The sequence below is a fragment of the Zootoca vivipara genome, chromosome 3 (genome assembly GCF_963506605.1).
Source record: "Zootoca vivipara chromosome 3, rZooViv1.1, whole genome shotgun sequence".
In the NCBI taxonomy this organism is placed as follows: Eukaryota; Metazoa; Chordata; class Lepidosauria; order Squamata; family Lacertidae; genus Zootoca; species Zootoca vivipara.
Window position 1 is genome coordinate 70,897,511 of NC_083278.1, and position 144,179 is coordinate 71,041,689.

Here is a 144,179-nt window from a genome sequence, read left to right on the forward strand (position 1 = left end):
CCAATAAGGAGGCTCTGCATGTGTTCAAATGAACACACAGACAAACCTCCCACAGCTTGTGGAAAGCTGCCTCAACTCAGTGAAACTTACTTCTGAGTAATTCCACAGAGATTACAGGATGGTTCTCAACAGATTTAAAAAATGATACAGATAAATTAAGATATAGAGATTAGGAACCTCATAGGGTTAGAAGGAATTCATCTAATTAATCAGGTATCAACCCAGAAATCAGGTACAGAAAAGAAAGTGAGAAATGTGAGAGAGAGAGAAAAGAGAAAAAGACAAGGAAAAGACAAAGTGAGTTCTTACTGGAAATAAGTGTTTATAATATTATCAATGATGGTTTGAATTCCTTAAATAGTTGTATGTACAGGACAAGGTTTTTCGTGAGTTTTCTTTGTTTTTTCCCCTCTCTCTTTTTTCTTTTCTTTTTTCCACTTTCCTCTTTTTTCGTTTAGTTTTATTTATTTATTTATTATTTGTTCTGTTTTTCTTTTCTTCTTTTTTTGTATTAAGAATAATATGTTTTTATTGCATCAATCAAATTGTAAATGAAGTTAAAAAAAATAAAGAATACTTGCACCACAACACTTTTAAGGGCACAATTCATTTCTATTGATTTTTCACTGGATTTTAGTCATAACTAGCCTTGTGTGGATCAGACCATCGTATGGCACATAACAATGTTGTTATTACTGAGCTTCCAGCTCAAAGGCTATCACTGTTTCTGTTTTATAGGTTATATTGTTGTGTGATGTCTTGAGAGGACCTTGTCTACAAAGGTAGTCTTAAAAATGCTTAATAGAAATAAACCAATCTGTGCTGCCTTTTCTGAATCCCAGAATGCTTCTCAAACTTTTGTGTCTGTTCACGTGCTGCTTGTGTAACCAGGAAAGCTTGTGAAGAAAGAAAGCCTTCCCTCCCATGATGAGATATTTACTAATGCCAGACCATTTGCATTGCACCCGAGTGCCGGCAGTGAAAGGGTTACATCACCACGGCCACCAATAAAAGACGCCATTTTTCCAAGGGACTTTCAGAGGTCAGCACCGGGGTGCTAGACTCTAAGAAGTTACAAGAGAAAGTTATTGGCACAGGAAGCAGACGGCATTAAACAATTTAAAGGCATTCTTGTGCCTCTGTGTTCTCTAATGAGGATTGATAACGGATGCCAGAAAGAGAGCCGTCTGTCTGTGTGAAGGGAGGACAAATACTGAAGTCAGCCCAAATCACAACTGAGAAACTGTCAGGATCAAGGGAGTCTGGCATTGCCTTCCAGAACATCTCAGAGATGAAAGGAGAGAACAATCTTTCCACTGGGAAACTTTTGATGTGGAATACAATATATTTCTAGAGTACAGGGTACTTTTTTTTTAAGGGATAGCCTTTAAAAAGTATATTAAATCATCTAAAATTACCATTATTTATTTGCTTTTTAAAAATTTGAACTCCCTTCCTTTAATAAGGTCAGACAATGTTATTAACAGGGTCAGCTCAAAGATATTTTGCTGCCTAAAGTGAAGGATGAAATGCTGCCCCCCCCTCCATGTACAGAAACTAGCCAGACTGGCAATTGAATCTTATTTCAGCACTAGCAGCTATGCAGCTGCCACGACAGGAGAATAGTTTAGGCACAGAATAGGGTACAAAATCTGTGTTTGCCAGAGCCAGCTGCCTGAGGCAAAGGACAAAATGGTGTATGCCAAAACTAAGGTTGCTGTACCGTATTTTTCGCTCCATAAGACACACTTCTTTCCTCCTAAAAAGTAAGAAGAAATGTCTGTGCGTCTTATGGAGTGAATGCGTGGTCGCTGGAGTCTGAATTGCCCAGGGGCAAAAGGCAGATCGTGCTCTCTTTTTTTCCCCTTAGAAAGAGCTAAAGGCTAACAAGAGGGAAAGAGAGTGTTGAAAGGACCTGCTCAGCTGATTGCAAGAGATCGGGGAGGGAGATAAGGGATGCTAGCTCCCTTCCCGGTCCCGCCCAGGCCCCTTGCCCAGGCATCAATTGTTGTCTGCAGAGAGAGGCTGCTTGTTTCCCCAGTGACATGTGACTGGCTGATTAGATTATCTGTCTGGAAACTGTAGAAATAGGTCCCTTTCCTTTCCTAGAGAAGCTGCAGAACTGAGTTGAACCCCATAAAACAGGATTTTTTCCCTTTGTAAGGTAAGCTCAACAACTTTGAGCTGATCCTCAAAAATGGAGCTTTCCCCCTTTGCAAAACAGATGCATAACTGTGACCTGAGCAATTGGGCTTTTCCCATTTGCAAAAAAAGCTGCACCTATGGTCAGGTGCATCCTATGGAGCGAAAAATACGGTATTTGATAAGAGGGTTTCCAAATCCAAGTGGACATTAGATGGTCATACCCTCGAGCAAGCACATAGATTTAAATACCTAAGGTTGCTTATGGATGAAAAGCTTTCATGGAAACCCTACCTGGATGCAATCAAGTTATTATCTGCCCGCTCTACTGGACAGCTATTCAGGTTCTTCCATTTGAAGGGGGGGCAGTTAATCAATCCAGCCATCAAGATCTATGTGTCAAAGATAATTGCACAAATGCTTTGCGGGGCTGAGATCTGGGGAAGTGGTATCAAATCTGAAGTAGAAGTCCAACGAAACAAATTCATGTGGCAGATATTGGGGCTTACACTGGGGATGCCGGCGGCCCACCTCAGAGCTGAATTGGGTCTCCCCTCGATAAGAGCCAGAATCAATCTAACCTACCTCAGATACTGGCACAGACTGAATGTCTCCGAGGACCACATTCCTACTCCGCTCTGCTGGTTAGATTAAGGACAGGTGGCTGGGCGCGAAAGTGTCATGATAGGGTTTGGGCCTTCAATCTCCAAATGGAGACATATTTAGCCCTCAGTCCATGTGATCTAAGAAATTGGGTATGTGATCAGGATGCCAACCGAGATAGAGCATCCATTATGGCTGCCCGTTTTTCTGTTTGGTACACCCAAATCAAGATCAACTTCTCAAGAACCTGCCGTGTCATTGCCATGGCCAGTCCAAGTCCTTTGCATGAGGCAAAGGACTAAATAGCACACACACACACACACACACACACACACAATTCTATGTAGAAAATTGAACAGAAATTCAATTTCATTATATTTGGTTATGGGACATCATCCTCTGTTCTTCCTGAGAGTACCAGGGCCTTCTTGGTAGTGGCGCCCTCCCTGTGGAACACCCTCCCTTCAGATGTCAAGGCAGCCCTGTTTAGGAAAGTTTTTAATATTTGATGTTATATCATGTTTTTATTATTCTGCTGGGAGCAGCCCAGAGTGGCTGGGGAAACCCAGCCAGATGGGCAGGGTAATAATAATAATAATAATAATAATAATAATAATAATAATAATAATAATAATAGGCTAAGCACAGGCTAAATGGCAAACACTTCAGTGCCACTCCATGCCCCTCACTGCAAGGGTTGCCAGAGGTAGGTGCTTTACTCTGTCTAATGGCTGTGCCAACCCCTGTTGTTGCACTTCTGATGGGATGAGTCCTCCTTTTCCTGTTCTGCATGCACACAGAACCCTTATTCCCCATTGTCTTCCTTTATATTTGCATGTGTGATTTTGCATGTGCAAAATCCACCAGCGTCTGAATTGGGGGAGTGGGAAGGTGCTGCCTGGATGAATTTATGTGTGGTGGGTGGGCATTGGCCATGCCTACTGCCAGCATGTGGCCCTCAGAGTGGCGGCTGTCAAGCCAGCCCTCATTGCCCCTGCCCTGGGAATTTAATACATAGTTTAATACTGCATGGTCCCCCCCCCCCTACAAGCCAAGGATAAAATCAGCTGCTGCAAAGAGCAGGTGCTCAGCAAGAAAAAATAGGGAGCCTCTTCCTTTAGAAAATAACTGTGGTACACACTGGAATGCTGTTTTCAGTCACTGACTTGAATGAAGGTGGTTTTAAATGGCCTTGATTAAAGCTAATGCACCATTAAAAACCATAGCTTAGCTGTCAGGATCGCTAGTAGAGAATATATTTAAGATAAGATGGGGAGAATAGTGTAGACAGCTGTTATGTAATTCAAATATTCTGTACTGCACATGGTTTTTATAATACTGCTTTTGCTCTCTTGCAAGGCTGCCTTCGATGACTTTTCAGACAGCCTAATTGCATAACACAAAGCTTTGGATGTAACTTAACATATTTCAGCTAGCGATGGATAGATCAGTCTATTCGCAGTCCATGTGTTATTTTGTATAACTGTGTGACTGTTCATCTTTGAGCTGTTATTCAGACTGGAGAAAGGTCAAGATATAGGAATCTCAAAGAAATAAAATGAAATGTCACTTTCACTCATTCAAAAGTCCATACCAGTCCATTTTAGGATTATCTGCTATTTAAAACTGCAACAAATCCTCATGAAAAAACACATTAAAATGCTATTCAAATAGATATTAGTGAGCCTATTTTCTATAACAAAACACATTGCCAAATTATGTATTTTTCTTAAAATATGCATTTTTCAATGTCTTTTTTATTTTTTGAGGCATGAGTAGCACCACAGAATTAGGAGAAGTGCAAATTTCCTAAGGAAAATCATTTTTTCCAATCTGCACATTAGTTTGGAAAGTGTGCATCGGGATCCGTTTGTATCAGAATTCACACAGACTGAATTCCTCAAACGCCCCTAATCTCATCCGAGAACCTTACTGCCCCTGGCAAGGTTGTGTTTGTAGAGAGGCTGTAGATGATTTTCAAGATAAATGGGTGCCGCACTTTGAGAGCTGTTCTAAGCAAAAGCAATTGCCCTTTCAAGCGAGAGCTACGCTTGATTATGCTCAGCGATAAACAGACAATGCTATAATGCAAGCAACTAATCTATAGCAAGCTCCCCTGTCTCACTCAAACGGCAGCCTGCCCCACAAGAATGATGAGCAAAAGCAGCCCTTCACTTGCCATGAGGCCATACCTCAGGGGCAGAGAGCACATGCTTCCAGGTGTTGAGGTATCTGGAGTCCTGCTTAAAGTTCCTGACCTGAGAAAGACCTCAGACTTCAGAGCATCGCTGCCAGAGTAGACCGTGTTCAGGTACAAAAGGGAAGGGGAACCTGAGGCTCTCCAGATTTTGTTGGACTCCAACTCCCATCAGCCCTCACCAGGATGGTCAACGGTGATTGGATGATGGGAGTTGGAGCCCAACTACCATCCCCCAAAGATGGCAGAAGGGCCATTGGGTTGAGCCAAGCTGCATTTTGAAGCCACACCAAATTTAAGGCAAAAGCAGACAATGTGAAGCCTCCCAGATGCTGTTGGACTTCAAAACTTCCATCAGCAGCCCCTGCCAACATGGTCAATGGTCAAGACAGGCATCCCCAAACTTGGCCCTCCAGCTGTTTTGGGACTACAACTCCCATCATTCCTAGCTAACAGGACCAGTGGTCAGAGATGATGGGTATTGTAGTCCCCAAACAGCTGAAGGGCCGAGTTTGGGGGTGCCTGGTCAAGGATAATAGGGGTTGCAACACTTTTGCTACCCTGATCTTAGTGCTATAAGAGCAAGCCTCTTACACATTCACCCTTCCTCTCTTCTCCTCTGGGGCAGCCTTGAGGTTGGAAGCATTTGCTTCTGTTTACAATGGACTTTGGTTTGCTATTCTGTCCAAACCGGTTTGTTTTACTGTATATATTGTTTGTCCGGACTGCTATTTTTGAACCTATGCTGACTGGACTGGATAAACCCAAGTTGAAACTATTGGCATTTCTGAGATTGGGCAGAAAGGCAAACTTTGGTTAGCTAAAAAAACACAAGAGGATGTTTCCTGTCGCCCCCCTCAGAGCCATGCCAGACATGAAGACAGGGGGCAGGAGCAGTCTTGTGCAGGTAACCATAAACTGTAGCTTAATATTACACCCAAACACATTCTAGGAATGCAGCTTAATAAGTAGAGGAGCTACAGAAGCTCAGCGGTTTTACCCAAATTGTGAGGGGGATCGGTGATGAGTTGTTGCTGATACTTACAAGGGAGCAGTGTTGATAGTAGAGAGGGGTGGGGTGGGGTGCCATCCCAATTCTTTACAGGTGGACCAGTCTAGCCTAACCATTCCATTTTAGTTTTCTCCCACTTTGGAACCATTCCGTTTTCTTCCAAGCTTAGGGTACCGCTTGGGAGCAAACCCTGTAGTACTAAATGGGGCTTACCTCTGAGTAAACATGCCTAGGATTGGTTGCACTGTTCATCAACAAATGATCTGCTGTTCCTGCGAATTTAAAATTCCGGGGACTGCAAAAGCGAAGGCCTAAGTGTTCCTGTTGAAATTTTCAGTGCAAAAGCAACTGCCTTATGGAGAGAGAGATTCTGAATTAACTTTGTGGCTGAAGGGTGTTAGCTGAGTTGAAACGAGCCTCTGCTTCACTCACTCCTGCTTCCCCCCCTCCCCCTGCAGCTTCTGGTAATCTTGCTCCACACAAAATATAATGGTAGGCAGCTTCAATGGGGCAGGAGAGCAGGGGATGGCCCACTGTCATGAACTGGCGGGAAGGAAGAGAATTCCATTGAGGGGGGCAGCTGGGACTGGGACACATGGGGAGAAGCAGGAGAAGGAAGTACTCACAGGGTGACGGAGGTGCGCAGGAACCAGAGCAGCAGGACCCATCACTAGAGCCAGAGGGGCCCCTGTCTCCACAAACACGGCAGGTTCTGGCATAGGGAGCAGTAGGCACTACAGGAGGCTGAGGCAAGCAAGGGCCCACAGCCCAGCTCCCTAGCTGGACAGGTGGGGCTCTGGGAGGAAGTTGTGATTCCTCAGCTGGAGTAGGCTCAGGCCAGGTGAGGGTCACGCGCCTCATCAAGCCCAGGTGTTGCAATCAGCATGCAAAACACAAAAGGGAAGCAGAGCTGAGGTGCTGGGTCTGCTCAACTACCCATTTTGGTGGACCTTGGCTTGGATGCTCCTGGACCTCTATGGGACTGTGCTTTAGGTTTGACTCTGGACTGTATCCTGACTGCTGGAGTTCAGCCATGGCCTACTTGGATTGGCCCTGCACTGTGTTTCCTGACCTCAGACGTTGAACTTTGGGCTTGACATACTGACTTGCTGCCAGGTAAGCCAGGGGTTCAGGACACCAACTATAGATTTCTACTGGTAGATCACTGGACGTCTGTGATAGATCACTGGCTCCCCCCCAAAGAAGCTCAACAACTTTGACTCCCCTAAATAAAGCTCAACATTTTTGCCCTGCACCCCAAAGAAACGGGGCTTTCCTTCCCCCTAAAAAAGCCCTAAAACTTTGACACGAACCCCTAAAAAAGGAGCCTTCTTAAAAAAAGCTCAACAATTTTGACCTGAACCCCAAAAAGGGGGTAGATCACTGCCAGTTTTTAACTCTGTGAGTAGATCACAGTCTCTTGGGAGTTGGCCACCCTTGCCCTATAGCTACACTGTGAGCTCGGCAGATTCCAGCTCATCAGGACATTTGTTCCCTATGGTGTAGGAATTGGATTTTTAGTGTGATGGCACCTACCCTTTAGAAATCCTCCCCAATACACTTTAGACAGGTGTGGTCTTCATTATCTTTTCAGCACTTACGGTGTCAAATACTATTTATTCCTTTGCGTGTCTCTCACAAGTGAACTGTCCCTGTTACTTTTATACTGTGCAATTTACCACGGCATGGAACAATGTAAGGCATGGGTACCAGGCAAACTAAGGCCTGGGGGCCGGATCCGGCCCAATCGCCTCATAAATCCAGCCTGTGGACGGTCTGGGAATCGGTGTGTTTTTACATGAGTATAATGTGTCCTTTTATTTAAAATGCATCTCTGGGTTATTTGTGGGGCATAGGAATTCAATTTTTTCTTCTTCAAAATATAGTCCGGCCCCCCCACAAGGTCTGAGGGACAGTGGACCGGCCCCCTGCTGAAAAAGTTTGCTGACCCCTGATGTAAGGAGAGGGGAAATAGTGGATGAGCAAATACCCCCATTAATGATGCGGGACAAAAAGTTACCTGCATCACTGTGGGCGCACATGTTTTGGCAGAGGTTGAACTGCTGCTTCATGAAAGTGGAGCTTGCTTTGTATTCGGCAGCAGTTAAAAATGTGGCTTTTGGGAAACAAAAGGAGCCCGAATGGCATATCAACATTAGTGAGGTTTTGAGCAGCAACGCAGACGAGTCCTAAGTAAGTTACCAAACAGCACTCGAGAGCTTTCGCTACAGCCCAGAATGCTATTTGGTTGTTTAGTTAGGCTTTTGGGGCCTTGCCAGGCGCTGTGGTTTGCCGGAGTTGTGCGCGTGGGTCTCTGTGCAACTGCCACTAATCCATCCCTGTTGTCTGGGGAGATGATGAGGATGTCCCAAGATGCATTGCTGTTCTTGGCGTGCCACTCGCCCAGCTAAATGGGGTGGCTCTTAGCCACAGCAGTTCTTATCCTTGCAATAGGCTGGTGGCCAAGAGACTGATCTACGAACCAGAAAATCTCTGATTCAAGTTTCATTTCAGTCATGAAATCCACAGCCCTGGATCAACTGAGGTGTCTTTCTCGATCTGGCCCAATGCCTCTTGGGAGTCAGCGTGCACAGCCTATCCCAGCCTGACTCCGCCATCCCCCAAATGGGACAAAACATCAAAATGTACACATGTACAGTTCAGCTCACAAAGGTGGAAATTGTGGGCTTTGATGCACTACCTCATTGTAATGATATTTTTCTTCCTGCGCTTGAACTATATGTGCATCAAGGGCCGTTTCTATGCAAACATACAAGGCTGCTGGTGGTGGGGCTGTGGGCTGTTGTGCAGTGTGGGCTGCATGAATTTGGTTCTCCTCACTGCTTCAGTCGGGACTGTTGGGATGCCAACAGTAGCAATTTTGTCGTAATAAAAGAGGAGCTGCATCTTTAAATGACTCCCCCTAGGCTGTGCATTGTCATTCTGTAAACTCTGAGCTGCACTTAGCGGAGAGCTGTGGGTTTTCAGTGTTTTGGGGTTTTTTGTTTTTTTTAAAAAAAATTGGTATTGTTGGGAGCCGTCCAGAGTGGCTGGGGCACCCCAGTCAGATGGGCAGGGTATAAGAAATATAGTATTATTATTATTTGTCTTGCTAAGTTTCTTTCCTCCTGCTTGTTCTTTGCATTTTCTGTCTTCAGATGAACTTGGTTCGAAACCTCCTGAAATCTCCTATTGGAAACATTTTAACTCCGTGTGCGCCTGTGTGTTTTAACAGCGTTATGGAGCTTGGGGCTGGTGCAGCAGAATGATTCTGATGTTATGTTGCTGCAATTTTCAGAGGAGTAACTGTGTGCTGACAGACTGCCAAAAATAAATAAAGAAAAAAAGATTCAAGGTAGATCATGCACTTCAAGTTGGTTTAGGCGCTAAGAAAGTTACCATGTCAGCTCTGTTACTTAAATTACATTAGCAGAAACCTGCAACACAGCTTGATTTTTTAGGGAGAAATGTTACAGTGAAGAGTAAGGGTTTGCTCATATGAGCTGCTTAAGTTCAATGTTTCAGACTAGGTTTTCAACTTTTTTATGAACAGAATTTCTGTGCCTTTGTTATTAAAAAAAAGGCAGGCAGAAATCAGCAGATGATGTGTAGTCTCCTGCCCGTTACTGCTTCTCCATATTGAGAAAGGAGCTGTGTCTATATTTCCGGCTGCTATTCATCTACTGAAGGTACAGAGCTTCGTAATAGCCTATGAGAAACAGCCCTGCTGGATCAGACCAAAGGCCCATCTCATCCAGCATCCTGTTTTCCACACTGGCCAACCGCATGCCTCTGTGGGGAAGCCCACATGCAGGGCTTGAAGGCAGCAGCTGTCTCCTGTTTTGAATCTCCAGCGATAATCTTCAATGGCCGGTGACAGTCGATGCTGGAGGTTCAGGTTGTGTACAAGCCCAGACCCTTCAAATGTCCTGATTTTCCTGGAACATTACTGGAATTACAGAAGACATCCCAGCTTCTGATTTGATCACAGAATGTCTCATTTTCCCCTCCAGAGCCACTACCGTCAAACTTGGGGAGGAGGGTCAGCCAGCGCTCTTGCCAACCCTTGTGCTTGCAGTGTTGCCCCAAGAGTATGTTATAGTAGGCTCCAGGGGCCTCCTGGCGGTTTGCTGGCTGCAAGAGGTGAGGTTGCAGGGAACCAGGCAGAAGGCCTTCTCGGTGGTGGTGCCTGTCCTGTGGAACGCCCTCCCATCAGATCAAGGAAATAAACTGACTTTTAGAAGACATATGAAGGCAGCCCTGTTTAGGGAAGTTTTTAATGTTTGATCTTTTATGTGTTTTTAATGTTCTGTTGGGAGCTGCCCAGAGTGGCTGGGGAAACCCAGTCAGATGGGCAGGGCATAAATAAGGTTGTTGTTGTTGTAAGCAGGCCAAGATGTGTGGTGGTAGCAAGGCAAGCCTGGGCCTCTTCTCACCACCTTCTTGGGCCCATCCCCACTTGAAGCAGAACCCGGGGGGAGGGAGGCAGTTTGCTGCTGGAGCAGAGGCAGCGGACGCTCTTGCTGGCCCCTCTCTGCTGCTGCCACCACTGTCATGGCGGCCTGAGGTGTGCATGGGAGGAGAAAGTGAGTGAGGAGGGAAAGGAGTGAGTAGCTGCCAGGTAGGGGCTGTGGCAGGTGAGGTGGCCAGCTGACTCGTGACACAGCATGGCAGCAAGAGACACGCCACTCAACTTTCATCTCGAACCTGCTAGGTTGGCAGGCGCAGGGACCGAGCAAGGGGAGCTCACCCCGTCGCGGGGATTCGAACCACCGACCTTCTGGTTGGCAAGCCCTAGGCTCTGTGGTTTAACCTACAGCGCCACCCGCGTCCCTGAAGCCATCATAACTAGTACCTTTTGAAGACCCTCACACTTCATGAATTTGTCTTGTCATCATCTGAGCTGTAGAGACAATCACTGCAACTTATTTCAGCACGTGTCATAAACCAAGTATACCTGGTTGTCAAGAAATGCTCCCTTTTGTCTTTCACGAATCTAATTTGTTCCAGCAGACACCTCTAAAACATGTGCCAGCCCTATTTGAAATGCAAAGCCTGAGGGTGTGGCTCCTCAACACCCTCCGGTGTGTCTTGCCTGTCTCCCACTTTGCTACATATGTTCAGCGAATCCCTGTACCAGCAAGAAATGGTGCTATCATGCCACATTGGTAAGGAGAGTCTCTGCACAGATTGGCACAAGGGGTAATGCTTCTGTGCATGTGTGCTGAGGGATATGCTGTGCCCCAAGGAATTTTTGGATCCAGGACAGGCCCATGGTGGATTCTAGACAATTCCTGTTGTGTTTACTTGTGCAGTTGCAGCCCAGCCAGAACAACAGATTGTATTCTTGATGGTACAACCAAAAGGTCATTGTGGCAGTTAGGAAGGATACATTGTAATGGCAGATCACTCTGTTTGTTTGTTTGTGTGTGTGTGTGTGTGTGTGTGTGTGTGTGTGTGATTTTTGAACAAAACTGTATGGCTCTACACCACTTCCCATGTTTACATTCTAACTGCAGTTGTGTAAAACCTTTGTGCACTGTAACTATGCCTACGGTAATTCCAAAGTTTAATTCCATCTGCTAGTCTATCTAAAATGGCTAATAAGAAATAAGCCACCAAATAACCTTCGAAAACAATACTGCATTGGACAACTTGTCATGTTGATGCTCAGAACTGACTAATGAACAGTTCCCCCATTCTTTTGGCTGACAGGATGTGCTACATAACTCCTCTAGTGCCCTCTACTGTCAAGAAAGGGCCATGCATCCCACCCCTTGAAATGCAACTCGCTTTGGAAAAAATTCCTATTACAGTGGTACCTCGGTTTACAAACACAATTGGTTCCGAAAGTCTGTACTTAACCTGAAACGTACTTAACCTGAAGTGAACTTTCCCATTGAAAGTAATGGAAAGTGGATTGATCCGTTCCAGACAGGTCCACGGAGTACTTAAACTGAAAATACTCAAACCGAGGCGTACTTAAACCGAGGTATGACTGTAATGTGTAAATGTGTTGCACTCAGATACAACTTGAAGTCACTTCTGTGATCATGGCAGTGCCCATGTGTACTGACAGGGTTGCGGGGATTCCTGCAGATAATGCTGGGAATTGTAGTTCTGTGGGAGGTAAACTACATCTCCCATAATTCTTTGGAGGAAGCCGTATGCTTCAAATGTACAGCATGTACTCTGCCACATTAAATAAATGAAACCGTGTTACCGCTATTAATCCTATTAAAGGTCTAAAGACCGGGGGGGGGGGCGGAACAAACACTGTCCAGCTGCTGTGGCTCATCAGTTTTATGTTGTGATAATGGCTCTGAAATTGCTAATGGATTCTGGGTGATGGACTGAACATCAGAGGTTGAACACATGCCTTGCTTGCAGGAGGCCCCCTGATTCAATCCCCACCATCTCCAGTTAAAAGATGGAAGCCAAAAACTTCAATAAAATGTGCAACGGCTCATTAACCTCTTAGGTGCTCAAAGGATGGCAGGAAATGGATGTGCCAAAGAATAGCAAAGATGGTAAAGTGCTCTTCAAATGTACCCATAGGCCTTAAAAGGCTGGTGACCACTGTCATAATTTATTTGGCTTGCAAATGGAAAGCAGGTTCAGTTCAAACCCCTACAGTGCACTGCCAGCCTTGGGCAAAAAACTGCCACTCAGACACCAAATCCACAAGATTGTTGTGAAAAGTATTATATTTTGGAAGACAAATGACGCACTGAATAAATTAACTATGCAACTTGCATGTTCCACGAAACTATAGTCAAATCCTAGCTGTCACAAGCATTAGTCACACGTGACAATGTAATAGTAATACTGATCTTTTGTACAGAGGTAGGGATCCTGTGGCCCTCCAGATGTTCAGGGCTGATGGGAGTCATAGTCCAACAACATCTGGAGGACCACAGGTTCCACACCCCAGCATAGTGCTTAAAGCATTTCACATGCATGTTCTAGTCGTACTTCTTACAACAACCTGGTAAGGGAAGGCAGTATAAAAATCTTCCCTATCACGGAGACTGAGAAATAGTAACTTGCTTAATGTCACCTAAGGAGTGCATGACAGAGTCAACATTTGAACCCAAGGCTTCCAGATTCATAACTCAAGTCTCTTTGCCATGATGCTATCCCAGTTCACAAGTATAACCCACTGCTCCCTACACAAGCCTTTTCTGTTTAAGAGGACATGCAGTTAGCAGTTCTCTGTGCTAATGGACAAATGAGAGAGCCAACAGCATTCTGGGGAAAGGGTTATATTGGAAAAGGATGGTGATTGTTGACTGGCAGAGTTGGAAACCCCTGAGTCTTGATTTTAAGAGTGGAATCACTTAAATAACACTCTACCTGATCCTTCAAATTATGGCCACTTGGAGGTGCTCTAAGAATATTCAGGAAATAAGGCCTCAACATTTAGGAGCGGGGTGGCATCAGAGGGCACGTTACCCAATTCTACATCCAATGTGCCACCAGCCCTGGTGAAGCAAGCACACATTCACTGGCTATTGAAAAGCATTTCCCTAACTAGAATAACTTGCAGTCTCCAAAACCCCTCAGACATACTTAAGTCTTCAAACGCAAAATCTCATTGCTGCCCAAAACTTATAAAGATGTTCACTGGTTTTACGTATTCACACTGTGCCTTTGGGCTTGCCAAGAGTGGCTTATATTGGCAATAGGAGTAGTGACATAAAAGCTATGAGGAAGAATAGTGTTGGCAAATACTTTATTTCCCTCTCTCTCTCTCTGAGGTGGCCATTTTCACATTTCTCTTCCACACTCAAGTAGCACACACTCAATGTTGCTTTTCTAGCAAGCTTTTATTATATGTGTGTATATATACGAGTGGGAGTTAGTTGGATCCATCTGTGTGCAAGTCCCCCCCAAAAAAATACAAAAGTTTTCCTTTCATGGAAAGGAGGAACATTGACCATTAAAAACCAGAGAGGCTGCAACAAGTAACTTACAGCTGAACAAATATTGACAGCTGGTTTCCATATCTTCAGCAGATTAAAAGGCCCTTTTCTTTAATCGCATACCGCAGCTAAGCTAAACATGAAACAGAACCTCAAGATTAAAATCAATACATATATATCAGAACTCATAAGTTTACATGAACCAAAAGGGGGCTGCACAGCCATCATAGTGGCTGAAGAGGTTTCAAGACAGGGGGAATGGTTCTCATGTTACCTTTTCAGCAGATGGAAGAAAAAAAGGGGGGTGCAATCCCCTCGGAAGGTAAGAAGGGACCCAGCTGTGATCATGCCCAGTTTAGGCACTTTCCATTCTATTGTTTCATGTTGGGCTCTCCCCATTTGAAATAATCAGTGGGCCTTAATGAGGGGAGTTAAACTATGATGCGATGGAATAGGAAAGAGCTTAAATTTGGCAGCTGGCTCCCCATGAGAACTGGTCCTCACACCCTGAGCACAATTTGGGTACTCCTTCATTTCCATCTCATCTCTTTCAAGGAATCAAGACAAGATATTTGAAAGTCTGCTGTTCCCTCCCCCATTTTTGCTCACTACAAATAAATATGATTATACAGACAGAAATACAAAGTAGAGAGAATCTATGAACAATGGGCAATGGACTAATGGACTAATTCAAGGGATTGGCACCAATTCTTCATATGTGAACTATGGAAAGTTAACTTCTTCTTTTTAAGCAATAATTTCTCAATACAGTACCAACAATAAGTATTGCTGGTCTAAAAATGCCTGCAGGGCATTGGCTCACTAGGGTCAGGAGATGTCAGACCAGAAGGAGGTGACAGAGGCCACAATCTACTGAGACATTCTCTTGCACAAACTCTGCAGGAGAGCAGCTTCCATTCATTCCCATCAGGCTCCTGCAAGGGAACTTCTTACTGGGAAGTGTCCAGGATCTGAAACTGATTTCACACCTCTCCTGAAGAGAGAGTTTACATGAGAGGAGAGTAGAAACTGCTATAGCAGCAGCCTTTCCATCTCCTCTTCACTGCCCTTCCTATTCCTGATCATTAAATGTGTGCAAAAGGATCAACAGCACCAAATTGGGATCTCACTAGTCTTTCTAGCCCTATAATTTTGTGGAAACTTTTTTTTTAACCTTTAGTTTCCTTTGCTGACAATTGCTAGTCCAGAAAAAGCCATTCCACAGAAATGGGGTGGGAAAATCCAACGTGCTCTTGCCAAACAGAAGGCCATTAGGCTAATGCACATTGTCTTAATCACATCCCCCGATTCTTACATTTGACAGAATGTAATGCTACCCTGAAGCAGGCAAAAGGTGAGCCTAGAAATCTTCAGCACATGAGAATGTAAGAAAAGCCTTGCCATCTTGTTCAGCAGTCAGTTCTAACACAGATGCCTGTGGGAAGCCTGCAAGCAGGTTAAATGCAGCACAGCTCTTCCCACTTGTGATTCCCAGAAACCAGTAGTCAGAGGCATAGTGCCTCCGACAGTGGAGGTAGGTACATAGCCATCATGGCAAGTAGCTGCCTCATCCCCCTTTAAAGCCATGCAAGTTGGTGGCCAGCCCTAGTTGAATATAACTGTGTGCGCCTCCTTGGGTCTTCTCTACATTTCCAAACATCCAGCTTCATTGGCCGGGTTCTAGTTATTGAGACAAGGAGAAGAACGTCTCACACTCCACTTTTTCCACACCATGCAAAATTGTACCCCACCCCCCTTATCACTTGACTGAGAAGGTCTTCATTACTCAGCACTTGTTGGCACTCCATCAAATGGGCCCAACTATTTCTTTCCTTTCATACAAAACCACCCAGAGTTTAAGCTGACCTATGTCTCAGTGTCTGTGCCCTGCATATGAACATGGACCTGCATGGGAACTTCAACCATGCCTGTACAATTCTGGGAAATTCCTGTCCCTACAGAATTTACTGATCAATGACCTCTATGCCATTTCCACAAATCGTGTGGACATCTTGCCTCCATTTTTCACACTGTTGTTTTGTGGCACAATTCAGCACCCTGTGAGCAATACTGTACCAATGCTACTTGTCCCCAAGGATGATGTACAGTGGGCTAACCAGGCAGTTCCCAAGAAATGGTTGCAAAAGAAATAAGGAAAGGCATAGCCTTGAAGTGACATTACACCCTCCAAAAGATTTATTGGTGATATAAATATGTCCGATGAATGTGAGTAAATATACATGTTTGGGCAAAGAACATTCACCTTGATCCAGCAAAGCTCCTATGGTCCTTTACTAGATGAAGGCATAAGAGGGTTTTTTTTTATACAAACGTGTTGGGCAAATTTACATTTTGAGGTAGTGCTTTGAGATTTTGCCTCTCCTCTGGGGCTGCCCCTCTCTTTCTGTGAGAAACAGTTGGAGGGGCATGTGTCACAGATATGTTTCAGATATGATATCTGACTCTTTCCAATACCACTACTTGACAAGTGGCATGTCTGGGAGAGGAAAACTGCATTTAACAGAAGACAAGATTCTGCTCCTTATGGTGCCAAATGGCAGTAGAGGCTTCAGCATGGCAGGCAGTTGATGGAGACACATTTTAGGAAAACAATGTCCCTAAGGATTATACATACTGAAGCAGTGTGAAGAAAAAAGTGGTGAAAATTGGACCAGAGTTTGGAAAACAGGAGACAAATATTTCCAGGTCCTGAGAATATGTTCAGTTTTTGGCCCACTGCTGGTTTTCATTTTTTGTTTTCAGTAAGAAAATTGTTCCTGAACAATTATCCCGAAGCGTTCCTCAATTATCCAGTCTGGAATCATAGCATTTTAAATGCTATGCTTTAATTATTAACCTGCAGTTTGATTAGATGTGCTGGATTAAACAACAATGACAAACCAGAGAGGGCAACAATAAGGAGAGGATCCCACACGATGAGGTAAAATCAGTATCCATTTCCCATCAGAACAGCAGTCACTCCTTTTTTCCTTTTTCTTTTTTTTGTAGGTGACCTTTGGCAAGAGGGTCCAAAAGCTTCTCCAGTGTGTCTACACCACAAATTCCTCTGGGAGCTGATCTTCCCCCAAGAGATCCAGAGACAGGCAGTTCATGGACCTCTTCCCATAGAGGGCAGACTTGGTTTTGCAGTCGGCTGTTGAATAAACACATCCATAGCTGGCCAGCTTATCCTCTAAGGCGCAACCAAACGTATAGCTGTGTGAGGTATCTGAAGATAATGTGGCACTTAGTGGAGGATGAAGACACTTGTGAAGGCGGATGTCATCTAGACTATGGCTGTGCTGGTCCAGGCACTTCATAGCTTTGGGCTGTGCAAGCTGCCAGTTTAAGACAAGCATATATTAAAGCAAACAACTTTAAAACAAACAAGCAAGACAAAAGAAAAAGATTGCATGCGTGCAAGCTCCCATCTCGTCTCAAATTGTTAACATTCCTCTCATTCTCTTTAAGGAAAATTGTCTTAATGAAGAAGCTGTGAAGCATTATGGAATTGTGAAGTCATTCAACTATTAACGCCTAGATTCTGAGCTTCAGAACACAGTGTCCCCCTGGCATGTACAATGAACTGAGTGTTGGAAGGGAAGAGTTTGGCTGAAACAACGGTGCTTGTCTAGGTTGGAAAAAGGAGGGGAGAGCCAAGAGGGATGTTGCTTCTTATAGTTAAAAGGTTTGATCATGGTAAGCAGAAGATTAATTTGTCTTCCTTTTAGAATCACTATATTTTGATTGGTCCTTCAATGTCAGCATGAGTCGAGGTTACCATGTTCTTGTGGAGATCTACTGAAAATTAAAGTTTCATGGGATGGACTTTACTGCATGAGAGGCGAAGGAAGGAAGGAAGGAAGGAAGGAAGGAAGGAAGGAAGGAAGGAAGGAAGGAAGGAAGGAAAATAAGCCACATGGAAGTGGTATAGGAGGAAGAACTCCAAAACTTATGAATAACTTAAATTTCTGACAAGTTCTTATCCCCGAGGATGTAGTGAAATAGAAAGGCAATAGGAAGTGCTTTCCTGGGTCAGACGAAAGATCCCTCTTATCCAGCACTCTGTTATTTTCAGTGGCCATCCAGAGGAGCAAGGAGCCATTGTGGTGTTTTGATTACAGACTGTTGGACTAGGCTGACTGAGGAGATATGGGTTCAAATCCCCACTCAGCTCTGAAACTGACAGGTTGACCTTTGGCCACTCATTCTCTCTCATTATAACCTACCTCACAGGATGTGAGGAGAAATGGGTTGGGGGGGGCATTTATGCTGCCCCATAAGAGGGGAAAGTGGGCAATATCTGGTATTCAGAGATAGGAAGCCTCTGAGTATAGAAGGTCCATTTAGCTATTAAGACTAGAAGTTGTAGCACACAATAGAATCCCTGTTAACCTGAATGTTATATGTATGATATGGGTGTGCATACTTTGATTTAGTGCTTTGGGAAACAGCCCATTTTGGACCAAGGGGGCTTCTAGGCTGCCCAATCCAGATTAATTTCTCTCCCTCGCCCTCTCAGAAAAATAAAAGAACAGCGATAACTTTCCCTCCTTTTTGACAGAAGTGGATAAAATTACGTACCTAAAATGGTATGTATGAAGGGGCATGGTGTGAAAAAAGGATGACTGCTACCATCACCACAGTGTATATTCAATTATACAGGAAGCAACGTACTTCCCTGAGCATTTTTTTAAAGCAGCCCTTGGACCACCTTGTAACTTTTATTTGATTTCCAATGGTTTCTGCAGCTATTTAAAGGATTTTCTGGAATTACCCTAAAAAATCTGCACAGGAACAGGATAGAGAAGTCTTTAATCTGTCCCCGTGCACAAATGTGATGGACTTGGGACAGTTTGCATTTGTTGCTACTCTTTTTTTTGATAGCTAGTCTTTCTGCCTCCCTTCTGTGTGGACACATGTGAGTGTGCGTATCTATTATATATACAATGCTTCATGCATTTAACTGAGGGCTCTGTGCCACAATAATTTTCATAGTCTTTACAGGTGTTGTCAGACATTTCTTTGTTTCTACTACAACAGATTAGCATGACTACCTCGCTGGAACCTTTCTAGAGAACCTGTGGCTCTCCAAATGTTGTTGGCACTCTAACCCTGCCAACACAACCAATCGTCAGGAAAAGGGACGGGGAAGAGTTTCCATTCTGTTTGCCCTTAAAGGCAAATCTATCAAATTCACACTTTCTGAAACAATAGGAGAACCAAAGCACAGCAATCCTCCCAGAATTCATACTTGTCTGAATTTTGCAATGTTTACAAAAAATGTATATAATCACAGGGATGTGCATAAATCGAATGTATTAGTGAAAACGGCAAACAAAATGCAGCATGTTTGTTAAGAGAAATTTGCACTAAAATCTTGGTGAATTTTCATGGGCACTTTTAAGACTCAGCTTGTGATGTATACCAGCCTCATCCTACACACTGAATTCAGTGGGTTATATTTCCAAGTAAATGCTTTTAGACTGCAGCCCTTAATCACATGCTTAACTCTCCTACTGAAATAAGACTTAAAAGTGCATAACTCTGGCTGGGTTGTGCCCACTAGTTAATCAGAATCAGCCCTGCAGGCTTTCTCGGTTTTAGATGTATAAACCACCTTGTTGAGCACCCTGGATTATGGCGAAGTCTACTGAATTAATTCAAGCTAGGCTTCTTCTGGTGCTGTTGACAGAGTGAGTCTGATTCTACTTTCAGATCTTTCCTGTATCTAACGGAACGTTAGATACATTCTTAGCGGAGCAATTTGTGCACTAACCACAGACCGAGAATAAACAGCGGTCCCACAATGCTGAAGGCTACAGTCAAGGGGTCTTTCCCCCCTTTCCTGATGATGGCAACCACATTTGGAACATAGAAACATTAACATTAAAATGTAAAGATAGTATTCTTTACAGACCAGACTGTGGTTGCTTAAGAAACAGCATTTGATTACACTACTAGAAACAAAATCCATGAGCTAAACCCAACCCTGTGCATTCTTTATTTTGAGTTGGATCCAGTTTCCCAAGTGATTGATGCTATCTTTTAAGCTTAGAAATAAATGCTTCAAAAGAAAACGTCCTGGGAGTTTAAACCCAGAACTCATCCTAATGTGGCATATGATATTTGCCAAATTTCTTATTACAGAGTGTAAATGAGACAAGAGTTTGTTATGGCTCATAGCAACCTGCCTTAAACTATCTAGCTCAGGCACCCCCAAACTGCAGCCCTCCAGATGTTTTGGCCTACAACTCCCATGATCCCTAGCTAACAGGACCAGTGGTTGGAATTGTAGTCCAAAACATCTGGAGGGCCGAAGTTTGGGGATGCCTGATCTAGCTCATTGATTCATCCAGCTCATTATTGCCTATATTGATGGACAGTGGCTGCTCCGTTTCCTAGCAGGAGATGCTGTGGATTGAAACTGCGACCTTGCAGCTGCTCTGCCACTGAGCTACACCCTTCCCACACCAGCCAACATCTTACCTGGTGAAGTGATTCCACACTCTGGTCTCTGACCTTTATTAACGTGACTTGCACTACTGAAAGATGGTTTGGATTCGTGCCTGTTGGGGTGGGAAGAGAGAGACAAAATAAAAAGGATAAGATTCAAACTGAAAACAAAAATGTTGATCAAAGCTTATAGAGATATTGGTCATGTTCACTTGATCATATCTCAGCTTATTAAGCCATGATATATGCACAAGTTTTTTGCCCATGCTCTTTCATTGGATATGAGCTGCAATTAAACCAGGGAGGCTTTAATTAGCCATGGCTTTCCATTTCAACTGAATTGGGAAACTACGGCTGCTAGTTTCAGAAAAAGCCTGGCTATCAAACCATGGTTTGAAGTGGGTTTATTGCCCTGGCTTGTTCCTGGTCGACATCATTTTCTATGGCATAAAACCATAAATTATGATTGACTAAAGATTTCCTGGTTTAAACATGGCTAGTGGCTAGTGTAAGTGAATGAAAGGATTGTCCAAGCTGGCTCCGTATATTGAGAAATGTAATATGGCAGAAGCGTCAGAAGGAGAATCCTCAGGTTGCAAATTCCTTGAATTTGAAAGGCATCAATAGTGGGTATCTGCTGCTTCTCTCTTTCTTCCTCAAAATATTCCTTACTCCTGGCTTATTTTAAGATTCTGTATATAACATAGAGTGTTAAATTCATCAGTTACTGCACCCAGTCCTATCCATGGCCAACAGTTGAAATTGTCCACCTTTTGTACCAGCAGATGTTAATAGATTATTCAAATTATTTTCTTAAGCATCTTAGGGAGACAGCAACAAGATGCAAGTTTAAGGATTCTATATATGACAGTAGGTTATCACTTGCAGAGATATTTGGTTCAAACAAGTTCCTAGCTCTCATTGTTACAAAAAAAAGTCATAGTGGGGACATGTATATTTAGCTAAAGCTTCACACAGGAAATTGGGAATTCCAGTGCTTGAAGGAACTCTGCTTATTTCACAATTCTTTGTGGCTTTCAGTCTCCACATTTTTGTGCTCCTATGACTTTCTTAAATGATGATACCCTGAAATACTTTCCCATGTTCCACACACCCCTTCACCCCACAAAAAGATTTCTTCAAATTTAGTAAAAGAAATGTCACACTGGGATATTTTATGCAAGTCAGAAACTTAAAACACGGTGAAGCAGGATGCAACACTGACAAATTTCAAAGAGTTGCATGAATATCAGCTCACCCTGGCAGCAAACACCACCTTTTGCAAGCGCATCTACAGGTTTTCCATGTATGACGTCCTCTAACTGAGGCTCATCCACAGTCACCTCTTCCGACTCGTCCACTGTCAATTCAACTTCTGGAAATTATGAGAGAGAACAGTGATATATCTTCTTCTAAAGTCACCTGCTCGCCCATTCATCCTACCCACCACTGCTCTTAATTTTGTTTCCACAGAAGAGAAATACCTGCTGGCCATTTCCCCCAAGCCTTACCATCATCCTGAGAGTCCTCTTCGGCTCTCTCTTTGCCACCGCTATCAATGCCAGAGCTTCCACGGCTGATGTTTGAGCTGCAGGACTTCTCCTTCCGATGAACCCGATCGATCCCAAAGGGCTCGTCCACCGACATCTCCACCGAAATCCGATGCCTTGAGTCGGCCTCAATGCCCGACGTGTGAGAGCTGCCATGGCTGTCGGTCGACTGCCGAGACAGACGGTTGTTCTTCTCACTTCCTCTGCTGCTTCCACTGCCGTGTGAATGCTTGTCGGATGGGTCAAGGTCCATCTCCAACGTGTCGCTGATGTAGGATTCCCGATATCGTTTCTTCTCTGCAACAAGTGAGTAGGGTGGAAAGAAAAGTTTGGAAAAAGAGAAACTTAAGTCTCTTGCCACCTGTGCTGGCCTGATCACATGACAACACTGCATACAAATATTTAATAATAATTATGGTGGAAGGAAGCACTTCACTGGTCAGACTAGCACATGTGGTGGGAGGCTCAACACCACCTGAGTCTCTGCATGGAGCAAGTGCTCTTGGGAGTGGCCCTCACAATCTATCCAGCAACCATCACTCTTACCCGGAAGTTAAGCAAAAGGAAGGGCCATGGAGACAAAATGGCTATAGTGGTTTCTCGTTCATTAATCCACCCATTCATATTTGTTTGAGGGTTTGCAGGAAATTGGGGCCAAATTTCATGCTAGTTAACACTGCTAATAGGTATTTCCACTCTAAGCAATCAAAAGCTTTGAGGATGTCTAGGGACATAATTTCCAGTGGGAGTTTAGTTGCCTTGCTGTGTTCGATTAGGTTCAGTAGTTTCCTGATGGGGTCTGTGATGTTGCGACGAGGGACGAAGCCGGTTTGGTCTGGGGCTATTAACTTGGATAAGAAGGTTTTTGGGTGGTTGGCCAAGATTGATGTGAATATCTTGTAGTCTTGGTAATCCACCCATTCATTACATTTCCATGTGACCTGATTATAACAAAACTTTCAAAACCTTCAACTCTGTCCATTTGCCATTTTTAATTGACACACCTTACTGGTAGTTAAACAAGGATTTTTAATATTTCTTTTAGAGTTCTGAAATAATCTGTTTTATGACTTTTAAAAATCTTGCTGAAATTTGGAATGATGCAAGCTAGCTAAATAATTTTTTTAATTGTCATGCTTAAAGGACTGGAAGGGTCCCAGGTGCCTTCAAAAACAGGGCGTTAAGTTCTTCTGTAACAACTGAGGTTAGAATGCAAGGGAGACTGGACCCACGTCCTCCTTGCACAGTGGATTTTAGCAAAAAGGCCATGCCTTTGAAGGGTGGCATGACATCAGTGCCAGGTTGTTGGGAACCCTACAGACCGCATACATGACCTCCTCTTCCCCACCACGACTGTCTCTGTCTTGAGCGAGCAGGCCACCAGTCAGCAAACAGTTGCCAGCAGTTCCTCCTCCTTCACTCTCATCTGCTCACACATCACATCTGGGCCAAAGGGAGGCAAACAGCCCAGTGGTGCTGGTAAGCAACAGCAACCAAGAGGCCTTCAGTGCTGGACCTCATGCAGAGTGTGGGCCTTGGAAGGTGTCCGATCATGGTAGCCACAGATGTTGGCCCTGCCTGCCTCACACCTTTTGAACAAGGACTCAACACAACTTTCTGACCTTGCCAAATATCTTTAAGCTTTTGTGAAAACCAATGTCTTTGCACCTGCCCTGTGTTTGCTAGAGGCCTTGGCCCTTCTCAGATGCAAACCCTCACCCTCACTTACCTTCTGCATCTTCCATCATCTGGATCTGCTTAAGTATGGGTTGGATGTTAAGAAACACACGGTGGCTGTTGCTGAGCAGCTGGAGCAAATGCCGAGACCGGAAAGGGCACCCTGTGTAGTAAACTAGCTTCCGGGCTGAAGGCAAACCATCAGGCTGGATTACAAACTTTTTCCCCTAAATTACAGAGAGGGGAAAAGGAAAGTGCTCTTGGTAAATAGGATTGCACGTTTTATTATCTCTTTATATATAAAAAAAACCCCAAACCCTATTATGCATTTGCCAGCCCTGAGCCTTTAAGAAATAATGTGATTCAAATGGCGAGTAATCCAAATAACATTGTCACATTCTGCAACACTCACCAGAAATGCTAGTTTCCCAATGTGTGACCAGGGGAAGTCATAGAGCAGCTGGCGAACATGGTTCACCTCCTACAAGAATGCAAACAAATGTCAAAAAAAGAAAAAGAAAATGACATTGTGAGATGCACAGGAGCAATAATCTAATTTATAAAGTCTAGGACACAGGAAGAAGTTGGAAGTGCTGGCAGAGGAACTGTGTGTGAGAGAGACAGAGAGAGCGGGGTGTTAATGCCAGATTTAAAATCTTTGAACTTCTTACCTGATAGATGTGCATCCCTTTAAGAGTCAGGCCCAAAATGATGGTTGGGCGATCCTCCTTCTTGTCCTGGGAAGACACAAAGGTGCAAGGTGAAAAGACTGACTTTGCTTTGGTGATAGTCAGGGAGGCTAGTAGGCTACCAGAACAGGACTGTAGCCTGGACTACTCCTGAAACTGATGCTGCGCTGATATACAAGCTGTGACCAGGATCACCTGTATAAACTACATCCATTTCTTGCATGAGATGGATCTTGCCACCCTTCATGCGTGCCTTTAGGCAGACCACTGAAACACCCTATGATCTATTTGCAGGTCACACTAAACCAAACCATGTCCAAGTGTAGGGATTTGAAGGCCTAAAACCACCACCCCACCCAGGGCCGTCTTAAGTATATTGGGTGCCGTGGTGCGATGATCCCTCCAGCGCCCCTCGCACTCCGCTGGGCAGGGCCAGGCACAGCGGGCAGCAGGAGGGTGCGGCGTGACAGGTAGGGATGCTGCCAGCTGTGCTCCGCCTCCGCCTGCTCGGCTGAAGCGGTGGAGCGGGGCTGCAGTCCAGGGAGCCCTAGCTGCCACCCCGACGGAAGGTTTGCCCTGTTCCTCTTCCCTGCCGCCCCTTGGCAGAGGCAGCTCTGCCGCCGCTGCCGGGAAAGGACCGAAGCGGGCGAAGCGCGGCTGTCTGGCGGGCGCAGTGGCTGCCGTGGGTGCAGCAGCATGGCGCCCCCAGCAGCCCGGCGCCCTGGCGCAATGCGCCACCCAGCCTTGTCTTAGAACCGGCCCTGACCCCACCCCAGGGAAAAACGAAAACATTCCCTCCCTCGCTTTTTCTCTATCCATTTTTTCTGGTTTTTCCTTGGGCCTTCATACCTATGAGCAAGAGTACAAATAAAGTTCCAGGCTTCTCTTTCCCCCAGCTACATGGTCTACAAAAACCTATGCATTTGTAAAGCGTTTGCTGTGGGCATACATTTGAAGGGCCCCTGATTAGCCACACTTGCCCTACTACACAGAAATGGATGCTGATAATAATAATAATAATAATAATAATAATAATAATAATAATAATAATATAAAGTGGAAACAAAAAAGAAATTCCTATCAGCATATGAAAAAACAAAACCACACACACTCTCTCTCACACACCAGTATTTCAGGTCAGACAGGAATTCAAGTATTAAAGTGACTATTTCAGATCTTCGGCATCCTTAGGCACAAAGTGTGTCAGATCTTGCCCCATATAACCCTTCAAGCTTGTACTTGCGTAGTCTCATTCAGCAAACAGCTTAGACTGGAAGAAATTGCAGGAGTGGATAAGTTGTTTTGCTTTTCTGATAACCTTCCACATATCAACAAAGCATGAACCAAAACGATGCAACAAAGAAAAATCAGAAAACATTCCTTGACTTACAATCATGGTTCCTTTTAACCCCTCTTTTACTCGTGTTTTCTAAGTTCACCCCATCTATCGCAACCACTTTTGTATACTTTATTTATTTCTTAAAGGTAAAGGTAAAGGGACCCCTAACCATTAGGGTCCAGTCATGACCAACTCTGGGGTTGCGGCACTCATCTCGTATTATTGGCCGAGGGAGCCGGCGTACAGCTTCCAGGTCGTGTGGCCAGCATGACAAAGCCGCTTCTGGTGAACCAGAGCAGCACACGGAAACGCTGCTTACCTTCCCGTTTGGAGCAGTACCTATTTATCTACTTGCACTTTGACGTGCTTTCGAACTGCTAGGTGGGCAGGAGCTGGGGCCGAGCAACGGGAGCTCACCCTGTTGCAGGGATTCAAACCGCCGACCTTCTGATCGGCAAGCCCTAGGCTCAGTGATTTAACCCACAGTGCCACCCGCGTCCCATTTATTTCTTATTCTGCTGAAAATGTTACCATCCTGCTAGGCAAATTGCTTTGTGTATAATACTTTTCCATATAATCTATAAATAGTATCCAGTCCTCTTTAGATCTTTCATCATTTTGGTTTATTGTTCTAATGGTCATCCCTGCTAACTCCACATATTCTAACAGTTTAATATGCCAGTCTTCTTTGGTTGACACTTTCCTGTTTCCCATTTTTGCGCTAATAGTACACGGGTGGCCGTTGTAGCATATAGAAACAATTTTCTCTCTTTATTGGAATCTTCTGTTGTCATTAACCCCAGCAACAGTGCTTCTGGGCTTTTAGCAAAAGATTTCTAAACACTTTTTAAAGTTCTTTTTTTAATTATGCTGCATGACCACCACATGTGGTAGAAGGTTCCTCCTGTTGTTTTACATTTCCAACAGTTACCCTTTATTGATTTTGACATTTTTGCTAATCTTTTGGGTGCCAGATACCACCTATGCTGCATCTTCAGGAAGTTTTCTCTTAACATGCCGTAAATCTTATATTCATCTTATATTTCCACAGTTGTTCCCACAGTATAAAATCAATATTATGTCCAACACCCCTAGCCCAACTTATCATTGCAGATTTTACTGTAGGCTGGGTCAGGGTTGATTCAGGATGGGGATAAGGCTTTATCTGAGTCAGGTAGAGGCATCCCTGGATTGGGTCTGGCCACCCAGAGTGATCCGAAGGTGCCAGGGGGTGGAGCATCAGGTGGGAGAAAAGGGCAGACTTTGGGAAAGAGAAGGTGAAGAGGGTCTGCCTGGTAAAGTGCCTTCATCCCAACTGTTATGTTTAATTAGATTTCTTTTAAAATCCTAATTAAACATTAGCCCTTCCTCTGGACTGATTTGGGTTGGGGGAGGGCTGTGCACAGGCACCGTGCATACATTATTTACATTGTTTGCTTGCTTGTTTGCTTGAGAAAAGAACTCAGAAAGGAAGACTGCATTTCAAACACAGCATTTCAATGCTTGAAGCAAGAATCTGCCCAGTTTCACCTTCTGCAGTCTGTAGAAGTGGACAGGCACATCTTCCAGCGAGCAGGACTCCTTGACGTACTTGAGAATGGCTTCCCTCGTAGATAGGCCTTGCTGCTCCCGGTGCATCTCTGGAGCATGCTTCAGGATATAGTCACTCCCTCGCCTTGCAATAATCTGCACGGGGAAAGGAAAGAGACAACGTCAGCAGCTTCCTCAGTCTCTCTTAAATAGGTCTGCAAGACAAGATGGCTGAGATCCTCGGCATGGTTTGTGAGGCTCAGGCGAAGGTACTCCTCCTCCCCACCCACATCGGAAGCTCTTTGAATGGTGCATCATTTAAATATTCTTAAAAAGAAGAATCCTGCTCTAAGCCACTGTGTACTAGGAAATTTCTCAGTGTGTTCCTCTTTAATTACAAGGCAACAACAAAGGGGAGGGGGAAACCCTACTAATACTTGTGACAACTGTATTCATAACCTAAGAACATAAGAATAGGCTGGTGGATTGGGCCAAAGGGCCATCTCCTTCAGCATCCTGTTCCCTCAGTGGCCATGGAAACCTGCAAGCAAGACCTGAGGACGAGAGCACTTCCCCCCCCCCCATGGTTTCAAGCAACTGGTATTCAAAGACAGTACTGCCTCCAAGGCGGAGCATAGCCTTCATGGCTGGTAGACATCAATAGCCTTGTTCTCCATGATTTTGACTAATTGTCAAAGCTTTCCAAGTTTAGTGGCCACCACTGCCTTCTGTGGGAGCAAGTTCCATAGTTTAACTATGCCCTTTTAAGTATGGCCCTCAGCTAGGTTTACAAGATTCAATGCAGAACAGTGGGATTTCAGCTGTTGCAAATTTTCCTATCCTAGGCAGTATGAGAGAAGTTTAATCTTGCAAAATTATTGCTACACACCTACTAATGGATAAAGAGGAACACACTGTCATTCCTTGTTTCCCCATCCAAGTGGTGCTAATCATTCCAAACCACTAGAGAAATAATTTTCATAGGGAATCAAACTCTCCGGGTCAATATTGCAATATGCACCTGAAGTTAATAGCCCAAATTAGGACAGAATATCCATATCTTTAATTGTGATGGGGAGCTCCTTCTTTCACAGTGCTACAGTGAGATAAGAAACTGCACTTCGATGCACAACTTTTAGAAGACATCTGAAGGCAGCCCTGGAAGTTTCGTTATGTTTGACATTTCATTATGTTTTATATGTGCTGGAATCCGCCCAGAGTGGCTGGGGAAAACCAGCCAGATGGGTGGGGTATAAATAATAAAATTACTGTTGTTATTATTATTAAAGGTACGCCAGTATCCAAGGCAAGCAGTAGACAAACCCTTGTGAGCAAGTGACCAGAGAAGATCAAAATAGTATAGCAATAGGAAACGCACAGTGAACTAAGTTTTCTTGCTTAGAAGAAGAAAACACCAGGCAGGGTAAACGGGGGGCCCCACCAGGTGGCAGCGTTGAGAGAGGTCTGAAAAACCAGCAAGTGACTGTAGCGGATGTCAGAGCTGATACCTGCTACAGTCACTGGGAGACTTCTCACCATGCAAATTATGTGTGCAAGACTGACGGCTTGCCCAAGCAGGAGAAATTCCTTCCAGGCTTGATCTAAACTGTGTGTAATAAGAACTCATTGCAGTTTAGGTTGTATATCTCATTTCTCCCTTTCCTGAATATCACTCAACACTTAAGATGCACTTAAACCCAGTCTTTACAAGGGAACAGTAAGCCCTCGAAGGGGATGTTCTTGCCTGAATGTATTCTATTCCCTTAATTACAGGGAGGCTCCCTCAGGTCGCCGTACCACATCTCCCTTTGTCAGATTTCACATGACTTTAATTATCCTGCTGCCACGAAGCCTGATCTTTCTTAACTCCACTCTGCCTCATCAGCCAGGTGCCATGGGTCTCATAAGCAGGCTCCAAAAACAAGGCTGCCCGCCTGCCAGCTCTTGTCAACATCCTTATCTTGCCACTGTGCACGATGCAGCAGTCCTGAGCCGTGGAACCGAACCAGAAGCATTTGGTACATTAGCTCGCTGCAGTGCCCTGGGGACAGGGAGAGACACACCCTACCGGGTGCCAGGTTCCATCTCTGGCGGCCAATTCTATCAACACGTCTACTTGCATATGTGAGCTACAGTTTGGACTTGGGTGCTGCGAGGTCACAAGCTTCAGCGCTTGCAGGGATAAGAAAAGACCCAAGACCCTTTTCCACCTACAAAACAACCCATGCCATACTCCTCACAGAACGGCAATTCCAAGAGTGATGAAAGTTTTGGCTGGGACTTTCTATGCCAAACAGAGAGCTTGTCAGTGTGCGGAGTCTCAACTTGCCCAACCTCTTAAAAGCTGCCTCTCTGATGTACGCTCACTTCAGCTCTTCTTGTGGAGGGTGGGGAGGGAAAGCAATGCTCATTGATTCCCCCTGCAGTCTGAAAATCTGCTCCAGAGGATTGGGTGGTCCCTTGGAACAACAGTGATAGCCTCATTGCTGCGGATTGCAAGGGGAGTTGATGCAAACTGCTCCCTCCAACAGCAGCCTCTAATGGATCTCAACTGAATGGGGTTTTCATTCACAGTGCTCAGGACGGTGGGTTGTACCTAATGCAGAGCCAGGTAAATTCTCACTGTGGCTCCCTCTCTGAAGGCAGTAGCTTTCTGAAGATCAGTGGAATGGGTAAACTGCAATGAGATGGGGTCTCCTGCTTTATGCAAGATGCCTCCACCTGATTTTCCCCCTCCCACTTTACATCCCAGACTTTTCCTGGGGGTCTCCTAACCCCCAGGGGCTGCAGTGGTAAGTAGGGGATAAAGAATTCTCCTTGCATGAATATCTTTACATTTATGCATCACTGGATATAACCCCACATATTAAGACAGAGCATGAGTTAGCAATGGGCTGAATTCAGATAACCCACTAAGCCTTTCATGCAAAGTCAGGTACAGAAGGAATTTGGGGGCGGGGAAAGAGATCTTAAAAAAAGAAAAGCTTATTTACTTTTCATTCAACTTGGAACTCCTTAGTGATTTTGCTTCCCTCTCATAATGCAAGACTCACCCACTGTGGGAAGTAAGTCTGAGGTTCAAAGTAGTTCCCTCGGTGGAAGTTCTCCTGGAAGTCCCCCACATCAACCTGCAGGCCATAAGCAGCCAGCAAGAAGTAGACTTCTTCTTTGTCAGTGCACCGGGACCTCAACACTTGCTCCCGGAGATGGCAGTAGTAGTAATGCCGTGCTACCTTGTCACTGCAGGATAGGGAACAGCATTGGCTTAGAAAACAAGAAGAACGGAAGCAGGAAAAGGAAGCACTGCAGACAGTTACCAGAGAATTATCATTCTGATAGAAAAGACTATATGCGAGGCACATTATTTTTGTCACCATCAATCAATATGTAATGTTCTAGAGGCCACTTTCAGGCTGAGTGGGATTTGTTAGGAGGTAAGTCTTTTGCTCTCAGGTCCGACCCTACCATTAGGCAGAGTGGGGCGGCTGCCTCAGGCAGCTGATTTTGGGGGTCCTAAAAGGCTCATTATTGTACATTGACTGCCAGGGGTGTTTTGGAGAGCTACTTGTGGGATTTTACTTGATGTTATTTGTTAAATGATTTATAAGCCACCTTTCAGGGCACAATTGTCCTCTTAAGGCATAGCACAAAACTCCATAAGACATAAAACGCACTATGCATCATAACGTTTTCTGTTGAAAGGGCTGTCATAATAACTCGAACAGCTACAGAATACTTTAACTTCAGCAGGGCAGAGTATTTGTTGTTCTGCCCCAGGCAGCAAAATGTCTTGAGTCAGCCCTACTCCCTCCGAAGCACAAAATGGGCTACTTTTAATGAAGGGAGGCAGAAATATTAATCTTGTGCTGACTAAGGTTTGAATGACATGTTGACAGGTGTGTTATAAAGGAGGACAAAGAGACTATCACAAAACCAAGCTGCTTTTCCAGGATTGTAGCCTGGATATATACTTTGAGGAGGGCTCGTAATTACATGGTTTTTGTTTTAATTTAGAAGTTTTAAAAAACAGCGAAAGAAAGGCTGAAGAAATAAAGAGTTCAGTGACCTAGGATCAATGAATGAACAAGTAATACAGTTCTGCCCAGGATCTGATGGTCCTCCAAACCTGTGTGGAAAAGATATTAGCTATCACACACAATTTCAGACAAGTGGATCAACTGATATTATGCCAAAACCCTTTCCCAAAGCTACTATAGAGTGGCAGTAAGCAGAAAGAGTACAAAAAGAGAAACATGTATAATTCTCAAAGAATTGGGCAACTTTACCTTATAACCCGTCCATTTTCAACATAGTACTGTACTCTGAAGAAAGCAACCAAAGGAGGGCTGAACTTCTCTGTTCCCTTCAAAAGAAAGATGGGAGGGAAAGGAGGGGTTACACGATGTCCCCAAACACATGTACAAACAACACGAAAACATGCTTTAGCTTTACATGTGCAAGCCTCTGCTAATCCAGACAGGGCCTTAGGCTTGGACATCCCCTGTTCCAACTCATAACACAGCAGCTTCAAGGAAAACACAACTTCTTGTTGTTGTTTAGTTGTTTCCTACTCTTCGTGACCCCATGGACCAGAGCACGCCAGGCACTCCTGTCTTCCACTGCCTCCCGCAGTTTGGTCAAACTCATGTTCGTAGCTTCGAGAACACTGTCCAACCATCTCATCCTCTGTTGTCCCCTTCTCCTTGTGCCCTCAATCTTTCCCAACATCAGGGTCTTTTCCAGGGAGTCTTCTCTTCTCATGAGGTGGCCAAAGTATTGGAGCCTCAGCTTCACGATCTGTCCTTCCAGTGAGCACTCGGGGCTGATTTCCTTCAGAATGGATAGGTTTGATCTTCTTGCAGTCCATGGGATTCTCAAGAGTCTCAAGCACAACATGTCACTCCAAAAGAAGACAGTGGAGAACTCCAAATCATTTGCCCATGTACTTGCACAAAAACCAGTAGATCTAGGTGAAAGGTAATACATGAAGATCTGTACTGATCATTGCAATGTATCCCTTGTTGTTGTTGTTGTTGTTGTTGTTGTTGTTGTAGTATAATAATATTATTATTGTATAATCATGGAAGGGGTATGACTGTGAGGGGGCATGGCTATGACTACTATGAAGGGACCTTGCACAACTGAGCCACAGACTTCCTCCTTGATTTATAAACTACTACTACTACTACTACTACTAATAATAATAATTTATTATTTATACTCCACCAATCTGACTGGGTTTTCCCAGCCACTCTGGGCGGCTCCCAAAAAATATATTAAAAGCACGATAAAACATCAAACATTAAAAACTTCCCTAAACAGGGCTGACTTTAGATGTCTTCTAAAAGGCAGATAGTTGCTTATTTCCTTGACATCTGATGGGAGGGTGGGAGCCACTACCGAGAAGGCCATCTACCTGGTTCCCTGTAACCTCACTTCTCGCAGGGAGGGAACCGCCAGAAGGCCCTCAGAGCTGGACCTCAGTGTCTGGGCTGAACGATGGGGGTGGAGACGCTCCTTCAGGTATACTGGACCAAGGCCGTTTAGGGCTTTAAAGGTCAGTACCAACACTTTGAACTGTGCTCGGAAACGTACTAGGAGCCAATGTAGGTCTTTCAGGACCGGTGCTATATGGTCTCGGTGGCCACTCCCAGTCACCAGTCTAGTTGCCACATTCTGGATTAATTGTAGTTTCCTTCAAAGGTAGCCCCATTTAGGGTGCATTGTAGTAGTCCAAGGCATGCTTACCCAAGAGCAGGGGTCAGCAACCTTTTCCAGCCGTGGGCTAGTCCACTGTCCTTCAGACGTTGTGGTGGGCTGGACTATACTTTTTTTTAGGGGGGGGGGAATGAACAAATTCCTATGCCCCACAAATAACCCAGAGATGCATTTTAAATAAAAGGACACATTCTACTCATTTAAAAACACGCTGATTCCCGGACTGTCCGTGGGCCGGATTGAGAAGGTGATTGGGCCGCATCCGGCACACGGGCCTTAGGTTGCCTACCCCTACCCAAGAGCAAGCCCCATTGAACACTGTGGGGTGTCCTTCTGAGTACATGTGCATTGCACTGCGCTGTCAGAATCTCAGATCTCCAAATACATTTGAAAGCAGACGGAAAAAATGGTATGGGCAACAAAACCAACATTGGGCTAAAAAATGTCCAGTAGCTTCGGCTTCCCACAGGAGGAGCCTCACCACACAACCATGTCAAGAATTCAGTGTCAGGAATTTACACTGGTAGGACTCACTTTGCTTGCTTCTTTCTTCCACTCCTTTGGGAAATATTTGCAAAGCTTCTGCTCCAGGTCAATGAATACATACTCATTGTCTGAAAAGGAGACAGGAGAACTGGTAGTAAATAGAAGGCTTCAGGGACAAACTGTGACATTTTCAACAGTGTGACACACACTTCTGATGTTAGTAATTATATATAGGGATAAAATTAAATACACAATTAAATCATTTAAATTTGAAACCTGTTCTTTCTTTTAAAAGAATTTTCCCACTTACCAAATCTTGGAAATCATGTCGACTGGGCAAAAATTTGAGGAGCTACTTCATCCAGGCCTCTGTTGCCTGAATACATGCAACCTCTGCTATGTGGCAGAGAGAAATAAGGGTTGTTTTTACATGGGGCCTCTTTACTCCTGGGGCATAGGGTTTTGGGCACAGAGTGGCAATTTCTCAAGGTACGCTTCATATCCTGTAGCAACACACTAGAATTAATATTCACACTTTTTATGAATGAAACATTTGGGAATCACTGTTCTAAACTATACTGCTAGCTGAGTTTAGTGGTACCGTGCTCCTGCTGTTAGAAAACATAGATTGGGTCAACATAGAGTTAAGCTCATAGTTATAATTCTGATTTTTTAAATTAAAAAACAGCAAGTAAAGACAAGGCTCTAATTGAGGAGTACATTCTGAAAAGGATCTGAAATGTCAGGCAAACTCACTAAATACAACACAACCCCCCCCCCCAAAAAGTGCTAGTTTGGTGTCATAAGCTTCTGTAGGCAAGAGCTTATGGCAGAGTTGGGAAGCCTTATTGTTGGGGTCAAAGGCGGCCCTCTAGACCTCTCTATCTGGCCCTTGAGACTTTCCCCAGGGCATGGCCCTACTCAAGCCAGACCAGAGATGTAAATACATGTGTGTGTGTGATTTTTGTGTGGTTAAATGTACAAGAGTAAAAATAGCATCCATTGCTCCTCCTACTTTTCCCTCTGGCCCTGCCCACTAATGGAATGTGGCCCCTGGAAGGTTGTCCATGTGGGAATGTGGCCCTTAGACTGAAAAAGATTTCCCACCCCAGCCTATGGCCTCCAACACATGAAGGGGCCGACGAATAAATGTTCTGCACAGGGGAAAGGGAAAGAGAAGTGTATGGAGGCAATCCTCACTAGAAGAGACCACACATTTGATGTTCTCTATCAACAAACCTCCCCTTCCCCCAAGAAAACTCCCAAGAAATTAATAGGGTGATGTTCTGGCGCCAGCTGAAACCTTATTTATTTGCCCAGACTTTTATTTAATGATGGCTGTGTTTTTCTGCTAGCGATGTGGTATTTTCCCCTGCCCATTTTGTCTTAATGTATATTATGTATTGGGTTTAAATATAATGCTGTTCAGGATTGTTTTGGCAATGAAGAGCGAGGAAAAAAGGTTTTGAATAAATAAATAAAATTAAAAGTCACCCCGACAGCAGGCTGAGAGTAGTAGTGGTTACAGATATTCTATGACCATATGGAAAAGCAAATTTATACATATGTTTGCATAAAATTTGATGATCAATATTATTTGGGAAGGGGTTAGAGGCAAGGGAAGGTAATGATCAGGAATGCAGGATATCAAATTGTGGCATAAATTAATAACATAGACACACATAAGCCAAGCTGAAGACAGTTTTCTTGTTTCCAAGCCAAATTTCTGGTGTAGAGCTTAACCAAAGGAGATGTTGATATGTATTATATGGCAAATCAGTATGGCTCAGAGTCTTCCAGCTGTTCACTGGAATACGCCAAGCCACACTGAGATGTGGCCAAGGCAAAGGGCTAAACCAGACTTAAATAACGTGTATTTTTTAAAAAATGCAAATAGCATTAGCTAGTGGGGTGAAGCAGCTGACTCAGTTTCAGAATCAAACCTCCCTTGCGTCTGTCGTGGGGAAATATTTTTGTCTGAAGTCAGAATTTGCACTGAGAGAAACATCTCACGTGGACCCCCTTATGGGGAATTTCATCCCAGCTTCAGGAAAGGAATTTTACCTCAGGACCAAAGCAGGGAGAAGAAGGGGTTAAGCCCTTCTTCTAAGTCACTGTGGTTGCAATAATAAAAATGCTATTTTCATTTTTTAAAACAACAACAACAACCCTGCAGTTCCATGTATATGTTCACAGGCCCCTAAGAGTGAGTGACTGCTTCTCAGCTGCTCCAGTCTAGTCTGAGGGACCTTACTCCCGAGTAGAGCCAGTACATTCTCTTCCTCAGCAGCACTAGGCGCTGGGCTTTGTGAAGAATGAGCACAAGGCCCCCTCACATGCTTCGCAACTAGGGTTGCCAGACTCAATAGAGGACAGAACTTCTGTGCCTTTAATTGCCCTGCTCTCTTTTGAGTCTGGAAACTTAAAGAGAAACCAGCAGACCCTTTGTTTAATTTCCAAGCAAAGGGTCTGCTGGTTTCTCTTTAAGGTTTCCAGACTCAAAAGAGAGCAGGGCAATTAAAGGCACAGAAGCCCTGTCCTCTATTGAGTCTGGAAACCCTATTCGCAACTTTGCACATGAGCCTGTAGTGGCATTTGCAAAGTGTTATAGACTATTTGAACCCTGAAAAGCACACCACTTTATTATTGTTTCAGCAGCATTTCTGGGAAGGGAGACATAGAAACCAAGAATTATTTGTATATGGGGGTTGGGGGTGGCAAACCTACATGACTCGCTAAGCTGCTTTAGGATTTTATCAACAGTGTGTGATCTCCCTGCCTCCCTCAGCCAAGAAACAGCCCTTCTTTCTTTCTTTCCACCTCCTCTCTCCTCAGACACAGCCTGCAGTTGTGGCTGTCCTCCCATCATGTGCAGGAATGCAGCACTACATTCCGACTCTAATGAGGTTAATATTGTCAAAATGCCAACCTGCAGTGTAATCCTTAAGCTACAAAAACAAAAAGCCTTTCCCACCCCCTCCAGCTTTCTCACATAAAAGCAGAGGGTCCAGTCTGTGTTCCCCCCTTTAAGTGGATTAAAGGTTAAGTTTACAGAGCCTTCTCATGTGTTCCCAGTTGCCTCTTTTTTTTTTAAAGCGTGTTCCTTTGATTGCATGAAATTTGGGAACAATTTCAAGCTGATTACAGTGGAGGTGTTTGGGTGGGTTGGGGGGAGGACTTGGATAGGCACACAAATTGGCCAGTTTAACTGTTGCTCACAAAACACGCCAACGCAAAGGCCAAGTTTCACTGGTGCCAAGGCTCAGCCCCCAAACACTCATACTCAGGCTCAACAGCTTAGCTCTGGAATCGAAAGCAGTAACAAGAGAGTATTTGAGAATGTACAGAGCGCATTTTCTGCTCCACTGAGTAAGCACGGCTGGGCAGCACGCACCTAACATTAGGGAGAAAGGCTGATAACAGCATATGATCTCCAGGCTGACTTGAGTACTGACATTACGTATTTCAGGTTGCAATCCTATACCCACCTGGGAGAAAGTCCCATTGAAATCAATGATATTTACTCCTGAGTGGATGTGTGTGTATGATGTGCCTTTGCGGGTGTACCCATAAACATTCAGGATCACTGCTTGTTTGCTTGATTTCTGCAGGATGCCATGACATATAAGGACCCTTTGTGCCCTGACGTGTATGCATATGCACGGAAGACAGCAGGCAGTGGCAGGTCCAGTGGGCTGGATCCCAATTCTGCCCTCTACGTGTTCATTCCTACTTAGAATGATCACCAGCACAGGATTTGTGAATGCAAATTATGTCAGCCAATTTGTGGTAATTATCTTGATTACAAAGATAGGGGGTGGATTTCATTTCTGCTTGCCAGATGGAATGATCTCCCTTCTCCCCCCCCCACCTGCATGCTGTTCTAGGGGTTCTCCTGACACCCCAGAGCCCATCTGGGATGGGGTTCAGGGGCCTCTGCAGAGGAGGAGTGGGGAGGAAAGCCCCATTGAGCTAATGGGACTTGTGGCTCTTGTCTCCTGTTAGTGACAACTACTGTATATTGTTAAATGTGGCTCAAGGAGTCATACTCAGAGAAGACCCATTGGAACTAATTAACCCAATTAGTCACATTCATTAGGTCTACTTTGAGTAAGACTAGCCATGAATACCACCCATGGGGACGAAATATGGGTGCAAGATGAGTTTTCTTCAGTATAAAGACAAGGAACCTGTGGTCCTCCAGATGTTAGGCTGCAACTCCCACCAGCCCTGACCATGCTGACTGGAGTTGGTGGGCTTAGAGCCCAGCAACATCTGGAAGGTCACAGGCTCACCATCTCTGATAGAAAAAGGTGGCTGAATTTTATTTCATCTTGAAAACTGTGAGCATGCATCAGTCCACGCATTGCTGCTGATATCACTTCACGCAGTACATTTTAGGGGTAAACTAAGCTTTAAGGCAGGTTTGCCTCTGAAATGGCCCTAAGCAAAGGTGGATAGTGAAAACATCCTTTGTGTAAGGAGTGGTTGTTGATTCAGAGCAACACCTGTAAGTCTCCAAACGTGCTTATCCCCAATTGTGCAACACCTGGGAGAGTAGCATTAGCGTATTAAGGCAACCTTGTAGGGAGGACTGGGAAACCAAGACCAGTTTCTCCTCTCCTATTAGATCCTGGCAAACATCAGTATAGTCAATGTTGGTTTTATCTAGTAGGTTTTCCAAGCTCTGAGAGATTCCACTTGTGAGTCATATTATATACTGGTATCAAAGTGACCTGGATTATCTAAAAGAATGCTCTGGCCTACTGGTACGCTTCTTCAGCCTTCTCTGTAGAATAATTTAATCAAGTTCAAACTCCTCCAAATGTCAGTAAAAACAACATTCCTCACAAATTATGGCTTAGAAAGCCACTGAATACATCCAGCCCCAGACTTTCTAGATATATTCTCTCATCATACAACCAACATTTTAGAATTCTATCTAAGGGAGAGGGAGAGGGAGGGGGAGAGAGGGAGGGAGGGAGGGAGGGAGGGAGAGAGAGAGAGAAGTTGGAAGAGAGAATAGCTTTGGGGCAGGGGGGATGATGAGACTAAATTTAAAAGCTCAAACCCCTCCTTTTTCTAATAGACATGTTCACAGGCCAATGATCAAAGGGCTTTGACATGATGCTCCTGGCTAGTGACGACAATGCACTGAACTTCTCAGACCAACATCCAATCCCATGAATACTTCTGAAACCATTTCTCTCTGTGCTTACTTTTTACAACACTGATGCCAAAGAAGTGAGGATCTTTAATTCCCAGTGCGACACAAACTTGCTCAAAGAGTTCCTGTCCAGTGGCTTTTACCTACAAAGGAAAAGATAATGGTAAATAGTCTAGCGTTTGAACAAGATAGGATAGTTTCCCTTTGCCTGAGCAAACTTAACAGGTATTAGGACAATCAGGTAAAAAAAAAAAAACCTGAAGGAGCAAAGTCTGTGCCTGAACAAACCTTCATAGTGAGGGAATTTTCGCTGCCTCGTGGCTCCATGCTCCATTGCATCATTGCACCTAACAGCATGAACCGAACATATTTCCATAAAGCACCTCCACAGCCGGATGGAAACAATTAAGATTTCTCTAGAATCCAATCTCTATTGCTAACATGTACGGTATATTGCTTCACAGTCAGTGAACTTAAGCCAGCTTAATGCTGTGTTAGACAGACAGTGGCCAGTATTTTGTAGAGATGAATTAGAGGCAATATTATTACACAGGTAAAACAAGTGCCATGTTGCATGATATCCTGTTGTGCTGTTTTGCACTGGAATCACAGGGCAATGCGGAATAGTAGATAGCATGATGAATCTGAATACTGGAGATCAAGGTGAAAACCTGCTCAGTCATATAAAATCATTGCATGGTTCCCCCTTCCCCCCATTAAGTGGATTAAAGGTTAAGTTTACAAAGCCTTGAATGTTCTTCAGCAAGTCACAAGTTGGGATTTCAGGCATAACATGATGCCATGGTTTGTTTATCACAACCTAACCACTTGCCATAAGCAACCAGGAATTCCACGCAGGCAAATGTGTGGGCTTGTGGAGGAGACACAGACCTCTCCATTTGTCCTTGGCCAGTCCTCTTGGTGTTCCCATCAAGCTGCTTATGCTAGATGCAGATGGTAGTATTCTGTTTTTCCAAGCTGGCTACAGAAGAGGGTTTCCCCTTCTCCTCTGCCAGACTGGGAACACACTCAGGAGGCCAGTAAAAAACCAAAGAACTACAGGCTAATGACTTTTGTGGCCTGATTTTCAAGACTGGGCTAATGGAACCAGGAGTGGGGAGCCACGGGCTCAATTGCTGTATGTGGCCCTTCCATCTTCTCTATCTGGCCCTTGTCATTCTTAATTTAGTGGTGGCACCCGCCCTGTGGAACGCCCTCCCAGCAGATGTCAAGGCAAGAAGCAACTATTTTACTTTTAGAAGACACCTGTTTAGGGAAGTTTTTAATGTTTGATGCTGTACTGTTTTTAATATTCGGTTGGAAGCCGCCCAGAGTGGCTGGGGAAACCCAGCCAGATGGGCGGGGTATAAATAATAAATTATACTATTATTATTATTATTATTATTATTATTATTATTATTATTATTAATTTATCATTACTGTATTTTTACTTCCAGGGAGAGCAACTTGCAGGATTTTCTGCCTGGCGTGTCAAAATAACCTGCAGTGCACAGCCTTGAGTACTCTCTCTCTTTATAAAGGTCATCCATCAAGGTGACTGAGGCTGAGTCAGTCCCAAACTCAGGCCTGAACCCAGACTGGCATGGATCCAGATAATCAGTCACATCCAGGAATGTCTGTGGTTTTTAAAAGACTGCCCTTTGGCAAAGTGCCGTCTGTATACCAAGTGACTCTCCGACCGCTAAGATCTTGGGATGGAGAACTGCCCTTGCTAGGTATAATTCACTCTGCAGTATGTCAGTCTGTGCCGCAAGTTCAGGGTCATCCCCTTCCTATTACTCACGGAATCTTTCAAGAGCTCAGAAATCTCCTGCTCTTTAATCCAAAATGGGTTGTTTTGACAAAGTACCCAACCATCAAGCAAGTATAAGCTTAAAAGTTTAAATCGTTGAGTGTTCTTCCAATTAATGAGTTTCTTCAAGCTACTGCCACAGCAGTGTGGGAACCATATTTCTTGAACTCTGTGGGTGCCCTTTAATCTGGGGGGGGGGGGTGCACGGTGGGGAGCGGCACCGCCAGGCACCTGTCCTCTGAAGGTCAGCCCCGTTGTGGTGCTTACTGGGAAGGGTGCGGTGGTGGATAAGTTGGAACGGTTCGGGTGCTGTGGCAGAGTCAGCCTGCCATTGTTCCCACCCTACACCACTGTACACCAGCCTCCTGGCCTCTTCCAGTAAGCGGAGAAATGTGACTGACAGCAGAGCAGGTGAATGGTACCACCACTTAAAACATTCTCCTAGTCACATGGGGAAGCAAATCCCCAAATGGCTTGCAAATTGTGCTGGGCACGGTCAGTTATATTCGCCTTTATCATGGATTTAGCACCCTTGCTCGGAAGAGATACTGGGTCCACGGCAAAGACACACTTGATCAACCCTGCCAACATGGTTAGCTCATTTAAATTTTACCCCAGCCACATATGATCTGATCCTGCAGAAATTGCTCGTATCTATTAGGGGCTTGTCCATACTTCTGCTTGTACCATGCCTAGAAAATATGGGTCCGAGTGGTTTCGCTCTTGCCCCACTCCTTTCCCAGGGCAAACCTGCTCTTTAGCTTTGAATTGGAACGAATGGCAATCTGTGGAGAACCTGATTGCTGTTTGCTCTGGTTGAGCACTAAAGAGTAGTTTCCCCCAAGGGACAAGAAGAAGTATGGAAAAGCCCTAGGAGAACATTTAAAGAATGCTGGGTGTAAGGTTGTTTGTGTGAGTGTCACACACACAAGGACTGCCCAATTAGAAATAGGAAGTTGCCTACCACCTGACTGGCACTGACTATTCAGGACCTGATCCTTTTAACTGGGGATGCCAGGGACCTTCTGCATGAAAAACATGTGCTCTGCCACTGAGCTATGGTCCCTCATCTTGAAGCAGACTGGCCCCAACCAGGGCAGTTCCAGAGCACAGATGCTTACTGCATCAGTACTGGATCTCACCATGGAGTAACAATTACTGTGCTGCTAAAGTGATCTGTAAAGGTGGATCAAAACATCCATGGAAGCGGATGAGACCAGCTCATGGTTAAATTGATCTGTTGCAGGCAAAAAAGAGATTATTGTGGTACTTTTTATGACTAATAAAGAAGAATGCCCCTGTGGTGCTTCCCTCAGCCTGCTAGCTAATAGGTTTCAAACTGTACACTGAAGGGCAATATAGTCATGCATATTTAACTGATGCACATGGACTTTGAAGCTGCCTACACATGACTACTTTCCATGTGATCATTGTAGCATGTATGACAGAATAGATGAGCTATCTCAGTAGCTATCCTAGAAAGATCCCTTCAGAAATAATGGACGCTCAATTGCAAGGAGAGTCTTACATAATGGCTGTCACATCAGAGGATTGCAAGAATCCACCCCATTCTGTTAATCCACTGTTAATATAATAATAATAATAATAATAATAATAATAATAATAATAATAATAATTTATTATTTATACCCCGCCCATCTGGCTGGGTTTCCCCAGCCACTCTGGGCGGCTTCCAACAGAAAAATAAAACACAGTAATCTATTAAACATTAAAAGCTTCCCTGAACAGGGCTGCCTTCAGATGTCTTCTAAAAGTCTGGTAGTTGTTTTCCTCTTTGACATCTGTTGGGAGGGTGTTCCACAGGGCAGGCGCCACCACCGAGAAGGCCCTCTGCCTAGTTCCCTGCAACTTGGCTTCTCACAACGAGGGAACCGCCAGAAGGCCCTCGGTGCTGGACCTCAGTGTCCGGGCAGAATGATGGAGGTGGAGACGCTCCTTCAGGTATACTGGACCGAGCCCATTTAGGGCTTTAAAGGTCAGCACCAACACTTTGAATTGTGCTCGGAAACGTACTGGGAGCCAATGTAGATCTTTCAAGACCGGTGTTATGTGGTCTCGGCGGCCGTTCCCAGTCACCAGTCTAGATGCCGCATTCTGGATTAGTTGTAGTTTCCGAGTCACCTTCAAAGGTAGCCCAAGTAGAGCGCATTGCAGGAGCGGGAGATAACTAGAGCATGCACCACTCTGGCTAGACAGTCTGCAGGCAGGTAGTCTCAGCCTGTGTACCAGATGGAGCTGATAAGACAGCTGCCCCGGACACAGAATTGACCTGCGCCTCCATAGACAGCTGTGAGTCCAAAATGACTCCCAGGCTGCGCACCTGGTCCTTCAGGGGCACAGTTACCCCATTCAGAACCAGGGAATCCTCCACACCCGCCCGCCTCCTGTCCCCCACAAACAGTACTTCTGTCTTGTCAGGATTCAACCTCAATCTGTTAGCCACCATCCATCCTCCAACCGCCTCCAGGCACTCACACAGGACCTTCACTGCCTTCACTGGTTCTGATTTGAAAGAGAGGTAGAGCTGGGTATCATCCGCATACTGATGAACACCCAGCCCAAACCCCCTGATGATCCCCCTGTTAGTTCACTACTGGGATCCACATGGGACCTGGTCTGCTGTTCGTACACTACACCCAAAGAAGCTCAAGGGCCAAAATAATTGGATATTTGCTGAATCCATTCAAGACTGTGGCTGCATACACACCAGACATTTAAAACACATTTAAAGCTTTCTTTTTTCTCCCAAAGAATCCTGGGAACTGTAGTTTACCCATCACAGAACTTCAGCTCCCAGGATTCTTTGGGAGGGGAGGGAATGTGCTCTAAATAAGCTTTAAATTTATGGTATGTATGCAGCCTGCCTTTTCTTTTCCCTCTACAGTATTTCTGATGTTCAGGCTGTGCATGCCATTGCTGATGTATGCAGAACAGCCTACCCACCCCCCAAAAAGGGGCATCATCAGGCTTGGTGGGAATCCTGAGGTTTGCAGAAGTACAAAAAAATATATATATTTAGAAGTACGAAAACACCTAACCCGGGGGGTGGGAATAGTCCCATGGGAACTGTGTGCTCTCGATGGGCATGGAATTCTGGGTGCGCATGGCTGAAATTCTGGGCAGGAGCACTACAGACCGCAGGATTTCATTGCATTTCCAATCTGCGCTCCCTTGGCCTGAAGCGAGATGAGCGCTGCACCCCATATTCACCCTTGACTGGACTTAAAGGTCCAGGAGTCCTTTACCTTTTACCTTTTTTTTTACTATTCCAATGTAAATTTACAATTCATAAAGATTGCCTATGCCAGACTGGGCAGAAGGTAGATTGAGATCTACTAGTAGGTCTCTGGGTGATTTGATCAGTAAGGATTTCTGTCCCTCTGCTATCTATTGCAAGCAACTCCCCCACCCCTGGAAAATAGAACATCATCCAAATAATACCCCTTTAACGGGCCATGTTACTGAAAAACTGAGTGGGATAACACAGAATAACCCCTTTGATCATTTACTTTGAACATATACTGTTCTATTTCCCTCCAGAGGGGACTTGAAAGTGATGGAAACTTTATACCTATCAACAACAAAAGGCTTTTTAATAAGCTTTCTCTTCTTTATAGGTTGTTGTCACTGTTGTTATTATTGCAAGTCCGGTTTTATTGGTCAAACACATGAAAAGGAAAACAGGCAGTTCTATGCATGGAAATAAATAGCTGGCCTTTTCAAAGACAGATCCCTCTAAACAGGTGCATGTTGCATCAAAAATGTGAATCTTTAAATGAATCTGAGGCTAGTAACAAGACTACTTTTTGTTCATTGATACATGGATTGTGAAAATCAAGAAACTGCCTTTCCCCCTTTCTTAAAACAGATAAAGAAATAACGGAGCCCTGAAACTAATTCCCATTTACATTTTAGTGTATAAAAGCTACCACAAACAGTGAAATATATCATTCTTTACTGTACCTTAATTATTGGGGCTAATAATTAACATTTAATAGTCACATTTCTGTAAGGGTCTGATTTAGGGAGACTTTGCATAATATAACACCACTTATATTTTGCCCCATATTATACTAGGAGACAATACTATGCAAAGTATGTTTCCTAAATGTCTTCTGTGTTGGAAAAACCAACACAAATGCCTGAGTTAGCAGACAGATGTGCGTCTTTACTCATATGCAAGTGGACCTTTGGTTTTCAAATGCTGTAAAACCATTGGGGGAGATGAAAAAGAATTTAAGAAAAACAGTCTCTGCTCATCAAATGTAACAGAGTTCCTAAATCCACAGAAACAGATCTTTCAGCTAGTCTGGTCCTCTTCTTTTGGGAGGTAGGTACTAACTGGGGTAAATGGGATGATCTTTATAGATAGCTTCTTGTTGGTAAGCTTTCTGTAAACAAAAGACTTCTGAGGCTCCGTTTTACCACTCTCACAAGCTACTCAAATACATTCTTTTGCGTCATTCAGGCTGGGCTCCCAGAAGGCGGCAAGAATCAACTTACCCCAACCATCACATTGAGCTGGTCTCTGTTTGGCAGGAGGACGCACATGTTTCTAAACTCGGGTAGCATCTTGTTTTGCAGAGCTTGCTTGCTCATTGCAGAACCGGTTGCAAACTTCTCATACCCACTCCGCCACGTAACGATGCAGCAGCCAGAGTCTCAGGAACCAAGCCAACTCCTCTCTCTCTCTCTCTCTCTCCTCCGAACCTGAGAAACACAAATCCTTAAGAGTTTGTTGTTCAGGAAAATAAAGGTGGACGTTGCGAGCGGCAAGAAGCCAGTATGTTAAAGCGATCTCTTGAGCGTCATTCTAATAAGCAGCGCTAACAGCCAAGCGTCTCCCAAGGCTGCATTCACGGGGACACAGTCATAGGTAATTCCAGCCTTAGTCAGCTCTTTCGACAATTAACGGCTGGTTACATTGGACTCGGGAGAGTGGCACACATTCCCTTCTCCTGAGTCATTAGCCTTGTCCCCCTCATGCCAAGTATCACAGTCCAGGGTTTTGTTTTGCTTTGTGGATTTGTCTCACCTACGTGGGCAATCAGCCCTCAAAAGCACATTCTCCCTCATCTGAGTCACTGGGAAGTCATGCAAAGAGCAAGAAAGAATGGGAAGAGGGGATCCGTAGAACACCAGGCACAAGATTATGAAGTCAACAGTAACCAGCACCACAGGACGGGCAGCTTTCCAAAAGGTGAATCAGAAAAAAAACCATGCTCACGTGCCTTTGTGAGTTAAGGAGTATTAGTAAAAGTATGTGGGGAGGAATTTATTTATTTTTAATGTCAGCACAGAATGATTAGAGAGGACACTGGTTTTCGGTGGAAGTGAGACACAGAGAAGGTATATACACCATGCTGTCTAATAAGCCATTGCTGCATTAGTGTCCCTCTGAACACAAGATGCTAAAGGAGCCATTAAGTGGAGAAGAATTATTACCCACACACCTTGCTTGCATCTGGCTGGCTACATCCAGAAACAGGATGTGAGACTAAAAGGACCTCTGGTCAATTGGGTGTATACCTGCCAAGTTCCTGCCGGAAAAATAAGGGACCGGCAGACCGGAAGTAGCGCTGCCGCCATTTTGGAACTGGGCGGAGCATGCTCAGAAGCGAATTTTAATGCTGCTCTGCCCAGTTCCAAAATGGCCGTCGCGCTAGAAATCGTTTCTGCGCATGTCCAGAGACTCCAGACATGCGCAGAAGGAGCCTCCCCCGGCCGGTAAGTAAACCGGGGGGGGATCCATTTTTTCAGCTGGGAACAGCTGGAAAAACGGGGGTTTCCCGGGGAATACGGGAGACTTGGCAGCTATGGTTGGGTGGCCAATGTTTCCCATGTTGCAGAGGAGAGCCCTATCTGTGAAGGACTGCCCAGTCCAAGCCCAGTCTAAAGATAAAGATAGAAAGAACCCTAAGAAAGGAGAGCAGGAGAAATCCTGAAGTTGCCCACCAGCTGTTACCATTGGGCAGCAGATTGAGCAGCCATACAGGTCAGTCTTTCTCACTCCAGTGTGATGTACTGTATTCAATTTAAGGTAACTGTTTCAAAATTTGCATCTATACATCCACATTAGCATATGCTCCTTTAATTTATTAATTTATGTTGAATTAAAGTCCACACCACGTTTCAGGAATGAAACCCATCTCCAGACAGTTGGCATAACACCGGGGTAGCCAGCGTGATGCTCTCCAAATGTTTTGGACCTCAGCTCCCATCACTCCTGGCTATTGGCCAGGATGGGGCAGGTGGGAGTTGTGGTCCACAATACAGTCATACCTCAGTTTAAGTACGCTTCGGTTTGAGTACTTTCAGTTTAAGTATTCCACAGACCCGTCTGGAACGGATTAATCCACTTTCCATTACTTTCAATGGGAAAGTTCGCTTCAGGTTAAGTTTACTTCAGGTTAAGTACGCTTCAGGTTAAGTACGGACTTCCAGAACCAATTACACTCATACTTCAGGTTAAGTACGCTTCAGGTTGAGTACTCCACGGACCGTCTGGAACGGATTAATCCACTTTCCCTTACTTTCAATGGGAAAGTTTGCTTCAGGTTAAGTACGCTTCAGGTTAAGTACAGACTTCCAGAACCAATTGTGTACTTAAACCGAGGTACCACTGTATATGAAGGCCACAACATGGTAGAATATCTCAAAGTGCAATAGATATTACATGAAAACATTCCATATTATAGTGACCAACAGCAGCCCAGCATTAGAAAACACAACAAAATATACCACTATGCGAGCAAATCCCCACACATACTGGTAGTCTGTTCATGTAAGCCAAGGTAAAAGGTACAAGTTTTTCAAGACAGTTGGAAAATATCCAGGGATGGGGCCTGACTAGCGTCATGGGGCAACTCTATTCCACAACTGTGGGGCCACCACCAAAAAAAGCCGTAGCCCATGTGCTTGCTAGGCTAACTTCCTTTGTGAGTGGGCATTTCAACAAGGCTATATTTGCTTTAAAGTAAATCTGTCCTGACTTTTGACCTTGTTTTTTGGTGATGCGGAAGTGGTTACCTTTTTGGTGTGATAGAGCAGGGGCCCAGGCAACTCCATGCTAAAGGCTGACCAGTGAAAGTCTTTCTGGTAGTGGGGAAGTGGAGGAATTATGTCAGATCCACAGAGAAATGCAAGGACCTTCTAATAAAGGAAAAGCAAAACTCCAGGGTCAAAGCAAGCTAAAGGATGAATATTTTGGAATGAGACATTATGTAATCATGTATTTTTTTGGCTTCACCTAGCTGCCATTCAACAGTTGTTAGGACAAAACAAACTCTGAGCAAACCATGCTTACAGGCTCAGTAAACAAGCACATTGAAACTTACTTTCACCATGCTGCCTCTGGATCTTCCCAATACTCAGACAAAAGGAACAAAATTCTTAATATTGCAGGTGGGCATGTCATCAATGTTGTTTTTACAGCAAATGCAAACACCTGCCAATCATTCCATCACTTCTGTGGCTCAGAGTTATAGGTTCTCTCTACATAACAAAAGTATGCCTTGGAAGCTCCCATACCACAGCAAGCCCTCAGTTGATTTGGTGGTATTGGGGAAGCTCTGCTCTTTTGACTGTAAATAAACAAAGGAAAATTCTGCTAACCGAAGGGCAGAAGGATTCTGTGCTCTGGAGTTAAATAACTTTGTAGGTGATTTCCTTTGCTTTTGTAATGTATCTTGCTAGACCTGGGAAATTTCAATAAAAGTATGGAGGCCACTAGGGCAATGGAATTTCTTTTTCCAGACACCCCTTTCCACCCTAGTAAGAACATTCTCAAATTGCTATGAGTAAAAATAGAAACATAATAATAAAAAACCCTAGTTCTGTTATATTTTAAGTGATCTGATTATAGTGTTATCAGCCACATGATATTAGGAGAGTCTATCCAACGTGTGGCATGAATCATTAAGGGTAAGCCACAACAGTTAAGAGAAGAAGGAAAGTATGAATAATGTCATTTAGTAGGGGATGAAAAATGGAATTATAACTCACCAAGGTTCCTAGACTTCTCTTACAGAGAATCAAATTATAGGGCTATTAAAGATATTGAAATCATATTCCTACGGTTTTCATGAATAATAACATCTTGTTGAGGTTGAATTGTGAGGATTCTCACTAATATCAGCAGGGCATTCTAGATGAGCAACATCTAGAGACCATTATAAAGAGCTGAGGTGTCTCAAAGTTGTTTATCCAGACTACAATGGAAAGAGGCCACTGGCTTTTGTTGTTATTCCTAGTGCTATTTTTCTAGAACGCCTCTCGTTCTCTTATAATGGCAATGACACCCACCTGAGAGGTGCCAGAACTGAGTTCTGGATGAAAAAAAGCCCTGGTTATCCCTTATACCAAAGCATTGCAATCCTCCAGTTCCTAAAGAACATAATGGACATCAGATTCCATTGTTGTGAAATGTCTCCTATTTCTATAAGATGGCTCTGGTAACATTGTGGGTAGCATTTATTTATCAATTTGACAAAAATTATTGTTGTTGTTGTTTATCAAAACCTCTACGTGGTTTACAAAAACTGATCAGGGAACCTTGTTCCCTCCCTCCATCAAGCTGAATAGTGCTAGTAGCAACAGTCATTCTGGCAATATAGAAACTCTAAATAGGTGGCAGGGTAGGGGGGATGCCACTTCTGCCGGGCTCTTCTTGTCCCTGCTGGTTCTTGTAATGAGTGTGACTTTGCGGTCACCCTGGAAACTCAAGATGCAGTAATCAAATCAAAGAAGACGGGGAAGGGGAGCCCAATAAGGAGGTTGTCACAGTGGCCGGAGTGGGCTACTTCAGAGTAACGACGCTACGCAGCTCTGCATTTTATTCTTTTATTGGTGCTGCGTATTTACAGTGCTGAAGTCATTGCTATTTACACGGAGTGGTGTGGTCAGTCGGTTTCAGAACCTCCGAATGGCTTTTGGCGCGTCTTTCTCCAACACAAAAGCTTTGGCAGACCCATCCTCTTTCCCCTCCTCTTTCTGCGTAATTCCGGAGTTGGGGGGATGGGTCTCCCCCCCTTATTCGCCCCTTCCTGTCCCACCTGGGACCCTGGCTCCTCTACCTTGCCTGAGCCTCGGACACGACTTCCTGCTTCCCCACTGGCATCGGAACTCTCTCTGCTTTCCCCTGTGCTCGGGGATGGGCTTGAACTCAGGAGGGGAGGGACTTCGCGATATCCCCTGTCCCTCACATCCACCCCCCTCCCAAGCTCTCCTTCACCCCTCCCCAGGTCCCCCCCAGGTGTCGGTGACGACTGGAAGCCTAAGAACTCAGTGCTTTCCGAGCCCGTTGGTGTGAACACCTCCCCCCAGTCCTGCGAGCCCCCCCCTTCCGCCTGGGAGGACGGGAATCCCAAAAAGTCCGTGGCGTCAGAGCTGGTAGGGGTAAAAATGTTCTGCCAATCTGCTCCTTCCTCTGACTGGGTGGATCTCGGTGACACCCATACCTCATCCTCTGGTTCCTCAAACTCCGCTTCCCAGCGCCATGGTGAACTGCTCTCCCGTGCTTCCTCCCCCTCCCCCTCCCTTTCCATGTGCCAGGGCTTGGGTCTATGGGGAAAGAGGGCGTGAAATTCTTCTACCAGGAATTCCTCCTGTATCTGAGTGGCTGGGACCCATTCATTCTGGGACGGTGGAGCATCCTCCCATGCCATGAGGTACTCCAGGCCCCCCACCCCCCACCTTGAGTCCAGGATGGCCGTGGCCTCATTGAGTTGCTCCCTTCCTTCCCTCTCCCCCCCTCCCTCAGGGGTTTGTTCGCTGCCTCGGAGCCTGCTGCTTTCCCTGTACGGCGACAGCAGCGATCTATGAAACACTGGGTGCACCCTCATGTCCTCTGGCAGTGCCAGCCTGTATGCCACCGGGTTGACCTGTTGCGTGACCGTGAAGGGGCCCAACCTTCTGGGCGCCAGCTTTTTGCACCTCCCTCTGATGGGAAGGCCCTCCGAGGACAACCAAACTTTGTCCCCCACCCTAATGACCTCCCCCGGTCGCCTGTGGCGATCTGCCCCCTTCTTGTATGCTTCCTTGGCTCTCTCCAAGTGTTCTCTGAGCTGCTGGTGCACCGTCTCCAGTTCCTCTGCCCAATCCTCAGCCTGTGGGCCCTCCTCCTCCTCCTCCCCCTCCCTCTCTGGGAAAGATCTGAGGTCGCGCCCGTAATTGGCCTTAAAGGGCGACACCCCTGTGGAGACGTGCACCGCATTGTTGTAGGCAAATTCTGCCAGTGGCAGGCGATCCACCCAGTCCGTTTGCCGCTGGCTGACGTAGCATCTCAGGTACTGCTGCAGAATGGCGTTGACCCTCTCCGCCTGTCCATTGGTCTGCGGGTGTCTAGCCGTCGACAAGCTGACCTCCACCTGCAGGAGGTTCATGAGCCGCCGCCAGAACCTGGAAACAAATTGGCGGCCACGATCCGAAATAACCCTTAAAGGTAATCCATGCAGTCTGAATACGTGATCCACAAACAGTTTGGCTGTCTCTTCTGCAGAGACCGCCCTGGCACACGGTATAAAGTGGCACATTTTGGACATGAGGTCCACCACCACCAACACTGCGGTCTTGCCCCTGGAAGAAGGCAGATCTGTGATGAAGTCCATGGACACCACTTCCCACGGCCTGTGTGGCGTGGCTAAGGGCTCCAGCAATCCCGGTGGCGCTGCTCTGACCACCTTTGCCCGCTGGCAGGTGTCACAGCCCCGTACATAGTCTCGAACATCTTCCCGCACCCCTGGCCACCAGAAGTGTCTCATGACTAGGTGAGCGGTTTTGTCCCTCCCAAAATGACCCGCCGTTGGGTTGTCGTGCATCTGCTTGAGGACCGTACGTCTAAGCTGGGTGGTGGGCAGGTACAGTGCACCCTTGTAGAAAAGCAGCCCCCTGCGTTCTGCAAAGTCTTTTGCGTGCTCCCCCCCCTCTCAGTTCTCTGAAGATGCGGTTGGCAAATTCATCCGCTGCCGTCAGTGCTGTGAGTTCTGCCTCGCTCACCACTGCTGCTCCGCAGGACCATGCTGACGGGGGGAAAATGTGCCTGGGTGCCGGTGGCGCCTCCTCCTCCATGTACTCTGGCTTGCGGGAGAGGGCATCCGCCCTGACATTCTGCTCTCCCGGGATGTAGTGTATGGAGAAGTTGAAGTTCGAGAAGAACTCTGCCCACCGTATCTGCCGCTGGTTGAGCACCCTGGCAGTTCTCCAGAACTCCAGGTTCTTGTGGTCTATGCACACCTGGATGGGGTGCTTGGCGCCCACCAGGAAGTGTCTCCAGTGCTGGAACGCAGCGTGGATCGCAAGAAGTTCCCGATCAAACACCGTGTAGTTTCGCTCTGGCTGGGTCAACTTCCTGGAGAAGAAGGCACAGGGTCTCCACTCTCTGTTGGCGTCCAGTTGCAACAGAATGGCGCCCACAGCTTTATCAGAAGCATCTGTCTCCACGCGTAGGGGCGCGTCCTGAACCACGTGGAACAGGTTCTGGTCTGAGGCGAACACCCTCTTGAGGCTTTCGAACGCTGCTTGCACCTCTGGTGTCCACCTGAACTTCTGCTTGCCTCTCAGGCAGTCAGTGATGGGAGCCGTAACACGAGAGAAGTTCTTGATGAACTTCCTGTAGAAGTTGGCGAAGCCTAGTAGGCGTTGGGCATCTTTGCGCGTCCTGGGGCTGTGCCAGTCCAGGATGGCCTGCACCTTGTCCTTGTCCATCGCCAGCCCCTTGTCTGACAGCTTGTAGCCCAGGAAGTCCACCTCCTTGGTGTGAAACTTGCACTTCTCCAGCTTCACATACAGGTGGTTCTCCTTCAGGCGCTGCAACACCTCCCTGACATCTTTCACATGCTGCACTGGGTCATCGGAATAGATAAGGATGTCATCCAGGAAGACCAAGCATTTCCTGAAGAGGAGGGACCCCAGGACGTGGTGCATGAAGGCCTGGAAGCATGCTGAGCCCCCTTGCAACCCGAAGGGCATCACCAGATATTCAAAAGAGCCCAGAGGCGTGAACATCGTGGTTTTCCATTCATCGCCTTCCCGGATCCTGATCAAGTTGTACGCCCCCCTCAGGTCTAGCTTGGTGAAAATCTTGCCCCTGCGTGCCGCTGTCAGGAGATCATCCACTCTGGGCATGGGGAAAGCCACTGGCTCTGTCACTGAATTCAGCCGTCTAAAATCCACCACAAGACGGCGCTGTTGCGTGTCTTTCTTGTCCACCCAGAAGACCGGGCTGCCCCCTGCTGCCTTGCTTTCTCTGATGAACCCCCGCTTGAGGTTCTTGTCGATGAAAGCGCGCAGATCCTCCAGTTCCTGGTCTGACATGGCGTACAGCTTGGCTGGGGGTATAGTTGCCCCTGGCACCAGGTTGATCTGGCAGTCAAAAGGCCTGTGTGGGGGTAGGTGGTCGGACTCCGCTTCGCTGAAGACCTCCTGCAGGTCCCAGTACGGCTTGGGTATCGCCTCACCCCCTTTGATGTGCATGGTGGCCACCGTGGCTATCGGAGGCCCCTCCCCTGGTTGGTGCTGCATGCAATGTTCCAGGCAAAAGTCCGATCCAAAAGTGATGCATCTCTGGTGCCAACTGATGGAGGGGTCGTGGCGCGCCAGCCAGCTCATGCCCAAGACGATGGGGGGGTCTGAGATGGTGGTGACGTTGAATGCCAGTGTCTCTGAGTGCCTTCCCACCGTCATTCTCATGGGGGGGGGGTTTGATGGGTGATGGCCCCTCCCAGCAACTCCCTGCCATCAATGGTTGCCACGTGCAGAGGAAAATCCAGCTGCAGAAGCTGGATCTGGTGCTGTTCTGCAAAGTTCCTCGAGAAGAAGTTCGCTGACGCCCCACTGTCAATTAGGGCGAGGACCGTCAGGGGATAGCCATTTGGGAGCGTGAGCGTCACTTCTAGAACCACTCCTGCTCTGGGAGGGGTGGGCTGGCTCTGCTCCTCTCTGTGCGGGTGGGTGGGCTGGGGCTGTTGTCTGCTGACTGTGCCTGGCTGCTGCCCCTTGTCTCCTGCAGCCAGGCTTTCCCGTTTCCCTGCTGTGGTGCTGCGTCAGTGGGGGAGGGCACAACCGTTCCCGCCTTTCCTTGCCACTCCCTGCGATGTGGGCAGTCTCTGACGAGATGCTGGGGGGAGTTGCAGAGAAAGCAATTCCCACCCCTTCCCTCCTTGCGTCTTGGCGCCGCTGGGGTTTGAAAAGCCCGCGCGCGCGCGCTATCAATCTGCATGGGTTCCTGGTCCTGGCTGGCCCCCGGCGTGGCTTGAAAGGGTTGTTGGGGGAGTGGCTTCTCCTGCGACTGTGGGAACCAAGCCCGCTTTGCGCGCGTTGCTTGCTTGTCGCTCCACCGGGATTCCTGTCTCACCCCCACCGCCAGAGCCGCTTTGCTCAGCTGATCCATATTACTGGGCTTTGGACCTCTCGAGAGCTCATCCTTCACCTCCTCATGCAACCCCAAGTAGAACGCCGCTTGCATTGGGGGTGACTCTAGTTCCCACCCCAATCTGTGCACCAGCATGGTGAATTTCGCCCAATACGCGCGAACTGTCATATTTCCTTGGCGTAAATTATGAAGTTCCTCCTTAGTCTGGTCCATATGACTATCGGACGAATACATCGTTTTCAAACCTTCTAGAAATAGTTTGACATTCTTCATGCAAGGATTCTTTGTTGCGATTAACGGTCTTAGCCACTCCCTGGCTGCCCCGGTAAGGTGCTCCACAATAAACGCTACCCTGTGCTCATCATCAGGGAACTCATCGTGGTGCAGCTCAAGAGCATACACAATCTCAGTCTCAAAGCCCTGATATTCCCTCGGGTCTCCATTGAACTTGCTTACTAGGGTCCCGGCTCTCCTTCCTGGCAGCACTTGGACTTGGGGTGCCCCTCCCGCCTTGTTTTTCTCTGCATCCAGCTTGTTTTGGAGGTCTACCGCCACCGCCCTTAATTCCTGCTCTCTTTCCTGTAGCGCTCTCACCTGTTCTGCAAGTTGTAGCCGGTCGTCCTGGACCTTCTTAGTCTCTTCTTTAGCTGCCTTCAATTCCCCCTGCGCCTGCAGCGACAGCTGCTGCAGTTCTTGCTGGGCTTGCTCCGCGATCTGCCGCCATCTCTCCGCCTCTGACACGCTCATCCCGGCAACTCCAAAGTAGCCCAAAAAAGGATTCGGAGGTTGCTGTCACAGTGGCCGGAGTGGGCTACTTCAGAGTAACGACGCTACGCAGCTCTGCATTTTATTCTTTTATTGGTGCTGCGTATTTACAGTGCTGAAGTCATTGCTATTTACACAGAGTGGTGTGGTCAGTCGGTTTCAGAACCTCCGAATGGCTTTTGGCGCGTCTTTCTCCAACACAAAAGCTTTGGCAGACTCATCCTCTTTCCCCTCCTCTTTCTGCGTAATTCCGGAGTTGGGGGGATGGGTCTCCCCCCCTTATTCGCCCCTTCCTGTCCCACCTGGGACCCTGGCTCCTCTACCTTGCCTGAGCCTCGGACACGACTTCCTGCTTCCCCACTGGCATCGGAACTCTCTCTGCTTTCCCCTGTGCTCGGGGATGGGCTTGAACTCAGGAGGGGAGGGACTTCGCGATATCCCCTGTCCCTCACAGAGGTAAAAGAGAAAGGAAGCTTCTCGTGTCCCGTTATATATTGAAGGAAGCAACCACTGCCATTACTGGACTGTATGTGCACCTTGACGGTAGCTATTCCTGCAATTAAAAGAAAATTTCACAGTATTGATGCAATACCATAGCGTAGCTAGTTCATGCTAGCCATGGGAAAACATGCATAGAGATTAAGGTTCTCGGTGTTCTAAAATCCTATGGTGTAGCTGTACGATATAGTTATAGTGTAGGCGTGTCATCTAAAGTGAATACTATGCCATAGTGGAGCTGAGGCACATTGGTCATGGACAAATATCTCCATGTGAACATGAAAGTGATCTATGTTCTTAGATCCTGGGGAGATCAGAGACCCTGGTCCCCTTCAAAACTTCCCCATGTTGTCTACTTCCAAAGGGGAGGCATCAGAGAAGGTGGGAGTAGAGGAGACAGATAGTAGCTCCAATTCCACCCCCCCCCAAATTCAGCTATTTTATGTTCTGCCAGAGCTCCAAGAAAGTGGAGAGTAGGGAGATCTCTCTAGTTCTCTTTTCCTATGGGATTGTCTTGTGACAGGTTGGGAAAGTGCAACACAGAAGCTGCCTTATACCAAGTCAGATCCTACTAGCTCAGTACTGAGGTTTGGCAGCAGCTCCCCAGGATTTCAAACAAGGGTCTCCCCCAGCCCTACCTGGAGATGCTGGGGATTGAACCAGGAAGTTCTGCATGAAAAACAGGTGCTGAGGACCTGGCCTCCATGCATCTGACTTTGATGGAGCTCTGAAGATAAACAATGGAGGGGGTGTATCACTGCATTTATTTTACCCTTCCTCTAATCCACTTGGATGAAAAGTTTAGAATCACATCCCCCTATGCAATCAACACCCCTGCTTCCTCCAAGATGATGAAGAAGATGAAACTCTTGATGAAGTGGTTTATCAATCTTTCCCCAATAAATGAAATAAATTCTAAAGAGGTGTGTGCAAATGAAATTGCACCCCTGTGCTTTCCTCTACCAAACTGAAATGCAACTTTGTACGTCAGGTGTCTGTGTCCAATTTTGAGCAATTTCCACTTCCTGCTGCAGCCACCTCTGTCCATCCCATGATATTCTGGATGGTGCCCCAATCTTCCAGAGTGAATTTTGGGGTGTGCAAAGGGACAGGAAATCTCCCTTCTGGAAAACAACCTTCTTGGGATCCAAAACATTACCTAGCAGCCTAACGTACCTCAGAGGGTTGCTATCGAATGGGATAATTCCATATGCACCATCATGGGACATAAAGTAACAAAAACAATGGGTTGCTGGATTAACTGATGTGATGCAGTGGCATTAAAGAGGCTAACACAGGGGTGGGGAAACTGGCCCTCCAGAAGCTGTCCCATCTGTCTCAGCCAGTGTGGTCCATGGTCAGGAATGATGGAAGACATAGTCCAACAATATTTGAGGGCTAAAGGTTCCTCATCCCTGTGCTAAGAGAAGATACAAATATCCTTCTCTCTCAGCATGGTATACAATATAATCTATATAGTTCATTAAAAGCAAATATCTAAGTTAATACTACAGTATGATGAAGCGCAGGCAACCAACCAAAGAGCAGTGCAGGTTTGCACAATTGGATTGTGAACCTGAAGACAAAGCACACATACTTATTATATGCAGATGGTGTTAAGACTGTCCATATGCCATGCTTTTGTTTATCACCGATTCTGACCTCTAAACCTCAATTAAACTGCAAAAGCCCAGCGAACGCATTGCAGAAGAATTAAGAAAAGCTGAAGTTGCTCATGTGTCTCTTAGGCTGTTACTTTGCCTGTGTCTTAAAAATGGCTTGGTCTTTTAAATTCCATGAAAGTGTGTGTTAAAAATATAATTGCTCCAACTGGGACCAATTTAAATTTCCCCAGAAGGAGAAAGAATCACCCTGCCACACACTTTTTTGGTGTTCCAACTGCCTTTAGATAGAAGTCGATACTATATGATAAACATATACTAACAGGACGATCCTATTTATGTGGACTCAGAAGCAAGTCCCACAGTTATTTAAAACATGAAGGGTGCAAGTCATCCTTGTGTTGTTCCTGTTCCATCTGCACAAGCATTTCAGCTGGTTAGATGGAACAATTCCCCGCTTTCCTCCCACTGTGTTGGGCTGTTCTGGTGGTTCTCCCAAGCCCCTCAGAGCCAATTTTGTGGGGCACACAGGTGAAGGAGAGCAGGAGAAAGTGCAATTGCACAAGTGAAAATCTTTGCACAGAACATACACTGACAGGGTGGGTTAGGTGAAAGATATTCTACTCCCCACCTCCTGCTCCAAAAGAAATTTAAAGTGGCCTAAAACAACATCAAAACCAAATCCACAAAATGCATTAAACCACCACCAGAACATACTGACATCATTGGGATGATGTCAGTAGAAGAATGGTTGAATGACTGCTGTTGGGGCAGCAAGCATATCATTAAAACACATTCTAGAAGCCTTCAAAACATTTTAAAAACAGTTTAAAATGGTCACATCCTCTCAGCCGACTGTTGTCAGGAACAGTATCTTTCAGCCATCAAATGCCTGAGTAAACAGGAATGTTTTAAAATTCCTCCTGGAAATCAATAATGAGGGAGAATGATGCATCTCATCAGGGAGGGCATTCTACAAATGGGCAACCACCACAAAGGAGGCCCTGTCATGGTAACCGGACAACCCTCAGTGGCAGCACCACCAACAGCCCTCATCACTATTTGCTTTCCAGCAGTAGATGAGAAGCCTTTGATGGAAGCTGAAGCAATCATTTGCTCTGACTGCTGATTTTTATTAGTGTATTTTATTGTATTGTTTCCACTGCCTTGATAATTTTGTATTCCTGTGCTGTTAGCTGTTTTGAGCTCCCTAGCAGGGCAGAATTTTTCCTGATGTGAAATAACAACAATACCAACAAATCTCCTCCTGTTTTCATCAATAGGAGATGTTGGGTACAATTCACTTTCAGTAGCTTTACGTGCATTATTTAAAATGTACAATATTTCATGATAATCCTTAAGGTAATGCTTCACTCTGCACAATAATATTTGGCTCCTGGAGCTGAGGAATATCACATCCAGATGTCACGCTCCCAGAAATTTATTAAAGGTTTGCCCTCGCATGGGCAGAAAAGCAATTTCCCTTTCCACAGCGAATCTAACTTGCCACTGGCTGTGAACTGTTTCAGGCCTATAGCCATGAGCCAGGGAACAGCTCAAAGTAGACACATACAGAATTGAACAGTTAATGGGTTTTTTTTCTCCTGAAATGTTCAATACTTTCTGCTTTGGTGCAAGAAAATGCTCTTTTTATAAAGCAATAAATTGTGCTAAAATTGAGATTTGGTTCATGGACTTGGGGGCTAACAAGTGGTATTCAACTATGGTTTGTGCAGAGCAGACCCACTGAAACTAACGGAGCTAACTTAGCAATGTTTATTAATTTCAATGGGTCTACTCTGAGGAAGACATAGTTGAATACCAGTTTCAGGTTATACAGAGGGGCTTTGGAATTTCTCTTCAGTAACTTGATAAGTAAGACACTCCCCAAACTCCCAGGAATTTTGGAAACTGCTTTGATGCGGTGCAAAGGTCAGTAATGGTGATGGGGGGGAGAGAAGCAGGGGACCTGGTACTTGTATGTGAATGTTTGCACTCACCTAAGGGTATCTTTAAGGAACCTCACTGAAGCCTGAGGGACAAAGACTACTATTGTACTTTAAACACCTCTGGTTTAAAGTATTCAGAGGACCACCTTTTCCCACCATAAGCTAGTTGTAAAATTGTCCCTCATAGGTCTTATCCATGCAAAAATTCTGACATGCACAGACGTTCCTAGCATCCATATGAACAGCTGCATGTATTTTTGAGGGCCCCTATTTATCTGGATGCTAGAAACCAGAGCGGTAGGTGGGAGGGGGGGTCTAGCCAGGTTTTTTGCCCCAGGTGAAGCCTCCAAAGGGGCGCCGTTGAGGCTCCAGCCTGTGTGTGTATGCAAATGCATGTGGGGGTTGTCAAACTGGGTCTTTGACCCGGGTGAAGTAAAGCCTAGTTGCGCCCATGTAGAAAGCTAAATGCAGGAGAGCAAGCTGTGACAATGCAGATTACAGTGGTACCTCGCAAGACGAAATTAATTCGTTCCGCGAGTCTTTTCGTATTGCGAACATTTCATCTTGCGAGGCACGGTTTCCCATAGGAATGCATTGAAATTTAATTAATGCATTCCTATTTGTCTTGCCTACACCTACACACACACACACACACACACACACACACAAATACTCAGTACACTGTACAGTACTGTACCCGCTTCTCAGCTGATCGGCGGCGGCGCTGAGGGGGCCGATCCCAGGCTGGCCCTATGGCGAGCAAGAGAAAGCGTGCAGCGGTGGCGCTGAGGGGGCAGATCCAGGGCCGGCTCTAGGGCGAGCAAGAGAAAGCACGCGGCGGCGGCGCTGAGGGACCAATCCCGGCCCGAGGGCGAGGAGGAGAACGCATGGCGGTGGCGCTGAGGGGGCTGGCAACGGCAGCAGGCGGCAGCAGATCCCCGAGGACGAGCGCGGCGCGGCACGGCACGGCAGCGAGGGCAAGGGACTTTACTGTAATGCGTCCCTATTCGTCCTGCGAAGCACAGCCATATAAAACTTCGTTTTGCGAGACGTCTTGCGTTGCGCGAGACATTCGTCTTTCAGGGTACCACTGTACTCTGGAAACGTGTTACTCTTAGGGGAATTCTTTCGCTGAGTGCAGAGGGGTCACACTAGTCTAGAAGCTGGCAACCTAAGCTTTGTACATTAAGTCTACCCATCCCATTTTGTGATGTCATAGTACCAAGGAATGAGGAATATTATTTATTTACGGTTGATCTCAGAGCAGTTCACAAGGTGCAACATACATAGTAGGCTGGCATGCGATCGTCTGAGAGACAGAACGCCATGTTTCAGCATGTGAACGGCTGCTGCATGACTAAGTGGTCTTTTGCCAACTGTGCACTGAACTGCCCTAAGGCCTACAAAGCAATCGGCCTTAAATGTCAATTCAAAGCAGGCTGCTACCATAAATCTTCTGCACAGGGACATGCGGCATGGTCCCAGAGGGAAATAACTTATTAGGCATTCCTGGTTCATGAAGCATCTTTAACTTTAGGGCTGCACATTCTTCAGGACAACAAAGCTCTGTTCTGGGCTCTTTGAAGAAATAGTGGGACAGAAATATGATTATATTTTTAAAAAGATGGCTCCCCTGGATGCTTTTTGACAAGTTGCTTTTAGCCTAGAAAATTGAAGTTCAGGGGGTAGACACTCCCACTTCACTCAACTGAGCCCCATATTTCTTCCCCTGGTCATTTTTCGACAAGTTTTAAAGGAAATTATAAGTAAGTATGGGAGAAAGGTCCATAATAATACATTTTCGCTGCTGAGCAAGCCTGAGAGAGGAAATACTCCTCCCACTTAAAGACATCTCAAAAAGGTACAATTAAAACCTATGGGAAAATACCAGCATTTCTGGATTTCAATTCTGACAGGCCTGCTCATTGCTAACACAGGAAGAGCGGATGTTTTCTTGTTTATTCTAGAAATTGCATGGTGACTGAGAACTTTCATTAAAACAATGACTGACAGGAAATGAATGGGCAGCACATGACACAGGCAAAGCATGCTAGATGTTAAGGTTGCAATCCTATACACCAGGCATAGGCAAACTTGGCCCTCCAGATGTTTTGGGACTACAACTCCCATCATCCCTGACCACTGGTCTTGTTAGCTAGGGATGATGGGAGTTGTAGTCCCAAAACATCTGGAGGGCCAAGTTTGCCTATGCCTGCTATACACCCTTACTAGGAGGGAAGAACTACTGAATACAGTGGGGCTTACGTCTAAGAAAACAGGAATGGGATCGCGCCGTTCAGTGGGTCAGACCCACATCTAGCCATGCTTGGAGTAGACCCACTGAGATCAACGGGACTCAAGCTAGATCCAGACAAAGGCAGAACACCTAAACATGTCTATTCATAAGTAAGTTGAATCCAGTGACCAAGTCTGCTTCAGTTAAAAACCTTCAGCCCATATTGTGTGCTTCAGCATTTCACAAGTAGGATACCAAATGTGCTGCCAAAATCCATTTTAGCAAAGTGCCGAACGACAAATGACTCACCATCATCATCAACACAAGGAACACATTCCTGGCCACCCCACAACAGGTATGCCTATTTTCTGGAGGAAAGTCAGCAGAAATACAGGACTGGAAAATGATAGGTAAAATATTACATACCCTATAAAGCTGCCTTGGGTCCATCCAGCTCCACACTGACTGGGAGGGACCCTCCAGCATTTTAAGGCAGGAGTCTTATGCTAGCGCTGGTGATCGATCCCAAGTTGTTCTGTATACAAAACAGATGCTCTGCACAATTCAAAGTGTTGGTGCTGACCTTTAAAGCCCTAAACAGCCTCGGCCCCAGTATACCTGAAGGAGCATCTCCACCTCCATCGTTCAGCCCAGACACTGAGATCCAGTACTGAGGGCCTTCTGGTGGTTCCCTCCCTGCGAGAAGAGCAGTTACAGGGAACCAGGCAGAGGACCTTCTCGGTAGTGGCACCCACCATGTGGAACACCCTCCCATCAGATGTCAAGGAGATGAGTAACTATATAACCTTTCGAAGGCATCTGAAGACAGCCCTGTATAGGAAAGCATTCGTGTTTTATGTTTTTATATATGTTGGAAGCCACTCAGAGTGGCTGGGGGAACCCAGTCAGATGAGTGGGGGTAGTAACACCATCACCACCATATTTTTCCATGTATAAGCTCAACAAAATCTGGGCAATTCCCCCCCCCCTTTTTGTGGTCCAAAAAAATAGGGGTTGTCTTATAATTATACACAGGAAAAATATGATAATAATAATAATAATAATAATAATAATATAGCTACAGCTCTTTGCTATGGCTGATTGTCGCCATGTGTGAGCTCCTCCAACCCTCATTCCTGATATAGATCTTTATTTCACCCTTGTCGCTGGTGTAGATCTTCATTCATCCCTTCTTCTCTGGTTGTGGCAGGGCGCCATTTTGTTTTTACCTCAGGTCCCAAAATGTCCTGGGCTGGTCCTGTATCCAGGCATTCTAACTTGAGACTTCAGTTATTCTAATGGTATTTAGTTTTTGTTTTTGTTTATTGTTGTAGCGATACACGACTCAGAAATGCCAAAAAGGTTGAAGGGTGTTATATGAATGCTTTAGATATGTAAAACAAGCAAAAAATAACTATGGCAGGAAGAGAGTGGTGTAAGATTTTAATGTATAAAAATCACTTGCTAGAAGATCCTTTGGGGGAAAACTTAATAAAAAGAAAGGGGGGGATGACACTTTGAAATGCTGACATAGCATACCAGAACTGGAGTAGAAAAATTAATTAAGAAAATGTTCAGAGGGAGGCACCAAATGTAAAGAAAGTCCAGAATTTTTTTAATTTGTTACTGAGTTAGTTTATCATTGGCATTGTTAAGGAAATGTTAGATTCTTGGCTTTATAACTTTTTGGATTTCAGTTGTGCTCTAATACTGTATATGATACCTTTTAAGAAAAGTATTTTCATTAAGTATTTTGAACAATACAATGTAACAGACATGTACAAACATTTAAAAATTAAAATCAAACTGCTTTGTTATTGAATATGGAGTGAATTCTTACACTTTATTTAAGCAAGTCAACTTGGCTACAATAGCACATAATTAAGATTACTTGAATAAGTACATTTTAAACCAGGCTTTCTTTTGTTACTGATGTGGTGGATTTTTTGTTTGTTTGTTACTGGTTTCGTCCTTTTATTATGATTTTGTTAATAAAATAAAAAGGCAGCAAAAAGGCAGCTCTACAAGACACAATTGTTGCTTCTTCTTGACTCTGTAGCCTAAGGAGTATGTTTTGTTGTTAAATAATGATTTGGATAATCCTAATTTTTAAAGATATATAGACAAATCCTAAGCATTTTTAAATGGAACTATGTCTGACTTTCTTGTGCTGTGTAATCCCATGCATGTTTACTCAAACCTGGAGCTTACTCTCAGGTAAGTGTGCTTAAGGAATGTTACCTATATATCTGGATATGTTCAAAAACACAATAGCTTACTGCAAACTAAAGCTACAATCACAACAACTTGAATTAATGCTTAGTCTGGTACAACTTTATTGCTGTCAATAAGTTTAAATTTTATTGATAAAAATCAAACTATCTCCACTCTTCCTCCTTCACAGTCTTCCACTGGACATTTCATTTTAACTCAATGCCTCAAAGCACTGCCGGTGAAAACAAATGACACACAACTGGCGCCACACCTGAGACAGAAATTGGAAATATCGTTTCCATCATGGCTTCCAACACAGTCAATTCCTACCCAGAATAATGATTCCAGTGGATAGTTTCCCACATACTCCAACTCCGTTAAGTGTCCGGATTAAAGCATGGAACAACATGGGAAGTGAGTATTATACCCAAAGGTGATCAGAACACTCCTAATTTGCCACCAATGGCTAGTTATAATTCTCTATGTACCGTATTGGCCCGAATATAAGCCACACCCAAATATAAGCCACACCTTTAAAATTCAGGGGGCGGGCGGGGCGGAGATACAATACCTGAATATAAGCCGCTCCCTTAAAATTCAGCAGGTGCAAACAAAGTAACAACAAAATAAGTAGATAAGTAACATAATATTTATTTTCTCTTTAGTTTATGCATACATGTTAAACCTTGGAATGTTCATTGTGTCCAATTGTTTATTGTGAATATTGACGTGTATGAAAAGGATGGCTGCAAACTAATTGAAAAACCAATAAAGGTGTCTATAAAAACATTTTAAAAATTCAGCAGGCACTCACACCCATTCAGTTTTACCGTATATCTGTTTCAGCAGCGATATTGTAAAAGCCAATATTTGTAAGGTCGTGAATTTAAGCCACACTTTAACTTTTCACGGTCGGAATTTGGGGGGGGGGAGTGTGGCTTATGTTCAGGCCAATACGGTATATATGGGGCATAAGATGTTTGCCATGGGAACAAAACCCCAGACTTGACCATGACCGTGACCACCATTTTATCTGGATTGGGCTTTACAGTAGTTGGTGAAGTTTCATGCACTGCTTCACCAGTTCAGACACTGTTTCACAGATAAACCAACTATATTAATCATTGCATTTCAATTCTGCTTCTCCCTTCCACCTTTAGATTAAAGTGGTGCCTCGCTAGACGAATTTAATTCGTTCCACGGGTCTTTTCTTATAATGAAAAATTCGTCTAGCGAATCCCATAGGAATGCATTGAAATTTTATTTATTTATTTTTTTGCCCATAGGAATGCATTATTTGAATTTCAATGCATTCCTATGGGAAACCGCGATTCGCTAGACGAATTTTTCATAAAACGAATTTGTCTAGCGAGGCAACCTCTGCTCGAAAAATCCTTTCGTTAAGCGGAAATTTAGTTAAGCAGGGCATTCAACCAGTTCTGTAGAATTCGAAAGATGGAGGAACAGCAGCATTTGGAGCTGAGACCATTTCTCAAAATATGTCAATCGTGCTTTTTTTTTTTTTTGCAAAAGGAAAATGTGTGGGTGACCAGCAAATGACCCTTGAGCACACCTAATCTACCAACCGCCTGCTGGACCTTCCCTACCAGTGTGCAGGTCAGGTCAGGTCAGGGAGCAGAGATAATGTTGATGGGTGATAGGTTTCCAGATACATAAGGGTATCCAAAATTGCTAACCCAAACCTGCCTGCATTACAACAGTGAATCCCAAATGATGGATTAGAATGTCTGTGCTGGGCAGTCTCTGGAATGGCAACTAGTAATTAGCACAGTCGTTCCAAAGAGGTAGATAATTTCAGGGTCAGAGTTTGGCACTTGCAGATCTGTTCTGAACAGACGCAAACCCACTGCCACTCCTCAAAGGGCATGGGATTGTCTTTAGGAAAGTATCTAGAGCCAGGAGATTATCAGAAATTTCATTTCAGAAGAAGCAGGGATTTGAGAGAGCTATTTTAGAAGCCTTCCCATTTTACTTTTTCGGATTCCATCAGGAAATAGGCAATGGACATTCTGGCTCTGGCATTTTGCATAAAAGAACAAGAAGAGCCTTGTTGGACCAGCCAAAAACCTATCTAGTACAGTGTCCATCTTCTCACAGTGCCCAATCTATGGGAGGCCAATGGAGCCCATGACAAATGATGAGTTTACTACTGGTATATATGATTCATCTTCAAAGAGCTTGCAGGCTAAATGCACTTACCTACAGGCTTTTGTTGGAATCCCGAGATTCCCAGCCATCTTTGCTCTTTTTTGAAAGGACATTTCTATCTTCAGACATGCACTTAAAATATATGACGACAGTATGTATTAAAACGGTCCAGCACCAAAAGATAAATAAGTATGGCATTCCTGTTAACACAAATAAGATACAAATTGTTTCATTTGCCTTGGACTACAATAGAAGATTCATTTCAGGTTCCTATTGTCTATGGTCTGTTTCCATTACAGTCCTTATTGTGCAATAAAGCCAAACATCCTTACTTTTAAGTGCTGCCTGGCAAATGTTTGCCACGGCAGCATTGATTAAAAAGCTTTAGAGAAGATGAAGGCTAAACCTCCAGGACATACCTTTCTAGAAAAATTCTGCCTTGTTTAACTCTCATTACTTATACAAATTTACCTATGGAACAATGGACCGTTGCCTCACCTCCTGCTCTGACCTTTTGGCTGCAATTCACTTTGCTGCATAATCAACTGGATTCCTCACATGGCAATAGATTCCCAGTAAAATTTATTGGTTTGTTTCTGTGATGCACCTGGATGTCATCGCTAGCCAATAAATATAAATCATGAACATCAGTATGATTTATAAGGTCGCATGTACCATAAGAAGCTGTCTTATCCTGAGCCAGAAAATTGGTTCATCTAGGTCAGTATTGCCCATTTTGACTAGCAACAACTCTCCCAGGATTCAGACAGGAATCTTTCCCTGGAGGTCCCAAGGATTTAACCTGGGACCATTTGGATGCACAGTATGCATGCCACATCACTGCACTGTGCTCTCTTCTTATTCATCTGAAGCTATTGCAGCTGTAACAGTGGCTGCCAACACAGCTGCTGTGGGTTCAAAAGCACCCTTAAGGTCTTCCCTGATACCTATGAATTCTCAGAGCCTCCCCACGCACTGCCCCTTTGATCTTGAGTTGGTGAGAGTGGTTACCTTCTTCTTCCTTGAAAAGTACATGGAGCTGAAAGAGGAAGCTGAAAGAATGGCACTCTTTCCCACTTCCTCTTCCAGCTCTATGGATTTTTCAAGACTCAGGTCGATTCTACTGGGTCTCTCTCTTAACCAGAGGTACCTGGGAAAAGCAAAGTGTGTGTGCATGCACCTTCTATTTTTCTGTTTCTCCAGGGAGGAGAGAGAAAAGTGACGAGAGGGGTGGCATCCATAGAACTTATTCAAAAATCCAAATCAGCTCATGGTCATAAAAAGACTGGAGATTGCTGAGCTGTAAGAACTGACCAGTTCCAGCAGGGAATTATCTGGTACAGAAAGTGATCGTCTATAGTATGGAAGAAGTGGAATGTGAAGCCTCTCCTTTCCTGTCTCACTGTTCTGTATAATCATATCTTACCTGTAAGCAGCCAGCTTAAGTCTGTTTGGCAGACCACTTTGCTAATATAGGTGAGTGCAATGTAACTTAAAGCACTTGAGGGCAATGCAGCCAAGCACTTCCAAAAGTAACAAAGACCCATGGTGGCATCAGAAGTCCAGAAATAAATAGCTTCCAATTCTAAACAATGTTGAGTAGCTGTGTTATGTTGAAAGCAAAGGGTTAAGGATTACTTCTTGAAAATTTGAGCATTTAATCAAGTGCAATAATTGTGAATAATCCCTTTGTTATGACAAAGACGCTTTGTTTCTGTGCTGTGGATTTCAAAAGTCATGAGATCTGCTGAAGAGAAGCAGACAGGACAGAGGTAAAAGGTGGATAGCACCGTCGATTCAATACTTATAACTTGCTCTAGCAGCAGCTTAGGAGGCGATAACCATTTTGCTTTCGCAATTTTGGGCAATCTTTGTGGAAAATACAACGGCAGGAAATTTTCCCTGCTTCAGACCATTGGTCCACATAGCTCAGTACAGTACTGGCCACAGTGATTAGCAGTCTGTCTCCAGCTGTTTCCAGGCAGCGGTGTTTACCAGATGCCAGGGCCTGAAACCAAGAAATTCTACACAAGAGATAAACAATGTAGTATCCTCTGGAAGCTGTGGGCTAGAACTCCCATCGGCCCCAGTCAATGGCCAGTTAAGATCAAAACTGTGGTCCACAACATCTTGAGTGGAAGGTACCACACTACCACTGAGCCGTTGCACAGGTGGCTCATTTGGGAACAGCTTGGATGGCGAGGAAGGTTCTTCCTCAGCTCCCCACAAAGACATCCCAAGCAAGCATTCTTTGCTAAAGTCTGTGAAAAGCTGAAGAATACCTGGTGCTCCTGTCAAAACACAATGGTGACTTGGGGGAAGGAGGGGGGGCTGCCACAGAGAGGAAACTTCCATATATTTCATCTGCTCAGCTAAGAGCAAAGGCATGAATGTCAACTCACTTTGGAAAAAGAAAGTGCACTGTGAGCTGGCAGGTCTTCCTGCTTGTTTGCTCAGATAACCTGCCTCCACAACAGGCTTGAGCTCAAGGGGAGAGGGGAAGAAATTAAACCTTCCAAATGTTGGCAGGCTTCAGCTAAGCCACTTCTCAGCTCAGTTTCCTGGTTTTACTCTACTGTCTAATCGCAAGGATAAAAATGACAAGGAACACTGGTATTTGGCCTGAGCCTAATGAACAGGCAATGCTAGATAAATAAGCTAGAAAGCTAGCAAGTCAGGGAGAAAGTCAGGCTACAACCTCTCCTCCTCATGCTTGCATTGCATGTGCAAGCTTTTTTTTTTAATGTGATGGCAAATAGCCTCCCTCACCTGCATGCCAGTACTGTGCATCTTTTCCATAATATTTTGACTTCGCTCTTATGACTGAGGTATGTCTGAATGTGTCAGAAAGGAAAAAGGGAAAACTCAACAATGTGTGGTAAAGGTTGAATATTAGAGAGGGGGAGAGGGAGTGGAGATGCTGTATAGAGGGGCCTTTGCCAACTTGGTGCGCTCCAGAGGTTTTGGGCTGAAACTCCCATCAGTCCCAGCACAAGGCTGATGGGAGTTGCGGTCCAAAACCTCTGGAAAGCACTATGTTGGTGAAAGCTGGCCTACATTCACTCATTGTTGGAAATGTGCTTTTTGGCTATGCTGAATTCCACCCAATTTTCCTCCTCTGGCCCCCTTAAGCGCTAGCACAGCAGGGAGAAAAAACAATGCAGATCATAATCAAGTGGTTCAACTGACCAATAAAAAATAGTGGAAGACCAATAACAGGCTCAATGAACAGATGCTAACCTATAATCCATTTTACTTAAGATGCTCTGGACATACAGTGACAGCAGCATTTGTACTCAGAAAACTTGGCTTTTGAAGAGGCTGAAAAATGTTTTCAGAAGATTGCTCAGCATCCCTTTTTATGACTGTCAAGGAACAAAATTATTACACCCCAGCCAGACCAAGCTTTCCAAATGCAAAAAAGAAAGAAAAAGCTTAAAGCTACTTAGTGAAGAAGGCAATGCCTAGAATTATCTTGGACAAATGCCAGTCCCTCAGGGGCAATACTAGTCAGAGGGATGAGTTTGGTCACTTTGAGAAACAGAATGCTGAACTAGATGGACCTTCAGTCTGATCCAGCAGGGCTCCCTCTTGATGTTTTTGTGTTGCCTTTCACAGAAATCCTTGAGTCTTTATCCCCAACCATAATAAAGGCTACATACATTCATCCTTTGTTACTGCCCCCCCCCTCACTGTTTTGTGTGTCCCCATCCTCTTGGCCCATGTCTAAATTTGAAATGTATGCTTCACACCAGAGGGCCATCTTTTGCTTATGTTATTCTGGTAGAACAATAAAGGTATATTGATGAAATGTCAGCAGCAACAGGGCCTACAGACCTTCTGAGCTCTCAGCTGGTGTTGCTCAGCGATTAAGATCATAAGCTATGATAGAGGCGCCCCTAGTTTAAACCCCAGTTCAACCATGAACTCACAAAGGCATACCCATATGCCTACAAAAGGTGAAGAGCGAGGTAAACCTCAAACTAGTGCCAAGAGGGAAAAATAATGAATTGCCCACAGCATTCCAATTAAAACTTTATCAGGGTGACAACTACAAAATGGAAGATTTTATCAAAACACCTTGAGCAACTCTGTAAATTCTTCTCTGTTACTCTCCTCTCTTTGCTCCTTCATTAGTTCAGTCATAATTGTCTCCTGCGCTTTACAGAAGCCGCTTTGTCTCCTCAGCCCTTTCCATGCCTTGATTTCCATGTGAGGCAATTGTGGGTTGATTGGGAAGCAGCCCCACCTGCAACTTCACATCCACTTCCTGGAACAGTCACACACAACACATAAGCTTCTGCTGCATGTAAGGGAATCACACATTCAGGATACCTGCACAATCGGGTGTCCCAATTGTGTAGAGCCCCTATGTGTCAGCAGGAATTTGTGGCTTGAGGTTTTTATTACAGATAAGCCAGGTGTGATGTTGGGAGCAGGGATAAATGCGCAGTCTCACTTTTCAGTCAACACACAATTGCCCTACACCACACCAGCCTTTTTAAAACTTTGGTCCACATATGTTAGGCCCGCATCATCCCTGACCACTGGTCCTGGTAGTTAGGGATTGGGGGAGTTCTAGGTTACAGGGAACCAGGCAGAGGGCCTTCTTGGTGGTGGCGTCTGCCCTGTGGAACGCCCTCCCATCAGATGTCAAGGAAAGAAACAACTATCTGTCTTTTAGAATACATCTGAAAGCAGCCCTGTTTAGGGAAGGTTTTAATGTTTGATGTTTTATCGTGTTTTTAATATACTGTTGGGAGCCGCCCAGAGTGGCTGGGGAAACCCAACCAGATGGGCAGGGTATGTATGTATCTAAAGGTAAAGGGACCCCTGACCATTAGGTCCAGTCATGACCGACTCTGGGGTTGCAGCGCTCATCTCGCGTTATTGGCCGAGGTATAAATAAATCTAGTCCAACAACATCTGGGCACCCAACACACAAGGCTGCCCTACACACAAGTAACACATGAATGGGGCTTTAATTTTCAACCAGCTTTCCCACCCATCAAATACATGGGGGCAATGATACCGGCCTACCTCACAAGATGTTAGAAGGATAATTGAGTTAATGTATGTGATGCACTTTGAGCAGGTGAGGCAAGGGCTTCAATCTGAGAAGCATGCCCTAGTAGAACTTGGAATGCCTAGAAGATTCTGGTGCTCAGCAGGACAATGGACACCTCCCTTCCTATCAGGCTATGATCCACCATATTCTGGGGTAGCTCAGTTGGTATGGCAGAAGACTCTTAACCTCAGGGTTGTGGGTTTGAGCCCCACGTTGGGCAAAAGATTCCTGCATTGCAGGAGGTTGGACTAGATGACCCTCGTGGTACCTTCCAACTTTACAGTTCTATAGTTCCATGATTCTCAGGGCCCCAACAGGTGTGTTGGGAAGGACCTTCACCCAACCCCAGAAAAATAAGAGTAGCAGACGAGCAGCCACCCAAGCTGTCTGGTTGGGTACAGAAGGGGGTTTCCCTACTCACCAAGCCCAAATCCCCTTCCTCCACTGTCACAGTTTCCCCCATTTGCCTAGTCTCACAGGCAAAATGCAAATCTCTGACAACGTTCGGATAAGAACTGAAGAAGAATGTGCCGCATGTGCAATTCAGCTTATCTGCCTCTAGAGAAATGTATTTTAGCACAGATAAAAGTGTCGCTGAAAAGATTCTAAGACAACTGTGACTGATCACCAGACAGATTATGCCAAGGATGAGACTAAACACAGTCTGTCAGCTTCTGTGCAGGTATCTGGAGCCAGATCCCAAGGGAAGGTTCCAAGTCTTTGGTTGTTGGTGTTTTTTTAATGAGATAAAATTATGGTGAAGATTATCTCTCTTTTGCATAGCTGCAGACCAGTTTCCTGTGAAGACCAGTGAACCAATAAATTTTCGCATCACTAGAAATGAAGCACAGTTATATGTGCACCCCTGCCCTCTTCTACACTTTGGCATTTTTGAGCTCGGTGCAACAAGACCAGCACCAGGTGCTGGAGTTGCCAGGAGGCTGGGGAAGAGCTCTCACCATCTTTGCCCTCCCCAGCACTCTCACCTTTACCTGAGGGCAGTCGAGAGAGCCAATTGTAAATCATCTAGCCTAGTGAGAAGACCCACCCCACTCCCTCTGCACTGTATGGCGTTCATTTTGCTCCATAGTTATATATTAAACTCAGATTATATCCTGGTAATATTGGTTTTTCTATATTCATTGATTTGGTTGTATTTGAATTTATTGCTGTTTTGTATACTGCTCTCTCGCTCTCTCCCACACACACAGATTTTTTTCATTTTGATAACTGGATGTTAGTTGCAAATCACTTTGGGCACAGCTTACTGTGAAAAAGCAGAATATAAAAAGAAAACTAAACTAATGACTTGTTGATAGTGGATTACTGGGCTATACCAGGTGGGGATATCATTTCTGAATGCTCTGCTTTGCAAAAACAACAAAAACAAAAACAACAACAACAACTAGTAAACCAGAAATTTGGGGGGGGGGATTTCATAGCCCTATCCAGGGCTTTATAAAGAAAATATGTGTCCACGTTCGAGAGAATGACACCCCAATTGAAGTCTAAAATAGTATAGTCCAGAATCCCATCACCTCTGTCTCCCTACCACCTCATTTGGCATAGTGGGTACAGTCATAAATACGAATAGCAAACTCATTCTCAGAGTGCTGATCTGTACAAGGCAAAAAGTGTGGGGGATCAGCCGAGGAACCCCAACTTTTTCAGGTAGTACAAAAAAACTTTAGAGTGGGAACGAGGGGGGTGAGAACCAAGAACAGCCCAATCACCACTGAACATACTCAATGCTCAATCAATGCTGATTGGCTGGTGTGGGAGAACACAAACACAGTAGGGTGGAATGGAGTGTCCTACAAGAGGGCATGGCTGGCTGGAATCTAGAACAAGAGAACATTTTGTTGCAAGTTTCCATTGTGGCCCTTACTTCAGAATGCCCAAACCTCTGTTGGTGATATTAGTGATGGAAGAATAGTTGAGCAGATGAGTCAGAAGTATTTCATATTACAATCAATATTTTTCCTACATAGGTCAAGGCAGAAAATGCACACACACTTTGTGTGTAAAGATCATTCCACTGTTTACTGTGCTATCTGGAACTGTTAGGAAGAGGCTGCTTCCAGGTGGCAAAACAAGTTGCCCCCCCCCCCATATCATGTAGGAAAAATGTGTAGGGAAAATGTGTGCGAGGCAGTCTACAAATACAGGCCCTGACAGTTTCAGAACTGCAAAGAGGACCTCTGGTAAAAAACACCTGTCTTTGGTTTGAAACTAATTCCCTTGCAAAGTATGATTTCCTGGAACATGTGAAATTCTAAAGAGTTTTTTCTTTCATTTTAAAAAAATCACTTCCTATATTGAGCTGGACAAGTGAGGAAGTTTGGCATAATTAAAAAGTTTAAATATTTAGATGGAACCAAAGTGAGCAGACAAGAAGGGCTGCAAGAGTGCTGTCTAAAGTGACCTATATTCGACCACACACACACACACAAAACAAGAGACAGAAAAACAGAGTGGGGGGAGAAGGGGGAGGAATTACTCCAAGGCTGTGTTCGAAATTCATTCATTCACATTAGTGATACAGTCGACATCTAAATTAATTGGATCAGAACGCTCAGGCGGATTCATTAAGCCTAGAAATCAGATCACAGTCTGCACGCGAAATTAAACAATACTCTTTGGAAAGGGAGCCCGAAGGGACTCTCCTACCCAGCTGATCTTTTCGTGTGTGCAGAGCTAAGGAGTGCTAGGAAAGTTTCATCTGTAGGAAAGGCAATAATGATTCTAGGGCGCGCAGCGGGGGTATCCAAGAAGTGATAATGCAAGAATACTCCTATGAGGTCATGCGCCTGTTAAACCTGTTGCACGTTACGCTGCTCTGAAAATTAGCACCGCGCAAAAAACATCTGGGGACATAAAACGAAGCAAATGCAAGAGAAGACGCCAAAACAGCAGATAAATAGATCAATCGTGTAAGCAAATTAATGATCCATCTCAACAGCATAACTCCAGCCTGTCGCCATCGGCGGATAAGGAAACCGGTGTCAGATGTGGAGGTGGTAGGGAGAGGTTAGATGTGCAGGTTGGGGATCCGATATAACAAGCAGTACTTCAGATTTTATTGGTCAACCAAATACAGTTTATCGCCAAGTAGTACTTACAGCCAGATTCTGCCTGCAGCAGGCAGCAAACGTGAGGAGGAAAGACTGTTGGGTCCGGATCGCGACAAGTGCAGCGCGGCTTCTTCACAGCTCGGTCAGATTCACCAGCCTCCCTCCACCGCCACGCCAGAAAGAGGCGCCTAACAGAAGACGGAAATTAGGAACTCGGAGGTTGCCTTTCGAATAACTCGCCCCCTGGGAAGAAGGGGCAGCGGGGCAGCCGAGCCCTGCCTTGCGAAGAGCCCGCCAATCCCGAGCGCGTCCTCCCACGATCCCGCCCCCTGAGGTCGCTTTCGGATCTTTCCCAGCGCGGCTGCTTGTAAACAGTGCAAGAGAGACGCTTTGTCGTCTTCTCAATGGAAGCCCACGTGGAGAGGCGGGGCGCCAAGCGCGTAGGAGGAACGCGGGGGCGGCGTAAACGGAGCAGCCTCCCATTTCCCACCGCTGCGATGCGATTGGCAGAGCCAGGAGACGCCTTTTCACTGATCGGTGGCACACTCAGGCAGTGCCCCTTCACTGGGGTGGTGCCCCCATGACTTGATATCCGTTGGGGACCATCACTGCCTCTTATGCGAGCAAATTCCATAGTTTAACCACAGCAACTTTGTTAAGATACATTATTTTGCCTGTCCTGAATCTTCCAACATTGAGCGTCATTGGATAACCATGAGTTATTATGGCAGAGGGAGTAAAACTCTGACCTGTCTGCTTTCTCCATGATTTGCACCTCTTACTCACCTATTCTTGAAACCAAACAGCCTCAAATGTTGTAACTTTGCCTCCTGGTGCTTCAAGACAAGTGGTCATGGATAATGGGAGATGTAGTCCAAAAACAGCTGGAGACCAAAATTGGGGAAACACTGCTATACTTCTTCCAAGCACTGGAACGTTTTTGCTTGCTGCAATGTTATATAACCTCTCTGCACAGGAATCATAATGAATGCTCAGTAGATAGCCAATGTCATCTAGGCTGCCTGTAATCTTTGTGCCAAAATATCAGCTCGAGGAACAGGTTGTATGGCAGTAGCCTAAGAATTCGTTGTGATATTGCTTGCAGAAAGTTTTTTGGGAAGCCTTATGACATCCCATCAATCAATTGTTAATCTGGAATTGGTGCTCTTACACAATAAACCTGCTAGACACGGAACATCGAAATATGACAGGCAGTGGACAGTACTTTTCCAAACCAGACAAACTGGGAATTGGAAGCATGAAACACTTTGGGAGATGAAATGGATCTTGGCTTTCCTGGATTATATGAGATTAAAAAGAATTTGTATCATGAGCTTGAAATGATATAAATTCAAGGAGTCGCACAATGCTCATCTGTAATTTATACCTGTTTAGATCTGGTGGACCTCAGCCATTTTCTTCCAATGGCTCCTTTTCTACATTAACTGTGTTTAGCAACCAGAGGATATAATTTATTTCCTGTGGCATCCAGGAATTTCATAAATGAATCATGTTAAACTTTGGGAAAGAGGTGTGGTCTAGCTTGCTATAGTGACAACTGTCTTGGTAGGAGATTTGTATTGTAATATACGGGCTCTTAGGAACGCGGGTGGTGCTGTGATCTAAACCAGTGTTTCTCAACCAGTGTGCCTCCAGATGTTTTGGGACTACAACTCCCATCATTCCTGACCACTGGTCTTGCTAGCTAGGGATGATGGGAGTTGTAGTCCCAAAACATCTGGAGGCACACTGGTTGAGAAACACTGGTCTAAACTACCGAGCCTCTTGGGCTTGCCAATCATAAGGTCACCAGTTCTAATCCACATGACAAAATGCCAGCTCCCTCAAACTGAAAGTGGAGCTGAGTGCCGCACCCCACAGTGGAATTCGACTGGACTTACTGTAACCATACGCAATGGACACCAATTTTTCTATGGCCATTTCTTCAGCTGTATATTAGAGATGACTACATTTCAATTGGAAGATGTTATTATTACAGGTGTCATCCAAGGGCTAGCCATTGTGAAATTGCAATTAAAACAAACTGTAATTAAAGCACTGATGAAAAAAAGGTCATCATATTGAACAGTGTTGCCAGTTAGCCTGAATTACATAGGCAACATTGGTTGTCTATACCTTTGAAAAACATGGCCACTATTGCCTATGGAGTCATACCATGAATTATAACCATATTTCAACAAGTGTGATTTATCCTGGAATCATGCCCTACAGCCATCCAGCATGGTTATCGCCTTGAACAGTTCCCATTCATTTCAACAGAGCTTATGCAGGAGAACTTCCCTGTGGGTGCTGCTGTTTGGGTCAGATCTGTCTGCCTCCCATTTTCTGGTGCTCCAAATCTGCTTCATCTCATGTGATGATAAGTGAGTTTAAAGGTAAAGGTAAAGGGACCCCTGACAGTTAATTAAAGACGTATATATTGTATTTGTATTATTATTTAGAGAAGTACATCATCATCATCAGATTCAGAGAAAATATTTACATTTTACACGTTTTTGGCATTGAAAGACAATGGAGCAGGCCTCTGGGGGTGAAATCAAACTGTTATGCTAGCAGCACCAAAGTGATCTCCTCACGGCACAAGCCTGGGCAGTGTGTATGGAGGTCCTGGGCTGCCCAGACGCCTTGCTGGTGTGGACCAAAGGGAAGCAGAGCAATACATTTGGCACCAGCTTGGCTGCAGGAGTTGCTGGAAGGAGGCGTACAAAGCACCATCCAACCGTCTTAGGGACTCTGCTCTGGATTGGTGTGTAGGCAGGGCCGGTGCCTCCATTTAGGCAAACTAGGCCATGGCCTAGGGCGCTGAAATGGAGGGGGCGCTGCCGAGCCTGCCCGCCGCCTGCCGCCAACGCGTCCACGCGTGTCGCCGGAGCCTGGCGGGCGGCTGCTCGGCTCCGCCCCTGAAATGGAGGGGGCACTGGCGAGCCTTCCCGCCGGCCGGCCGCGCTGCCGCCAGCGCCGGGAGCAACGAGCAAGCGGTGGCGGCAGTGCCCGTAGCTGAAGCCTTCAACTATGGGCGCTGTTGCTGCCGCCGCCGCTGCTCACTCACTGCTGCGGCGGCTGAAGAGCTCACAGCGCCCCCTCCATAGGCGGGAGGCGCGCGAGCCAAAATGAGAGCTCTACGCCCTCCTGCCTATGGAGGGGACGCTGTGCGCTCCTCAGCGGCTGCAACGAGGGAGCGGTGGTGGTGGCGGCGGCAGCGCCCGTAGTTGAAGCCTTCAGCTATAGGCGCTGTTGCTGCCGACGCCGACGCTCGCTCGCTGCCGCAGCCGCTGAAAAGCTCACAGTGTCCCCTCCATAGGCGGGAGGCGTGCGAGCCAAAATGAGAGCTCAGCGCCCTCCCGCGTATGGAGGGGACGCAGCGGCATCAGCGGCGTTGTGCACGCATCATGACGCGTGTGTCATTACGCACGACGGACGTGTCATGACACATGTGCCGGGGGGAGGCGCCAAAAGGTGATTTAACCTAGGGTGCAAAAAGCCCTAGCACCGGCGCTGTGTGTAGGGTTTGCTCCTTAGTATTTTCTTCTCTCAAAGAAGAAATTGTACTTGCAGAACATATTTTTGGTGCAGGGGTGGAGGCAAGATAGAGTAAGTTAACTTCAGAACAGGGGCTAAGTTTTAAAAGTTTGAGCAGCATGGCACTATGCTGAAAGAGATACAAAAAGGGACCCCTGCTTCTTTTCGTGCTGAATTAGCTGCACATCAGACAGATGGTGGCAAGCACAGCTTTATAGCTCTAGACATTAAAAGCAGACACACATTAAAAACCCATGACACCCCCCCCAAGAATCCTGGGCACTGTACAGGTTACAAACGCTTCAGGTTACAGACTCTGCTAACCCAGAAATAGTACCTTGGGTTAAGAACTTTGCTTCAGGAGGAGAACAGAAATCACGCGGCAGCGGTGGGAGACCCCATTAGCAAAAGCAGTACCTCAGGTTAAGAACAGTTTCAGGTTAAGAATGGACCTCCAGAACGAATTAAGTTCTTAACCCGAGGTGAGTGCTCCAGTTGGAGAACAGTCTTTACCAAAGGTGTCATGGGCTTTGAAGAAACTCGATCTCAGGACGCAAGGGAGAAACGTGCTAAGAGGAAGGCACGCTTGGCAAATCCACACCGTGATCAACTCCCGCCTGGAAACCAATGTCCCCACTGTGGAAGGACGTGTGGATCCAGAATTGGCCTCTGCAGTCACTTACGGACCCATTGTTAAAACCATGTTTATGGAAGACAATCTTACTCGGTTACGAGTGATCTCCAAAGAGAGAAAAAAGAGAGAAAGAGAGACCACTGTACAGTAGTTTGTTAAGGATGCTGGAAATGGTAGCTCTGTGAGGGGGAAATTACAGATCTCAGGATTTGGGGGTTGTGCGGAGTCCTATGCTTTGAATATGTGCTGAATATGCTTTAAATCAGGCTTCCTCAAACTCGGCCCTCCAGATGTTTTTGGCCTACAACTCCCATGATCCCTAGCTAGCAGGACCAGTGGTCAGGGATGGTGGGAATTGTAGTCTCAAAAAAGCCTGCTCTAAATGTATAGTGTGAATCTTTATCAGAAGTGGTAAGCCTCTGAATGCTTGTCACTGACGATCACATGCAGGAGAGTGCAACCGGTGCTGTTCTTGTGTCCTGCTTGTGGGTTTCCCATAGGCATCTGATTGGCACTGTGAGAACAGAACAGTGGCCTAGGTGGCATTTCCATCTGATACAGCAGGGCTGTCCTTAAAAAGCAACCCCTGTGCCCATTGCTGTAAATTACAGTGGTACCCCACAAGACGAATGCCTCGTGCAACGAAAAACTCGCAAGATGAAAGCGTATTGCGTTGTGCGAGGCATCTTGCAAGACGAAGTTTCCTATGGCCGCGCTTCGCAAGACGAATAGGAACGCATTAATTAAATGAGTAGACCGCGTAAACTGGGTAAATGGTAAACCGTGCTTTGCAAGGTGAAATTTTTGCTATACAAAGTGACTTGCAGAACAAATTAATTTCGTCTTGTGAGGTACCACTGTACTCCTTTGAACCAGGCCTACCACCCTCACTGTCTACATACCCTCCAACATTTATCCAAGGAAAACAAGGACATTCTATTCCATAATTCTACTATTTATACCCCACACATCTTACTGGGTTGCTCCAGCCACTCTGAGCAGCTTCCAACATATATAAAAACATAACAAAACATTAAAACAAAACTTCCTCATACAGGATTGCCTTCGGACAGCTCAGGGATCAGATAACTCCATATTCTCCAACATTTATCCAATGAAAATAGGGACGTCCTAAGGAAAAGCGGGACATTCCAGGATCAAATCAGAAACTGGGATGGCTTCTCTAATTCAGGGACGTCCCTGGAAAATAGGGACAATTGAAGGGTCTGTGTCTATCGACCATAGCTGTTTGGAGATACATATAAAGTTTTCGTTTCTAACATAGAATTACTCCTGGTGACGGCAGACTTCTCCCTTGATGGTGTCATAGCCCATAAAATAGCATCTTAACTACTGTATAATCTTTTGCCAACTGCTAACACTTATTCAGTAGAAATAATGAGAATTTCCCCGCTGAGGTTTCTGAAAGCTCTGCCCTGTTCTAGCCAAGACAGGATGACTCAGAAGTAAGAAATCTGGGGTATTTGTCCTCCACAAATTTTGTAAACAGAGGACCAACAGGAGGTATGCCGTGGGAATCAATAGGAAAAAATAACTCAAAAGGAATAATAGGTCATTCATTCAAGAAACTTTTAATCTTGATAGTGATAGAAAAGGGCACAGACAGCTCAATCCTATACATGCTTACTCAGAAGAAAGTCTCATTGCTTTCAATGGGTCTTACTCCCAGCTCCCAGATAAGTTTGCACAGGATAGTGTGTAGCCTTAATAGCTGACATAGCTGAAAATAATTTCCCACTTTAAAATATTATTCACTGGTTATATGGACTATCATCACCATCAAACTGCATGATGGTGCTCAGAATTGGAAAAGAATTTCACCCAGTAGGATTCAACTTTTACATTGAGCTGACCTAATGAAATTAATTTCATTAATTTCAATGGGTCTGACCTAGGTTAATAATAAAAATAATAAGTTCTCTTGGTAAGTTTAAAACAGATGAATAATTTATTCCTGTAAAGTACATCAGTAATGAATTTTGTTAATCAAAATTAGTAAATAGTGTGTTTACAGAATGAAATGCCATAAGCAATGAAAGCAATTTACAGCAGGCAAAGCTTATTTTAAAAATCTGTATTTTAAATTTGAGACTAAGGATATGTCTATGCAGTTGCTATTTTACAGTGGGATTCAATCATATACCCACAAATTTAGTTGTGCAATTACAGTTGATTTGGAGTTCTTCTGGAACAAACCCACTTCTTCCCAAAGTTGAACTTTTTGGAATAAGGAAAACAATGGCAAAATGCACTGGAAAGTGTGGGATAACATTTATTAGACACAGATCTAACCTGCCTGCAAACAAATCAGAATGGATGCTCAATAAATGGGTCACTGGGAAGTGACCTAATGATGTTCTGGTTGCAGTGATGAATGAATGAATGAATGCTTATTGTCTTACTTTTTGATAGGGGGATCCTGCAATTAAATTAGTGGTCCCCAAACAAGACATATGAGCAATAGTTGAGAAAGCTAGGTATGTTTCGCTTGGAGAAGAGAAGACTGAAAGCCATTTTCAAATATATGAAGGGATGTCACATGGAAGGTGGCGTTGTTGTCTTCTGCTTGGTAAGGTAGGACCCAAACCAATGTGTGTGTGTTTGGTTTTTGCTGTTGTTAGGTTTTTTCCTCCTATTTGTCTGACATTCTTTTATGACTGAGAGCTATTTTGAACTATTTCTGGAAGAAAAGTAGGAGGGGGGGAAACATGTTAAATTAAAACAATAAATAACAATTCTAGGCTGTATGCCATCAAAGCCCCTATCCATCAATTACAATTTACATGTGAAATTCATGCAAAGGGAATGCAGAAGAGGTTAACTATATTGAATTAAAAGATTCAAGTTAAACATGACCTTATTTTTGTCCTGAGACTTGTTTCTAGAGCATGGCCTTGAGTAGTGGCCAAATTGCCTATTACTGGTTTGTGACTGACACTGCAGTAATGAGCTGGAAGGCACCAAAAGACCTCTCTCAGACTAAAAGACTTTTAATTGTAGAGCAATATATGGAATTATACTGATGCTCTTCTGAAATCATGCTGAAATTATGCCTTCAGTTCATAGGGAACGCCTCCTGGATGTGTTGGCATGAACTCAGGGCTAATTTGCATTCCCACTTTTCATTTCAGACCAAATTCAACAATTCGTGAAATCAATACAGTCATCTCAACACCAGTTTGTCATGCGCAAAAACCAGACTTTTAGTCATGCCACTGCAAATCTCCCTAATGTGATTTGAACAGACATAATGCTACATTTCTCTCTATGCTTGTGATATTTGAATCACATGGCCTGAACAGTTTAATCCGGGGGTATGCGGAGTATGTTAGCGTTAAAACACTAACAGGAGTTGAACTGAATAATGAATTCCCGCTAAAGGAGCACACTGTACGTGAGACATTTATTAAAAAGAAATTTTCATGAGGTGGGTATGTGTGTGGAATAAACTCAAAGGGCCATCCTGCAAATCATGCAAAAGGGCATTTTTAATCTTCATTTGATACTGTTTAATGCAGATTTAAATAAAATAATAAATTTATTATACGAGAGTGTGAAGATTAGACTCTTGCCATTTGGCTTCTGGATAAGGAAAATGTGTATGTAACAATATGAGGAAGCCTACCAACCATTCCTGGTCACCTGAGGCATCCTCCTACAGGGGAAGCCATGAATAGGAACTATGAGCCTCAGAAGTAAATGGCTTGAGCATGTACAGAGTGCACCTTCCTTGCTAATGCTCTCTGGGCTGCACACATGCACTCCCATAGGGCAAAATGAGATTTTTAAAAGGGCTGAGGGATGCCCCCTCCCATTCCCATGTCCTCTTCAGGCCTTCTCATTGCTTCAGAGACGAGTGCATAGCCAGGCCGCCATTTTAAGAAGAGTTTTTATCCTCAGCAGACACCACCTTGCCATTTAAAAGTGGCATGAAACTAAGAAGCATCACAAATGAAAATAATAAGCCTAGCGTATCAGAAAATAAGAGCTAAAGAGCTGCTGACACAGACACCCCCCCCCAATCACCACCACCATTAAAAATACCAAATATTTTTTTAAAAACCTCTCTTTTCAGTCAAGGATGCATGGACCCTTCAGAGCTCCCAAGAATTATGTCTGAAGAAAGGTCAGCACAGGTTAAAGGACAGTCTAGAACAGGCATAGGCAAACTTGGCCCTCCAGATGTTTTGGGACTACAACTCCCATCATCCCTAGCTAATAGGACCAGTGGCCAGGGATGGTGGGAGTTGTAGTCCCAAAACATCTGGAGGGCTGAGTTTGCCTATGCCTGGTCTAGAAAGTGTGGAGTTCTCTCTCTCTCTCTCTCTCTCTCGCTGTTCCCATGCAGACACACCAGCCTTCAGTGCAAGCTGAGTTGCATCCCAACACTTCCAACAGACTATTGATTTATTTGATATAAGAGATGACTGGGGGAATAGCCTTGCTCATGGTCATCTGGTGCAAAGTATCCATTATCTAGTTGGAAAATAAACAGTTGTATCTCTCATGGAAATGTAGAGCAGCAGCTGGCCCTTGAGAGGCACAGTTACCCCATTCGGGAGGGACCAGGGAGTCCCCCACACCTGCCCACCCCCTGTCCCCCAGAAACAGTACTTCTGTATTCTTTGGATTCAGCCTCAATCCATTAACCACCACCCATCCTCCAACCGGCTCCCCATTGTTCTGAATCTGCTAGACAGAGCCAAACAGAGGATGGAGACAGGTGGGTGTCCTGCCAACATCTAACATAAATCCCGGTTCCGCCCACGCCTGTGTGTTCAGTCTTGGGCAAGCAGTGTTCCAAATGAGTTTGATTAAAGCGGGTAAAGGTAACACTGTGGTCTAAACCACTGAGCCTCTTGGGCTTGCTGATCAGAAAGTCGGCAGTTCGAATCCCCGTGATAGAGTGAGCTCCACTTGCTCTGTCCCAGCTCCTGCCAACCTAGCAGTTCGAAAGCATGCCAGTGCAAGTAGATAAATAGGTACCACTGTGACAGGAAGGTAAATGGCGTTTCCGGGCACTCTGGTTTCCATCACAGTGTTCTGTTGTGCCAGAAGCGGTTTAGTCCTGCTGGCCACATGACCTGGAAAGCTGTCTGTGGACAAACACCGGCTCCCTTGGCCTGAGAGATGAGCACCGTAACCCTATAGTCGCCTTTGACTGGACTTAACTGTTCAGGGGTCCTTTACCTTTACCTTTAACCTTGATTAAAGCGGGATTTGAAGAAGCACAACATTCTTGATTTAGTAGAAGCATTTCAATTTGTTGCCCTCGATTGCCTGCTCTCCCCACCCCCACCCAGCAGAATTTACAGTATTCAGATTTGCATTCTGGGAGCAGAATAGAATAGAGGCTCTGGAAGATACAATCTTGGGAAGTAGCCTTGCCTACCAGTCCCCTGCCTATTTAAACTGAAAGAAGAGAGTTGATGCTCAGAGTGGAGGAACTGAGAGAGCACATCAGGAGGCAGACGTGACTAAAACCAGCTCTACATGGGCAAATCCTTGAAACAAAAGCAATTGACTGGAAGCAATTGTCTCAACAGAAACTGCCTTTTACAAATTCCTCTTCATTTCTCTGTTTCTCGGCAAGCCAAAGTGAAATGGGATCAAGTCTTCAGGTCCCAGCCTTTTCAAAAAATGTTGCTTAGAGGCAAATGACATGAAAGTTTTCTTTCTGAAAAGCAAGGGGAGGGGGTACTGCACACAAGAGAGGAAGATTCTTAAAAACAACAAGAACAGCGTCACAATTTGGCATTTTCCCACCATATAAAAATGCAATTAATAGAAAAACCTGCATGCATTTGCACAAATCCTTCCCAAGATCATTCCACAATGCTGAGGAGTTGACTTTAATTACAGAAGGGATGTGTTTTGTTCCTTGTGTAAAACCCACCAGCCCAATTAAGAATGTTTTAAAGGTACTGTTGTCTGATTCTGCCTACTTCATTGCTCGCTGGAGTCCATCAATGGGAAATGAAATAAAAATGAAGTGTGAAACAGTTTGGTCCTGTGCCCAGAAGAATTTTACGGTGAGACTGAGAGTTGATTCTCAAGCTATGATTTAACAGCCCTTTCCCAGTTTGCCAGGCTATAAATGCAACAAATGGGAAGTTGTTGTGCTGTGTGTGTGTAAGACCCATAAGATCCTCTGCTTTGGATGCAACATGTTTTCTCCAGTACTCAAACTATTCTACATTTTAGTTACATTTTCCCATTGTATTGTCATAGATCTAGGGTACCAGAGTCTGTTAATGAATGGCAGAAATTAATAGATGGTAGTATTTAGATAAGGTATTTGGGATAGGAAGGGAAAATACAAGCTGCAGAACTGGCCCGCCCATGAAATTCCTGGGTTAGTATGTGCAAACCAGCTTGGCTAGGCTAGCTACCGGTAAGTGCAGAGCCATTAAGGAACAATGGGGAGTCAGGTACTGGACCATTAAAGCCAATCGGCAATGCAAAAGCTATTCTCCCCTGCTCAAGTTGATAGGAGATTTGGAAGGTTGCCAAGGTGACCGGGGGGGGGGGGGAGCATGATGTCACAGGAAAAATGTGAGCTTTTTCAAATCTAAAGGTGTTCTGGGAACAAGACAGAACTCCATGTGGCATTGGCTGGAGGAGGCAGCCCCGAGAGACCAGGAGCCATAACTGATTGTTGCTTTGGATTCAAGGTTGCTAAAAGAGAGGAGCAAAGGGGACACTAATAAGGTGTAATGTTCTATGCTCCCTCCATTGAAAGCTTTAGTTGTAAATATATGTAAAATAAACCACAATTCTTAAAGGCATTAGCTTCCACCATACCTTGATTTTTGCAATAGCACAACCCTGGGGACTGGCGTAGGAAGCCGCTCTGGCACCCGGAGTGGCAAACATTATGCGCACCCGGGGGTGGGGCATCGCTACATAGCACACATGCTCAGCGTTGCTACGTACGACGCATGCGTCGCTACATAGCAACGCTGCACATGTGCGCTACGCTGCTCACCAGCCCCCCAAAAGATGGGGCTGGGAGTGGCAGGTTGGCGGGAGGGGACGCTTTTCCCCGCCAGCCTCCAGCCTCCAGGTAAAAAGCTTGCTCGCTCACCTGCTTGGCCGGCGCGCACTTTGCTTCTTCCTTCCTGCTGGGCAGAGCAGTGGAGGCGAGGGGCAGGCCAGGGAGGCCTTGCCTCCATGGCTCCACCCAGCAGGAAGGAAGAAGCAAAGCGTGCGCCGGCCAAGCAGGTGAGCGAACAAGCCAGTCGCCGCCACGCCGAGTGAGGCTTTTTACCGGGTGACAGGGCTCGGCTTGGGAGTCGTGGGGGGGGGCAGTGTCACCCCCCTCCAGGGTGGCACCCAGGGTAGACCGCCCCCAATGCTCCCCCTTGCTACGCCCTTGACCCTGGGTGAATGCCTGGAACCCCCTGGAATCTTGCTAATGCTCAGCAGAGATTGGGAGTGGTGCACAACCTTCGTGGTGCGCAACCTTCGTGGTGCGCAACTATGTGGGGTAGGTTAGGCTGACAGGTAGTGACTTCAACAAGGCCCCACAGCCTTGAAACTGACTGGGGATTTGGACCTGGGTTTTCAGCACAAAACCATTGGTTCGATCATTTCTATCTCCCATTAACTTTGTAGTGCTTCTGAAAATGGTGTTGGAAGACCATATTCCATGTGGATCTTACCAGGATGCAATAGTACAAAAGATTGCACAGTGGAGGAAAATAGGTTGTGTGAATCTACCCCTAATTGCCTTAATTAGAACTGAGCTATCAAGGCAAAGGGTCACACTGTTCCCAGCCTGCAACTCACTGCTTCAATGTGTTGACATATCAGCTGGTGGTGCTTTTCACTTTAAAGGGTTTTAGAGGATTAACACACCTTGTTAAGTTATAAAATTTTATGTCTGCTTGTAAAGGGAGAAAAAGAATGATGGCAGTTATTTTTTAAACACCCAAAAATGGACCGGACCACCAATACACTAGCAAATTAGGAATGTGGCTCTGAAAATCTAATCTCTGCAGGGGATCAACTTGTAGCCTTTCATCTCCAAAATGGAACGAAGCACATCGACTCATTGAGCCCAGAAAAGTGCAGGCAGGGCAACAAGAAAGCTTTGTGTAATAAAATGTGAACTTGCGTGCTTAAATATTTGGCGGTGGTTGAGTGTTTCAAACTGTCTTCACTACAACGTAAATAATCCCATCAACTTTGAAGGGAATGCAAGGTTAACTCTCTTGCCACCCTGTAATTTATCACACTGATATATCAGACAGAGCACAGTTAGGGTCACCAAAGTTGTATCAACAGGTTGCTATTTTTCAGGATCCCTTAAGCAATCAAAGAAGATTTTCCTACTACTTTTTTCACTACTTTAGCCTAACACTGATCCTTATGCAGCCAGAATGGCACTATCCACAGACAAGAAAGAGGTATCAGTAGGCTTGAGGGAACCCCAAGGTTTGCAGAAGCAGGAGAAAACAAAGGCAGAGAACAGGTGGCCATCTGTCTTCTTTATTAAAACGTCCTTCGCCTCCCTCAGGATTGCCGTTGTCTGTAGCACCACCTGTAGGAATTTATGGGGAGTTTAATTATTAACAGCATGAATCTTTGAGAGGAAATGGGAAGCCCATCCACCACAAAGCAGACGACTAGTTTGCTAGGGGGGACGGGGCCATTTGGCAGATCTTTGTTGTTGCTCCCCCCCCCCAATGCAGTGAGTGTTCAATTTAAAGTTGCTGGAGTGGAACACCTTGCAGGCACGCCTTTCAGACAATCCAGCCTATGCTTGTTTATTTGGTAGAGTCTGTGCTTTGCCTGCAAGTTCAGTCCCTGGCATCTCCAGTTAAAAAGATCAGGTTAGCAGGTGATGGGAAACAGCTCTGTCTGAGGCCCTGAACAACCACTGCCAGTCAGAGTTAGGTGGATAAATAGTTTGAGGAGGAGGCAGCTCCCTGTGTTCCTAAGAATTATTGAAATAATGTACAAAACTAGCTCTGAATCCCACCCCAAATGGTGCTGTACAACTATCAAGTCTTGTGATGACATTTCAAAGCTCTTTTAGAATAAACAGTTCTAATAACAGCAGGTTGTGTGTGTTCCATGGGGGCAGGAGCGGGATTTTCCTGACTTTGGTGAATTTCAGGGGAATTTGGGACTGCGTTCTAGAAGCTCACAGCACTCCCTATACGTAAACTGAACTCCCAATGTCTTTATATGCAAAATCCACACCTGTGCGTGCCTTTCTGGGTAATCTTCCCTGGCAACAGCTACAGGCATGTGTGCATGTCTCTGTGACAGGTTTTTGAAATACTCCCAAACCGGTTCACTATGCTAACATTCCCTTGGCTCCACAAGCCACCTCGTCAAGTATAAAACTGGCATGTGACAAGAAACTCAAAGTTTGGATGTTTCTCAAAAGAAATCTGCCTGCATCCTTTGTTTATTGTACTCGTCTCCCTTTCACCTCGCTCTTTCTATTGTCTCCCCACTGTTTACATTTAGATTGTAAATGCCACTGGAGAGGGGCTTTTGCTTATGCCACTCAGTAAGCAATTTGTCACATGTTTGGTTGAGGGGAAACAAAAGAGAAATCATCTAGGCCAGGAAAGCATATAACCACCAGCTTCAGAAGGGGCCTGAGAGACATGTTGGGGCAACCCCTCCCCTGCACCTTCCCAGGGTCTCCTTACAACCTGTTTGCCCCAAGGGAAGTGTGGAAAAGCCAGAGAGTGTGTACCCTCAGCTCCTGAGAAGAAGCCCATCAGTCACCTGAGAGGATTCTGCTCTTTAGACCAGCTGTTTCTTTTAGTATTGTAAAATCGTAAACCACCTTGAGTGCCTTGGTAGAGAGGCAGTATAAAAGTATCGTTATCATTAAATAAACAAATTGCACCATCAATAGAGGTCACACTAGACTGATAACAACCATGTTACACGCTCCACACTTCTTCAAGTGAGGAAAAATTCCGGGGGCGGCATACCCTGCTTTTAACTTTCTTTGGGTGAAAGAGCACTAGAGATTTAATGTGTGTGTTTTTTTAATAAAAAAAATAAAAAATAGTAATGTGTGGTTTATCTGAAAATATACAAGAAGTGTGTGCGATCCTACCATGCAACAGATCTGCTTTCAAACATCAGATCTTCGGACACAGATATGGCATCTCCAGGGTGACTTCAGCTGACAGCTAATGTTCTCCTCCTCCTGGGCTATCTCCTTTACAGAGGAAGATTGCCCAGTCATTGTAACAACCATGACCATACCATTGACCTGTATCTGAGAACAAATATCAGTGTCATGGTTTTTTTTAATGCTGAGGTACATTCCAACATTCATTCCCAGGGCATATGCTTCAGAAGAAATGAAAAGCTGATTGGCTAAATGCCTTATGAGTTGGGGTGGGTTGGGGATTGAAGCAAAAGTGCTGGAATAGTTTCCAGGGAAGACTAGAGAGAGCCAGACAGAACAACTTTGTTGTTGTTTAGTCGTTTAGTCGTGTCCGACTCTTCGTGACCCCATGGACCAGAGCACGCCAGTCACTCCTGTCTTGCACTGCCTCCCGCAGTTTGGTCAGACTCATGTTCGTAGCTTCGAGAACACTGTCCAACCATCTCGTCCTCTGTCGTCCCCTTCTCCTAGTGCCCTCAATCTTTCCCAACATCAGGGTCTTTTCCAACTTATTTAACAAAATTCATATGGCAACTTGATTGTAGAAAAACCTAAGCAATTTCTAAGAAATACTAAAAATATTTTTAAAAAACCAGTTAGAAACAATCACAAACATTTAAAGATAACAGTAATTAGTAGTGTATATATATTAAAAATAATGTTTAAAAATATGAGCACCTGCATGTCTGATCCACCTGCTCAGGACCCAACATGGTATTTTACAGCTCACATTTTTTTCCAGTGTAATCTTGTGCTAAAATTCTCACCCTTCTTACCACCAGGAATTCAGCTATGATGGATGATTTCTAGAAAACACACACATCTCCATGAACCCCCTCCATGCTTTGGTAGCTGCTGCCTCCCCACTCGAGGCTATTGTTGTGAGCCACCCAAAGCCCCCTGCTCAAAGTCACTGAACAATTTCCAAGTGCCATTTGAGCCCCTCGCTTAGTTTGCATACATGGCATTACATCACCTCACAAAGCATCTATCACTCAAGCTCCACACAATGGGAAGGGGTTGTCCGTTCTCAATTTGGGGTTAATAGTTGCCAAGGGAATGCTTCATTCCAGTGTCAGCTGCTTATGCCCGAAGCATGCTGTTCAGAGCGGGCCAGGAGCAGGCCATGGGAAAATTCATGCATACTTTAGGAGACTGAAAGCAAGCCTGCTTTCTCCAAAACAACACACAGTGCACAATAGGGCCTCTGCAAAGGTGCCAGGCCTTCAAGTTGGGGAGAGGAGGGCCAAAGATGACAGGGTTCCCCTCCTGCTAAGTTCAGCCCCTGCAATGTTTCAATACAATGTGCTATTTTTGGTATCTATACAAAACATGAACACAGACAGAAGTGGGTGAGAACAGTTGTTCTTGCATGTCGTTCTGACCAATGCTCAAAGACAGCTATCGCTGAAAGCAGCTTTGTAGAACGGTTAATACTTAACAAACACCTGAGATGAGCAAAGCTCTGAAACCCTTCAGAACGTGAACTATGAGGTCTTTTTCTCCTTCCTCTCCTATCTCTGTGGACAGCTCAGCATCTCAACTAGGAATATGTACAGTAACACAGCATCCTCTGGCTTAGAAGGCCCCATTTCACTCTAAACTCATCTATTTACTGACAGAGAAGGCACTGAACATATGGCATATCTTAAGCAACACTTGCTGTTGTGGAAAATTGCTTGTATTTTAAAAAACAAAACAAAACAAAAAAGGATACCAGGCAGCAATGTGAGCATGTGTGCATATGCATGTCTCCTCCAGCTTTTGGCTCTTCACACAAACAGACAAAACAGACAAACTGGGGGAATAGATAGGTTCTACCCACCCACCCACCCCTTTGCTATTGTTTGCTTCAGTTCAAGAAAAAAAGAAGAGAGCCTAACCTTTAGTTAGTGTGAGACAGTAAATAGTAACATTGCATGCCAGGAGGTCTTCAAAGGCCAGAATCAAGACAATGGCACTTTGAAATTCATGGGATTTGTTGTGGGGAACACCTCCATTCAAATCCTTCATATCTTGATCTCAAGTGTATTGTTCTTGTTACAGCAGTTAGTACACTCTGTGAGCTTTCCATTTCAGGTGTCCAGACTGTGGCAGGTTAGCCATGTTTTCTACTTTGGAGAAGACAGCTCTCTATTTAACAGTGCCCTCTTCTAAGTGGCTGCTGCTGTCCATTGGGGTTGGAGGGGTAGAAGGCGGAGCTTGAAAGGAGGTGGATCTGTAGCCAATGAAAGGCAGAGCCAAATAATTTTCCCTTTGTCCCCATCCAGGCAGAAATGGTTTTAAGTAAGTCTTCTATTTCTCGTGGGGGGCGGGTCCTCGAATCGCAAGTGAGGGCTGGTTGCGGTTGGTGGAGCAGTGACCCAGTAACCCTAATGGACCACCCTCCATTGCAAACCAAGCGTTTCTACCCTGGCTCCAATCTGGCATTACAGTTGCTGCTGTCTCCATTGAAGAGGCATTGCCACCCTGGCAGAAGCTTGGAGCCGGGAGATTTCCCCATAGACCTATCCCCACATGCAGCAGACTGCATGCATACAACTGCACCTGAGAATCAAGGAACACGTGGAAAGGTGGAGTCAGAACAGTTGTAGAAAGGGATGCACAGTTAAACTGGAGGCCACAAATCCAAAACCACAACAGGATATAAACTTCTGTGCTGCATGTAATTGTATGTCTTGCCTGCAGCCACAGGGTGTGGCTGGAGTCGGGAGAAATGCTTGGACAAGATGGGAGTCGAATGTCTAAGAAGCACAATTCAGATCTGTGCCTGTCAAACAAGGAGGGACATAAAAATACATGTAAGGGTTAAGCCAAGCTCTAAATACTGGTGTCGGGTTGAAATTAAAGTGCATTCCTTTCAGGGATGTAAAGCTGGCTGAACTTCCATGGCCACGCTATTAAAAATAGAAGGAGGAACTGTAATTTCTAAACCACTAAATGATCTTGACTCTGGAGTGTGTACAGGAGGGCAGCTACATATTGGTTCGTTGTGCACTAAAAAGATGGAGATTGCAATGTTAGTATTGCTAGTACATGTATTTGCATTGTTTAAACAGAGGTGCAACAGGATAAGACAGGCAGGGTAATGATTGCTGAGATTTAAGGGCAGGTTGATATTTTTGTCCTAGTCAATATTCTTGTGAGTTCACGGAGCTCCTCTGCCATTGAGTGAATGGAGTTCATTTTTTTCTTTTTTTCTTTCTTATTAGTTTTCTATTATATTACAATATATTGCCACACGGTACTACACAATACATTTACAAATATGTCAAATTCCACCACCATTTCCCCTCTCCCCCTATATAATCCATCACTCTTATTTATTCTTTTCTCTGTCCTCTAACTTCCCTCTGCCCCCACTCGATTTCCTTCCAGTATATATGTTACATTATTCTTTGCAGTCTATAGTCGTCTCCATTTTTATTTTTCCTTACCAAATTCTCTTCTTTCGTATACTTCACATTTTAGTCTAGGCATACTGTATTAGCATATCTTTTTCTGAGCATTGCTTCGCCATATATTCCTCATAACATTTCCATTCTTTTTAAATTTTTGATTTGACTAATTTCTTATTATAGCCATTAATTTAGCCAAGATTAGGTATTCAATAAGTTTACAGGTCCATTCTTCCTTTGTAGGTTTAATCTGTGATTTCCATTTTGTGGCTATCACTACTCTAGCAGCTGTGCTTGTGTATAGAAAGATTCTTTTTCTCCCTGCGGTATTTCCTCATCCAAGGCATGGCGGCCTTGCTGTTTTGGCGGCAGCGCTGGGGAGGGGGCGTAAGGCCTCTCCGCTGCCGCCGCTCGCCAAAGGGTGCCTCACCGGGCCTGAGAGGGCAACGGGTGCCCTGGCAGTAGGCCACATGGTGGCCTTTTTTGTTCCACCAGCAGCGCTGGAGAGGGGTGCAAAGCCCCCCTCCTGCCGCCGCTCGCTGTAGACCACATGGCGGCTTTCTTTCTGCTGCCGGCGCTCTCAACCGTAGGCTTCATGGTGGTTGTTCTTTTAGGCGATTCGGGGAGGGGGGCATGTCTAGGCCGCATTCGCGATGCTTGATATTCAGGCTTCATGTGCGGTGCACTTTTAAGGTGGAAGTTGTTCCCTCCCCCCCCCTTGTTACGGGGATGGTACTATTTGTTCCTTGGAGGGTCTACTCCACAGGATCCCAGAGGGTATGGATGTGAGCTAACTTGTTACTTTCTTTTGCAGTTTTAGTGTGTGTGCGCAGTTAGGTTGGCTGGTTCTGTCTCTACACACACTCCTCCCCCAAGTAGGAAAAGAACCAATAAATAAATAATTTTTTTTATTAAAAAAAACACCACCTGCCCATCCTACTCAGGTCTTTAGTGGGTGCTAGTAGTGGTTGGCTCGCTTCAAGGCACATTACCGGTATGTTGCTAGCCGCGGTTTGAACCCATGCCCTGCTCTCTTGTCCCATTCTTTGGAGGAAGAGGTAGGCACCACAGACAGGGTTTAGCGCATGTGCCCGCAATTGCATTATTCCCTACAATCTTCTATAGCATCTCATGCTGCCCACTGTCAGAGACCAAATCCACATTTGATTTATTTTTGCCTCAACGAGGCCATCTTTATATCCTTGTCATTTCCTACATTCTGAATTTGCTCATAAACCTGGAATGTTTCTCTCCCCGCTCCACCTCTGTTGAACAGATTGCCCTGCCTTTGCCAAGACGTGGGACTATAGTCAATGTTTTGAAGCAAAAAACTATTTCACAATGCTTTTAAAATGAACAACCCTTTCACAAATATTTACCTTTCTCTGAAGTGTCATAGCTGTTAAATCTAAAAAGCTCGAAGCACTGTGGTAGAATACAACAGACGGGACGGTTATTGGAAAAATAGTAGTGGGAGCTTATTTGTATTACTAACATTGATGCAATAAAGAATAGTTGCAGTCATAAATGTGAAACAATGCCGTCTGTTGTCTCATAGGAAAAAAAGACTTGGAGCAAGCCACAAAGACTTGGAAATAAGCCACAAACTAGATGTGTCCTGCAGCTTCTTCTTAGGAAAGGTGAATGTATGTGTGGGAGAGAGACAGAAAAATCTATTTTATTTTTTGCTACACAACGTTTTGTGGGTTTTTCTTTTCTCCCCTCACCCAGCCCTCTTTAAATTGCCTTTTAACACCAATAACCTCTTCAGGTATTCAAGCCTTCTCCTTGCAATTAACACTTGGCTGCCGCAGATGGTTTGCTTCCTATCCCAAATCCTCTCAGGAATGATAAGAAAAACAAACCTCTTGGCATTGTGTCCCTGGATACCACAACGGGGAAAGTCAGTTATGACAAAGTCTCTGAACCAGATTAGCAGCATCCTACCAGGGAGGAAGGAACTGCATGGCAAGGCCCCGAGCCCCCCCCCCTTTCATGGGTAATAAAACACACGGACGCCAATATTTTGGGTTAATGGGAGAATTAAGGCCACAACATTGTTGGTTACAGATGTGAGCGGAACGTAGGCACTGGAACTGAACCAACTATATTTGACTCCTGCCCACCATGCAGATAGTCTCATAAGGGTGAGCCACCAGTAGGGGAAGCCCTGTTGATGTGTACATCAACTGAGAGCTCCCCCAGGGTCCCCGATGGGGTCATGGCATGGCCCTAGCATCCACCAGGGCTTTGGACAGGATCCACACCCCCATATCCCTTTAACGGAATACACTTAAAGTGGAGGGGCAGGTGAAGGCCACAACCTCCCTTCCCGTAAACCAGGTTTACCAATGCCTAACCACCAAACCTTACAAAGTTGTGACGATTGCTACAAGGCAGGCAAAAACCACATGGCTGGTGCCAATTTGCCAAGTGGGGAATTCCTACCTGACCCCCTCAACAGGTGACCAACCGTGGTCCATAGCAAGGCCAAGATGGTGAACGCATGAAAATAGGGTGGGAAGTGGTAAGTGGAAGGAGTCCCCCAGCTGCGCGGAGGTTTAAATTGGGGTAAGCCATGCCCCCGGTCAACCAGATTGTTTGGCCATGGGGCGTGACGCGGCTGGGACTCCCAGTGATGCGGGTGTCATCGCCACGCCCCTGCTATACACGGTGAGTGCACATGGCCTGCCTGCAACCCCGCCCCCCTGGGAAGGGGAGCGGCCTTCATTGCTGAAGCCAAGGCCTAATCCTCATCATTGAGGGAACATGGCCTAGGCTGCACCGAGCTTGTTCCTTATCACTGAGTTTCCCCCTACAGGGGCATTTCCTCTTCTGTCATAGTTATTTACTCATTTCCAAAAGTTTTCAATTATTTGACCTTGCACCTTCAGCAACCAGCTTTCCCCCATTTATCCACCTGTTTATACTTCCATGGAGTCAAATGCTTGTGAGATGGAAGTTTATGTACTGGTTTTCAGCAGACTTGGCACAAGGTGACAACTTTATGTTTTTGTTCCAGATATATCCTCAAAACTTTATTCCAGCTGTACACATATCCAGCTGTTCCATTATTTAACCATTCCGGCACCATTCTCGAAATAATGAATCTTGGGGCTCCTTAAACAATAACTCTTCACACTAAATTTAGCACAGGTCCCAGTACATTTAGGGCCCCTAAATAAATTGCTAAAAGGTTTATTCCGATCTGTTCCCTCCAACATGCTGCACCTGTGCCAGGCCATATGTTTCCCATAAAGGCTCAGTCGGGGATACTATTTCATCTGTTTTGAAAGATTCTACAGGTGAAATCCTCGGGCTCTAGATTTTAAGCTATCCCAAACTTTAATAATGCAGGTCACTATTCTATTCTCATTACTCTTAACTTACTTCTGCCATTTTTTTACTCCAGGGGAGGAATTTCAATAAACATTTGGAACATTCTTGTTCTGACTTAGACCAGCCCCGCTTGCTATGATGGTGCTTTTTTAAGCTAGTTAAAAGTATCCTGCTATCCTGACCCATCAGCACATAGCAATTTTTCTCCCTGCTATTCAAGAAAGAACCTCTCTGAAGAAATTCCTTTGAGAAATCTATCCCTAGGAGAATTATATGAGGTGAACTACAGTATGTGATGAATAATATTTTCCACTTCTCTGTGGCTGCAGATACATAAACAACAATTCACAGGTATTCTGGCATACCTCTCATCTAAATATGCTGTGGACATAGTTTGTAAATCCCTTCCCCATTGCTTCAACCAATAATTCACAAAAGTAATCTGGAAGACTATAATCAGTGCTTTTTTTCTTTTTAAAAAATGTTTAGGGGTACTTTCATTTTCACTCAAGAAAATCACCGGGAAAGGAAATGAAGCTGTCATCAGATTCACAAAATGTTTAGGGGTATGAGTACCCCTGCATCCCCCTAGAAAAAAAAGGACTGACCTTTTTCACTCAGATTTCACTTTTTTCACAGATTTCACTCAGATTTTCACTTTTTTCACTCAGATTTCACAGAGTAATACAATTGTGAAAATTGCATAATTTGGACATAAAATCTAGCTATTGGAAGGTCCCACTCACTTTTTAACATACTGCTTTGCCATCTTGAGGGCACCGACAGTCAGACCATACTTAGGGTTGCCAGACTCAATAGAGGACAGGACTTTTGTGCCTTTAATTGCCCTGCTCTCTTTTGAGTCTGGAAACCTTAAAGAGAAACCAGCAGACCCTTTGTTTAATTTCCAAGCAAAGGGTCTGCTGGTTTCTCTTTAAGGTTTCCAGACACAAAGGAGAGCAGGGCAATTAAAGGCACAGAAGTACTGTACTCTATTGAGTCTGGCAACCCTAACCAAACTTGTTTAGAAATATTTCACATTTGTTGGCCCAGTTTTGTACAGATCTCTTAGAAATTTGCTCCCAATAGCATTGGGGGGGGGGGCAATCTTGTGTCAGGCTCTAAATTCAGCCAAGACAGATGCAAAGCATCATGAACTCTGGATGATATGGAAAATAACCCAACCTCAGATCTTATTGTGACAGTGGGAGTATAACATGGGACACCCAAGAGTGAGCTCAAAAATAAATTTTGAAGAGTTTTCCATTTAATAGTTTTTCTCCAGCCCTATAATTCTGCAACATAACTACTTGTGGGATTCACCCCCCCCAAACCCACTTAAATGCAAGGGCTGCTAAAGTTAAAAATCAGTTTTAATCAGTTAAAAATGGCCTTAGTTAGTTATGAGACTGACAGGCTTGTAGGTTTCAAATGCCTTGAATTTAATTCCTAGATACGGTACTTAAAATCCTTAACCGTATTTATATGCTATATTTCATCTTAGTTTCAGCATAAATTCATGGTAAGAAATTCCTTTTTTACAAAACAAACCAGGGTCTCTGAGAAGATGCTTTTTACCTCTCATAGTTGTAGAAAGAAGAGAGGTACACAATGTGCCTAGAACAACATAGGCGTATGATCTGTAGGCCAAAAAATACTGTGTCTTTTGGACATCCTGGATCCTTGGAGATCCTGGATTCTATTTACAGTATATAGAAATGAAACAAGAAAGGAACTAGTAGATAGCCTGGTCCTAAACCCCTTGATCTTGGAATCACATTGGTAAGGTGCCCATTTAAACACACGCTCATACCAGTTTGTGAATAAAGGTTTCTAATATAAAATCAGTAATCTCTTATCAACACTCGTATTAAGAAATGTGAACCCCAGCTTCTCTCTGTTTATCAAGTCAAAGGAAAAGGCTTTTGTCACTTCAAAGGCTGAGGCAAAACCAGATGTGAGAGTGGAATGAGTGTATACACTCCAAGCAGTGATTCTGTTTTAAACTGCCTTCAGCTCTCTGGGGGGGGGGGGACCAAACAGTTGCTACCTCCAGGCTTAGCTTTGCCAGAAGCCTTTTTCATGTTGTTTAAGCCTTTTTCATGTTGTTTAAGCAGCACATTCCTATGCATGTTACTCAGAAGCAAGTCAACTTTGTTTAATGGTGCTTATTGGAGACGTTTGGTGTGCACAGGGTTACAGCTTTTTATTTTATTTTCGTTTGTTGGTCTATATGATAAAATATGCCATCTGGCTGCATTTTCTTTTCTTTTTTTCTTTTTAAAAAAACTTCTAATGTCATGCATTCCAGACTGCATGCAAATTAAAAAGCTATTTTTATTCACTTTATTTTCAGTCTGGGTCAATAGGTAGAGAGTTCAAGCCCAGAATGAGAGCACACAAATTTAGATTTTACAGGTATGCTTCTTGAAGTCAATACTGCATTTCCATTAGTCAGCAAAACTCCCCTGAAATACACAGCATCAAGCTGATGTTCACCAGCTGTGGATCTGGACTAAAGCCTAGCTAATGAAACATTCCGAGGAAAACAACTTTTGCAAGAGTGGCAATTCTCTAGCCACAACGTCTTGGAGAAATTCCAGTTTGGGTAACGGTGAACTTTCAACATAATATAATATGTCTGTTTGCTTTTTTCAAACTCTCTTGTTGTGTGCACATCTGTTTGGGGCATGTATGGATAGTATCATTATTTAGTTTAGTCGCTAGATGGCACTGGACTTGTGTTTGGGCAGAGTCAGGCATTTCCTGTGTCTGTAGCTCTCCTGATGTTCTGGGGAGAGTCAAAACAGTCTCTACCTAGTTTCTGGATGAATATGTCCTGTAAGCCTTCCACGATCAGGTCACAGAAGATAAATACATGTTAGAAACTTATATGTAAGAAACAAGAGCGCAATCAACAGAGGGCTGTTTCCCATCTATTTCACATTGCCATTAGAGATTATACATGCCCTTTTCCCAGGGGTGTGGGTAGCGATAGCTACCAAGGAGATAACTTAAAGGTAAAGGTAAAGGGACCCTTGACCATTAGGTCCAGTCGTGACCGACTCTGGGGTTGCGGCGCTCATCTCGCATTATTGGCTGAGTGAGCCGGCGTACAGCTTACAGGTCATGTGGCCAGCATGACAAAGCCACTTCTGGTGAACCAGAGCAGCACATGGAAACTTCCTGCTGTAGTGGTACCTATTTATCTACTTGCACTTTGACGTGCTTTCGAACTGCTGGGTTGGCAGGAGCAGGGACCAACCAACCAACGCGAGCTCACCGTGTTGCGGGGATTTGAACCGCCGACCTTCTGATCGGCAAGCCCTAGGCTCTGTGGTTTAACCCACAGCGCCACCTGCATCCCAAGGAGATAACTTACTGACAGCTAATAAGACCTTACTGGTGGAGTCCATTTGGGGGGGTGGGGTGGAATGTGACAAAAACTGCAAGAATATTGTGCCAGATCAAAGAGTGGGTGTTCCCTCAAGAAAGGGAATGAAAACCATGAGAATAACGATGAGAGATCGTTCTGACTGTCTGCATTAATTTAATCACTCTTGTTTATCCTGGTTCTATGGAAACAAACTAAGGATAACATGTAGGTTTTATCTACAAATGCAAATAATATTAGGATGTGCCAGTCAATAAAAACCAGCAAAAGCCTAGATGATCCACATGCACCACTTTTTTAGGTATAGCAGTTTGATCTCATGATGGTTTAATGGTGAGAAAGCAATTAGAATTGCCAAAATGTAGTGAAAGCTGATAATAGAAACCTAAAAATCTTGGTATATTGGAAGTGGGTGCAATAACTGCCCTCCACAGCTGGAGACTAGAGGACTGTTTGGAGGCAAAAGGTCAAACATTCCAAGAATTTCTCACAAAACTGAGGGGCTTTCTATATCCTTTTGGAGAAGAACAAAACCAACCAACCTCGGCAGATCTCTCTTTCCTTGACTCATAAATAGCTGGCGTCTCTTCCCACTTTAATGCTTGTCGCTTGCCCCTCAGTTTGTGCTCAATGCCCCACCCCCTGAAGCACTAAAAAGCATGTATTTCTTCAGTGAGCCACCCTCACCCAAATAATTACTTCTGTTGATTAAGATAAGAACATACCTTCTTTATCAAAACAGAACTCCTGGCAAGAGTTCAGTTATTCTGAGATAAGATTTGAGAGTTAGTTGTAAAGCTATTGAGATCTGACCTGACTGGCACAGCAAAACAAAAAAAATGGGGGGGGGGTCCCTAATTTTCAGCCTTTTAAAAAAAGAGAATCAAAGACTTCTCCATGTTTTGTATTGTCTGGGAGAAGATCAACCTATCAGGAAATTGCAAATTCAGCTGTTGTTTATTTTGATAAATGATAATATATAAAGGGTGCATGGCCATGCCTGTGTGAGTGTTCTCTTCCTTTGTAGAATAGGGATAGAAAGGATTCAGGGATAAGGGGTGTTTGCATTGGCAGTCTTGAAGTGCAGGAGTGAGATCCAGCTGGACCTTCTTCACGATGGAGACTCTAGCAAATCCAGTCACTCAGACAGCAGCTGGAGACTGTCTGAAGGGACACTTGATTAAACTTGTGACCCACCAAGCTTAATGCAGTTCATCAGACACATGTGATGGCCCATAAGAGACTCAGTAAACTTCTTGATTTTGCTGGGAGTGACAATCAGGTAGTTAGTAAGTACTGTGGGCTCGCCACTGTTGTGTTTTATTGCTTTTGTCAATGACATAAAGATGGCATAGAAAACAAAATATTCTTAGAAATTCAAGTTTGATTTCTTTTGAAGGATCATTGTGCCTGGCTAAAAAAATAAAAATAAAAATAGACCATGGGTGTAGCTGAATGTCAATTCACAACAGGGCTTATTGGTGGCCCTAGATCAGGCATCCCCAAACTGCGGCCCTCCAGATGTTTTGGCCTACAACTCCCATGATCCCTAGCTAACAGGATCAGTGGTCGGGAAAGATGGGAATTGTAGTCCAGAACATCTGGAGGGCCAAAGTTTGGAGATGCCTGCCCTAGAAATTACTCCAAACAAAAGTCATTTGCTGACAATCAGTTCCTGAGGCATGTGTAGCCATCACTACATCCACAATCAATCTTTTAGTGTGGCATCAAAAAAGGCCTGTGAAGATCATAGTCCTTCTTTAGAGGAGGAATGGGACAAAAGCATTAGGCATTGGTTGATTGACCAGCCATGCAAAGGGTTAAAACCTGAATGGGGGAAACTGAAAGCCAAATCAGACCTGTCCATGTGTCCTAATGTGTCCCAGCAGGTTGTTTCCTCCCCAGTTCCACTTACCTCACACCTGATATCTTAGGATGCTCATTGTAGGGCAGGTAAAACAATGCCTGTAAAGAAATAACCAGGAACCTAAAAATTTCCACCTAATACAAGCCCTGCTAGGATTGGTTCAACTCAGGAGCTGCTGATTTGCTGTCCTAGTTGGAGCCGATCCCTGCCCAAAGTGAGAAAAATCTTTGCAGCCAGACCTTGAATGCAAGGCAGGGGTGCAAAGGAAGAAAGGAAGACTCTGGAGCAGGCATCCCCAAACTTCGGCCCTCCAGATGTTTTGGACTACAATTCCCATCTTCCCCGACCACTGGTCCTGTTAGCTAGGGATCATGGGAGTTGTAGGCCAAAACATCTGGAGGGCCGGAGTTTGGGGATGCCTGCTCTGGAGCATGCTCAGAGTCTGCTTCTCATTCTTGCTTTGAAGTCAAACTTCCTTTGCAGGTTGAGGACTTTTCTTCATTGGAGGCTTATAAGCAGAGTTTGGGTGGCCTTCTGCCATTGTTGTTTTAGTAGGGTTGCCAGACTCAATAGAGGACAGGACTTCTGTGCCTTTAATTGCCCTGCTCTCTTTTGAGTCTGGAAACCTTAAAGAGAAACCAGCAGACCCTTTGTTTAATTTCCAAGCAATAGAGTCTATTGAGTCTGGCAACCCTATGCTTTAGCTGAGATTCCTGCATTGCAGGTAGTTGAACTAGATGACCCTTGGGGTCCCGTCTGTCACTACAATTCTAATTCTATGAATCACCTGTTGTTATATTGCATCAGGGGCCCACCTGTCAAAAATACCCTGCAGAAGGTGGGCGATTTCTGGAGCCAGTTCCCCAGCCCTGGTTTGAAGCCTCCACCATAGACCAAATGGCTGTGGGAATTGGTGTAAGTCAAAAACCTGTCTGCTAAATTTTGTCCATTAGTCACCATATCTGTAGGGTCCTCCAGACAAACTAGACTTAAAGGTGGACAGGTGTTTTCAGGGGGGAGGGGAGTAATAGCAGCAGATAAGACCCTTAAACTGATTGTGTTTGCACTTCACCCAATTTCTTCATAGGTGTCTTATGTAAAACTTTGAGAAGTTTCCCTTGCTGATTGGCTGACGCTCAGGCGGCACCATCAAGCTGAGCCAATTTGGTGGGTGCAGCCAATTTCCGCAGGCTATATGGGCAAATTCTCTTACATTGGGGCTGGCATGAAAATACCATGCTCACTCCCAGAAGAGTAAACCTGAATCCAAAAGAGAGTCTTTCATTCTAATATTTTTATGCAGCATTAGGAAGTAAGAAAAGATGTTGAGATCTGCCTGGGCCTGTGCATTAGGGCAGGGCCAGCCCAAGACATTTTGGCACTTGAGGCATACTTTAAAATTCCTCACCTCTCCACCAGGGGAGAAGGAGTGAGAAAAGATCTACATCAGAAACAAGGGAGGAGGAAGATTGACATGGGTGTACCCAGCATGGGGCAGGGGGGTGCAGCTGCCCCTCCCTAGAGAAGCAAAAAAGGGGGAGAAGCTCCCACGCAGCAAAAAAAAAAAAACAGCCGGCAGCGGAGAGCGGAGTTGCAGTGTTCATCCTCAGTGTGGACCATTCCCTGGGACAGGGAAGGATTGCTGGGTCACCTCTGTTGGTTTTTGCATCGTAAAGGTTCCCTCTAAGTCCCTTTCTAGCCAGCAGCTAAATCACTCTAATCCTAGTTTCTTTGTTTCCCTGATCACCGTGCAGTCCTGTGTTGGGCCGAACTGCTGCTTAAGGGCTTGGCAGTTTGTAGCCAGCAGCTAAATTACCCTAATCCTACCTTACCCTACCCCCTCTTTGTGCATAGCCTCGGGCCCCTTTTATCAGATTTGTTTTGGCAATTGCTCTTTCACCATATGAGAAAGCTGCATATTATTGCGGTACAGGGGGTTGGACTAGATGACCCCCAGGGGCCCATCAAAACTTTGAGGTACTATTCCTGGGTTGACAGGATAATAGTGCTGATAACCCCTATGATGCAGGTTCAATCCCCGTTTGGGCAAGCTGCATATTATTGGTTGGCAGGATAGTAGTGCTGACAAAGTCAAATTTTTGCAGGCCCAATCCCCATATGGAATAGGTGCATGTTCTTGCATTACAGGGGGCGGGACTAGATGACCACCAGGAGGAGATGTAGCTTGGGGGTCGCTTAACACCATAATCTTCAACATTTTCTGAGGGAAAGAGGGGCACCCTACCATACTCTCCTCCGGTGAGAGTACTCCTTAATTTTCCTACACCTTTAAAAGATGTGGTTATTGAATTCAGTTTTGTTCCCGGTGAAGAGTTTGTGTAGCACAGTAGTCTGCTTTAACCAGTGTACATGGTGGCAGGACTGTATATGCATTACTGTACTATACCACACAACTGCCGGTTTGTTTAGTCCAGGTACGTAAAAAGGCCGCACCAAACAAACCTCAACATTTTCTTCAAACCCAAGAAAAATGATATTAGTATAAGACATGTAATCAGAACAGAAATTAAAAAAATTCAAGCAAATAATTGTAATAACTACCGTAATAAAACACTGCTATAATTATATATAATAAAATTTTGGTTTCATTCGCCTTTTCCGTGCTGAAATGTCACAACCTGGACGACCATGGCTTGCCCCCCCCCCCAGATTTGTTCCTGGGTACGCCCATGAAGATTGACATCAGGATCTGCTGAATAAATTGAGATTTGTTGCCTCTGTGGTTCTTGCTGCCTGAGGCAATCATCTCACCTCTGCATTGGGGACAAGGTGGGCCCACAAAATACATATCTCAGAAATGTAACTCCTAGGAAAGAATGATACCTCTATAACAATTCCCACTAGCAGCATTTTAACAAAGCAACACTCCCAAAAGGTGGTGGTAGACAAAATAGGGATTTATGAGGGACTGGTACCTAAGATAAGGACTCTCTCTGGCAAATTAAGACAGTTGCGATCTAAAAAGATGGAACAGACATGTTCTCTGCCGTTCCAGTAGGTAGAGGTTGCAGGGAAGCAGATATAATATAAGGGGGTTGCAGGGAAGCAGCTAAATATAAGGGGAAAGCTCCTGACAGGAGAAGCTGATTGACAGTAGGACAGACCACCTCAGCTCTAAGTTGCTTCAGGTATTTAAGGTGAGGCTGGGCAGCCATCTGTCAGGGATGCTGCAGGTGCACCCTGCATTCCTAGTCAGCTGCATTGAACAGGAAGTTGGGATGCACACCTCTAAAATCCCCATCAGTTCTGCATCATGTGTATCTCATACTTCACCAAACCGAGTTGGAAATGTATAGCTTGAATATAAATCCAAATACAGGTAGGTAGCCGTGTTGGTCTGAGTCGAAGCAAAATAAAAAAATTCCTTCAGTAGCACCTTAAAGACCAACTAAGTTTATATTTTTATTTTGCATGCACACGAAAGCTCATACCAAAATATAAACTTAGTTGGTCTTTAAGGTGCTACTGAAGGAATTTTTTTATAAATCCAAATAAATAGTGTAGGGAGCTTCCGTGAAATGAAATGGAGAAGAATGGCTTTGTTTTATGAAATTTGCAGAGCCGTACAAAAGGAGAATTCGAACACTGAAGCTAACGGATCCCAAAATAAAATGCCACAAGGGACATACTTTTTTGTTCTTTTTGCTTGACAGTTAATGTAGATACAGTGCATTAAATGAACGGGGACAAGTGTGTTTTTCACATCCCAAAATTGCAAAGTGATTTTTAAAAACACCGTCTGCTATAATGAAATAAAACAGTTGGAAAAGCTTAGTTAATGAAGTTAGTGCAAATATTTATCAAAAACTATTATCAATTAATTGAATTAGCCCTCTTGGTTGCAGCACTAACTGACGGGAAATTCATTTTTCTGCAGAACAACAGCGCTCCCTGGTGTCCTTTTATTTTTCTGCCAGTACTTTGTCTTGGTATTCATTCATTACCATAAAATGAAGTAAACACATTTCACTGAAAACAAGGAATTCTAGATAACTATTCATGTCATGTTTCAGCCTGGGAAATATAAAATAACTACAGTGCTATAAATCACTTTGACAGGCTAGATTTCCCTTATCTTCTAGCAGATCTTGGTAAGATGCATATTTATTATCTTTTGGGTGCTACAGGGACATGGTTGTCTAGCACATCAAAGATGATGATGAAAATTAATTGGCCACATATATCACCTCAGTAATAATTACGAATAGTCTGTCAGTATTGTTATGAAGTCCTTGAGTGGGTACAACCCTTTCCTTTTCACTCTTGTGTCGCAGCTAAGCTTCCTATACTGTACTGTAATAGAATTAGGCTCTACAGTAACTCTAAACTGCCACGGTATCAAAACACCAAGGATACATTTGAGCAAACTGTTACACTTACATCCAAACTGTTACAGTTAAGTAGGTGGATTTTGAACCCTTCTAGTTCCTGGAAATCTGCCTAAATCATTTTACACTTCTAACTTCTTGCCAGTTATGTGGTCCTTCATTATTATTTTCACAGGAACCACGTGACATTTTTACTAACCTGGCTACATGTCAGTTTATTTGAAGCTAAAATCAACTTTTCCTTTAACTGATGGAAACGTGAAAAGGTAATGCTTGTGCATTACTGAGAGAAGCAATGACACACACACTCCTAGCTTTCAAACAACACACACTCTAGTGTGCCAACACGCCCAAAGCCCTGTCTTCTCTTCCTAATCTTTCAACTTGCAGAAGCTTTCCTTACTTCTTTTACTCCTGTTCTTTCACACCTGTATGTGCTCATCATGTTGTTGTTGTTGTTTAGTCATTTAGTCGTGTCTGACTCTTTGTGACCCCATGGACCAAAGCACGCCAGGCACTCCTGTCTTGCACTGCCTCTCGCAGTTTGGTCAGACTCATGTTGGTCGCTTCAAGAACACTGTCCGGCCATCTCGTCCTCTGTCATCCCCTTCTCCTTGTGTGTCCCCTTCTCTTTCCCAACATCAGGGTCTTTTCCAGGGAGTCTTCCCTTCTCATGAGGTGGCCAAAGTATTGGAGCCTCAGCTTCAGGATCTGTCCTTCCAGTGAGCACTCAGGGCTGATTTCCTTCAGAATGGATAGGTTTGATCTTCTTGCAGTCCATAGGACTCTCAAGAGTCTCCTCCAGCACCATAATTCAAAAGCATCAATTCTTCGGCGATCAGCCTTCTTTATGGTCGGTCCAGCTCTCACTTCCATACATCACTACTAGGAAAACCATAGCTTTAACTATACAGACCATCATAAGGCACCATAAGGCATTAAAAGCAGCAATGTGTGGCATCGTCTAGTAATAACAAAAAACAATATGATGAAACCCTGGAAATACAATAGCCAGTTATCTTGCATTCCGTGAATTGAAGAGGAACTGTAGACAGATGGAGCAGAATAAAAGTTCCCAGAACAGAAGTTGCCAGAAGTTGCTGATTTTTGGAACAAAATATATGAAAAGATGAAAAAGATGTTGAAATGTACGTTTGAAAAGAGCCCCGAAATATTTCTGTTAAATTTAACCCCCCCAATATACCGAAAGATAGAGTGAATATTTTATTATACGCCTGTGCAGCAGCTAGGATACGATTGGCAACGAAATGGAAAGGAGATATTTTACCAACAGTTCAAGAATGGCAGGAAAAATTAATAGAATATTTGAAAATGGCGAAATTGACGGCTTTAATAAGAGATATATCCAGGCAGAAGATTATGAAAGAATGGAAATATGTACAAGATTTCTTGGAAAAAGAGAATCTAGATAACAACATAGTGATGTGCTTAGAATAAAAACCACAAGAGGAGAGATTAGTAGTGTGAATTTAATAAGGATAAGATCTTTAAACTGGCAAAGTAGGAGTGACAGCAAGGGAAAAAGATGGTATATAGGGAAGCGTGATGCAAATAATAGGAAGCAAAGTTTTTTTTTCATTTTTATGTTTACCTTTATCTCTCCTTCTTTTCTTTTTTCTTTTTCTTTCTTTTTAATCTTTTGCTTTCCCCTTTTTCGCTGTTTTATATTTTTTGAATATATGTATTTCTGTATTTTTGTGTTTATGTATGACTGGGTTTTCGTTAAATACTTTATATGGTATTTTTTCTGGTATTCTTTATTGTATTTTTGATTTTTGATTTTGCTGTGTACTTTTTAACATTATCTGAATAAAGTTGTATATATATATATATATATATATATATATATATATATATATATAGTTCCCAGAACAGAAGCAAATGGTGAAGTGGTGAATAAAATTGGAAAGGGTTAAGGAAGTAGGTTTGCACTAGTGACACCTGATGGCAGATATAAGGCACTGAAGTATTGAACAGTAAATCTTTAATCTGGGTCCTTGTGTTGGTTTGTAGCAATGAATTGCACTCCACCAACAGGCATGATTCCCCCACAAGCACCACAAAGACAGTATCTAATATAGGAAGGCGTTCTTGTTCATTGTTTTAGTTCTGTGCTGTTGTTGTTTTAATGTTAATCTCCAACCTGAATCAATTTATTAGGACTGACAGTCTCAAGCAATTATTCTTGCTATTTTGAGAGTTAAGAATCAGTAGCATTTATCATTCTTCCTTCCCCATGGGCGTAGCCAATGGAGGGGCAGGGAGGGGTAGCTGCCCCCCCAATCAATAAAAATCAGTAAAAATACATAGCTGAGGTTCTGCCCCCCTTCAACAAAGGCCTGCCCCCCAAAAAATCCTGGCCACACCCATGCCCTCCCCTCATCCCTTAAAGAATTATTTTGACTCCAAGCTAAAATGGAGGTGGCGCAAGACAAGATCACAGGCAAAGCGGAGCAAGTCACAAGAAAACAGGGGTGAAAGGTCACATGGGGTCACAGCAAAGGGTGGGGAATTCCAATGGGATTAAATTTCCCCAATACGTATTGTAACCTTCTTCCTTCAAATCTGTTGTGCCTTGTGGGCATCACAGGACATGCCCCAGTTGCTGTTTATTACATGGTGAGTGGGCATGGCTCTCTGCTTTCTCCAAACTCTCCATTTCAGTGTTTTCCCAGCTGTCTTTTTTTGGTTGCTCATGCTCTGGCTCTTGCAATGTGGGGACCAAGGCTGAGTGATTGACAAAATGCTTGAGCAGGAATTGGGCCACTCTCGAAAAAGCAGAGAAGTTTCCTTAAAGGCTGTGAGGCATCCTTAAGGAACACATCAAAGTTTGCCGCAACAAATGCCCCTTAGTCAAGACACTGAGAGGCTGAGCCTCTGGATATCCTTCCAACACGGAACAAAGGACTGAGTCACATGTTCATTGCTGAAGTGGTGAACATCTCTTCAGAAGACACCTCTGTGATATGCAGGAGTGGGAAATCTGTGATCCCCTGGATGTTCTTGGACTCCAGCTCCCATCAGCTCCAACTAGCACAGCCAATGGTCAGGGATGATGGGAGTTGCAGTCCAGCAATATCTGGTGGACCAAAGTTTCCCCACCCCTGCTCAGTGTGGTGAGGTCTGAAATTCAATAAGAAATTAAAGTCAGTTGCTTTGTATGTTATTATCTGTTTGAAAAAGGAATACAAAGGTTTAGGATATGACAGTTACTTGTGCATAACCAACAAATATAATCTCAGAATGGGACTATTCATATTGGAAGCTAGAGTGATTCTTAAATGTTGGAGCCATCAGAAGCAGTGAACAGGTTTAGCTCCAGAGGTACCTTTTTCATATCCCCTGCATAAGAGAGCACGTGTCAATCATCGTTTGGAGGGAAAGTGAAATTCTGCAACTGGAGGCAATGTTGTTGCAGGGACAAAACTGGCCAACTACTCCTGATGTTGTGTGACCCAATGGCCACTGACTGAAATACTTCAAGTATTAGATGTGAATGGGGGGAAGAGGAAAGCAGAGCATGCTAGTCATTGGTGAGTGGGATTGGGGAAAGGACTGGAATTCTTTATTTGACTTTTGAAGGACTTCTAGCTGGCAGAAATAGACAAAATGGGTGGTATACACCTATCATTGAAATTACTAAGGCTAACTTAGTCATGTTCGTTCATTTCAGTGGCTCTACTCTGAGTAAAACTTAGCTGAACACCAACCAATGAGCTGGATTCAGATGCCTCTTCAGCAGGTAGAACAGATGGTTTTTGTTTTGTTTTGTTTTGTTTTGTTTAGCACAAGAGCCTTAAATGAGAAAAGAAACTGAAATCCAAAGATGTTTGCACAAGACACTGCAAAATGGTTTGCATAACATCTTGGACAGTGAATATCACAAAAGTGCCACAGCTTTGGGGTGGGTGGGGGTGGGGGAACCTGCTCCAAGATGAATGTGCGATGGATAGATCACAGGGACTGTGGTGGATTTGGTATGAATGTTCAGAACAGAAATTTCCCAAGACCCTGTACATGACCTGAGTTAATTAGTACAGTAGTAACAGTGGGCGGGAAGGGGGGGGAGTCCCACTACTGTTTCAACAGCAGGGATGATGACATCATCTTCCAGTGACACTAGGAATAGAAAGAAACTGGCCAGGTAAGCTGAACAAAGAAAGGGGGGGAAATGTCCAGTAGCACCTTAGAGATCGACTAAGTTTGTTCTGGGTATAAGCTTTCATGTGCATGCACACTTCTGAAGAAGTGTGGATGCACATGAAAGCTTATACCCAGAACAAACTTAGTTGGTCTCTAAGGTGCTACTCGACAATCCCCCCACCCCCAATTGTGTCAGACCATTACGGCTACCTACCTTAATCTAGAGAAAGGGATATACTTAGGTGAAAATGGAAGCACACCATAGGAGTATCAATAGTCCCTCTTATGTTTTGCCAAGTCTATGGCTCTGCCAGGAATAGCCTTGATGCAACCCAGATAGCCCTGCTACTGAAATCTGGGGGATGCAGGTGACTGTGGTCTAAACCACTGAGCCTCTTGGGCTTGCTGATCAGAAGGTCGGCGGTTCGAATCCCCGTGACGGTGTGAGCTCCCATTGCTCGGTCCCAGCTCCTGCCAAGCTAGCAGTTCAAAAGCATGCCAAAAAGTGCAAGTAGATAAATAGGTACCACTGTGGTGGGAAGGTAAAGGGCGTTTCCATGCACTCTGGTTTCCGTCACAGTGTTCCGATGCACCAGAAGTGGCTTAGTCAAGCTGGCCACATGACCCGGAAAAACTGTCTGCGGACAAACGCCGGCTCCCTCGGCCTGTAAAGCGAGATGAGCGTCGCAACCCCAGAGTCATCTGCGACTGGACTTAACTGTCAGGGGTCCTTTACCTTTACTGAAATATGAGAGACCTATCACATCATTCCTCAATCTTGTTTGCACAGATGAGGTCCAGATTGTTTACAAGCATAACAGAAATTATGCCATGAGAAGTGTGCTTTCTTTTTTCATGCAGCACTGCTAGAGTGCCTATGCTTTGCAACAGCAACAGGACCCTGCCCCAAGGTGGTTCTGATCTGAAATCCAATACACTTACAAGTTGTTTCTTTTATGTCCCGCATTTAGACGTGCACACAATTTGCCTTTCAAGATCAGGTGTTCAAAAGCAAAACAAAACATTGGTACCAAGCTGCCCGACAGATGTTTAATTGGCCCTGCAGAGTAACAAAACGGACTGGCTTGCACATTAGCTGAAGCAGCCACGTTTGATACTGTGTCTCAGAAAAAGAAGTAGAGTTTGCCTTTGCCTGGATGTTAAATATTGTGCACTGGAGCCTGACTAACAGCTAAAGCGAGAGCCAAACAGCCTGCAAAATACCCCGTAGTTAATGGGCATGTAATCCAAAGAGCCATTACACGATTAAGTATCAGTTCCTATTTGCTCCCATTGAGATGAGTTTTTTGCTTCAAAGGCCAGCTTTATCCTTTTTGAAGAGGATGGCAAGGGAGCCTGTGAATGAAGACATTCTCTGTGCACCAAAGGGGCCATCCCCCCACCCTGCCTTGTGGATACAGAGGCTAAATAGTGCCCTTTCTTGGTTCTTTGGCTCATCTCCTTGCAGTGTTTTTCCTCAAGGAAATAACCGACTGTCTGAAACCAAGGAGCCATCAATGTAGCTGTCGTTTGTACTTCAGCTCCAGTTAAACGTAACCTCAGTCTCCTTTGTGCCACTTGTCACTGCTCCTTGTGGCGCTGAGGTTTGAAGTGTGCTCCGAACAAAAGCCGGGGCTCATCTCCAAATTGCTGGCCTGAGGCACACTTGAGACGCTCTGTTTGATCCCTCTGCACACAAAAATCCACTTGTAAAGCTTCACAGAAAGCACTTGTAAAAGCTTGGGCCATATGGACTCTGTGATTGAAATGTGTTGTGTTTTGTGTTAGTTAAGGAGGCTGCTGAATTGCTATTCTTTGTCCTTTTAGAAATGAGGCAAGGAAAACTAGAATTGTGTCTCTTATAGAGTCCATGATAAAAAAAACCCCACAGAAATCAGTTACAGAGCATATAGGTCAGGGGTAGAACATCTGCTTTGCATGCAGAAGGTCCCAGATTCAATTCCTGGCACCTCCAGTCAGGGTTGCGAGGAATCTTTTCTGAAATCCTTGGGTCAGTGTCGACAGAACTGGACACAGTGGTCTGACTAAGTCACAATAGAGTGGTGCAATTACTTCCCTTGATTGGGATACTAGATTTCTGTTGATGCAGTCTAGAATAACATTAGCTCTTTTTTTGCTGCTGCATCACACTGCTGACTCATGTTAAGCTTGTGGTTTACTAAAACTCCTAGATCCTTTTCACATGTACTACTGGCAAGCCAGGTGCCCGCCATCTTATATTTGTGCAGCTGGTTCTTCCTGCCTAATGTAGAACCTTACATTTGTCCCTATTGAAATCCATTTTGTTAGTTTTGGACCACACCTTCCATCTGTTATGAGAACTCTGTGGGTTTGGTCAGTCAACCAGCTACAAATTCGTCTAACAGTTACCTCACCCAGGCCACATTTTACCAGCTTCTCTGCAAGAATATCATGGGAACTGGGGTGGAGGCGGGCGGGGAGGGGGAGGGGCAAAGCCAACAGAGATGGCTTAACACATGTGAAGTATGTGAAGCAATGTGCATTACCTACTCAGGGATCCCCCTTCCCTCCACATATGGCCATTATTCCAGAGTTTAAAATTACCTAAATGCACCACTGACCAATTATTCTGCTTTGGGACACACTATCCAGTTTTGCCTTTTGGTTCAGAAATGGAAAACTTCTTGAGTTTCTGCTTCCAGACACTTTTCGATGTTCCCTCAAGACACCCTTCATAACTACGGTAAATGCTGAAATGGAAGATAGGGGTTGCATGGTTGAGAGGACTGCAGGACGCCGACTCTTAAAATTAAAATTTTAAGCTATTATAAAATGTAAGAGATAAAGAAGCAGACACAATGCAGAAAAGGGTGATTCATGAAGGCTGCATTCCGATGCACACTTACCTGGGAGTTGAACATAATGGGACCAACATCCAAAAAAACATACAGTACATAGGATTGCAAGTGGCATAGGGGACACCTTTTAGACTGAAAAATATCACTGTGCATAACTGCTAATGCAGGATTGAATTCAGAAAAGGTCCACATAAACTGAATGCACATTCTAGTAAATTTTGCCATGTTTGTAATTACATTTTAAGAGGGAGAGGGAGAAGGCGAGGGAGATTGTGGGTTATTTGCAAGGTTTCAAATTGTAAAAGTGAAAGATCACTGTCTGCCAACAGATGGCAGAATAGCGCTGCAATTCTAAATGACTTAAGAACAGGCAGAACGATGGGGGTGGAGATGCTCCTTCAGGGATACTGGGCCGAGGCTGCCTAGGGCTTTAAAGGTCAGCACCAACACTTGGAATTGTGCTCGGAAATGTACTGGGAGCCAATGCAGGTCTCTCAGGACCGGGGTTATATGGTCTCGGCGGCCATATAATTCCCATTCATTATACTTCCCTAAGCGCCTATGTAAGTTCATCCCTCAATCTCACAAATTGTTTCTTTCCCATTTAGAACCCATGCAGCCAGACCTGGCCCACCTATGAGGTAAGGTGAAATGACTGCCTTGGGCGGCAGAATCCACGGGGGCAGCAGATCCTTTCAACCAGCAGTCTTACCAGACTAGCACTTTCTGCACACCACTAATATACATTTACCAAACTCAAATAACATTTTTGGACCCATTCTAGGACCTTCCTCTTTGCTGCAGGATTTTTCCTCCCGCAGCGCTGCCCGTTGTCCTACGTATTTCCTTCACAATTTGTGGAAGAGAAGCGTTGATGATCAACACCAACTAACAATCCTGGTGGAATTTTCCTCTTGCCTGACCTCAGAGCAGTGCTAAGCCAGCTGCTGGGATGGCACCCTACCAAGCATTCAGCAACACCTCCTTTTGTGAGCAGGATTGCTGGTATTAGCACCCTAAATGCTGTGGTTCTTACAAGGTTTATGATGAGCTGAACATTCCTTCCCCTGTGCTTCGCATGCTTTATAGCTGGTGCTTTTTATGACACCCTGTCTTTGAATATACAGGCCTGCTTCTAGGGCAACGTTAGACATAATTGACTCTGTTGAAGGCTGTGCTAAATTGCTGCACTGGTATGACCGATAGCAGGAGCTGAACAAAGGGAGAGAAGACTGTGGGTGCCATAAAACAAAACAAAAAAGATTCCCTCAGACTGTGTCATGCCTTAAATTTTGCCCAGTTAACCAACCAGTCCCTGCATGGCTATAGCAAACGTATAATAACTAATAATTGTGTTTATACAGAGTCCTACCACAACCAATTCATATAATAGTTCCATAAAATCATATAAAATTCGATTTACAATCCTGTCCTATAGCTGCGTATTTGGAAGTTCTTCCCATTTTGCTCAGTCATAAGTGTATATAGGACATAGCTGCCAAGTATCCCGTTTTTCGCGGGAAACCACCGTATTTTAAACAGTTTCCCGCTGGCAGCCCGGATTTCTTACCTGCCAGGGATGCTCCATTTTGGGTCCTGGCGCTGCCCAATTTCCGGTGCCTAGACATGGATAGCGTGGCACCGGAAGTCGCTTCTATGCATGGCCGGACATGCATAGACGCGACTTCCAGTGCCGCTCCGCCCATGCCTGGGCACCGAAAATCAGATAGAGCGGCACCGGAAGTTGCGTCTACACATGTCTGGACATGTGTAGAAGAGACTTCTGGCGCCGCGCCGCTGCTGATCCCACATTTTTCGGCGGGAGACTTGGCAGCTATGATATAGGAGGGCTATAGGCTAAAATAGATTTAAGAAAATGAATGTGTCCTGTGGGGAGGGGGTGGAGTGCATCTCTTCAAAGTGGTCCAGCAAATGTAAAGGGTAAGGAGCCTTTGCAAGACATGTTAAGCATGTAGATGCTCACTGCATTGAGGGAGTTTCTCTATCCAGCAGCAGAAGCACCACCAGGTTCTGGGCAACAGAGCCGTACCCCTTTCTGACTCAGGTTTCTCCAACTCCAGTGGTTGCTTGATGGCCTCCTTGGTTTCCATTGCTGCGCTCCTCTTCCTGAGAGAGAAGTAGGAAGTTAGGCACCCTGCTTCACCATCCAGGGCAGCCATATATTGGGGAAGAAAACTATACACTTCCTCTAGTCTCTGTTCCATTACCTCAGCCCCCACCCCCAGGGCCGGCCCTATGTGCAGGCTGGGTGGCGCAGGGCACCACAACGCCGGCCCGCCAGGAGGGCGCCATGAGCTGCGCCCACCCGCTGGCCGGCCGGTCCGCCGCGCAGCTGCGCCTGCCCACCCGCCCACTGCGCTGGGAAATGGGTCAGGAGGGCGCCGGAGGGATCCGGTGCACCACAGTGCCAGGGGCGCTTAAGACTGCCCTGCCCACCCCATTCCACCCTCTTGTTCCCTTCACCCACCCGAACCTATCACTTCATACCTGAGCCCAATGATGCCTCCAGACTCGGGACACTCACCCCGACAGAATCTTACAATCTCCAAAGTAATCTTGGCCTGCAAGCACCTAAACTCTAGTGCTAAAAAGCATATGTCACCACGTCTCCTAAATGCTAATTTCATGGGTTGAACGTTAAGGAATTTTAACAGCACAACTTAAAATTTAATGAGAAAACCACAAATGTTTTGCTGCTTCACTCATATTGTCTTCCAGATCCCCAGCCACTAAGTGAAAAGGGCCATTTGTTTCCAGTTGTTTTCTCTTAATAAGGTGGAACCACACAGTGAATATTTAAAAGATTTCAGATAAATCCCTCCTTTTGTGTTTCCTTTCAGGCAGCAGCCACAGAGATATTCATGGAAAGATTATGGCGCTTTCCTTGCTCCATGTAATAGTTTCACTTTATGAATATATCATTTGTTACAGAGAGCTTAATGCTTAAGGAGCTGCAGACAAAGGCTTTGAAAGTACTGCATGTGTTTTACAGTCCGTGGAAGAAACCTGCTTTCTAGCCCTGCTAGTCAATAGACCAATGAGACTCACTACTATAAACCCCCAATTGGGATATTTATTGTTAACATGAATGTCAGGACGAGCTCCTTATTGTTTTCTGGGTTCTATCCAAACTCCACAGGGTCCAACCTATTTATGGACCACCTTGCCTGATACATTCCACCATAATCTCTAATGATCATCTTAGTGGGCCCCCATGAGTTTACTATTACCTAGTGTGTCAAGCTAGGACTGGAAAGCTATCACTGAGAAACACTCTCGGTAGCTGAAGCTCATCTACAAACTTTTATCCATTTGCTGAGTCATCAAAGCCTGAGCTCCAGAAGCATCTGCGGTACAATATATTGTGCATATCTACTTAGAAGTACAGTAATTCCCATTCAATGCAATGGGATTCACTCCTAGGTAACTGTGCGTCCACCATGGATAAGGAACCTATGGTTCTCCAGATGTTGTTGGACCACAGCTCCATCATCTCTGACCACTGGACCAACTGCTGGATCTGATTGGAGCTGGAGGCCAACAACATCTTGGTTTCCCATGCTTGCTATAAACACTTATCTGGAGAACATCCCATTGAACCCACTCACTTTGAGTGGACATGTAGGATTGCACTGCATGACCAATTTCTCTTCAGGCAAACTTTCAGGAGCCACAATGAAACTAGGGTAAGATTGGATGGGGTGCGTGCATGTGAACAAAATTCAGAGATACATATAAGAGGAGAGATTACTGAGTTGTTCAGTCATGAAATCATTGGAACTGTTCCCCTGGAGTATCTGAGGAATGCAAAGATTCACATGGGAAACAAGGAGATATCATGTTGCACAGAAGTTATCAGGGCTGACCATATTTTGTGACAACTTTGATTCATTTTTCCAATAATGGAACATCTCATACACTGGTACCACCTTTCAAAATAAAATAAAATAAGAAATTGCTGACCTCATAGTCTTTCCAGCATTGTGTAATCTTTAAGCAAGATTGCAACTGTCAAGAAGATTATCAGGTATTTATGAATACAATTTTCATGCTCGTCAGCAAATAGCACTAGCAGCAAAAATTTAGGATTAGACTCAATTGTTTGCTTGGTAATCCAAGGTATTTTCTCCCCAGAATCTTGATACATTTTCACATCCCAACCATTTGTGCAAATAAGTCTCATGAGCCTCTCCCCCCCCCCATCACTATAGCAGAGACATCTTTTTGTTCCTCACATGGAGGCTGGCAGGAGTTCCTAAGATGATGCAGAACCCACTGGCTCTGAAGGGAAGTTTCATCAGTCTTCAAACAGTCTTACTGAGATCAGCTTCCCAGGCTATTTCCAGACCACCCAGTTTAATTGTACTGTGAATGCAAAGGGCATCCATGGTAATATTAATGCCCTACTAAAGACAACGACCTTCAGTTTCCTGCTAGCCATCCCTTCCACCTTTGGCAAGGGCCAAATCAAACATCACATCAATTGCATCAAAGCCGTTAACATGCAATTACAAAACACACACCCTGTAAATAGCAAACATATAGGGTTTTAAGTAAGATTGTGACTGTAGTAAGCTGGAAAGGGATGGGACTAAACCCTTTCATCCTCTGATAAGGTCTAGACAAATATCCCCCCCCCCGAAGCTGCTATTATAGCTGAGAAGGAATCTCTTATAGGCACCAATGGAAGCTTCTTCCCCAGGGAAGAATTTTCATTGGGGCCATGGCACAAATGTTAACCCCCTTCCCCACTTGCTGTAGTCCCATTCTTTATTATCTCCCTCTCTACAGAGACTTTCCTTTTTTTACTTCTTTAAAAGCACACATTAATCATTTTCACATCTAGTTTGGTCCTACATTAGTGCAGAAAGTAAGACAGATCTGAATTGTGTGAGGACAACTGTAGGGTCTGAGATCTGTAGACCTTGGCCAAAGATGATGCTATCATAAAGATCTTGCATCTTGTATTGCCCAGGAGACTGGTGTGCATTCATTTCAAATTGTACACGAACTCTAAAGGGTCTGAAATCTGATGTGAGATTGGTCGAAGAGAAGCCGATACCCAGTTTATTGGAGGGCGGAGGTAACAACTTTTCATATTATGGATAGAAATGTTTCTGTAACCTATAAAACATGTGCAGCAAGGTTGTAAACAATGGAAGCTGTTTTCACTTCTTAGCCAGTTCTCTTGGGTCCTTTTCACATTTGATGTTATGCTTGTTTAATTTTATAGTTACACAGACGGTTTAATTAATTTGGCAGCTTCGGCTCAGAATTCTATCCAATTTGGAAGCTATTTTCATCCAGAGTTCCAGGAGGATGGGTGTGTAACCACTCTAAGACTTCCTCTCTTCTTGCTTTCATGATAGAAAAGCCAAGGCAGGGAGTGCCTTTTGTCTGAAGGAGGTGTTTTTGCTGCTGAAGATACCCATCTATTGGTCTGAGGATTTATGCAGCTCTCCTGCAGCTAGTTTAAAAGTACTGAGTTATTCCGCAGTAGTAACACACATGCAGAGCCACATTTTGGATAACTTATTTTATTTCTTGCGGCGAATGTTCCTCAAGTCATTTAATGCAGGTACCTGGATGAAAAACATTAAGGAGGAAGCTTTCAAACTCTTAACAGCAGTGAATGGAAACACGTTATTTAGAGTTGGTATGGAGGAAATAAAGGGAAGTAATCAGCTGGATTTCAGAGAATTAGAGAGCCATAAACCTCTTTCCTTCTGATTGCAGTGGGGAACTCTGTGCCAGAGGTGCTCACATAATTCAAAGAAGCTATAGTCACAGTCCAGATGTCTAAACAATTGAGACAAAGCAGCATAGCACAAGCAGCATAGCAGCTCTCCCTCCCCCACCCCGATATTACTAGCCACTTTCTCCCCACTTCTGACCTCATACGTAGGGTGCCTACTTCCACATTACCAAAAGAAAAAGAAAAGAGGACAAATGAGAACACAGGTTTGCAAAAATAAATAAATGCATATGCTAATTTGCATGTAGAGAGGAACATTTAGAAATAATTACTGGAATTTAAATAGAAATACATCACTCCCTAGTGGGGAAGACTGTGATCAGGTGGTCTGTGTGCCTCCTCAGTCTGCTGCTCAGGCACTAACTTGATGGTCAGATTCAGGGTCTCTGCTCTCTCTTCTTAGGGGTCTTTAGAGCTTTAATCTGAACTTGGACTGGACAGCCCATTCAGATGTTCAATGGGGGGGTCACTTCTTGGTGAACACTGGTCACTTTGCTTCACCAAACGTTGAACCACAGCTTCAAACATGGGCTGCATCAATAGGAGTATAGCATCTAGATCAAGGGAAGTAATAGTACCACTGTATTCTGCTCTGGTCAGACCTCACCTGGAGTATTGTGTCCAGTTCTGGGCACCACAGTTCAAGAAGGATACTGATAAGCTGGAACGTGTCCAGAAGAGGGCAACCAAAATGGTCAAAGGCCTGGAAACGATGCCTTATGAGGAACGGCTTAGGGAGCTGGGTATGTTTAGCCTGGAGAAGAGAAGGTTAAGGGGTGATATGATAACCATGTTCAAATATATAAAAGGATGTCATATAAAGGAGGGAGAAAGGTTGTTTTCTGCTGCTCCAGAGAAGCGGACACGGAGCAACGGATTCAAACTACAAGAAAGAAAATTCCACCTAAACATTAGGAAGAACTTCCTGACAGTAAGAGCTGTTCGGCAGTGGAATTTGCTGCCAAGGAGTGTGGTGGAGTCTCCTTCTTTGGAGGTCTTTAAGCAGAGGCTTGACAGCCATCTGTCAGGAATGCTTTGATGGTGTTTCCTGCTTGGCAGGGGGTTGGACTGGATGGCCCTTGTGGTCTCTTCCAACTCTATGATTCTATGATTCTATGATTCTATGATAACTTGTCAAGTCTGTGGACTGAGTTCTTCAGGTTCCCTCCCAGAATCCAGCAGAATCAACTTTATGTCTAGTGTCTTCCCTGCACAAAGAATTCGGCTGTCACCTTTAGTACCATTGCTTAACAATCTAACAGGTTTCCGGTTTCTGATATGTTCAAAGAAGGTCTCAGTACTTGTAGCATCTCAAGTTCTTTTTTCACTTCCCTTATTGTCAACTTACATGTGCCTTGCAGAGTTTATATTCCACTTTTGGCAATTTCCCATGTAAATACATGTTGAATTTGAAAGCGTTGTGATTATTATTCCAAAGCAAGAGCTTGGATGCCAAATTAAAGGGAGGAGAGCCTTGTCTCCCCTCTTGATAGCTTCATGACTATCAGCACAATCTTATCCATGCCTACTCAGAAGTAAGTCCTATTGAATTCAATGGTGCCAAGTCCCAGGTAACTGGTGTTAGGATTGCAGTCTTATTGTTCTAAAGCATCATCAAGAATTGCATCAAGATTTTTGGGGTTCCTTTTGTCATTATCTGTACAGTGGTACCTCGGTTTATGAACACGGCTGCAGCCCAGTCGCGGAAGCGCTCCCCGGGCTCTGGGAGGCATCGGAACGAAGTCCCGGCCTCGCCGAAGGTATCGGACGCTCCGGTGTCTTTGGGGAGGTTTGGCCTTCGCTCTGATGGCTCTTTGAGGCCCAGAGCGAAGGCCCGACCTCCCCGAAGGCATCGGACGCTCAGTAGGCCTCGGGCACCTTGGTTTACTAACTTCCGGGTTAGGAGTGTTCGTAAACCGAAAATTCGTAAACCTAGGTGTTCGTAAACCGAGGTACCACTGTATGTACATTTGCCCAGTAAATATTTGTCCAATGCAGTTTGTAGTTACACAACATGCTTGTTATAACTCTGAAGTCTGCCCTAACCACACAAGGTAGAAATTGGAAGAAACTACAGGATGGCAGCAATCATGTTGTTCAGATATTATTGTTACAGATTGGGGGCGGGGAGCTAAACCCTAGAAATTAATGAAAGGTAGGAGTTTGATGATTTGGAATGTGAAGGAAGAAATACAAGCTGCAAAAGAATTCCTGGGTTAGCCTATGCAAAACAACCTGGTCAAGCTAGCGCCTTTAAGAAACAATACAGGGCAATTGAGGGCCATGGCAGTGCAAGAGAGCTGTCCTTCCCCCCTTTCCTGAGGTGTAAAAAGAGAATGGGGGTTTGGATGGTTGCCAGGGTAACTGGGTGTGAGGTTATAGGAAGACAGTCCTGAGCAAGGGTTGCTGGAAAGAAGAGGGGGAGGAAGAATGGCTGGGATCCATCTTGGACAGGATGGCTGCACAAGCCCCTCTTGAAATGACCATGCTGTAAGATCTGGACTCCCTACATGCAGACTGAAGAAACAATATTTCTTAAAGCTATGACAGTCTCCACCATGTCTCAGTTCTCCAAAGGAACACAGGCCCTGGGTAAGTGCCTGAAACTCCATGGGCGCTTGCCACCCCTCAGCAGAGAGAGGGGCGGGCACCCAACTTTTGTAGCATTATTTAAACCTGGCAGAGAATTTGGATCTATAATCCATCTGGCCACAGCAAAAAGAATGCTCACTTTAAATTGGCTTTCCCCAACCTGATGCACTCCAGATGTTATTGGACTCCAAATCCCATCAGCCCCAGCCACCATGAGGACACCAGGTCAGAGAAAGCTGCTTTAAATGGCCTCAGTCAGGCTAGGCTCCTAAACCCACCAGAATAAAGATGAGTTATGTCAGTCAGTAAATATGTTAATCAACAGATGGAAATGTCCCAAATGTGAAGCATTCTCCAAGGAACAAGCTTGGTAGACATGCCTAGGCAACTAGTTGAACTGAGGAAGCTGACAGGGACGTGACAAGAAAGTCAAAACATCACCTTCTCGGATCTTTTATTTCACAAACGTGCAAATGGCTAGGGATTCCCCTTGATGACAGATTTAATTTAAAATGTGCCACAAACGTTAATTATATATTGTTCTTTGGAAAAGGAGCCTATTTCAGATGTTATGCCTTGAGCTGCTCTATTAGCAGCTAGCAGCTTCCATTATTTATGCTAAATTTTGCTAAATCTACACCTGCATACACCCACATATGCACAACACACTGTGGGTAAAATCATCTGAGGAGGGCAGGACGTCATGGTAGAATACAGCTCTCCAAAGCGCTGCGGCACCCTCTAGACTGACTGGCTTAGCAGTGGCGGCGGCAGGAGTTCTCAGAAGCAAGAGCCAACTCCATCTGCTCTAACTGATGAAAGGGCCTGTGACCTAAGATGACTCTTTGCAAACAGACTACACAGTCTCTAAGGTTGGACAGCAAGCTTTTATCCTTGCACTGGTGCAGACGAACAAAGCTACCGTTCTGGAAATTTTAACACGCCGGCAATTGCCATTAAGAAAGTAGCTGTGTTACAGGAAACATAGTGGGGGAATTGAAGAAACGATGGCTCTAAAGGGCTGGGCATGCAAGTACTTTGTGGAGAGCTTCTGAACATACACTGAGGTTTGCAGAGTGTGGGGTGGGGGCTCCTCCTTTCTGCCACAGGCCTCTAAGCAGCTCAAAAACCCACACCTCAAAGTTGCAGGACTCAAATGCAACACAATGAAGAACTGCTGGCGCCATCTGAACTCTCTGGATCCTCACTAGTGATTTTATATGCATTTTTCTATGTACATTTATATCCTGCCTTTCATACATGTTTCTTTCAACCCACCTGCCCCCATTTTAATCCCGCCTCTCGTCTCATTAATGGTGCGGACAAAGCAAATTGGAAACTGCAAATTCATTTATCGCTTAATGCAAGGAAATAGAGCCCTTAAATTTTTGAGACATGGATTATGGTTTCTGGCTGGGGAGTTGGGGACATGAGGATATGGTGGCTTTGGCTCAGCCCTATGGCAGTAGTGCTGTGGGGTCCTCATACTCCTTGTACTCTTTAACCTCTGCATGAAGTCATTGGGAAAGGTCATCAAAGGGTCTGGACTGAGATTTCTTCAGTATGCTGATGATACTCAGCTCTACTTCTTTGTCATATTTAGTGGAGGCTAGGCAAATGCTTTGATTCAATTTAGATGAGGGCCAACAAACTGAAGTTGAATCCTGACACTATGGCTTGGTATTAGCCTGTTCTAGATGTCGGGGGGGGGTCGCGGGGAGGCAGGACAGGCCCCAAGGCAAACGACATATATGTGTCAGCCCTGTCTCTCCCTTCTGTGTGCCACTCGGGAGATCCATCAACCTTCTTCCCCGACGTGCTTCCATGACTCATGCCTTTCAGACATAAGCACATTTTGTTTAGCAGAGTCAATAAGAGCAAAGCTAGGATGGAGGTGTGAGTACTAAGCTAACTTTGTTATATACAACAAATCAGACAAACAAAAAACATGGCTCCTGCAAAAACAATACAGAGCGGAACAGTGTAAAACAAACCTCCGCTCCCATGACTCCAACAATCAGTGCTGGAATGTAAATACACAGACATGTGATAATGTTGTTGTTGTTTAGTCGTTTAGTCGTGTCCGACTCTTCGTGACCCCATGGACCATAGCACGCCAGGCACTCCTGTCTTGCACTGTCTCCCGCAGTTTGGTCAAACTCAAGTTCGTAGCTTCGAAAACACTGTCCAACCATCTCGTCCTCTGTTGTCCCCTTCTCCTTGTGCCCTCAATCTTTCCCAACATCAGGGTCTTTTCCAGGGAGCAGTCTTAAACGCCCCTGCCGCTGTGGTGCGCCGGATCTCTCCGGCGCCCTCCTGTCCCGTTTCCCAGCGCGGTGGGCGGGTGGGCGCCGCTGCGCGGCGGACCGGCGGATCGGCCGGCCAGCGGGCGGGCGCAGCTCGCGGCGCCTTTCTGGTGGGCCGGCGCCATGGTGCCCTGCGCCACCGGGGGTCTACCTAGAGCCGGGCCTGCCAGGGAGTCTTCTCTTCTCATGAGGTGGCCGAAGTATTGGAGCCTCAGCTTCACTAGCTGTCCTTCCAGTGAGCACTCAGGGCTGATTTCCTTCAGAATGGATAGGTTTGATCTTCTCGCAGTCCATGGGACTCTCAAGAGTCTCCTCCAGCACCATAATATGTGATAATACAATCCCACATATCTGCACAAACCTTTGAAATAGAAGCTATGTAGCTTGTGTGTATTCTTGGATCTAGGGTTGCCAGACTCAATAGAGGACAGGACTTCTGTGCCTTTAATTGCCCTGCTCTCTTTTGAGTCTGGAAACCTTAAAGAGAAACCAGCAGACCCTTTGCTTGGAAATTAAACAAAGGGTCTGCTGGTTTCTCTTTAAGGTTTCCAGACTCAAAAGAGAGCAGGGCAATTAAAGGCACAGAAGTCCTGTCCTCTATTGAGTCTGGCAACCCTACCTGGAATCAGCATTGTTGTTGGAGGCCCAGGTAGTTTCAGTTCTTTTCTACAACTTTGGCTAGTTTGGTAACTACAACTGTTCCCATGGTGATCCATATTCCAGTAACTTCTGAGTGGACTGCTGCCATGTGGGGCTGCCCTTGAAGACAGAATACGGCTGTCAGAATTTTAACTGGCACAGCTGCCTATTTGCTTTCAAGCCCAATTTAAAGGGCTCATGTTTACCTTTAAAGTCTTGAACAGGTTGGGACCCAAATATCTGAAGGAGCTGTTTTCCCTGTGCCGTGTTTCATTGTTGGGGGAAACAGACTTACATGTTGATGCAGGAGAGAACCTTCTCTGCAGTGGTGTCCAATTTGTGGACCACCTTTCCCTTAGAATGTGACTGGTGCTAATGTTATCATTTTGGCCCCAGGTCAAATTGTATTTATTTGCCCATTTACTTCGGGGATTTTAAGCTGGTGATTATTTAGAGATGATTGCCTGCTCTGTTCTTGTTTTAACTGTCCTTTGTCTCTGATGCCTTTTATTGTTGATTATTGTGGTGTGAATGATATAGTGTGTGTTCAGTATTCTTGTAGGACATACCTATGTTAAATGAATGAATGAATGAATGAATGCCAGGGATGGTATGCTGGCATTTTTTGTTGTTCAGGAGCACATTTCCTAAGGGGTAATCTGTTGGGGGCCATATGCTGGTGGTCAGTGAGGCTGGAGCCAGTAGTAGACAGGGCAAGAGTTTTATTCCCTTTCCCTTTGCCACTCCCCCCCCCAATTTCCACCACCCACATGAAATTAGGCTGAAGGCCATCTGCAACCCTGTGGTCTGCAGGTTGTCCTCCCCTGGTCAATGTAATTATTTTGGGCCAGTGATGATAGGACCAAAAATGGTCCTATTTAGGCACCATCCAATTTCCTCACTGCTTTGTAATTCTTACTAGAACCAAATTCTGGCAAGCCTCTCTCCTGAGTAACTACCGGTAGTTAACCAAACTGCACAAGCTTTTATTGCAGTACATCTGCCACAGGTACATCAGCACACAGCTTTGATAAATTGTTTTCCATATCGTTGGCTGAGTTCCTCTATCTGTAAAAAATAGGGCAATAGCATTTAGCCACCTGGCCCGGGCGTTGTGAGAACTCGTTCCTGTTTGCACAGCATGATGAATACGAAGAAGATCTGTGATAAATGCTAGGTATTAATTATTGCTCTGGTTACTGGATTTGTTGTGCCAAATGCAGCAAGCAGAAGTTGTGCCTTGTTGTGGTTATTCGTCTTCAGCAGAAGTTGTGCCTGGCTGTGGTTATTCATCTTCAACAATTAAAAGGGACTTTGGAACAGCAGGAGCAGGCCCCCAAGAGCTGCTTCAGCAACTGTCTCCCATTTATCTCTTTAATCTGGATATTTGGAAGCCTGTATCAGAAAGCTTCGTATTATAGATACCTAGCACTGATTTGATCTGCCTAAATGGATTTCCCCCCATTGGAATCTAAATAAAAATGTATTTTAAACTGATCTGGATTAAGCACTGGTGAGCTGTAATTGCGTCGATGAGCACTTGCGTCACTGGAAACTGACTGACAAGTAGCATTTGAACTCTGAAGGTTTATTTTTATGATATGATGCCTTCCTAAGCAGAGGTCCTGTTTGTTTTTGTTTTTTAAAAAGATTGTGTTTGTCATGTAAAGAAGTTTAAGTGGGCATTCTCAAATCATAGAATTGTACAGTTGGAAGGGACCTTGAGGGTCATCTAGTTCAACCCTCCATAATACAGGAAACTCAACACATGGTCCCCATGTGGCCATGGAGGTCTCTACTGGGAGCTCAATCTGAAACCAACACATTTTTTTTCATCAATCCAGTTTTCACTCTCTCTGTTTAACTAACAACACATTTGGACAGGGATAGTCAATATGGCGCATTCCAGATGTTATGGTCTGCAACGCCCATCAGCTCCAGTCAGCATGGCCAATGGTAAAGAATGATGGTGTTCTAGTCCACACTATTTGGGCAACAGCATGTTGGCTATGCTTTCATTAGGACAAAGCTGACGTTACGAAGTAGCATGAAGCCACTGAATTCCAGAATGGGTGCCTTTTCCCTGTCTCCATCTTCTATCCTGGTAATTTAATTTAAAGGAGTAATTTAAAGGAGCATGTGTGTGTGTGGTGTGGGATGTATACAGGTGCAGTCAACTCACAACAGTTCCTAGAGTGTCCACATGGAGGACCATATGGAGGAACACCTGACCAGGTCAGTTTCCTGTTCCTCCACACGTGCAAAAGAGAGAGGAAATGGAGTCTCACTTCATATAAGTGAACTTCACATGTATATATTACTTTTTCTAAGCAAGCCTGCCTTTCTGAGATTATGCTGTTAACTCAGGATGTACTGTAAGTAAACTCTTTTTACTTTTAAAAGAGCACTGTGTCATTTCTTTTCTTTTAAGAGGGATAAAGGGGAAATATACCAGGAAATATATTCTCACATGGGGAGTATGGCTGACAAAATACATCACATGATGACATCATGATGTGAGTAAGTATGCAGAAATGCTAACATGGGCCTGAACTTTGGGACATTTTGGGTTGTGGTGCTGTGTCAAGAGTAGTGCCTAGTTTTGATCTCAGAGATCTTAAAAAGTTACTGCTAGCCAAATTGGACATTTATTGTATGGATGGACTGTTGGTGTGACTCATATGACCTCAAAGAAGAAGAAGAAGAAGCTTCTTCCTGGCTTTTGAAATGAAAATAAAAATGATGCAACAATGATCTAAAGGTGGCGAGACACCTCCATACATTCAGTTGTGCTGGCCTAACTGAGTTTGACCTAATGTCTGGTCCCAGTTATGCCTCCTGGCTATCCAGGTACATCTCATGGAAATACAACAGCTTGAACATGTTTCAAGAACACTTAACTGGGAGGAGTTATAATTGCCAAATGTAAAAGTCTTTCTGCAAGCAACCAACGTGCATGGGAAGGTATGCAAGATGAACCCATGAATTTGTCAGCTACAAGAAGAATCATGTTGCTTCTGCTGTTGATTATATATAATTTGGATTTAAAGGGTATTACAGAAGGAGAGAAGGGAAGGATCTGAAACCTTAACTCAGAATGAAATTACTCATTTGCTATTCATTCTCCATAGCGTGCTTCAATCATCAAGAGCTTTCTGCTTTTTATATATATATATATAAAACAGCTCATTCTGAATGGAAAATTGTTTCAGTTGGACAGCTGCCATACATCTTCCTCCTTATTATTCCATTGTGGTTACCAAGAATCAAACAGGATGCATGATATGAAAGCAAAGGATTCCCAGTTCAGTTTAGTCTTAAGCCACATCACTATGGAGATGTGACTGACATAGCCCAAGCACATTAATCCGTTAGACAAGGCAGAGATACTGAGGAATAAAGAGATACAGTACCTGAACGTTTTCCCTCAAATATTGGGTTGTACAAGGGATAGGCTTGGGCTTTTCCTTCTAAATGAAACCTGGGAACCTGTGTAAGTTAATGCTGCAGGTGGTTCTGGGTGGCATGGTTAGAATCTGGGGAAAACGCAGCCAACTTGGCAAAATAGCTATCCTGTTCAAGAATGCCCTACAACGCTATGCCTGGGGTGGCAGGCCCCTTTGCCCATGAGTTCCCAACCCCTGCAGACTAGTGGGCGCATTTGGAAAGTTGAGAAAGTGCTCAGTGTGCCTGTTACAAAATGGCTGCTGTGGGGGTGTGGCATATCACATCTTGTTTAAGCTAGCCTATGCAGACACATAGATGTTGACATTTCTTGATCTCTTTTCAGTTTACTGTTAATTCTAATGATCTCTTAAGGTAAAGGGACCCCTGACCATTAGGTCCAGTCGTGACCGACTCTGGTGTTGGGGCGCTCATCTCGAATTATTGGCCAAGGGAGCTGGCGTACAGCTTCCAGGTCATGTGGCTAGCATGACAAAGCCGCTTCTGGCGAACCAGAGCAGCACACGGAAATGCCGTTTACCTTCCTGCTGTAAAGGTAAAGGGACCCCTGACCATTAGGTCCAGTCGTGACCGACTCTGGGGTTGCGGCACTCATCTCACTTTACTGGCCGAGGGAGCCGGCGTACAGCTTCCAGGTCATGTGGCCAGCATGACAAAGCCGCTTCTGGCGAACCAGAGCAACACATAGAAACGCTGTTTACATTCCTGCTGTAGCGGTACCTATTTATCTACTTGCACTTTGACGTGCTTTTGAACTGCTAGGTTGGCAGGAGCAGGGACCGACCAACCAACGGGAGCTCACCCTGTCGCGGGGATTCGAACCGTCGACCTTCTGATTGGCAAGCCCCAGGCTCTGTGGTTTAACCCACAGCGCCACCCGCGTCCCTCTTAAATGCTCTTAATTACTTGTTTTTGTTTTTTATATCACAGACTAGCGAGGAAAAGCATCTGACCTGGTTATAAGGCAACTTCCTATGTACCCATAAGGAAAATGTTGCTCATCTTTCCCAACACCCCTAACATCCAAGGAGGTCACATCTGAATAAGCTGGACTAGGGCAGGGAAAAGAAAAGTTCACCATTCCTCAGACATTGTATGATTTGCTTTGTACATTGTTTGAATGTCTCAGCGGGGAAAGTTCAAAAAATATTGTTGCACGATTGAGTGGTGGGGCGAGGTGGGGCCTAGTAACCAGCACAAAAAAAAATCTTTTACCCTATACATCACTTAATTGTACTTTCTTGAAAGCTGAACTTCAAAAAATATTCCAAATTCCAAGAAACAGAGATTTTTTCCAGTTGAAAGATAAAATCAAACATTTTGCCAATATAAAATTGGTGCTGCTTCCAGGGAGAGATACTTGCCTTCCAGATCCCAGTAATACTGATTTATTACATGGGTATTATTTTCACTATTACAAAGATACTGTGGCTTATATGGGAAGCTTGTGTCACGGTGAGTGGACACATGAAAGGTGTGCTATGATTTGAAGGACTTTTTATGTGTGGCCATAAAACATCCACCTGAACTCCCCATGCCCCCTTGTTCTTTCCAAGGGGAGCAGAATCCCTTAAGTAATCTAACCCATATTGTATGAGACTTCTTGGAGAGATACAGGAAATAGGCTAATGGAAAGAGATTGAAGACTATATATTTCACCTGGCCTGTCACTTGGGTTGATATACTGTGTTATGGCACTATGAGGATGGAGGCTGGGGAGCATCAGCTCTACAGTTTTATAGCTGAACCACCAAAGTCTTCTTGTTGGTTGGTTGGACTGCAATCTCATTTATTGTTTTTTAAAATTGCCATGGGAGTTATGGCTTTTCTAACTGATCACACAAGGAAAAGTTTGAAAATGCTAATACTTAAATTGTGGGCATCCTTTATTGCAGGATAGTGATTTTGTACAGCTAATGCTTCATAAGTAAGTGACCTCCTCCGTCTGATCTCTATCTTTGTACTGTCCCTGAGACCTGGTATTGATCCAAATCCTGGCCCTATGCATCTACATTTTCCTCCCTGGTGTGTTTAGGTGCAATTTGCTTGATTCTTCAGCTCCCACCTTCACTCCATATTTGGCAAACTCCATCTCTAACCTTGTAATGGGTACTGTTTAGGCTTGTAGTCCAGACAACATGGGTTTGGGTAGCCTGTGCAACTTGCTCAGTCCGTAGAGCATGATACTCTTAATCTTAGGGTTGTGCGTTCGAGACCCACACTGGTCAGAAGATTCCTGCATTGCAGGGGGTTGGACTAGATGACCCTCATAGTCCCTTCCAATTCTACAATCCCATGGTTCTATCTTGCAGTTCATATTTATATATTAGTGCTTCAAATTGCAAAACCATTTCAGTTACCGTCTGCCACTTTGTGTAAGTAAACTTTTTTTTATATTCGTTCATATTTCTAGCATTTGTTCTCCCAAGCAAGCAAGCCAACCAATATTGGTACAGTCGTACCTTGGATCCTGAACGCCTTGCGACTCGAATGTTTTGGCTCTTGAATGCCGCAAACCCGGAAGTGAGTGTTCTGGTTTGCAAGCTTTCTTTGGAAGCTGAACATCTGACGCCGCTTCCGTGGCTTCTGATTGATTGCAAGAAGCTCCTGCAGCCAATCGGAAGCCGCGCCTTGGTCGGACATTTTTGGAAGTCGAATGGACTGCTGTAACAGATTCTGTTCAACAACCAAGGTACAACTGTATGTTCTAAAGTGGCCATGCCCTTTGCAATTACCTCTGTGGTGTACAATCATCTCCAGATAAGGCTTTCTGACTGAAGTGATACTTCTGTGAAGAAATTAGTTTAGATGTATATGTGTGTGCCCGTGAGCAGATCTGGTAACAACGCAGCTTGGAAATAATTTCTAAACCACATTATCCTTTTCTCACTTATTCCCATGTCAGAAAAAGGCCCTCAGCACTAAGTTACAAAGGAGGTAGCAGGTAACCTCCAAGCCTTTAATCCTATAGGAGTTGATTAATTAATTACAGCCATCTCATGTGGCTTGCGCTGGAGAATTTCCCAGTCCATTGCACCCTGAGCCCATTCTGCCTAACAGCATCATTTCTTAAAGCAGAATGGTCGCATTATTACAAAGCAACTTCAAAGTTACAGGCAGCAAATTCCATCTTTTCTCAGCAACTGCTTCATACACTTAAAAAAGAAGATCAAATCAATGCCTGAGTAACCAGAACAAATGCTAATTGCAGATATTATGATTATAAGGAAAGGGAAGGGTCTGTTCCCATTACTTGTTCTTTATATCACCAGGTGACATTCAGGCCGTTTCCTTGTTATAGAGATCTCTACGGAACCAGTTTTGTTTCCAGTCTGAAAAACCAAGATATCACTACTCCAGTGCCAATTTTTGTCCCGTTAGTAAAACACCTATTATAGAATGGAGTAGAAAGTAGAAAGGTTTTGTGCTTACAGAGACCTTGAATGCCGGAAGGTCTGAAGTAGAGAAAGTAGGTGTTATCCTGCTTCACCTTCCATGAATTTAGTCCACAATCTTTCTGGTCAGTTGTTGGGGTTCATAAGTGAGAAGGTGCTGTTGCACTCATGTCCTGCTTGTGGCTTCCCATAGGCTTCTTCTGGTTGGCCACTGTCAGAACAGAACACGGGACTACACAGGCATCTGGTCTGATCCAGTAGAATTCTCCTTACAATCTTATGGAAAAGGCTTAAGACAGCAATCCTATGTTATTTAAAATGAATGAGAAACACTAAAACCAGTAGTACTTAATTCTGAGTAAAACATGCATAGGGTTGGCCGACAAGGCAAATCCACATTCAAACAATTCTCTGTTTCGGTTTGGTGGTTGGGGAAAGCAAAAAACTTTTTAACTATCCAGGAAGGTGATTTATCAGCTAGACATTTTCCCTTTAAAGAGCTCTACCCTAGTGCTGCAAATCTTTCACAGCTGAGTGAATTTATATATCTCTTCAATTAGCAATCAAGCTCCATATGCATGAGCTCTGAGAATCAATACCTACCAAGTGAATTGGTTCTTGTAGTAGTGCAATGATACAAATAAAATTATGGTAGCTGAGAAATAAGTACCAGTAGCTCTGTTATTTAATCTGGGGGAAGTTGTGTGATGAAGCAGAAGTGGATTAAGTTCCGGGGCAAGTTCCAGGGCTACTTTTGTCTGCCTTTTCAGACATCTATCTCATCATAGAATTGTACAGTTGGAAGGGACTCTGCGGATCATCTGGTCCAACCCCCTGCAATGCAGGAATATGCAGCTGTCCCATATGGGGATTGAACCTGCAACCTTGATGTTTTCAGCACCATGCTCTAACCAGCTGAGCTATCCAGTCATATACAGTCATGACTTGGTTTTTGAACAGCTTATTTCCCTGAACGTTTTGGCTCCCGAATGTTGCAAAGCCGGAAGTAACTATTCTGGTTTGCAAACTATTTTTGGAAGCCGAACATCCAAAGAGAGCTTCCTGCAGCCAATCAAAAGCCGCAGTTTGGTTTTCGAACGTTTTGGAAGTCGAACAGACTTCCAGAACGGATTCCATTCAACTTCCACGGTACAACGGTATAGAAAAGTATCAGTGGAATGGGGAGGGAAGCAATTTTTGCCAACTCCTTGTATTATCCATGTACTTCAAAGCCATGTGGACCCTTCAAAGCCATGTGGAAAGTGTCTGGGAAACATGCAAAAATTGCACTGCCTTCTGGCAGTGGAAGGACACCATGGGATGCAACCCTATACGATTACAATTTTGTTACAGGCGAAGGAGCAGGGCCCGTAAAAATTGGACAATTCTCTGTAGCTCCTGTTAGATCTGCACTCCAGAGAGAAGCATTGCATCATCTTTGCAGCATCACCTAGAAACATATTCAAATGGCTGTAACTGACCAAATGGCTGTCAACATGACTTATTGAAATCAATGTACTTATGTTAGGCATCACTGATTGATTTCAGTAGGTGTGCTCTGATCATAGCTGCCAAGTTATCCCTTTTTTAAAGGGATTTTCCCTTATGCTGAATAGGCTTCCTCGCGAGAAAAGGGAAAACTTGGCAGCTATGGCTCTGATTATGACGTAGTTCTATATATGTGTAAATGTTCTCCTCAGCCACATCTTCTGCTTTCTACATTGGCTGCCAATTAGCTACTTGGCAACTAAGTTGTGTAAATAAACCCTCTACCATTAAGACACCACAGTCTCTGCTGTGCCTCATTCCCAAAAAGAAGCATGAACCCTGGTTGAACACCTAGAACAGGCCTCCTCAACATCAACCCTCCAGATGTCTTGAGACTACAATTCCCATCATCCCTCACCACTGGTCCTGCTAGCTAGGGATCATGGGAGTTGTAGGCCAAATACATCTGGAGGGCCGAGGCTGACCTAGAACCCCTGGAATCTTCCACAGCTGAGAGACTGGTGTGTGTGTGTGTGTAATCCAAACATCAAACATGTACAGACCAAGAAGGAATAATGCATCAGTCCTGAAAATTGGGTTGAATTTAAGTCCTTGACTGAGCTGATGTTTAAATTATGGACAGTTTCCAGTATTTTTTCAACAGCTCTTCACTCTGGCAGAGGGTGAATCAAGGAATGCATAGGAAGTGGAATCTTAATGGGCTTCAAAGAAATCTTGGTGTCTGCAATGGCGCTCCTGCAGAATCTGGCTCATAGAGCCTCTGTCCCAGCAACACCCTGTGGGTTGGCTAAGATATCAACCCTCCAGATCCAGGTGCTGATGAGAGAGAACAAAAAACCCCAAACAAAACACCTTTAAAAGGGCAAAATGAAAGTTCACAAAACCAAGGGTATCAAAGATGAAAGACTGGACTGGTGGGAAAGACCTGAGGGAGCTCCCAGCTGAGGTCACCAAGGCCCGCCATGGTGACATCAGCAGGGATGGAGCAAGAACGCACAGGAGACCTGGCCAAATAATGAAGGAGGCTGCCTAGTGACGCACGCAAGGAGGAAGATCACATAAAGCATCAAATAGGATAAAAGGCATTGCCGGGAGGAAGGGAGGGGAGCATGAATAAGTTAGAGACACTAGCAGTGGCACACAGATGCAGCTAGCAATTAAAGCTGGCACTTGTGCGTTACCAGACTTTTGCCAAATGGAAGCGATTGCGCTAAAACTGACAGCATGTCACAGAAACGGTAGTGCAGTGCATTCTACAACCTTTACGATGTTCTGTGTCTGTGTGCATGTGGATGTGGCTAAATGACTGAATTGTATTCCTTACCATATTTTTATTCTGTTTTAAAATGTATATCCTATGGCCCAAAATCAAACATAGCTAAACCCAATGGTCTGCCTATGTCTGTCTTGATTTTTAGGCCCTTATTTCCACCTGTGGGGCTCTCATTGCCATTGCTGTAATAGTAATCATGGAGGCAATAGTCTCACAGATCTTACATTGGACTTCTTTATATCCACAGTTATAAAGCCATAATATTTCTGCATATTTTATGGTTTGTCAAATGGAAAAGGTGATGATGTGTGACATAGCTATGATCCAATTCCTAGCCATGAACTAAATGGGAGGTTTTAGGAAATATGTGGATAACTTACAGGGTTGTGTTGCAATAATTTCTAACATATGCTCTGTGTGCTGCTCCCTCTTCAGGAAAAGGGATACAACAATATATTTTACTTTTTATTCTCAGCATTAATTTGCTAATGATTAAAACTTATGAGACACCCAAACTTTGTTTTATTTTCTCACATTAGGAGACACACACACACACACACACACACACACACACACACACTCACACACACACTCACACTCACACACACTCCTATGGGTCAAAAAGCAGCTTGGGAAGGGGGATTGTGAACCAAAAAGCAACCAGAGGGTTCAGCAGACATCCCCTTCACACATACACACGTCTCTGCCTTAAGTACATGTGGGTGTGTATATTAGTGGCAGAACCAAAACTTTGCACAGACTGTTTCTGCAACAACTCTAAATACTCAGTAGAGAAATTCCCATCTGTTTATTTTTGTGGGTGTATTTCAGCCAGTGACTAGCAGCTGATCAGATAAAGATAGGCAGCTCAGAATAATTTCCCTGCTAATCAATGCTCTGTGTTCGCAGCTTTAGTGCTGTGGTTTTATCAACTCTGCAGGCACAATTAATCTTTGCTAGTGAATTTCATAGAGAGCTAATCATATACATACTTTGGCTCTGAAAGGTAAGATGGTTTGCCCTGCCATTAGGTGTAGACAGCCAAAAGCCTGTAATCTTAGACCGCTATCTACAATAAGAAATAAAAAGTAATCCAACTGTTATTAGTTTATGTGGAATGTGCAAGGTGACAACATCTTTCTTAATTTGTCAGAAGGCTTGAAACAAAACAGAAACTCCAAGTATCCCTATTTTCCAGGGATGTTCCAGTTTCTGATTTGATCCCAGAATGTCCTGCATTTCCTTAGGGCGCCCTATTTTCATTGTATAAATGTTGGAGGGTGTGGCGTTACCTCAAGACATCTTAAGTCAATCCTTTATAGGGAAGGTTTTGTTTTTTTAATGTTTAATGCTTAATTATGGTTTTTATATGTGTTGAAAGTTTCTCAGAGTGCTGGGGCAACCCTGTAAGAAGTGTGGGGTTTAAATAGTAAAATAATCATTAAGGAGTGGGATGTCCCTATTTTCATCAGATAAATGTTGGAGGGTATGACAAAATGGTTAAAATATTGTAAGCAAGCCAGCAGCAAGTTTTTCAGAATCTAATGAAGTGCCAAGGGTTGGCGGTGGGTGGGGGGAAATCTACATATCTGTTTCTTAAAATTGGCAACACTGCTGGTCTTTTTAAAGTTCTGCTTGTTAAAAGGTTGTAATGTGTCACAGCCTGGCTGGACACTGAGGTGTGGGCAGTAGGAAAAGGTGCATTGGAGAGACTGACTTGGAAGAAGGAATCGGTGATCTGAGGGATCCTGTAACAGGCAGGAGATGAGGGAGAGAAAGGTCAGGCTGGTGTAGAGTCAGGGGCTAGCATACCTTCTCCTCTAAAGCAGTCTTTAAAACAGTACCAAAAAATCTACTAATGGGTGTCCATTTTGTATTATTTTTAAATGGGAAAATGCCTTCCTTTGTGTCTGGAATAAAGATAGTGGATTCCTTAAAGACCTACATTGGCTCCCAGTACGTTTCCGAGCACAATTCAAATTGTTGGTGCTGACCTTTAAAGCCCTAAACGGCCTCGGTCCTGTATACCTGAAGGAGCCTCTCCACCCTCACCGTCCAGTCCGGACACCTGAGGTCCAGCTCCAAGGGCCTTCTGGAGGTTCCCTCATTGCGAGAAGTGAGGTTACAGGGAACCAGGCAGAGGGCCTTCTCAGTAGTGGCACCCACCCTGTGGAACACCCTCCCTTCAGTTGTCAAGGAAATAAACAAGTGTCTGACTTTTAGGGAAGTTTTAAACATTTGAAGCTTTATTATGTTTTTAGTGTTCTGCCGGGAACTGCCCAGAGCAGCTGGGGAAACCCAGCCAGATGGGCGGGGTATAAAATATTTATTTATTTATTTATTTAATTTGTCGTAGCTCAACGGAGTAGCTGTTTGTTTACATGGGACTTGGACAAAGTCATTCTAAGTGCTACAAAATTGACTCCTAGGTGTCAAGAAGATTTAATATGTACCGGTACTCGACTTGTTATTTAGCCAGCTTATAGCACACTGTAAATATTTTTATTTGCATTTGCTGCATTCTTACCAGGTGCAATCTGGTTCTTGTCCCCCCCCCCTTTTTTGGAATCCTTTCTTTTGGGGGGCAGCGGTGAAATGGATGCCATTTTTCAAGCTGCAAAAGGCAAATGTAATTAAACTTAATGACTGATTTGCCAGATAAGGCTGCTTAATTGCTTTTACATCGTGTGAACTTTAAATGGGTCTTTTAATCCTTAACACCAGCTTTAGGCTTTCTGTGTGTGTTGTTTGCAAGGATGCCTTTTCATCTATCTCATAGTATTTAGCAATTAAGCAAGCTGCTGTTGAGGTCTGCTAAATAATAGAGATGTCACTGCACTCAAAGACAAACTGCCAAAAAATTTCCCCCCAAAACAAACACAACAAGCAACTTTTACCTGGGAAAAAGACAACAGATTACTACCACAAAGCCATGCCTCAAATTCATAAACTACTTCATCCCAGATTTCTCATGTGTGGTGCATGCATGAAATGCAGAGGTCTGTCATCTTTCAGCTGAATGAGGAACTAATTTGCTTGTTCCGTGGCTCCTTCATTATGATGGAGGCCAAATCATTACTTTATAGACCAAGAGTCTTTGTTTGCCTGTCTGCTGCCTTCTTGACTGGTTCTAGGGACATCTAAAGCTTCCTTTTCAAGTTTCTTGTAAACAGCAATGCCTGAGGGCTGCTGCAGTTCAACAGGTCAATCAAATAGAAGAGAAGATAAAGAGCCTGGGGTGGGGAGGCAAAGTCCCCTGACATGGGGTAACACAATGACCAGCTGATCAAACAGTCACATATCACCCAGGGCAAGAAACAGGGGTGGAAGCAGGCAGGTTACTGCTGCCTGTTGTTTCATCTTTTGTCTGACCTTACCCACTGCTAGGTCTTGAACTGTAAGAGCTGCCTGATTATAATTGTCTCTGATATTCTCTGGCTTTCCATTCCTTTTGTACACTGAATTGCAGGAGTTTGTGTGTGTGTGTGTTTCAACTCTGCCTTTGTTGAAGACCCACAGAGCAGTCAGAATTTAGGGCTAGCAAGCAACACAGCAACTATTTTTCCATGCTTTTGAAAGGGTCACGGTTTGTTTGGTCTTTTTAAAAGTTTGAATTGCTTTTAATTGATCAAAACCCCAGGTACTAAAGTGATATTTGGAGGTGGATGCCTGATACACAAGCCCCTTGCAGCATTCAAAGTCTCGAAATCTGACGCACAAATTTTCCAATTTCTCCCACCATTTGCGAAAATTCACATTGAGCTATTTTCACATGCAGTTTCTTGGTTTCAGTCTCAGCTTCATTTATTTTAAGTCTTGTTGTTGTTGTTTAGTCATGTCCAACTCTTCATGACCCCATGGACCAGAGCACGCCAGGCACTCCTGTCTTCCACTGCCTCCCGCAGTTTGGTCAGACTCATGTTGGTGGCTTCGAGAACACTGTCCAACCATCTCGTCCTCTGTTGTCCCCTTCTCCTAGTGCCCTCCATCTTTCCCAACATCAGGGTCTTTTCCAGGGAGTCTTCTCTCCTCATGAGGTGGCCAAAGTAAGTCTACTAAATGCCAAGTGAGTGGATTGGCTTGTACTCTGTGCTTTTATAGGGAATGATTGACAGCGAGGCTTCCAAGGGAATGCTCTCAATAATCCTGCCAGAACAAAGGTGGGGCTCATGATGCTGTCAAAGACAAAAAAATATTACTTTAGAGTAGAGGTCAGAGCTGTAAAACATGACAAAATCAAGTCCTGCCTGCGCCAGTGGCTGAAGGCACATTAATATCCCCTTTAAGAGTATTTCCTATGCATCTCACCTCAGCATCATCATGGCAAGGAAGGAACACTGTTCGTATCTTCTGTCCTCAATGGCTTCAAGTCAAGACGGCTACATGCTGCCTCCAGTATCAAACCTCTGAATGCCTGTTGCTGGGGAAAGTCTATGAACACCATATAGCTTGATGGAAAATATTATTACAGAGTTTATAGATGTTCCCTGGTGCCCAATGCCCCTGTTATATCTATGATTTAAAAGGTATTCTTTTCTTTCAGTTGGTGTATTATTTATTTGTCTACTCTGAAATCTGCTGAATCTTCCTCAGATATCAAGCTGTAATGAAGTACTTCAGTCAGCTTGTTCATCACAGCTATCAGACTTCCAACTTTTTTTTAATAGAAGAAAACACTGCTTTTTTATTCTCCATTTACAATTAAATTGTAGTCCTGTAGGACTAGCTGCATTAGGGTTATAAATGCACATCCACTTTCCAGATGCATACTACACTAATTAGCAAAATGCAGTTGATTGGAATAGCTCCATCTGATCTAATGAAAAAAGCCTTGCAGTTGTGTTGTACCACAATGAATTCTTCATTAACACACACCCGAACATTAATAAAATAGCTAAAGTCTTCTTGGTCTGGGCACCAGCTCTATATGTAATGTTACTCTCTGGTAACAAAAGTGTGATGGCCTAATTGTTATTTTCCCTACAGTCTGCAGGCTTGAATTATCAGGCAGTTTTGTTCAAAGAAATGAAATTGGTTCAAAAGTTGGCATTCTTTTTGGATGATTTTCTTTACAAAGTTAAAGCCACTTCTAAATTAGCCAGTGGCCTGGTTTGAACAAAATGGTATCATTACTTATTATTATTTATTACATTTATATGTCACCTTTATCTTCCAAGGATGTCAAGGTGGTATAAATCAGTGTTTCTCAACCTTTTTTGGGCCAAGGCACACTTGTTCCATGAAAAAAATCACGAGGCACACCACCATTAAAAAAGTTAAAAAAATTAACTCTGTGCCGTCCTATATTGACTATATAATTATGACTGTAAGAAACACTTGCCAATTGCTGTGTTGGTTGCAATCTCCTGTAATAAGGCTTCACAAGCCGCTGATTTCTCTGCCAGCACAATCCTTTGCTCAGCAAGTTTCAGGTTGAGCTCATCCAGCCAGCTTCTTTAAGTTTGTCTAAAACCACCCTCCAGTCGTTTGCACTGAGCTTTGGGAAAGAGGAGGAGAAATATTGCCATAAAGATGTGTCCTGTAAAAATATCCATTGGAACCCGCGCGACCCCCCGGGAGCAACGGGCCTGCCCCTCCTCAGTCCAGGCCAGGCGCCTCACCTTCTGCAGGGCGCGCACGTGCTCCTCGCCGAAGAGGCCGCTCACTCCCTCGTAGACGCTGCTGGCTGCCCTCCGGAGGCTGTTCTGCTTGTCGGCCCGCGGCATCACGCCGATCAAGCCCCGGGCGCCGCCAGCAAGAGTAGTGAGAGCGAGACAAACAGCAGCAGCAGCACCCGCCGGCCACCTCTCACGTCCGAGGCCGTGGTGGTGGCTGTTGAGAGCTGCGCTCGCCCCGCATCGTGACCCGGCCGGCTTCCTTTCCGGCGGGTCAGCGTTGTGTATTGGCACGTGACAATGCAAATCACCCTTCTCATCGCCGCACACCAGCCAGTGTCTCGCATTTAAGATAATAAAGCATTTAAGATCCATTAGAATCCAGGGTGAAAATTGGTTGAAAGAAAAATTCTGCTGAAATTTGTGCAGTACAAACTAGGCCAGGCATTCCCAAACTTTGGCCCTCCAGATGTTTTGGACTACAATTCCCATCATCCCTCAACAGCGGTTGAGAAACGCTGGTATAAATAGTTCTCCTTCCCAATTTCATCCTCTCAACAGCAGCCCTGTGAGTTAGGTTAGGCTAAGAGATGGTGAGTGTCCCAAGGTCACCCAGTGAGCTTCAAGGATATTCGTTTTGGGGCTCCTGCTTTTGCGTGGGAGCTCCTGCTTTTGGTGGAAGACACGCACCTCAGTTTTGAAATGTTGGAGGGTGTGGCCCTGCGCCACTGTCACTTGTAGCTGTCACCACAATGGTGAGCCTTTCAAGTCATTTTCAGCCCTCTCAGGGGGAGATAGGGAGTTTGGCTTAAAGAATCCATTGTGGGTTCTTAAATGGTTTGGGGTGGCAAGGGGGAGGGTCCTCATCAGGCTGCAAAGACCCGTCCTATGCCCATTTGGTCCATTTTGGCACTTAGTGTACTAATAAGGGGAGTGGTTTTGTTTAAAAGCAACCTGAATTGCCATTGTTATATGTACCCGCACAGCAATCAAAAACCTGCCATCTGTTCACTCCAATTTCATTATCAACCACCCTGTCATTTTCAAAGCAATGTGTTGCTAAGACTGGCAACTGGCAAGGGCTGGAAAATATAATGGGGGTGACAACAGCTGTGTGAAATTTCATCAAAGAGAGTGGTGCTTATTACTCTTCAGTGATTATATCTACCTTTACCTTGAAGCAAAGAGGGGGGAAAGGTGAGTCATTTGCTTGACTACCAAAACATGCTCCTCTCTTTATGACACTTACATTTTAATAATGTGGGATGTTTCAGTATTGCTTTCAAAGGGGACGACAAAATTCAACAGGGGTATGGCATGGGCAGATGCATAATGAGGTCCAATTGAGAGTTACATCAGACGTAGAAATGCCCTCCGAATTGTAGACTTGGATTGGACCCCAAGGGTCATCTAGTCCAACCCCCTAAAATGCAGGAATCACAACTAAAGAATCCCTGGCAGATGGCCATCCAACCTCTATTTATAAACCTCCAATGAAGGAGAGTCCACAACCTTCCACCGATTCTTACTATCAGAGCGTTCTTCCTAATGTTTAGCTGGAATCTCATTTCTTGCCATTTGAATCCATTGGTTCGTGTTCTTCCCTCTGGAGCAGGTCTAGGTCTAGAGTTGATCAAACCTGGGTTGAGTGCAGAAGGTATCTGAAGAAGTGTGCATGCACACAAAAGCTCATACCAAAATAAAAACTTAGTTGGTCTTTAAGGTGCTACTGAAGGAATTTTTTTATTTTACTTCGATCCAGACCAACACGGCTACCTACCTGTAACCAGACACAGAGTCGGTTTGCCTGAGGCATCAACAGTGGCAGCCTTATAACTTGGAAGGGCTTTTCACTGTTAACACAAATAAAAGGGGAAGATAATATCTCTGTAGTCAATACTCAGGAAAATAACAGCAACAATGTGCTTTGTTCCTCCTGATTACAGTGGTACCGTACCTCTGGATGTGAACGGGATCCGTTCCGGAGCCCTGTTTGCAATCTGAGCAGTGCGCAACCTGAAGCGCCGAATCTGCCCATGCTCGCTGCGCGATTCAATGCTTCTGTGCATGCGCGTGATATCATTCGGTGCTTCTGTGCATGCACGAATCACCGAACCCGGAAGCAACCTGTTCCGGTACTTCCAAGTTCGGCGCATTTGTATCCCGTGATGTACGCAACCCGCAGCAAACGTAACCAGAGGTATGACTGTACTTGCAACTTTTGCTTTTTAACATGGCATGGGTTTTTTTAAAATTTGAAAATGCTATTGGGCTTAATAGCTTCTGGTAGGTACATTATTTTATTTGTATCGTACACTACATTTGACCACAATATCATATTGGTACAGTTGTTGTCGATGATGATGGAAGTACCTTGTGCTATACTGTACAGTCGTACCTTGGACTTCCAAAATGTTCGGAAACCAAGGCACAGCTTTTGATTAGCTACAGGAAGCTCCTGCAGCCAATTGGAAGTCACAGAAGCCACATCTGACGTTTGGGTTCCAAAGGACATTCACAAACCGGAACACACACAGGTTTGCAGCATTTGGGAGCCAAAATGTTTGACTCGCAAGGCGTTCAGGATCCAAGGTACCACCAAGGTACCAAGTTTTCCACCATTCACTTTATTTGGGTCTAACTGACCCTGGTACCCTTTTAATGAAACCTTTAAACCAGGCACCCCCAAACTGCGGCCCTCCAGATGTTTTGGCCTACAACTCCCACGATCCCTATCTAACAGGACCAGTGGTTGGGGAAGATGGGAATTGTAGTCCAAAACATCTGGAGGGCCAAAGTTTGGGGATGCCTGCTTCAAACTCAATACACAAGGTGTTGAGGTGAGATACTACAGAATGATTGATTATTTTAATGTAGCAATATGGAATGATATTGGTTAAGGGAGGGAAGTTTCACATTTTTTATATACACTTTGGAGTCAGTTATGACCCTTAAAGGCAGGGGTCCCCAGACTACGGCCCGGGGGCCGGATGCGGCCCAATTGGCCTGCCAATCCGGCCCGCGACGACCCCCGCCGCCCACCGCCCGCCGCCCGCTCTTACGGCACGCAGCGCGGCAGCGCTCTTCCGGGTCGGGAAAAAAGCGCCGAAAATCCTTTGTGCGCATGCGTATGGGCCTCTCCCGACCCGGAAGAGGTCATTTCTGGTGCACTTCCGGGTCGGGGGAGGCCCATACGCATGCACACAATGGATTTTCGGCACCTTTTCCACCCTGGAAACGTGCCGCCGCGCCAGTAAGCGCCCGTGCGCATGCGCACGGGCGCGCACTCCCCCGCCCGCCGGCCCGCACAGGCACACGCTCCCCTGTCCTCCGGCCCGCCGCACGATCGGCGCGGTGGGAACCGGCCCAAACGCCGGTAAGTCTGGGGACCCCTGCTTAAAGGACAGGAGTGTTTAATAGTAATAAATGTATACTTAGTAATGCTGCATTATAAGTCAATCTTTTTGGCATGGAATACACACAGCTCAATATATATATGCAACACAATATTCTGCTAAATTCAAACATTTTTTCCATCGCCTATAATACTTGAGGGGATTTATTTTTTCTTTTAAGGTTAGTTGTATTGATCTTCCATGTTTGTTTAACTTTAAAAGTTTTGTCACACTGCTTTGTACTCCTTTACTCTTTATTGATTTGCTATTTCCAGCTTAGCTAAGACGACTTAAAAAATGTAAAAAAAATCAACACTCTTTTAATACACGAATGCTCTGTGAAAAGTACAGATAGGCATTTCATCTCAGGAGAGTGGTACACCACTAACGGTTCAGAGTGTCACCTTCATGAGGGAGGTCAACAAGTTTCAAGGTGATGTAGATTATAGTCATGTTTCAAGGGTGCTTTGAGGGGGCAGGGAGCTGTAATGGACAGCAAAGCCAATCTATATTCAATAAGGAAAACCACAGAGAGATTTGGAAAGAGGCTAGTCAAAACAATGAACACAGCTTAATCCTATAGATTTGCGTTAATGTGCATGGTTGTGCAAGCAGCAGTAGTATGTCCCTTCCTATTCACTTATTCTAGAGATTCTGAAGGCTGGGCAATTAGATTCATATCTGTCCAGGGGCGTACCCAGGATCAAAACTGGGGGGGGGGCAAGCCATGGTCGTTCAGGTTGTGACATTTCAGCACGGAAAAGGCGGATGAAACAAAAAAGTTAAGAAAATTATATATAGTTATAGCAGTGCTTTATTACGGTAGTTATTACAATTATTTGCTTGAATTTTTTTTAAAAAAATATTCTAGTTACATGTCTTATACTAATATCATTTTTCTTGGGTTCGAAGAAAACTTGTTCAAAACTTTTGTTTCAATCCAGCCCTGATTTTCCTTGAAGAATTTCCGATGGACGCTCATCAAACACAACCCAGTCAGTCTGTCCTCTCCTCTCCCATTGTACTTCTGAGCCAGATCTTTACCCTTTAAAATTAAATTTTCTACAGAAATTACTTAACTTACCTTTATGGAACCAGTTTCTTATATCCACTTAGGCAGCCTCAATGTCTTCTAAATGTAAATAAGAAGGTAAACTACCGGTAATAGCTGGCAGCTCAGTTTAGCGGCGGGCGGCTCAGTTTAGTGACGCGGAACTCACTAGACCCTCTAGAACAGGGGTGTCAAACTCAAATTCATCGGGGGCCGCATCAGCAGTTTGGTCACCCTCAAAGGGCCGGTTGTATCTGTAGGACTATGTGTCCACTCTTTATTATCATAAATTATTGTCTCCATTAATCACAAACATGTATTCACTTTCCCATCTCTCCTGAAATTGCCTTCCCTCTGCATCAACTTTTCTTTTCTTGGGCATTTTTGAGTTATTTGATTGTAGTTTATGGTCCTTATACCACTGTAAAGTGACACGGATATATCCAAAGTCTACCGCTCAGACTTTTAAGCAGAATAATAAGCAGACCCCCCCCCCCTATCATAGAATCATAGAGTTGGAAGAGACCACAAGGGCCATCCAGTCCAACTCCCTGCCAAGCAGGAAACACCATCAAAGCATTCTTGACATATGCCTGTCAAGCCTCTGCTTAAAGACCTCCAAAGAAGGAGACTCCACCACACTCCTTGGTAGTAAATTCCACTGCCAAACAGCTCTTACTGTCAGGAGTTTGATGAAATAGCAATTTGCTGAGTTTTGTTTTAATTTTAGTAGAGCACTGGTTTCCAAGGGATAAACAAAATGATGAGTTTGGTCACGTCTAAGGTTTGAACTCATAATTCAATAAAAGGAGACCGATAAATTATCACATGCGAAGCTACAACAGAAACCGTAAGCACAGATAATTCTGTGTCAGCACATAGTCAAACATACGTTGGGTTTTTTTCACTGCCAAAGCAAAGAGACACACCAGCTTTGCATGCCTATGTTAAATTCCATCCCTGCTGCTGCAAAAAAACTCAATTCCAAGACCCCATGGCCCTGCCTGGATGTGTATCCTACTTTACAGTAAATAGTTCTCTGTTGGAAGGAGTCCTCTATTTGAAATGCTGTCCTGCCCATACCTAGTTTAAACATAAAGAACCATAAGAAGGGAGAGCAGAGATTCTGAAGATTAACAATCAGCACTTGACCAGGCAGACTGAGCATATATACCTGGTCACAGCTTTGCCCGCTATGGTGACATTTATTGTTTTTCTATTTAAATTAGTAATTGTTTCTGAATTAACATTTATACATACGTAAATTTAAGGCAAATCTGTGTTCTCTTTTTGTGAGTGTACCAATGGTCTCTGTGTGTATCAATGGTATTTTTTCTCCCCTCATGGTTCCTCATTCACCTGGAACTTTAGGATCAGGTGCATATTCTGACCACCTTCCATACATTTAGGTGACCCTGCTCTTGAGGGGGAGGTGGTATTCCTTCCGAAAGAACAGTGGCTTTCAAAGTGTATTCTGAGGGATGCTGGGACTTCTTTGAAATTTACCAGAGGTTTGTAGTGATGGACAAGATTCCCTGAAAGACAAGGGGGGGGAAGGAGGGGGAATATTTGGATGCAGCCTTATAATCTGTTACACTACTTGCGTGACCTCATCGATTTTGTCATTCACATGTGTTGCTTAGGGGAGTTTGGATTTTAAATCGCATGATGGAGTCACAAGCAAAAATCATCCTTGTGACCTTATTCAAAATGACATTTGAGCATGGAATTAAGTTGCTATAAAGTTGGCAAAGAGATTGGTGCTGTTTCAGAATAAATTGCATGTACTTAGTTGGCGTCTAGGGTTATTAGCAGAATGGCTGCATGCCCCGAATTTGGCTGAGGAATTTGCCATCATTACAACCCTTTTTCAAGACATGTTTATTTTGCTGTAATTAGGAGACTGGCTGCACAGATGCACCTGCAGTTTAACAGCACATTTGTATAGGATTCTTCCTTATGCCTGATGGGACCTCAACAGCACAAGTACAGGCTAAGAAATATGCACAGGGAGCATATTGCTTTGCATTTAGCACTGGGAAGGGGGTGGATTCTGCCTGCAGTGCAGAAGAATGGGAACCTGTCAGGTGAACACGCTTAAACTATAGGGATTTTTGAAAGCAAATTTCATATTTACAGCAGCTAAAACAAACAAAAAACCCAGCCTCCGGGCCGTCCGCT

At 44.6% G+C, this 144,179-nt stretch overlaps 1 protein-coding gene across 2 annotated transcripts; it reads right to left on the bottom strand.

Annotated features, from left to right (window-relative positions):
- Nucleotides 1–13,764: 13,764 nt before the first annotated feature.
- Nucleotides 13,765–73,650, bottom strand: FRMD1 (FERM domain containing 1). Of its 2 annotated transcripts, XM_035108533.2 has the most exons (14): nt 73,338–73,650; nt 44,829–45,035; nt 38,544–38,634; nt 33,373–33,452; nt 31,407–31,483; nt 30,174–30,360; nt 27,121–27,276; nt 24,234–24,299; nt 23,975–24,043; nt 23,615–23,789; nt 21,847–22,182; nt 21,594–21,710; nt 20,369–20,448; nt 13,765–17,217 (listed from the first exon to the last, which is right to left on the bottom strand). In XM_035108533.2, exons 2-14 carry the CDS (start codon nt 44,922–44,924, stop codon nt 16,930–16,932), a joined length of 1,818 nt encoding a protein of 605 aa, XP_034964424.1. In that variant the 5' UTR covers nt 44,925–45,035; nt 73,338–73,650; the 3' UTR covers nt 13,765–16,929. The 2 variants fall into 2 exon arrangements, with proteins under 2 accessions (XP_034964424.1, XP_060128808.1); XM_060272825.1 differs by lacking the exon at nt 73,338–73,650 and having other exon boundaries at nt 44,829–46,677.
- Between the last annotated feature and the right edge of the window lie 70,529 nt (nt 73,651–144,179).

Bases quoted from the DNA above. Each gene is read 5' to 3' on its own strand.
- FRMD1 (XM_035108533.2), bottom strand. From the start codon at position 44,924: ATGAGCAAGCAAGCTCTGCAAAACAAGATGCTACCCGAGTTTAGAAAC. The intron at 38,635-44,828 runs GTAAGTTGATTC...TTTCCTTTGTAG, and splicing joins AGCTCAATGTGATGGTTGGG to GTAAAAGCCACTGGACAGGA. The intron at 24,044-24,233 runs GTAAGAAGTTCA...GCATTCTTGTAG, and splicing joins AAGGGATGCACATCTATCAG to GAGGTGAACCATGTTCGCCA.